Below are 144,179 nucleotides of genomic sequence, written 5' to 3'. Positions count from 1 at the left end.
GATTTTGATATGAGTGTAAAATCACTGAGCCCGACGTGATTCGAACACGCAGCCTTCTGATCTGGAGTCAGACGCGCTACCGTTGCGCCACGAGCTCGCCGCATCTCTACCACACATCTTACACTCACTACAACTCAACTCATCCTCCTCCCTCAAAAACATCATCCTCTAACCGTTGTCTCTTCGTCCACTCACAATCCGCTCACAACTTGTCAATAGGCGAACGAGTATCAACATAATACACACATCACAATCAGTAAGCGCATCTACTCATTCGTTCAGTACAGTACAACTGTACACAATAGCTAACCGTCCACACGACACAACCACACAAACAAGCAAGCAAGTCGGAAAACAGTCACACCAAAAATCAAACTACTATCCCACTAAATGTATCACCAATCAACAACACGACATACTCACACACCTATTCATTCGCTCATACAAACTACTATTCGACCAATTGGTCAATCGATCCATCAATCCTCCAACCGATCAATCATTCATTCACTGAACTGTCGGTTCGTGTCGACTGGATTCATCAATCTCACTGGAACGGAACATCTCTACACACTCGAGTGCACGTCCTTCAATCGGTCACACCACTTCCATCACCGTGATGTGCCCTCCCCCACACACACACACACCCACAGATATAATGATACATATATATACATATATATATATATATGTACATATATATATATATATATGATGCATTCATCGTTCCATTGAACGAGTTGTGCTCCGATCTGATCCGGTGAATATCGGTCTCCCGAGAGGTGGGAGTGCACACTAATCCAACAACACCAGCAACAGTATCAATAAAGCAACACCATCACCAACATCATCGCCATCTAATCATTCCCATCAGGCACATGCACATTTCATTGTGCAGTGAATAACTGATCATTCATCATATCCAACTTCAAACAATCCTCAACCAGCATGTGCATGACCGACAGATTGTTCAGAATATTGGCATGCAGTAGTTTTTACGGTCTTGTGGATCAGGGCACTGACTACCAAGCATCAACCGATCAGGTTGGTATATGCATTGCGCGTGTCGAATTGCACAACTCCATTCAACAGGCGTTTATGCACATGATGTTGGCTTAGCGAGCAATGTCAATTTTGGCATAGTGAGTGATGTGAAACATATTTTAGCAATGATTTTGATATGAGTGTAGAATCACTGAGCCCGACGTGATTCGAACACGCAGCCTTCTGATCTGGAGTCAGACGCGCTACCGTTGCGCCACGAGCTCGCCACATCTCTACCACACATCTTACACTCACTACAACTCAACTCATCCTCCTCCCTCAAAAACATCATCCTCTAACCGTTGTCTCTTCGTCCACTCACAATCCGCTCACAACTTGTCAATAGGCGAACGAGTATCAACATAATACACACATCACAATCAGTAAGCGCATCTACTCATTCGTTCAGTACAGTACAACTGTACACAATAGCTAACCGTCCACACGACACAACCACACAAACAAGCAAGCAAGTCGGAAAACAGTCACACCAAAAATCAAACTACTATCCCACTAAATGTATCACCAATCAACAACACGACATACTCACACACCTATTCATTCGCTCATACAAACTACTATTCGACCAATTGGTCAATCGATCCATCAATCCTCCAACCGATCAATCATTCATTCACTGAACTGTCGGTTCGTGTCGACTGGATTCATCAATCTCACTGGAACGGAACATCTCTACACACTCGAGTGCACGTCCTTCAATCGGTCACACCACTTCCATCACCGTGATGTGCCCTCCCCCGCACACACACACACACCCACAGATATAATGATACATATATATACACATATATATATATGTGTACATATATATATATATATATGATGCATTCATCGATCCATTGAACGAGTTGTGCTCCGATCTGATCCGGTGAATATCGGTCTCCCGAGAGGTGGGAGTGCACACTAATCCAACAACACCAGCAACAGTATCAATAAAGCAACACCATCACCAACATCATCGCCATCCAATCATTCCCATCAGGCACATGCACATTTCATTGTGCAGTGAATAACTGATCATTCATCATATCCAACTTCAAACAATCCTCAACCAGCATGTGCATGACCGACAGATTGTTCAGAATATTGGCATGCAGTAGTTTTTACGGTCTTGTGGATCAGGGCACTGACTACCAAGCATCAACCGATCAGGTTGGTATGTGCATTGCGCGTGTCGAATTGCACAACTCCATTCAACAGGCGTTTATGCACATGATGTTGGCTTAGCGAGCAATGTCAATTTTGGCATAGTGAGTGATGTGAAACATATTTTAGCAATGATTTTGATATGAGTGTAGAATCACTGAGCCCGACGTGATTCGAACACGCAGCCTTCTGATCTGGAGTCAGACGCGCTACCGTTGCGCCACGAGCTCGCCGCATCTCTACCACACATCTTACACTCACTACAACTCAACTCATCCTCCTCCCTCAAAAACATCATCCTCTAACCGTTGTCTCTTCGTCCACTCACAATCCGCTCACAACTTGTCAATAGGCGAACGAGTATCAACATAATACACACATCACAATCAGTAAGCGCATCTACTCATTCGTTCAGTACAGTACAACTGTACACAATAGCTAACCGTCCACACGACACAACCACACAAACAAGCAAGCAAGTCGGAAAACAGTCACACCAAAAATCAAACTACTATCCCACTAAATGTATCACCAATCAACAACACGACATACTCACACACCTATTCATTCGCTCATACAAACTACTATTCGACCAATTGGTCAATCGATCCATCAATCCTCCAACCGATCAATCATTCATTCACTGAACTGTCGGTTCGTGTCGACTGGATTCATCAATCTCACTGGAACGGAACATCTCTACACACTCGAGTGCACGTCCTTCAATCGGTCACACCACTTCCATCACCGTGATGTGCCCTTCCCCTCACACACACCCACAGATATAATGATACATATATATACACATATATATATATATGTGTATATATATATATATATATATATATATATATATATGATGCATTCATCGTTCCATTGAACGAGTTGTGCTCCGATCTGATCCGGTGAATATCGGTCTCCCGAGAGGTGGGAGTGCACACTAATCCAACAACACCAGCAACAGTATCAATAAAGCAACACCATCACCAACATCATCGCCATTCAATCATTCCCATCAGGCACATGCACATTTCATTGTGCAGTGAATAACTGGTCATTCATCATATCCAACTTCAAACAATCCTCAACCAGCATATGCGTGGCCGTATTCGACTGGGCTGTTTGAATTAACTAACACTTGATCGGTCGAGATCAGTTTAATGATTTTGATGTGGACACTATTTTGTTTAATTCCGGTAACATTATACAGTGACTTGCTTTAACCGATTGGTAGCTGATGTGTGTGCTGTTCGGTGGTGAATATTGAATCTTTGTAGCAATTTTGCGTGACTCTCCTTACTATCAATATTTTTCTGAATTTTTATAGAATTCTTGTTTTGTGTTTCTTGTTATTTTTCTAGATATACTTTTGTTTTATGGCGTTATGCTTTATTTTATGGCCTTATTTTGTGAAATTTGGTGTATAATTTTATTGTAATTCTGTTTTCTTTCAATTTTTAGTATTAAATTGTAAGTTAGCTAGTACGATTTTTCTTTATACGTTCGGCAATATTATTATGTGATAACACCGTGTCCACCTCATTTTCAGATATCTTTTATCTGATTTGATATATCATCAACAAAATTGTCCTCGCGGTTTTATATAATTTCCTAATTCCCGGTTTCACAATATATCGATGACTCAAACTTCTCAATTGTCAAGTGTTCCTGTCATAGAGGACCATTTTGAAGGCTTTCATAGTTACTCTGAATATTGTCAACAATAAAATACCTATTTCCATTTTGTGAGCTGATGGACTTTTACCGGATTATTTTGTCGCTGATCAGTTTTACAAACTGTTGTAATGCATCAATCCCTATCAAGATAGGGATTAGTTGTAATTGCTTTTTCATCGTACTACAGGGTAGAAATAGTAATAAGTATATTTTATTTCTTATTAAATGGTGGTTAGGACGTTCGGTTTTCAGCCACTATGTCAGCTCTCCCTCTCAAAATGCTCTCACAAGATCACGCGTATACAGCCACTACCAGGGAAGTCCCACTCACTGCCTTCTCGCGATGGTGTTTACGAAACTAAGAGAACGAAAAGCGAATGTCCGATGCTTTAACGAGGTTGGTGGATATGGAGGATCGACCTAGGGGAGTTGGAAAAACTCTGATTTCAAACCAATAGTGAACATAGGCTTCAGGATCCTAAAAGAACATATAGTGTACGAACCAATTATTGGCCACCGGCTACCATGGAACTGCATCTCCTGACATTACTCCATTGCCTTGCAAATCAGACCTTTAGGTCGAAGGCTCTGGCCCCCTAAGAAAGCCACCTGTTTGGGTCTGGGCACCCGAGAAGTATCACAGCCCACACACAAATCAAGTGACTTGTGTGGCACTTCGGTGTCCATTTGTACTAATATTTATGTGTTCAAATAAATAAATAAATAGGTATGGGTAACCGGTGAGCATCATATTAGCCTTCACACCTTGAATGTGACTGATGCTGAAGCACCGAATGAATGGGTTTATTTAAATTTTAAATGTAATTAAATGTTGTACACCAACATAAGAACATAGTATTTTCGGAGTTATTCAGATTGCTGTAAAGTAATACACATTAACATAGTAACAAAGCGAAGGATATTTCATAGTCATTGTTCATGATATAAATTGATTTATTCGAGAAAAGTAAATAATTAAATACACAGCTTTACAAAATAAATTGTATAACAAAAGAATCAAATCTTTTCGAATTTATTTGAAATTCAAAGGCACTTTGTAAAGGATTTGTACATGTACTGAATCAGAACATCAAAGTTATTTAAAATAAAATCTAGTAAATCACACTAATTTCAGGTGATTATTCATTATATCAATATCTTCAATATCTTGAGCTTTATAATACTCAATTATGCTCATACATTTTTGCCAATCAGGATTATAAGCAGCTAGTGGACTTAATATATCATATGCTATTCTTGAAAATTTACATAAAACACGACCTAGACAATCTAAATTATTGTATGCATTGTATGGATGTATCAGATAATTTTTAACATTATCCATTCGGTTACAGTTGTGAAATTCACTAGTATCACTTATATGGGATAATAGGAAAGAGGTGACTGAATAAACCAGACGACCAAGTTGTAAACGATCTGACAATAACCAAGTTGTTCTCCAGTAGAATTCACTCAAACTGCTAGCAATAACAATATTTACGAGGGAATCTTTAAAAACTTTGAAATTTGTTTTATTATATTGATGACGACCATTCAAATTATCCAGTAATGAATTCAATGGTATTGCATGTATAAATCGAACACGAGAACAACATCGTGCTAAGTATAAACTGTCTTTATGGCCAAATAATTTATAATAAGAACAAGATTCTTCAAGTTGTATATCCTTAACTGATTTCAATTGGATATTTTGTATAGGTTCATCAATTTGACAACAGCGTAAGTACATGATTAGCGCATCTAGAGCTGTAAGAAATAATGAGGAAAAAGTAAATTAAAATAGGGCACTTAAAATGATTGCATACATGATCAGAGCAAGTAATCTAGGATGACAGATGTAATTTGAAAAATTTCTAATTAATTTGTTAAACCTTGGGATATAATTCATTGATAAGTTACATTTATAAAAATTAATTCTTCTGAACTCAATTTTACATATATAGTAATTTTGTGGTGTGTGCTACTTATATTGATATAAGTAGTATATGTCGCGAGTTAAAACGTAATATCTGGCAGCAGAAGATGAGGTGAAGATCAAGAAAGGAAGAGCGAGAGCACAATGGAATTTGTAAGAAAACGCATGTACAATGGAATGGGAGACAATGGATTAGTGTTTGCAACGGAAACAGTCCAGTTTGATATGATACATTGATATTTTTGCAAATTGACGACTGACTTTATGGTATTCCGATTTTATTGAGATAGTCTGTAATTTCGTGCTAAATACATTCGATTTTTCCCGCCCGTGTTCTTGTTCACTACAATTTACCCGAAAATTTACCTAATCAAGTGATAGTTTACAAGTCGTATCACAGTGATGTATGGAGCTGATAAAAACCAACTACTCTGAAAACCTATACAGGATACCCAATTTTTTTGACATCTGTAAAATCTAAACTGATATCCGGTCAATAAGGTTTACCCATACATGAAATGCTAATATGGAACAAAGCACTTTTGATGGTTGATCATTTTATTAATATGGTTATTTACTAGTTATACAGTATGATGACATAGTATTATTTATTGGATGTTTTCAACAGATATAGAGAATAAAATGCAACAAAGTGCATCTGAAACACCGGTTAATAAACATAACAGTAAAATTTAATATGAACTGTAACTTATTTAATAAATACGGGTCTATGTACTCAGCTTTCAACTTTACTGTTTACGTGAGGGTTATTAATGCAACTTGACTCCTCAAATCGATGTAGTTAGAGATGGGTTGAACTTATGTTCTAACAATCGAAAATTAGATGCTCCAACCACTACGCTACCGCTTTACAGTATAGCTACGTGATAGATTGAATAAACAGACGAACATAAATTGAATGTTAATCTCACAAGTAATGTAATGGTTCTAACCTTTAATCTCTCGTAATTATTGCAGTAGATAGCACAAGCGATCATTAGGTTATTAGATTTATGATAAAAAGACACTAGTCATCGAGTTAATTTTCCCTTAACACTAACACTCGTATGCAACTACAAATAATTCAGAAGGCTAAAATACCGTTACGCATTAAACCGTTATAATCACACCACACTAATCTGTATATTAAATATCTGGTTAACATGAATTATTGTATAGGTAGTTTATTTGCAAGAAATGAGATCCAAAAGCGAAATTACCAGTATCAACATCTGAATGTACTTCAGTTTTGCCATACAGATTATCTGCAATTTGATTTATTAGCTTATCATCGTAGACTCGGAGGCATACAAAACAGTAACGGACTATAATGGGCTTTGGTAGTTTATCATTGTTATATTCCTTCAATTTAACGGAAGAAGGTAGTTTGTCAAATTGTAGTGGTTCACTTAAACAGTCAGATGAACAACAAATGAGTGATGTAATCTTTTTTTCCTAAACACGGATAATAATAACAATATTACAGAATAAGTGAAATTACAAAATGTAAATGAAAGCAATTGTATCTATTAACTTATGAAGTCATTTATGGGATTGCTAAGTCATAATTAAGAAATGTAGGCATAATAAGAAACTCATTTCAGGAATAATTGTCATAGCAGAAACCCGGATCATCAAATAATTCCAGTTGTGGTTTATTCGTCCAGGAAATGGGCTTTTAATTATATATATATATATATATATATATATATATATATATATATTTGATGACTCGGGTTTCTGTTATGACAATTATTCCTGAAATGAGTTTCTTATTCAGACACCAGGTTATAAATGAAAGATTAATTTGTCAAAGTAGAACAGAAGACTTCACCTTAGGTTTCTGGTATTTCGCTAATATCCGGGAACTTTATTTTGCATATTATATATATATATATATAACAATTTAATCAGTCCTTTTGATTTTATTGGTGTCTATGCTACACCATGCTGACATGTATTTATACTAACTTTTAATTAATTTCACTTCTGTATTTTAAGCTATTTGTCGTTTTGGAATATTACGGCTTGTAAGCAGTAAATGGGGACTCAACAAAACAAGATGAATTAGTGCTGTCCTGATGAAATTATTTGTCCTCGACATTAATAAAGGGAAGTATGTATACGACAACTTAAAACAATTGGGTAATATACATTAAATATTTTTAAACGACATCGTTACATGTTTTCTGATGCATCAAAAATCAGTTACGAAGCTATCGGTTTCTCGAGATTTGAGTATAATTCAGGTGGATCTTTGTTATAGGTAAAATTACGGTGGCTTCCCTAAAATTTGCTACTATCTAACACATAAACTTAAAACCGAAAGTACTTGTAGTGAAACTGATGAGATATGGTAAAATCAAAATAAAAGGAGGTTACGATCGGAATTCGCTTCTGTACTGACTCAACTACCATGTTAAATTATATCTTCAGTACAACTTCATGTCTCAGAACCTATGTAGCTAATAGGATCAACTGTGCACAAGAAAGACCTTTGTCCTAATGAACCCATAATGAATCTCACTGACATGACCTCGAGAGGAATTCGTGTACGTGACTTGGATTGCATTGATTTTCGGATCACAGGACCAAAACTTTTGACAACCAGTAAAAGCCAATGGCATAATTGTGAAAAGGACTAAATTCTGAATTGAAAAGCTTATTATGAAGCAAATGCAATAGTTATGGTAGCTATTACTTTAGTATTAACATTAGATACATTTAATTCGTATTTTTCACCGTGAAGCACGCTAAAACAAGACGCGGCTAGGCTTATCAAATTAGAAAGGGATGTTATCAAAAGAGATATAAGTAAAATTTGTTTACTAGGAACAGATAGTTAACATCAAACAGACCATAGTGATCAGTTTGTCAAAATGGCTATGGCAGCAATAAATAGTACCAACATTGTTTCTGCGTATCTCCACACGAAGTGTTTGAATAGTAAAAGCACGGAGGAACATACTGGCTTTGTGGGGTCTGTGTTATTAATTTATTACTTTTATTTCTCATAATGAATTGTAACATAATACTCAATATTCAATAACTTGTACCATTATAAATCATTTTTTGAACATATGACTCGAATCACCCCTTTGTTGTTAAGTGTGACACTTTTAAGCATATATATGAATTTGTGATATTTAATCCAGTTACTATTGTATCTGTATTTTCTTAACATTTAACAGTTGTTATCATTTCGTCTACGTTCACTGGACGTTTGTTTACTATTAACAGTTTCTATTTTTGTGTGCGCAGCTCTCGTTCCGATAGACTAGTTGTAATTATAGACACCCAAGGAACTGAGGTTTGAGAAACCCACTGCATTGGTTGTCATTAATAACAGTACCGTTCTGTGGACAAACTCTACTTTTATATGGAATTTTTTGTATCATTCAATCATTTGGTTTGAAGTCAAGTGAATTTAACAGTTACATTGTAAAATATCAGTAACTTGGTAATCAACTGTTAAGCCTCATAGTCAGTATCCGTTCCATTGCTACCTTGTCAGACAGTATTGTCACTAAACTGCTACCCGATCACGGTTCCCAAAGCTTCATTACTTTTGGATTTGCCCAAGAATAGAAAAATAAGTATCGAGTTCATAATTTTATGGTATCTTCGATTTATTTAAATACTCAACTTCTATATTCATTCCAAAAAGAAAAGCTATCCATCTGAATTTAAACTTCCGAACAACCTACCGGAAGTCTAAATAACCATAACAATTCAGTCAATCAGTTAGCTACACACACCCCAACCAGGTAGTCTGCATCTACTAACATGGCTCAGACCAAAAGACTTCAAAGACTGATACCATGTTTTGGTTTGACCGCCCCTAACGTTCTTCCAACTATCCCCAACATTAGTCAGCATTGCGCGTCGTGATAATCAATGAAGATTCACAACCTAATCAACTGATTTACCATCATTCCCTAATAACCTGCGTCTAACCTCACTATTACTTACCCAGTGATCCCAAAAGATGCGAGTAATATTTCCAAGGCATTTGTGATCAAATACTAGTAACTTACGACTATCTTCTACACTTAAAGGCAACATTTCTCAGCCGTAAAGTAGAACAAAACGGACCGCCGCGCGGTATACTCGTCCCTTTGCCATGGGTGACGTAGATTTGTAAAAGCCAAACGAGCTTTCTGAATCCGTGCTGAGATTTCGTCAGACAATAACCCGTTAGGGATGATCAGACTTCCAAGATCGGTGAAGTTGTCAACGCGTTCGACTACTTCACTCCCTATCCTTAGTTCAGGTGTTGACGCAGGCCAGTCCTGAAGCAATAATTTGCATTTAGGTGGGGAGAAACGCATTCTAAACACCTTGACATTGTTCAGTGCTACCGAAAGGACTCTGCATTTTATCAGCGTCTTCATCATCTACATATTCTAAGTCAATAAGTGGATTTCCCGATGAGAGATCAATTCCCGAAAATTCAGTCGACAAGAACGTTACTTCTAGCAGTAGGTCTATGATGAATGTGAACAAAAATGGAGAAAGTGGACAGCCTTGACGAACACCACTTGAGGATGTAAAATCAAATGACAGTTCGCCATAAGCTCGACTGGTAGTGTTTGAGTAAAGAGCCTTCCTGAGGTTTATGTACTTCTGAGATACACCTTTTAATTACAGACACTGCTATAGAACCTCTCGATCTACAGAGTCTAATGTTGCTTTCAAGTCAAGAGAAACTATCATTGTCGGACGCCGATAAGCATGCCTATGTTCTAAAACCTGACGAATGGTGAATATGTGGTCGATGGAGCTACCAGGTTTGAAGCCAGCCTAGTATTCTCGTGTTTGCAGTTCACGAGTCTTTTTTAGGGGTCCGATAATTATTGAAGCTATTATTTTAGATGCTAGATTAATTAAACTAATCCCTCTATAGTTATCACAGAATGATACTGACCCATTCTTGTATATTGGGACAATTAATGATTGCGACCAGTCACATAAGATTACGTTCAGTTCCCAGATTTGTCAACATAATCGCTGGACTGAGCGCAGATAAGAGTGCCACCTTTTTCCGAGATTGTCTCACTTACACATGACGTCTTAATTTAGGTTTCTTTTATTAGTGTGAAAAGTTGTCTAGTGTTACCTACAACTGATGCCTTTTTTATCTCTTTCGCTTTCGTTGCTCACCACTACTCACGATCGTTCCTTAGACTTTTCGTTAACCTAGACCTGATTTGTTTTCGCTCGTCCCCTTGTTCGGAGCATGATGGGATAAGTTTACGAAAGTCTATCAATGCGAAAGATGTAGCAGTAACCACTGGTTTCTCGTAACCTTTTGGTTCAAATCACTGATGGATGTGGTTGTTGTTTCCACAGCTGCTCGTATATCTTTCCAAGCAACATCTGGATCAGCTTCGTTTTCGGAATTGCCTAAGTGTGGTCTCAGTTGTTCCTGGAATCTACTTTTGGCTTTCTCGTCACTGAGTTAAACTCTAATGGATCTTTTTAATATGGCTTTTCTGCATCCAGTGAGGTGTAAGCAAATGTATGCTCGTAATAGAGAATGATCAGAGTCCAAACAGGTATTCCAGAACGAGTAGTAGTCTTCTATCGAGTCTCCAACGATGACTGACGGCAATATGGTCTATTTGAGTCTATCGTTGGTTTGGTGCAGGTGGTCGTCATGTTAGACGATGTCTCTCCTTATGTTTAAAATTAATGCTTGCTAAAAATAAATGATTGTCTGAGCACAGATGCAGCAGACGATCACCATCATCTGTTCGCTGAGTCCGAATACTAAAATACCCACATAAATGTCTTTCTGTTTGGCTTAAGCTACCTACCTGGACATTAAAGTCACCTGCTACGAGTACTATGTCTGTTTGAAGTCCAAAAAGCTTTCAGCAAAATTCATCTTTCACTTCATCCAGGTTGCAGTCAATGGGATCGTAGACATAAATGATGAAAAGGCAACGAAGTGTGTCCCTATCCTTTCGAGTTCTTACGGAGCCAAACAGCACATATGTGACTGTTAACAGGGATCTATTCTAATAGTGCTTCTTCTGCCCTCATACATGGTGCTATGACAACAGCAGCCAGTTCACAGGAACTTGCCGTTGGGTCGCCAGATACACGGAGAGTGTATGTTGTCGGCTCCCTGTTTTAGCCAGGTGAGGTCAAGTGAATAACCACACTAGGATCCTGTATGCGTGTTTCGGAGACACAGCACACACCAATCGTGCGAGATTCTAGGGTCTTAGCCAAGGAGGCCTGCTGGCCGATTTGACACGGTGCATACGTTAAAGGTTCCAATGTGTAGTTTGGACTGGGACAGTGTTTCGTGCATTACAGTCGTTGGTCATAGTGATACTTAAGGAGGAAGTCAAAAAAAGAAGTTTAGAGTCGAAATTCGAGGTAGAGAAAATAATAGGAACTGAAGAAAAATCGATTATGAATACAGTGGTCTTGAGTGCTGTTAGAGGTATGAGGGCGTTTATTACTCCCCGGTACCCCACACCGTCGAAGGGTTCTTCTAGAGGTACCTGAAAAGGAAATTCAGTTAGAGTTGATCTTAGTGACCTGAGAGCGTGACCGCAGTGCCCAAGGGAAAACTGCTTGAGGTCGATCACACACAACCACTTTTTGTTAGCTCCGTACTTGTTGAGACCTTATCACCGGAGACGGATATCTGTGGGATAAGGAGGTGTGTAATTTTACGGCCGACCATCTCTAACCCCACCCTTACTTTGTGGGAAGGTAGCATCGCTGTTATGCTGATTTTCTGAGGGAAACATCTTACTGCCATCACACCTCTGTACAGTCAGCCGTACGAATTTGCTCCCAGATCTTGGGGTTTGTTGCTTTTAGTCTTACCGTTCTTTAGCCGACCTGCCTGAGATGGTAGGACCTTGAGGAACGATTGTTCCATCCCGGTTGGTTCATCACGATAGGCAAGCCTGACCATCACATTAAGGTAGCAGCAACGGTCGGGACCTTAACCGATACAAAATAAATGTTCAATAACTTGATAAGAATTAATTAACATATTATTATAATACGCTGAAATAAAGTGAACTTACACGGTCGGTATCTACACATAAACTGCATTCACATTTAAAGTAATAGTTATTTAACAGATACGTTTGTCTTTCTTCAGTGGTTGTCATACAATCACAGTAACTAATGTGGGGCTGTAAGATAAAAACGAGAACTGGAAATGAACAGTAGTTACTTAAGAATAGGGAAATGCATTTTCTTTACAACGGCATACTGATGAAAATAGTTACATAGAACTTTTGTTTGAAGAGTACGATACACTTTTTACAATAAGTGACCTGGACGATTTTACAGAAACGTTAGCCATACAGTTTGTTCTTATCTGTTTATGGAGAATAAATATCAAAGCATGGTCCTGTCATTAGACAAAAATTTGATAATTTATCAACAAATTGTGTTCTCGGGTTTCAACATTACTTAAATCGTCACTGGACATATTTTTACTCAATAGCTTTTTCACCTGCTTTCATATGCAAACACAAGGACTAAGACCTGAAGTTTAATGACAATAGGATTTTCCCCCAACTAGCAGGTAAAATTGATGCTAGGCACCAACTCATGGAACAACCATACTTCCCGAGATAGGTGTAGTGCAATGTAATTTTAATACACCGTTAACAGCTAAAACTTGAATCTCTTTTTAGGTATCGTGTATCCAGCCAGTTTTGTCAGGTTTCCTCGAGAAAATATTGGTTTGTTTTAGAACCATAAAAGCTAACTTAAGGAGTGGAAGGAAAAGGCATGACCATTTAAGCCAAGGGTGATAGATTAGCTGGATATGATTGAAATTTTCTCGATAACCAATTTGAATTCGAACCAAACTATTTGACGACTGCATGGCACTCATAACTTCAGTTAAAAGTATGAGACGAATATACTACTGCAATCTTACACACGAAAAAAACGATCTGAACCCTAATGTTCCAAATCTCGGTGCAAAAATATGCTACACTGATAGTCAGCAATCAAGAATGAGGGTTAAGCCACATGACTTAACGAAAGATCAATACTTACTGACGCCGAACATACAGATGAAGCGTATCTACACAGAATAATTTGACGATTTGAAAATACATACTGCAACTCAGGAACACAAGAATGATCCAGACGAGCGGTTCTGTTTGTAATGTAGTTAAGACGAAAAACTAACTTGAGAAAAAGCGCGGGTCCAACATCCACACCGTTTGGATCAGTAATCATAAAGCCATTAATTTGAATCTTTGGACAGTAAAGAAATGAGATCCAAATTACTTTACAAAATATTTGGAAAAGAGTTCCCTCATTTGCAAACACTTCCCCACCCAAAAAATCCCATAGGGTTAGTCTCATTGTGTGATACTTTTCCATAAGTTTGGAATTATTGCGTATTTCGTTTTCGTCTAAAAAAAAAATCAATATCTACGAGTATTTACGGGAGATAAGAGAATCGATACAGCACTTCGAGTCCTGACGTAATAATAAGCATGTTACAGACAAACCTGCATACTGATAATCCTTAAAATAAGACGGACAGGGGCTATCGGTAGGCGTCCACAGTTAATGTACTGTTTACATTCAAGTTTGTGCACACGCCACATAAGACGCTGACAGTCGCGGGAACAATACATCATTATTTTGCAAGAAGAGCATGACCAAAGATTAGGAATGCTTTTCAAACACCCATCACAATACTTCGAGAGTTTACTATTTAAAATAGAGTGTACGTAAGAAGCCTCTTTCATATAGACAACCCCTGCCAAGGTCATTTTTAAAGAAGAAGCACACTTTCGTTGACCTTTCTGATTTGAACTCAAGTGAGAAAAAGGCGGAAGTAGAATACAGTTTTTGACAATATATTCATTCATTGTTCCAGCTGAAAGAGACATGTCTGTGAGTGGAAACTTAAGTCCTCAGTCTTCTATTGATGTTGTTAACATGTTTGATGTGATCATGTCAACTTTGAAGCTATTCCGGGTAAAATTTTCTCGTCATGTGATAGTAAGGAGTATTCACTCTTTTAGTAAGCTTTTTTATTTTTGGCCCATGGGATGCTGTGGGGACACTCAGAGCGTCTCAGGATGTGGCAAACTATAAAGGTTAAGTAAACATTTTATGTCTCAATGTGATTTTGATCTCGCTTACATATGGGGCTTTCCAGCCTTCATTAGTAAGGATGGGAAGTCTATCAACTTATACTTATCCTTGCAATTTTTAACAATGTGAAGGTCAGATCTCTCTTTGAATTTATCAACAGAAGGCACATATATTGGTAGAGAATTCCAGCAATTCACTACTCGGTGAAAGAAATGGAACTCCACTCGCAAATGATTTTGTCTCGAGCTTTGAACTTCATCAGACTGTCCTCTCAGATGATCAGTCCTTGATGGAAGGAAAAGATAGGGCATATTAACACCAAGGTTATTGTTCAGTATATAATGAGCTAATATTGGATCACCCTGGATGAAAAATATAAAACATAATGATACCGAAATCGCTGTTAGATATGCTGTAACGATAAACAAACTTCCACTATAAATAGGTCTTTAAGTTTTCTACATTGATAGTGACCTCACTGGTTTTGCTGGACACACCCATTGAAGGGGAACATCCGCACCACCTCACGAGTAAGTCCGCCGTGCTACACATCCCTTACAACTGTTAACCATCTTAGATCAAATTCTTCTCTACAAATCGGTAGCTTTCCAAATATATCGTCAAATCTCTTCATTTCTGACTTCTGATTTCACTGGATTAGTATACATAAATTATAAAGGTGTTGAATCTAAAGGCGTTGTCAAACCCCGATTACCTATGGGAATTTAGTACACACATTCAGAAGGTGGTTTTATAATGTTGACCAGTATTGAATCACCCCGTGATCTGTGGTAAGATAACGAAAATAAGTTGACGTGCCTCAGTCAGTTTTCATATGGTGGGCCACATAGACCTTTTACCATTTGTCCCTCACCATTAAACTCGTCCTAGCGTGTCCACTTCACACAAGACAATTAATCGTTACTTGAATCCCGTATTCTAAATGCGGCTTCACGAAAGTCGAGCATGAGCCCGAAACATTTCTTCGTCAAAATACTGAAGAGATTTACAAATAACCCATATAACCCTGGAGCCTCTGGCAGAGGCAGCCTAGAAGTGGCTCGTAATTTTAAGGTTGATGCTTACTATGACTCCCAGATCGTTATAGTCTATTACTTAAGGTACTTAATTGTATTACCACCTTCATGATTCGCCCATTCATGTAATCAGTGCATTCAGCTCAAGTTATAGTATTAACAATGTGACACATTTCTGCAAGGGCAAGTACACGCCATTTTTACAGGAATGGTCAACAAATTGCAATATTTATTGGTTCACAGTATGCATGTTAAATAAATATAGTCTATAAAAGTGAATATCAGTTCATACCTTCAGATATACTGAGTAATCGTCAAAATATTCTCCAAAGTGGCATGGCGTCAACGTTACACACCAGATCCAACCTCCGCATTATTATGTTAGGATTTTGGTCGTGCTAAGTATTTATGCAATGCAACTTTTTAAGGTTATAGTTGTTATAAAGTAGACTTGTAGGGCGCTTGGTGTGAACTATGACCTTGGTAAAAGACGTGCGTCTAGGTTGTTCCATATGTCAGAAGTTACATAGCTGTGTCCTCAGAGTAAGACCCCAGAAAAAAGAGGAACCGAAGCGCAGCAAGTTTTTTGGTACGAACAATAAACAATACTTAACATTTTGTAGTGGAACAAACAGAGGTACGATAAATTATTAGATTAAATGCATACTAGACCTTGTTGCTAGAGTAGAATGTGATCAGAGGCTACAGATGAGAGAATGCAGTAATAAAGAACAATGAGTTGTGATATTTACTAAGGTGGAGTAAATTCAAATGAAGGAAGGGAAGTCAGGTTTAGAATAAGGAGGGCTGTTTATTAGAACAGAAAATGCATATAGAGAGTAAAGTGTTAAGAAAGCTAATAAGTATATGTTTTATTGTCTGATTCCTTTTCCATCCGATGCCTGCGACACAGTCTTAATGTAAAAGTCCGAGTTAGCATGTTATAGGTTGTCTTAGTGGATTAGCTAATCCAGCATAAAATTGGCAACGTGAGTCTGAATTGTGGGCGTTGGAGGACAACCTCAATATCACAGACTGATTGACCTGTTCTCAAACACAAAGAGCCTGATACTAACAAAAGGTTCTGCCCCACAAACATGGGTAGATTGAAGTCATCGCCTTCACCATCAATGTTTGCTGGTCAGTAACTCCACCCGCCCTCCTTATATGATGTTAGGCTCATTTAAGCTTTTTCTAGATATATATCATACCTCACATAAAGCTCTGTATTTCACATATTGCTGGAAAACACTATTTCTATAAGTACCATTTTACTTATTATGGACTGTGGGTAAAGCAACGATGCAGTGCGTTATAAAGTATAGATTTCCAAGCAGAGTGTGAACTATAAAAAGGGTATATTGTAGGATAGTAGTTAACCAAAGTAGGCGGAAAAGCATAGAAATATGTCAGTTATAGATAAGGTAGCGAGTGGTGAAACAATATTAATGGCAAGTCAACATAATATACTGGAGAGTAAAAAGCTGATAAAGAATAGACTAGAAGGAACTCACATCAACTTAGTGTTGACGTTATTTTGTTCTATCCTAACCGGTTGTTCTATCTGACATACTGCGTATCTGTCTCTAAATCTTTTCGTCAACTGCATAGGGTAGAACAGACGACTTTGCTACATTTGTAAGTTATTGAAATAAGGTAAAAAAGAAGAGTGAAGATGACACAGGTATTCAGTGTTTGACCAGTAACACCTAATATAATTTGAACCCACCGAGAGAAATCAAAAGACAGAGTCGAGGAGATCGGAAGAGTGTATTTAACGATTACCTATATATCGGAATTCTCTGATCTAATCTGGCTAGCAATTGCGGTAGATGTTGAGCACAGCGTTACCACACGTGATCTGGTGCGGATGCATGACCGAGCGCCTTCAGCTAGATGAGTCCACTAAAACATATGGTCAGCATCCAATGTCGAAAACTTATAGAGCTATTTATTTACCGCTACAAGAGGACCGAGGGTCGTATTCGGGGGAACTCCATTGTTTACAGGTTACCATGTTGATACAGTCACATCTGTCAGCACCTCCTGTCTTCTACCATTGAGAAAGTCACTTATCCAGTCTGATTTCATTATGGACGACAAAAGTTTCTAGTTTTAATTCAAGTCTAGGATGAGACTTAGTCAAAAGCTCTATTTAGATCTGTGAAGATCACATATACAGGAATATTTCTGTCTTTCTCTGCGGACCAATCTTCTCCTGCAATGAGCAGGCTTGTCAGGCATGCTTAGCCTTCCTTAGAACTGTGTTGTTCCCCGGATAGAAGATTATAGCCTTCCATTTAGTTCAAAAACGGCCACCTCAGTATTATTTTCCATTAGTTTGACAACGACATTGTTTATACTAACGGTTTGATAGTTACTAAGTCTCTGATTTCCGCCTTATTCACCGAGCTGGTCATTTCGTCTTTCCTAACTTCTGGTGGTATGGACTGCCGCAAAGACATATCATACACCATAACCCGAGGTCCAGTATTCACACCCAACGGGGCTTTCACAATCCTAGGATGAATATCCTAAGAATCACAGGACTTATTATTATTAATGGCTCTATTCAACATTATATTTTGTTAAAATATAGAATTCTCAGCACGAGGTATTTCAACAGGTTTCTTTTATGAAACAAAAAAGGAAAGGGTGAAGAAATTCGGATATGTACAACTTTTCTGTCAGAAACATGTCTAGAAATACAGGTTATTGGCTAGGTCAACTCTAACAGCCATTTTGTCATACGGTATATTTGCTATATAAGATATCACAGAACTCTTATAACTTCGCTTGCGTGCATGAATTTTATTGTATTGACGTCTCATTCTTACAGAATATATATATATCACAACGCCTGACAGGAGTTTGAAAGGCTTTGGATGTCTATCCACAACCATATTAATAATGATCTCAAGAGATTCACCACACACCCTGTTAACTGTCCCCAGCACTCTCCGCAATACAGCAAGGTCTTTTCTCAAAAGCCTGAGAATGAACAATGCAGAACAATAAAGAATAACCGGTAATATTTAATCGACAAATTGTGAGAGTAATGCTAAAAGCATGCAGCGTCTTCATGTAGTAAGTCAGAGAGAAACGTTTCTTCGATAACAGCAAAATATGAGAAGACTATTGTAACAACCGAACTGCAAGTATTCGGTTTGAACGCAAAACTGACGAACCAAAATTTATTCGAATAGGCCAGACCACGTTCTTCTGTATAGTTCACAAAGCATGTTTAAGACACTCATATTAAATTATATCAAAACACAAACCCTGTGTTCAATTTAAACGGTTCTAATTTAAGAAATAGAACATATCAGAAATGCAAAATACCTCAAACGGCACAGCCTGTGCTATACAGTCAAAAGTTTTTCTAACACAATAAAAGAAACAGTTAATACCAAAGGTTTCGATACCTGAGCATCAATAAAAATATTCCCAACAAAATGGGATCAAATATCTATCTCCAGAGACTGAGACACGGCCAGACATTGAGCTTAGTGAAACGCAACCTTACTGTCAATAGTCCGGAAACATGCAATAGAAAATTAGGTAACAAAAGATAAGTCTTTAATCAAAATCACAGAATAAAAGTTCGGACGAGGAAGACTGATGAACAAAAGGTGTGGTTAAACGAGAACTGAACAAAGGTTAAAATACACGGCAGGGAGAAGAAACAAATAAATGGCAGTACTTTCATAGCATCATTCTTAATTATTATTGCACAAATATTTATACTCTGTATACTATTACATAAATCTAAATGTATTCATCCGAGTGCTTTAGAAGATTTTTATTTTATTTTTTCAATTGCTGGTTTCCTTGTGAGGTTGATATTCATTACACAATTATTATTCTTATCATGGATCAAAACTTTTCACTAAGTGTTCACTTCTTTTCTCTCTTCTTTCCCTCTAAATAAATATTATTCTTAAGATTACGAAGTTTGTAATTAAGACAATAACTTGTGTTATACTTACATTAACTTCTCAGACCTGTTTTATATTCGCTATGCATATATGTCTCATACATATCGATATTTTATTATCGTTTTCACTCAACTGAGACTTTCATAGCATCACTCCAAACTATGTGACTGCACAAACATTTATTCTAGCGTCATATCTTACTGCAATTATAAGTTATTTTTTCTTAATTACTTTTGTTACTAATTTAACGATACACACATAGTCGTTTATTCTTGCTCTGTGTTCATAAACACGCCTATTAGACTGTTCTCGTATTTTGTGTCTCCTTTATTTCTATCCCCTCATTTTATCCATTTCCTTCTTTAAACTCAATTCAATATTCTTCTCGATTACACAGACCCGATTTATTATTATTAATATTCTACTATTATTGCTCTAAATGTTTTTTTTAAATGGCAAGTATAATGCTGACATTATTGAAAATTGTGTATTATTGCATTTTTTGAAGAAACCCGAAATGGTTTCTTCACAACACTTATGTACCCATAAGATGTTTGCGAATAATAATAATAATAATAATAATAATACTGTCCAACACAAAGGCTGCAGAGGAACTTTTATCGTTCTTTTTCCGTCACGACTATAAAAAATCAGAGGAAAAGGTAACACCATGATAACTGACCATCAACACTGTGTTTATCAGAGTTCCCAATAATACAAGCATTTTGGGATCCCAACATGGTACCTATGTGCTGTTTGTTAAGGGAAAACTGAAAACATTTAGCTGATTAAAACCTTTATATTAAACATGATTAATTGCACTGTGTTTACGGATGTACTTGTTTTATTCAACTTCTGAACTTGTTTGTTTATATCATTATTTTTGGACATTTTCGTTTTGTCTTTGTTTCTGGCTTGGTATTTGAGTCTTCGTTCCGGGAACCTACGAAACTGAAGGTTTGTTTCTATAATTGTCATAAATATTGTCAGAACGAAATTTGGGTCGACTATCTGTAAATTGCGAGTAAAATTGGGTACCTAAATTTGGGCTTGGTTCTATTGTTAATTTGGGTTCGTAAATTGCAAATAGATCGATTTACCGTACTTCAATAAAGGGAACGAGCATTATATTATGATGCAGAAAAGAAACGACCTCTAAAGTGCTTCTTTTGAATTTGTGGGCAGACTGATACGGACAAATGTGCTATTTTGGTGCAGGTTAAAGTGGAAGTATCAATAATTTTTCCACTGTTTTGAGTAAACGTTAAGTTGTCGAACAAGGTCGATCATAACTTGCGAAAATAGTTTCAGTAGGACAACAAATATCAAGACAGAATCTTAGAAAATAAATGATAACATCAGTAGTGTTTTCCAGTGAGTCATCTTCACAGTTATTCATAAAAACAATATTTTTCAGATTTTGGATATATTTTTCTGAGCAATTTCTATATTTGACTATTTGGTCTGGTGTGACAGTGTACTCTTTCCATGCTTTCCATATACTTTAGATAGAACACGAATTATACAGCGATCCGTTTACGAGTCACATACGTACCCACATCATTAACGAAAACGAAGTCTAAACAGGCATTCAAATGAGTGAGAAAATCTACTACATTTTGGCGACCTAGTGATGAAAGAAAGCCACAGTCACATGAATTGAAATCACCGTATACAATCGAAAATGAATCACTGAAGGCAGTAACAGCAAATTAAGTGAATTCACCAACGAATACAAATAATACAGATGACTTACAGTCTGACATATTTGTGTTCATCTTAGTGTTTTCGATGGTATCTTAAAGTTGAACAGTCGATAACTTGAGGCATGCAAAAGTAGATCGACATCAGTTCACGTTTACAAACGCAGCTACACCGCTGCCACCTTTTCAGATTGTTTGATCGATCCTGACGATATATATTAAAATCACGTAGTGATACTAAGCTGATGGGATTCCATCACTTCTCTGAGTTCGTTAGAACTAAACTTAATATATGGTAAATGTTCGACGGTAGGATTGAATTTTATATATTTCAAGAGGTAACATATGAACGGCAATTAATGAAAAGAAGTGAAAAGCTTGGAACCAAACTTACTTAGTGTATGAAGTGTTAAATTAATGAAGGCCCATTCAAAATATAGCATTTTTTGCGAATAAATATTGTTAGCTTGAGTGAACTAATAGGAGTAAAATAAAAGCTATGTGAAAAAGGATTACAACGTTCGCAACCAGCGCGCCAGTTAGTAGTGAATAACGACTCTATGCTTTTCGCCCTATCATCCTCAATCAAGCAAATAAGCAGAGTGGCTTATCGACACTTTTAAAAGAACATTTCTGAAAGGAAGAAACGAGGGAACAACTAGTCAGGCAATCACAAAATTCCTAAAAGCTTATAGAACTAATTCTAACCCAGCTGCTTGTGGTGGGAAGTCCCCTATCGAAGCCAATTTTGAAGAAGTATCAGAACCATTTCCAACGCCATAATGTCACAATATGGGCAACAAAGTGTTAGTCAAATCATAGCTCAAGAAGAATCGCTGGAAACCGGGGAAAATTGTACACAGATTGAGGATATTTCTGTACATAGTCCAAGAAGCTTTTAGCAAATGTATCAGAAAAATGCCGGAGACAATCAAGTGAATCCTACATTAGAATTATTCACAGACACATCAACGACACATATGGGAAAGAACAGATTGATGACTTGGACGAAAAAGACAACAAAAAGGGTGAAAAGTCACCGCAAACCAGTTTTCAGGCTACAAATGAATTCCAAGAGAAAATGTTACTCCGGGGAGGTGTTAGGAAAGCTTTTGTGAAGCCAACGCTAATAAACATAAATACCCTTGCTTCTATTCATGATTTTGATTTTTGCCCAATAAATACTTTCCCTGCTTCTTCTGTTTTCTGATTTGTGACTGTGGGGTTCTACAGGTTTGAATAAGGTTAGTTGTATATTGCATTCGGCAGCAATCAAGTAGAGGGAGTTACACAAAAGACATTCATGGGGTAGGAATCTCATAAATCCAGAAACATCAAAGCATTATTAGAAAGAAAGAACGAGTGAATTACAACGAATGTCATCAACGCTATGCACTCACCAACAGTAGCAGTGGGGACGATAAATATCAAGTTTATAAGAGGCTGCAGTGGATCTCAGAGAAGTGCCCCGAAAACGACTTGACCGTCCTAGTGGGAGACCCGGGCTTTAAGGTCGAAATGGGCAATACTATGTATAAAGATGATATGAGATAATATGGAGGGTGATAAAGGGATGAAAATGGTGAAAAATTTGGAAAACTATACGTTTTCAGCAAAACAATTATAGGAAGTACCATATTCTCCTACTAACCTATACATAAATCCTGAAGGCTTTCTCTCTAACACACTGTGGAGAATCAGATTGATTGCGTTAGCATCGACAAAAACTCCCGAATGTCCAGGAAAGATGTGTTAACAATTGGAGATTATAGAACTTCAGCTTAACAAATGAAGCTTGAAATAAAATCGGAAAAGCGTCAGACTTCCGGACAGATAACACCACAAGAGTTCAACAAAACCTCTTACCAACACGCCAACAAACTCAGCAAAGAAGAGGAAAGTATTATAAATGACAACGTGAAGGAGATTAAAGAAGCAATAAACGCAACATCTCAGGAGTCCATGGGCCATATGGCGTATCAAGATAAAGAGCGAATGTCTAGGAATACTCTGGGGAAGATTTAATAATGGAAGAACATGAGGAAAGCAATGCCTAAGTGCAAACAAAACACCTGTAGAAAGAATTTCGCGTTTATGATCTACATAGAGTTCTTTCAGTTGCATATTTCGCTTATGGAGAAGTAAAAGATGTCATTCTTGATGTAGAATCCAAACTACAGTTTGGACTGAAGAATAGCCGTTCAGGTAGGTTAGACACGCGCCCTTACCCGTCAAAATCGAAACAAGTAATCGGGTAAATAGCGGTTCTATAATTCATCATAAATTTAAATGTACATCGTTACCTAAACAAATATTACCACCCGGCTATTCAACCAATGATTGTTCAATCAATCAAATCTAAATTACAATAAATAAAGAAGTTGATAAAAGATGCTGGAAAAATTACCAGTCACAACAAATGAATGCTATTCTATCCTGACTGGATAGAACACGCACAAAAGGAGGAGCAAATCAATATGGCTGCCGCCAAGAACAAGTGTCAAGTAAAACACTGATGCAGTTCGGAAAGAAACACGAAATAAAACTGTAATAAAATACAAATATTAACAATTCAGATGTAATCAAAAGACAACAATGTACAACTAAGGGAATCAATAGAAACAAAGTGCAAGTGTATACATGGAGGGATTTCCACACACACACACACACACACACACACACACAAAACATTCAAAACGGATCTTACACTAGCCAGTCATTTACTTAAATCTGGGGAAGCTGACTGAATAGTGCCAGACATGTCGATTCCTGAGAGTACCGTCCTAGCTAATCTCTCAAACATTCTTCTCTAGCAAAAATGTTTGTTCATGGTATAGAAGACAATCTAGATACCAGACACACGTTTTATGACACTCAGAAGTGGAAATTACTGGGATGGTCTCTGGGCGTTAAGAACCAAAAAAGTGACTGTATTCATTATAGGCGATGAGGTTTTCAGTATTTTGCCAATAAAGTTTCCTAAAAAAAGGGAAATTTCCTACCCAGTTGATAAATACTCCCTGCTAGCTTCGTAAATTTTCCTGATCTGTAAGTTGGCTTGTTTCCAGAACGAGTTATTTAAAAGTCAAAAACAAAACAATATTTAGACTGAATTTCGCAGGCAAAAGAGCCTAGCAGATAAGGAAAAATGTTGAGAGAATGGATATGGGTATGAATAAATATAAAATACGAATCACTGACTGGGTTGATTTACGAATAATCGGCGAGTAGATCAGGCCAGACAACAGATATATACATATCCATGAGCAAATGGAAATGATACACTTATTCAACACGCTTTTATTTGTCCTTAGTGAAATATATTTACGTCAGCCTATAGATCATAAGGGACCGCGTTATATTACCATCCCTAGGTCACTGATCGGCACTACCATTATCGAGATATTCTGAGAAAATACAAAAAGTCTTCAATCTGGGATCCATGTGCACCCCTATCCTTACATGCCATCCTTCGAGCTGAATGTACACTACCGCAGATAATTCACTGTATATAAGGTAATAGGTACGAAGTGGTGAAGGACAATAAATTGACGCGGAAAGACTGAGTAGACGACATAGTTCAGGAATAAAGTCGTGGTTGTAGTATATACATCTGTCGTCTTCATATTAAACATGTTGGTATGTCAGCAAGATTGCATTCTTTCCTTAAACGTTCTACAAGAGAAGAGGATTCTAACTACCAAGATAATGGGAGTTGAGGTAGATAGTAATATAGCTTCGACAAGAGATCTTATCGATTTGACAGTCACATCATGATCATTCAAATATATTAGAGTTGAGCTATTAATCTAGTAACATAAAATAGATATCCATAGGTGAGTTGTCAATAAAACGTTATAAAAATGAACAGGAAACCTGTCGGATATAGTGTTAGGATAGGTATCAATTATCTTATTTAAGTAGAAAGGATTGACTCTTCGTGAACGACCTCCTCGAGTCTAATGAATAAAATGGAGATGCTCAAAAAGTAAGGAAACAAGAGAGAGTCAACCGTCGACTTATTTATTCGAGATTTAAAGAAACATAAATAAACCGATCGAAACCAACCCCATCAATACCAACAAATTTGGAATGCTACCGGCAAACAGTAATTATACTCTTTCTACTTTGTTCTTCCTGGGTGACACTAGAAGGATACCCTTCGTCACTTTGACCACACAAAAAATCATCTCAAAGCATTAGACCTGTGGATCTGGATCTACATAATGACACATGCCAAATGAACTTTAAAATAAGATGTTTTATCGTCCTTGATCATGAATACTTTTGACAATATACCTAACTTAGAACAATGAGGAGAATCGCCCGACTCTATCTTGCCGCCTGTGTCAGGTTCAAAATTTAATGCTAACATTTCTAGTCGTGGTTTTTGAACTGCTTTCATCATAGGTTATCACTGTTTGCTATCAATGTCTTATATTCTTAGATGCAAACGCACCCCATATGGTTAATGAGTGGTCGGCTCATATTTTCTTTTGTCCTTACCTTTTCCATCTTTCCTTAAGCATACAACTCTTCCCGTTTTCTTGGAAATTAATGTACTTTCAGGCTATACTGAAAACCTGAAAAACGGTATGTACCTACCCGTTGAGCGACTTTAAGATAGAACACCATCAATAAAACAAGTGTTTCAACTCCAAGTCAATGTCCTATCTCGATAATCAAAGACTGATATAATCTATTATCAATTTTAATACAGCTTGATTGTGTGGTATACAAAACATTAAACTACTAGATAGTGCGGTTGTGTTAAATGGTACATACTCTAGTAACGAATTTTGTTCCATTCAGAGTATATTTCATTAATAATGCAGGTAATTTCTCTGCAAACTAACTGCTGATTACAGTAGATGTACAACACAAGCCTCTTGTATCGACACATAGATCCATATTGTGTTTACATACGGAACACAGGTCAAGGCACATCACATGGTAATGATGGAAAGAGCTTGATAATTGTAGTTGGCTTTGTATTAGTAAAAACTGCAGTCCTAAATCCATATGGTGGTTTTTTTAAAACCACCTGTACATTGAATGCTTTTATAATTTAGACATTCCATGGTTAAGAAACTAAACGTGGTAAATATAATAACACCTAAAATAACTAAAGATATGGAATACACAAATGATCAATATGCCAGAAAACACAGTACGACAAATTCCAGAACTTATGGAATATGTTGTTAGCTGGTGTGAGGAATGTTTTGATTTTAAAAAAATTATTGTAATATATAATATCTTCCAGGAGTAGTGCCTAAAAGACTTCATCAATGCTTGACATCACAAAAACGAAAGATATCACGATGTTTCTCAATACCTTCAGATTCAGTGTATGCTTTTCAGAAAACGACCTACCATATGAATATAATTCTTAAGTAGGTTAGATATATTATACACACTAAATAATCTAAGCTTTAAAAAATACAGACGCCATAAACATACAAATGTTGATTACGGTTTTTTACTCATAACCAATAACCTGGAGTTTGATATAAAATGATTATGTCACATCACATATACTCCGTTTTGAACACATTACTAAAAAACTAAAACATGAACAATAAGTTCTTTAAACTATGAATGAAAAAAGATCAGATAACATAATGGTTTCAAGTTTAAGAAAAAATATTGTCACAAGACAATTAGATTTAACATGACTTATTCAACAAGACTATCTAAATAGTACACAATGAACAACAATCATCGTGAAATTAGGCATAAAATCTTGTTAAACAATATTAAAACTGCTTAAACTACATTGTACACTCATTAAACATTATAAAGTAAGATCAATTCACAACAGTAACAACTGATGAAGAACTAAAATACGGTTTTATTTCACTTAAATTTCAGAGAAACGATGTACATTTGACAATTCAAAAAGGGTATTTACTATATTTGAATGAGAATAAATATAATATTACCAATAGGAACTATAAAATATGGTAAATATACGAGCAAACTCTTATTTAATACCATCATTGTACATTAATAAAGGCAAAATATAGATGGATTGTGTAAAGGAATTTACATATGTTAACAAAAATGTTGGTGATTATGTAACATATGTAATAAAGATGTTGCATAATGGAGTGATCGGATTTTCATTTATCCAAAAGACAGAAACAAGAAAGAAATGAAAAGAAAATTTACAATGACTAAGCATGAATATAATTAAACTGCAGAGTTAACAGTCAGTTAATTAAAGAGACATGAACCCAAGACAAATAAATTATTAACAGACTAAGGGAAGACAGGATGAACAATACGATTGTATTCAGTAGAAAAAGAGAATAAAAATGTACACACAAATAAAGAAACAATAGGATGTTTCAAGAATATACAGAGGATGTTTTTAAAATGATATTTCCGCAGCATTAATGGTTTGCAAAATGGCAATGGCGGAATAAAAAATAAACAAAACTGAAACTAGTCCAGTGATATAACGCGAAAATAAGGGAAGTTTTTATTGTTATATTTACCACGAAATCACAGCCTGCACAAAATATTGTGGACAATCCCTATTTGAATATAAATAGAAAATGGTAGGACCTTCCAGTGATAACAATAAACGAAGAGGATGAAAAATGATATTTGATCGTAAATCAAGGACATGAAGAACTATCATCGGAAAGCTATGAAAGCAAAAAAAAAATTGGATTGCTATAATCCGGTTATTTGAACATGTTAGATGAAAATCTAGTAAGAATATTAGGGGAAACTGTAAATATTAAATAAGAAATAGTGTAACAGTCTACAGGTCAGTTGTTTAGACAATATAATTTCAGCGCCCGGGACTTTATTCTATGTATTATTTGTCATGAAACACATTACAAATACATAGCTCGTTCCTTTCTGGCGTAGCATACATTACCAACTAACTATCACAACAAGGATAATATCAACTGGGAAAATGGTAAACTCACACTTCATATTTATTAAAACACCTACACGTGAGTGATCTTTCTTTATTATTTTTATTAGTGAGGAAACAACCTGTAATTCTTCTGATTTTGCGGAAGTAGGGGGCTACTAATAGGTGATTTGTGTGATAGAAGTATGTTTCATAATGAAAATACTAATGAATTAGAACCAGACATTTGCATGTTAGTTAAATTTTAAACATGTATACATAAACACAATTACCATAATATAATAATAGTACATACCTTTGAAAATAATGCCATCACTGTTTCTTGAATACTTGGTGAATTAGAAAGTCGAAGTGACGGAAAAGCAGTTGGTGTAGTGACAGTTTCACTGCTTTTCTCTACAGATGATACATTACTTTGACAAGATGATGCATCATTAATACGTTTGTGAGATCCCGATTTAGAAGAGGAATTTTTATTATACATATTAGTTACATCACCTAAGTTGGAAAGTAAAGTTTTTACACTAGGACGCAACGATGAGGAACGAACACGTTGGGATTGACCGGGTACAATATTAAAAGGTTTTTGATCCATATAATGTTGATCTTCGCTACATTCTAAATCAGTTAAACTTAATCTGTGTGTAAAAGGAGTTGACTGTTTCTAAACATTAACAAACAAATATAGAATAAAACAAGTGAATAAGTTATCACAGTTGACTGATATGCGCGCTATTTTCTTTTGAAAGATAATACTAAGTGTAACTTGACTTTATACAACTTAATATTTGTTTCCTGATTAATGTTATCTTTAGTGAATTATTTTAAAATTATTAAGTTTACGGATTTAATAATAAATTTAATAGAAGGAACTGGATCAGTTCGTGCTTGATGGGTTCCATAATTAATTTACACAATAACGAAAGAGACGCATTGTGTCACTGAATAAAGGAGATTTCCTTTTCGACGATTTCATGTATTTAAGTTGTGCAATTATATTTATAGCTAATTTTATTTGTTAGTAAAATAAAAAGGTGCTAAATATTTTTAAAAAAAAAACTTGAAGCAGTGTGTTGTCGAAAATTGAAATTCAGATACTGAAAGGAAGTAATAATAATAATAATCGGTTGGTGAAAAAAGTGGTAAGGCGGAAATAATTGTCCACTTGATAGCTATTAAAAATACAATAATTAAAAGTTGTAGTAAGTGCTGATTAACAGTTGTGAAAATTATTGGAAACAAATATACATAATTAAATAAGCAATAGATGATGGAAAATAGAAAGGGAGTTTAAGACCATGGAAGAATGAAGGAGTGAACATACTGTTTATGTACGCAAAGGTTAGGCTTAAAATGGTGGATAGCAATAGCCCCTAGTGTACAAACGTTTTTCATTTGAATGCTTATAAGGCCGACATTTCTGACAATATGCGTGAAGCAGAGGAGCCGAAATTGGCTAGACTAGCCGCACAAAGGGACCACTTTAGAAACGCATCTCTGAACATTGCAGAAGTCAGTCAAAAGCTCAATCTTGCAGCCTCCAAATGGTACGAACACCAAATGCCCTGGTACGGCTGAGAGTGAGGAGTTTCCGCTCTCCCTCTCGAAAACCTCTCACATGGCCACGCGTATATAATCTCTGCCAGGGAAGAACTATTCACTGCCTTCTCGTGGAGGGGGTGTTGTTTACAAAAATGAGACGAAAAAAAGCGAATCCCCGACGCTTTAACCGGATACGGTGAGTCCACACCAAGGGGAATTGGAAAACCCTGATTCCAAACCAATGGTGCACATGGGCTCCAGTATTCTAAAGGAACCAATCGTTGGTAACCGGCCACCATGGGACTGCATCTCCTTACGATGCTCCACTGCCTTGTGGATAAGACCCTCAAGATCGAAGGCTCCGGGTGTTGTCCCCTAAGAAAACCACCGGTTTGGGTCTGGGCACTCGGGCAGTATCACAGTCCTCACCCATATCAAGTGAGATTTGTGTGGCGCATATGTACTTGGTGCCTCCTCGTACCAACGTTTTTGTGTTTATATAAATAAATATCTAGGGACTAAGACAGTCTTCTGACTTTAACCAATTTTTACAGAATTTAACTTTATTTTCACATCGATACGATGAACTAGAAATATCCACCTAAAAATAATACAACGAAAAATCAGAAGTGAACTTCTCTAATCTAAATCGTAAAATCCAAATATGAAATAAAGCACATTTATACAACCTCATTTACTACAAATTATTTTAACAGTAATTTATACTTTGCTAATGAAAAAATATTTTTTACTATGACTTCCGATATTTAAAAACATATATTTCAGGTAGAAAACTAACGTCGGGGAAAATCTAGACAAAAATAACCCAATTTAGAATGAAAGAAATGGAGTTTTCTTCAATGATTTGATTTTACAGTTTTAATAAAGTAAACTAACTAAAATAAAGTAACCGAACTAATTTAAAATCAGCAAAACTATTTAGTAAAACAGTTCACTGAAATTTTATATATTAGGTCCTCTGTCATTAGATTATGTTAAAAAAAAGGATAAGCACCAATCCACCACTGTTAGACAACAATGTCATATGGTTATGAAGAAGACACATCATTGAGAAATGATTCATAAAAAAGGTTGGTAAGCTGTTCCTTTTAATAAATGTAAGGAAGGTATTCAGAGAAATTTCAAAACGGCAAACAGACACACCTCTAGACGTGTTTCAAAAGCCTTAGATTCCATTTTTCTGGAAAAACGAATATAGTAATGACAGTGTTAAATGTGTTTACTGAAATAATTATTCAGAAAAGTTATTGTAGTCGAATTGTAAAAAAACGTCACATATCATAAGAAAAAACGACAAAAACCTTAATCCAATAAGTACCGGAAACCTACATTGTGACTTTTGCAGGTGGATCATTTAATTGTAATTGCTTCTACTTAGTTTAAAAACTGAAATGATCAAGTGCGAACAGTCGATTATCAGATATGGATTCAATCAAAAGAAAGCTGTTGATCGTGAAGGTGAGATATAACAAAATGACCGAGGTAAAACAAAGCCTAAAAAAGTACGTTCTGATAAGTACTGCATAACGGATATATATATATATATATATATATATATATATATATATATATATGAGTGAATCCCTGCCAAGTCCTTTTTAGTCCATCTCGTTTGAAATGATATCTGGGATAATTAGTTACTGCAACTTAAGCAGGTATACAATATACATAAGTAAAATGATATTATCTTTTATTTTGACGGTAGTGCAAATTCTTATAATTTATTTCATACTGTTTTCAATCAGTGAAACAGACAGAGCAAAAACATATCAGTTACATACAAAGTACATTTATTCATGATATATTTATCCCAGTTCACCTATAGAGATTGAACTCAGTGGAACTATTAGTTTCACCAAATATTGGTAGATAAATTAACGTAACATACTTTTTTTTAGCTCAATAAATACTCGCAACAAACCTGAAGAAAAGAGCAATCATATTTATCATACAACGAACTATTAGTGAACTAGAAGACAAACCTTTAGAGCTTCAAGCGAAGCTGAGTGACTTTCGACTATTTACTGAACAAACATAAGCACCGAAAGATCAGATACAAATTAACATTGATGAAATAGTAAGTCAAAGTAGAGTATATGTTTTATATCTAGTCATAGAAATGTTGATAAAAGGAAAATAATATGAAAAATAAGAATTTCTGCGCACTACTTAATTCAATCACTTAGATATGGAAGTATATGATTATCTATGAAAGCTATATAAAATTAACAAGAATAACTAAATAAACAAATGAACTATTGTCTGATAATACAGATAAAACGGAATGTGGGTAGTATATATAGTTTTAGAAGAAAATTGTACAAGCATTTTAATTTGAAATGAAAGTATAACTAACACAACACCAATAATTAAGAGATCAACAAATATGCATTGCGTTTCATAACATAACTTGACTGATCTTAAACGGACATCACCAAATATCGATTTATCATAAAAATCAAGTTCAGCATCTCTTGTAAAAATTATTATTATTATTTATGACAAAGTGACATTAGAAAACAATCACGTCAGAAATCATAATATTTATTCTGATGTTTATGATCATTTCAAAATAAATAAATAAACGAGAAAATTTTGTCAACTACATGATACATTGGAAGTGAACACAAACACTACTTATTAGCTTTAAAAAAAAATACAACTAAAAACGTTAAGATAAAGTTGTGTCGAAAAAGAGGTTACAATTCTATTGATGCGGATTAGACGCTTAAAAAAAGACGAACTATAATTACGTATATTAACACACTTTATGAAAGCAAAACTAAACAAACATGTATGCAAACCAAGTATTCATATAAATGTGTGAAGCAGTGTTGTCATCAAAATATTAATGGTGAATTCACTTTTTTTGTATTTAAAAACATAAACCTTAACTATCTGGTTGATATTTAAAAACGAATAAATAGTATGGTTAGCTTTATGAAATTGCGATTTCTTGGTCTAAGCTGTTTGATTTTTAAGGACATTCAGTGAAGAGTTCCGAATGTATCTCAGATTTTCAGATGCATAGGTTGAGCAGTTCATAAGCTTACAAGTCAATTCCACAATTTACTATGATGAAAAATATCGTTCTTTCTTTCTAGGTATACCAAAATCCTTTTGATTGTAAAGTGCTATTTAGAATAGCGTATAAGTTGTTGAACAAGGAAGAAATGAAATAATTTCAGGATATTATGTAAACTAATTTACCAATCGTGGTTAATTTAATTCACAGATAATTAAATGTTTTTCAATGAGAAATATCTTATAGGGACTTTTGTTGTAAATAAAAGTTTATGAAAAAAACACACCAAAAAACAGGCTGATGCACGAATATGAATAATAAAAAAATCAGGTTACTGAAATTAATTTTACAAAAAAGATCTAATGTAGAAATGCGAATACCCATTGGAAGTATTTTTAGAAGTTTAAGAAGCCAAAAATCTGTGCTTTTGCTTCCAATAATGAGATCGCTCAACCGCTAGGGCTTTAATTTTACTTCAGGCTGTGAATAGTGCAAGTGGCAATTAAGTGTAGGTCTGCTATTATCATCGCATAAGACAGGTAAAAAATAGAAGTAAATGCAGCTAAACACGCATATATATATATATATATATATATATATATATATATATATATATAGTGCGTGTGTGTGAATGTATGTGGTAGCAGACAGACATGCTCTTGTCATGAAGGAATCAACAACACTGGAATTCTTTCTTTATATAACACAAGGGTATATAATGGATAGAAAATCAATAATTCATCAATCAAAAGTACAATGAATCATAGGAAAAATAAACAATCAAAACAACTACCTTACAGACATTAATTTATATGTGTAGACAAATCCTGTGAAGTAACAAAAAAGTAATTTAATGAGAAAAAAAGAACGCTAGTTTCAGCATTTTACATAGATTATATTCAGTTTGCAAAATTTAAATTGCACAGAGAAAAAGTAAAATTCATAAATAATTTACTAACTAATCGGCCTTTAGATAAAATAATGTGAAATCCTTACACTTATATCCGATTTGAAATATGCATGCGTATCAGTCAGTCACAAACAAATTTTCTGAGTTACTGATGTGTCAGCTCTTTAACTCAAAACAGCTTGCCATCAGAGATGAAAATCCGTCGAGTAAGGTGAAATGTGACATTTCAAGGTCAAACTATCCCATCCCTTTCTTCCGTTGTAAGGAGCCAAGATTGTTGAGGATACTCGTTACTGAAGGGAAACACCTTACTCTCATCACACCTCAGTAAAGTTAGCAGTACGACTTCACCCTTGCACCATGTGTTCACTGCATTTAGTCGCACCGCTTCTCGACTGACCTGTCTAGTATGGCATGATCTCAAAGAACAATACATCCGACCAAAATAGATCGTTCGGATAATTAAGGTTGGCAAGCCCGACCACTAAATCAATGTAGCTGCTGAGGTGGGGATATATACATATATATATCATTAATGTGCGATCTCTCATAGTACAACGTAAAATAGTGTCACTCAGTTAAAGGAGTGATTTCTCAGTGTCACAGTCACATATAAACACAGAATGCGATAACCGGTTCCAATATTAAGAAAGAAAATCAGGAATAAGTGAAGGATATTCACCTAAGACGATTATTTTATACCTCAATGAATTCAAGAAATAACCATGTATAATATGAAGCTTAATATAAAACGTAAGACAGAAAGGGTGTTAGGCAAAATAGCTTATTTAAACTTTACATTAAAAGAAACATTCCCAAATCCTGGAAACTACAGCGAAGTCACCGAAAAAAATCACAATAAATATAAGATTAACATTAATAACATTTTACACACGAAGTATATTCTATCTTGTAGTTACAATCATTTCTTCACTGAATGACTGACTTGGTAAGATTTAACATATATCCTAGGTATATAGCTTCATCAATTATGACACTGATCTATGTACAGTTGGTGCTTTAAAGGAAATATGGAAGTTCCAATATTGCATGGAGCTTGATCAGACTGAAAATCTCATTTTAATAGGTAGGTAGGTGTTCAAACAGAATTCAGCTTCTCATGAAGTAATCAAAACAATGGTTCAGAAATCTAAACACTACTTTAGCTGAATAAATGTAAGTTGATAAAACTGTTTTAACAATAATTCTGAACAATATCTATACCCGGTATAGATGCAAGCGAAGATGAAAATATTTTACAGTAAAAAAGGGAAGCAAAATTTAGATACTTCAATTTTCAATTTAAAGATAACAGAATTGTAAATTGATAAGTTTAAGTAAATATTCAGTGTCTCATGCAAAAATGGATTTTACAGAATATTCATCATTATTGAGAATTCATCAGAGGAAATATAGATACATAACAAATTAGTAGAAAATTTCCAAGTGTTTATACATACATAATTATTGAAGAGATAGAAAGTTAATTCATCAGACAAACGGCCTAAGTGAAGAGATGGATAAGTGTTTTTAAACATTTGAATCGGTCCAAGTTGCCATACCTCATTAACACAACAAGATGAACACCGGATTCATAGAAGTAGTGGTGATAATATATAAAAGAAAGATTGCATATAAGAACATAGTACTGGAAGAAAAAATTAGTTCGTAGAAAGAAAGATATGAAGCGATTTTAATCTCACAGTTTAAAGGAAGACAGAAAGTGCATACACCTACGCCACTGTGATCAATTCTGAGCAATGTTACCAAGAGTCTCCAACCATTGGTTACGATAGTCACGCGGACCCCAACTAAGTAGTCTGCATCTACCAACATGGCTCAAATCAGAAGTTAATGACTTCAAGCACTGATGTCACGTTTTGGTTCGGCCACTCTTAAATTTTATTCAACCATCCGCAACACTAATCAGCACTGCGCGTCGTGGTAATCGATGTTCAGGCACAGGCAACACATGGCCCAATGATCTCAGTCGATGAACATTCACAACCTCATCAACTGATTTACCATCATCCCCTAATACCTTGCGTCTAACCTCACTATTACTTACCCAGTGATCCCAGTAGATTCGAGCAATATTTCTAAGGCATCTGTGATCAAATACTAGTAGCTTACGAATATCTTCTACTCTTAATGACCACGTTTAGCAGCCGTAAAGTGAAACAGAACGAACTTCCGCGCAGTATATTCGTTCCTTAATTGGTAGACGAATAGATCAAATAAGTTGTATGAATGAGAATTCTGCCCCTAATATACAGTTTGGATGGCTAAATAACATTCATACGAAATATAGCTCAAAACTGACTGGAAACATTATACACACAAGTATGAATCTGAAAGTTACAGCTATCATTGTAATTAGAGAAACATGAATACGTTTAATCAACGAGAAAATTTTCAAGGAATAATTATGTTGGATGGTAAAACTTCTAATTATTTTATTGGGCATGATTTTTGTATCTACACGAATATGTCTAACTCGACATTTTATCTAACAAAGTACAACATTGTGGTAATATATTTAAAAACAATCACCATTCGTATTAAATAAAAAGTTTGCATCATGTGTTTAATTGCGTGAAGCTTACTTAGAAGCTACATAAATCATGGTCACTAAATGTTAAGTTTGTTAGTGCTTTGAGTACGAATTTTAATTTTTTCCGAACTGAAGAGATTTCATTTGAGGATTTACCACTAAAATCGATTATAAGTCATTTTTCCACTTTATATGAAGATCGCAAAGTGCTACCAAATATCATACTACGGTCGAAGGTGGAGTCAACTCTCCCTCTCGAAATGCTCTCACATGACCACGTGCATAAAAACACTGTCAGGGAAGTCCCACTCACTGCCTCCTCGCAGTGGCGGGGTGTTGTTTACAAAATTGAGAGGACGAAAAGTGAATGTCCGGTGCTTTAACCAGTTTGGTGGATATGTAGGATCCACCTAGGGAAGTTAAGAAAAAAAAAAAAACAACCTAATTTTAAACCAATGGTAAACATGGGCTTCAGAATTTTAAGAGAAAAAGTGAAGTATGAACCTATCGTTGGTCACCGGCTACCATGGGAAGTACAACACTCTAACGTTGCTCCCCTGTCTTGTGGATCAGACCTTTAGGTCGAAGGCTCTGGGTGTGACTCTCTAAGAAAACTATCTACTTCGGTTCGAGCACTCGGGAAGTATTCTAGCCCTCACACAAATCAAGTGGCTTATGTGGCGCATATGTATTTGGTGCCTCCTCGTACCAATGTTTATGTGTTTGAATAAATGAATAAATTAAAAATAAGATCCCAAAGTTGGTATATAACTTACAGATTGGGATTTTGTTATCGTCGACATTTGAGTCAATGAAGCATTATGATGAAAACCATCTGGTGAATTGTTTGGGTCGGAAAAAGGAAGGTGGAGTGAAACATTGGGAATATTATTAGGTGAAGAACCTCTTCGGTTACCGTTACCACATTTTTCTTCCAATACAGACTTGAATCTTGCAATTCGTTCAGCCTCTGTGAGAGGTGGTTCCCCTGGGCTAGAAGTGAGATCTAAAAGAGGTGCACCTGTTATTTGAGGTCCCATGTGCGAAATGTGACGAAAGTCTGAGGGACCTGAAATAAGGTGTGATATACGAGAAGTCCCACTTGTTGGATTTAATGGTACGTTTGATTGCACAGATGGTTGTGGAGTTCGATTTTGTGATTGAGAACGGAAATTTCTTAATCTTTCAGGACTAACCCCATGGGTAGTACTTGATAAACTGTCTTCCACAAGAGAGTACAAATTGAAACGACTAGATTTCTATGAACAAGATATGAGAGATCAAAATAATATATTACTAACAACTTTCTTAGAATTTCATTTTTGTAATTATCCTCTACTTTCACTTATCCAAAAATATAACAGGACTATTACGATAGTAAATATATTGAAATGAATTGATATTTCACTTTTTCATTTTTATATCTAGTTGTCATATTTAACTTACCAGAAGTTAAAGATGGGAATGTGTGTAGAAAGATGTCGATTAGACTTCGCCTTTTTTTTTATTCAGTATTAACATTTACTGATAGCATCCTGCTGATTAAACGTAATGGACTGGTTGTGAAAATATCTGCTGGTCAGGAAATGCAGTGATGAGAAGTATGGAAAATAAGGAAAAAATATACGCATGGGATGTACGAAAAAATCCCATAAATTTTTCACGAAATAAGCTTCATAAGACATTTCAAAAACAACACTAGTGAATGCTGAGTTAATTTAGATAATTCGATAGTTAGTTCAAGACAACTGTGAGACAAAGTTTAGCATACCTGCTGAATCGATGATTTTACAAGCTAATGATAAACGTAATACAGAAGAATAAAGTTATAAATAATAATTACATGCTTAAAAGAAAACGCTTCAAATCCTTACTAATTGTATTTATACTTTAAGATAATGAGTATCTAGCGATAAAAAAAATTATATATAATGTTACTAAACACTTCGGGTCTAAACATAGAGTTGCGAAATACACCGCATTATGTTTAAACCATTTTCAAGTGACCTGTGTTTCGAATGACAGATACTCATTAAACTTAGATGTCGATAAATGTTCTTACCGTGGTGTGGGAATGTGAGGGTTTCCAGTGTTGCCACAGTGAGGGATGCTGGCAGTGCAGTGTCGTGGCTACGAAAGCCGCCTGCTGGAAGTGGGGTTCGAACCCATGCGGGGACACCCCATGGGATTTTAAGTTCACCGCCTTAACCATTCGGCCATCCCGGCTGCATCACTATTAGTATTATTACCTTTTACATGCATGTGCGCCAGGTTAGTAATTTATAATGTACATCGAGTGAGGTGTACGCAATAAAACCAACTAATAATGATCCACATTGATGTAAGCAACATCATTAAACTTATTATACTTAAATCACATTTCATGAAATTAAGCACTTTACTATATTCTAGTGTTGTTCTTAACACAGTGACACAATTGGTTCGAGCAACGTCATCGGTTTGGTTAGAAAAACGGAAACCTTAGTATATTAATTCATATTTAAATGTTTGCAAAACTAGGTGAAGCAGAAAATGTTATTAATAGTAGCAAATAATCACTTGTTTTACAAAAAATACCAACACTTACACGCACGCGCCCCGTAGCACCAAAGATACTAGACTGTGGCATTTGTAATCGCCTACTTCGTAACGCCGACACTTGTTGTTTCGACATTTCTTTGTTATCGGATATTTGAGGTAAGTGGATCAACCGTACCAGCTGCTGTTGTTGTTGACCAGAAACTAAATCGCTTGGAGAAATGTATGGTGGGGAAGGTGTAGCAACATTACCGGTAGAAGAATCCATGATACCACCAACTGCTGATTTACGAGACGACGAGTTTGAAATAGACGATGATGATAGGTGTGCAAGACATAAATGTGCATCCATACTTAAAGGTTGAACACGACAGGAGCTAAGTGTTGATACCCAGCAACTAGTGATAGCATTAAAAACAACTAAACCAGCCTCCGTAAATACATATAAATATGGATAGGAAAAGCTAACAGCAGTACCAGAAATAAGTTTGGCAGGCCACATAAGATTATCTGGTCGTGTTTTTTTACGATTGCTATTCATATAGACTCCACAATCTACATAACAAAGCAAAACAAACAGATAAGGAAATAATTTAGTTGTTTAAAAATGTATGAGTAATATGTAGACGACGAAAAGATATGGAATGCATCGAGAGACTGAGAACACTTTGCGCTTACTTTCAAATGCTAACAAAAACTCATCATCTCCCAATTGAACAGCACAATGAGCTTCTGACGGTGAGTGTTGGAAGAATGCCAGGCTAGAGTCAAGGTCAATGAGGTCTCCACGTAATAAAACTTTTAAAAATAGAGAATTTGGAAAACAAATGATATTAGGAATCTACAAGTCATAAAACAGTTTATTTCTATCAAAAATTAGACAATATTTGCACAAATCCAAACGAAAAAAAATGAAATCAGCGTGTATAGTAATCTTATGTAGGTACGAAGATACAATAAACAAACCAATTCATTCACCAGGTACATGGTTATGAAGGTTAATGATACTACCCGATCGCCTAAACCGGAGAAGTTAGTGTGGGGTTCGAAACTGTGACTTAGTGATTTGAATGTCTAGCATCTTAACAACTAAGCCACTACTTTACACGGAGACATAAATTTTGATTTGATTGATACCTGCGAAAAATATATTACCTTTTCAATTGCTGGACGCAAAGCAAAAAACACATACATTCTTCTACTTGACTTTGAGCCAATCTAGTAGTGTTAAGGTAAGATAAACTACACAGGTTTCCTTATATACCGGATTGGAGACTGTGTATAAACAATTGAAAGCATAAAATCCCTGGTCATTTATTTTTACAGGGATATATAGCATTGAATATGACTAAATATGACTAAAAGTCACTAGTATTCTGGCAATACAATCCCTACCTTGAGCGGGTCCATCGGTCCATATGCTAAACATAGCAAAATAATTTGACGATCCAACACATATCCAATCACCATCTCGAACAAAATTGATAGATTGAACAATATACGGGCATGAAATTTCTTTTAAACGTTTATGTCTTCCTTGTACACGTGCAATTTCAAAAATGAACAGTGAACGATTACTGGCCACACAAATTAAACAAACTGTATTGTTTCGACTCATTGAACAAGTGAATCGAGTACATAATTTTGGTTCAGTAATTTTGATTGGTTTTAAATTCATTCCTTCAAATGATCCAACCAGTATTAATTTTAAAAATCGTTGTTTACCTAAATTAAGAAATCCAAAATCCAGATCGTTAAAACAATTCATTGATTACTCCGTTGAAGTATACGTTAGAGCAATTTATTTATGGAAACATATACAAAATTAGCATTAGTTTAATATAATGCTTTGAGTGACTTATGATAAAAGCTTTTAAAAAAAATCAAAATACTGTACATTCATATTTCGCAAATGTATGTAAGTTTAGATTTAAATATTTTAACATATCAAGCAAAGAAATATGGTACAGGGAATTAAAATTGCATAAAGTTGATTTAACTAGCCAATCCATTCCTATGGTTGAAAGCTTGATGATTTCAATGATAAAAAACAGATGAGATAGTATTTTACTTAATGAATAAAATGACGGTGTATTTCTGTCTGACTAAAAAGACTAAACAAGATATAACAAGAAAAATATATAATTGGGAATTTGGTACTTGAATTTTTAGATAACACAAAATAATAAATCAGTTTAATCAAAAAAAAAAAATTTTCTATAGTACTGTCAGCATAAGAACATCAATAATAATCTAGTTTATCAGTACACTGACTGAAATATGATTCATCCCCTTGCACTAGTGAAGAAACAGCTAATTATTCCAGTTGACAATTCTTATAATTTACTAGGAATGTCACCAAAATACGTTCGAATAGTTGAAAAAGATAACTAGCACAAAAAATCAACACTTATCAATACAACTATGGGTACTGGTTTTAGTTAGTATAAGAAAAACCAAAGAACGTAGTTATTCAAGCGAGCGAAATTTATGTCTTGAGGTTACAAAATGTACAATATAGGCAACGGTGTAAAGAAAACCACTCAGACACTGATTCGTATGGTATCAAAAGCTTAGTTCAGTCTTAAGTAGTGATAATCAATACCATGGTACAAACGAAATAATCGATTATGAAACAGACTAAAACTTCATGTTGCCTCACTGATTAAACTATAAATCTACATCATCTTGACCAGAATGTTTGAATATACACTACACGTCCGCTTAATAATATTGAGATTTTAAAAAAATTACGACCAGGAAACTATAACAAATTCAAATTAATTTCCACAAAAAATATCTTCGTGATAAGATGAAAAGTGATCATTGAGAAAGTCATTCAAAAATCAACTAATATACACTAACCTTGTATAGCAACAGCTAATTGAAGTTCTTCAGCTAATGCTTCAACTTGATAAACTGGTTTACGTGCACCTATACGTGTATTGACTACATAAAAACAAAAGTTAATCATTTGAATGAAATTAACAAGTTATACGTCTAGAAGACCGTATAAAACTGAATACACAAAAGTTTACTTTTGAATATAGATTCATATAAGTTTTGAATTCTGTTCACTAAAACGAATTTCACCCTGAAACAAGTAGCTTACACAAAATATTGAAGTAAATTATCCACTTGACAGTTTCTAACAGCTATAAAAAACAAGACTGGCAAAATGGAAAACACTATAACAACAAACAACGGCAAATTCATCTGGGACAAGTCTCTGATAAAGATAGGTAGACATTTTATCATCAGAATCAACATGTGATTTACCGTGACTGATTTTATGGGTTAATTATATTACTATCATTACGACAGAATTGAAGTTGTAAGTCACATCAACACGTTAGAATTACTGCAGTTGTTTCACCGGATAATGGCGCCAACTTATTTATTTATATAAACACAAAAACGTTGGTACGAGGAGGCACCAAATACATATGCGCCACATAAGCCACTTGATTTGTGTGAGGGCTAGAATACTTCCCGAGTGCTCGAACCGAAGTAGATAGTTTTCTTAGAGAGTCACACCCAGAGCCTCCGACCTAAAGGTCTGATCCACAAGACAGGGGAGCAACGTTAGAGTGTTGTACTTCCCATGGTAGCCGGTGACCAACGATAGGTTCATACTTCACTTTTTCTCTTAAAATTCTGAAGCCCATGTTTACCATTGGTTTAAAATTAGGTTGTTTTTTTTTTTTCTTAACTTCCCTAGGTGGATCCTACATATCCACCAAACTGGTTAAAGCACCGGACATTCACTTTTCGTCCTCTCAATTTTGTAAACAACACCCCGCCACTGCGAGGAGGCAGTGAGTGGGACTTCCCTGACAGTGTTTTTATGCACGTGGTCATGTGAGAGCATTTCGAGAGGGAGAGCTGACTCTCCTCACACTTGGCCGTACCAGAGCATTTGAACTAAGTACGACTTGCAGACAAAACAACAACAACGCAGTTATCAATCTGACTAACTTTTCTATATTGAATATCTATTGACGATTCGATGATTTAACGACAAACAAGATAATTGTGGTAGTCATAAAAGCGGATTCTTAAGAAATTTACTGAAGATCACTTATCAACTTTAGAGAATGAAAATGAGTAATCTGAAATTTCACAAAAGGGTGTTATTTAATGAATTAATATGCGCAAATGATTATACAATAAGAGTTAACGCCATAGAGAAAGTAAGTAAAGATGGTATGCATGTGAGAAAAAAATGTTAAACTTGTTCCAAAGTTCAATTCAACGTAATATATATCGGAAACTATAAAATGGGGATTTGTATGAAGGCCTATGATTAATAATAACATTAAGAAATAAATGGAATTGCGCCACTGTAATTTATTTTGATTCACTCTAAAATCCACGGTCAGACATAACAGTTATTTTGTGGAATTTAACTAAGAAGTCAGCGACTACCAAGACAACTAACACTGCCAATCAATGACTTTAATAAATGTCATTTTCTATTTTACTAGCCCACAGTCCAATATTCTTTAATATTGCATACCTCTGTACATTAGAGTAGGCAAGGGTTAGGAATGAGAAACATATTTCCAAATCACCCCGATCGATGCAAGTTTACAGTTTCATTAATTGAATTACCATTTTCACTGAGATTTAACACTACTGTCGCTAAGGTGATGGTGCGACCCTAAGACTGAGAAATTAATGTGGTACAATACTTAAGTGCTTTTTTTGTTAAACAAAAAATAACTTACTATTGTGCCTAATATCAACAATATAGAGTCCTTCATCCGTCCCAGCCAAGAATCGGTATTCATCTACAGACATCCAGAAAAGTGAAAAGTAATAATAGAATTAAATTAGGGATATGAACACTCATATAATTCGATAAAAAGGTTTCTATGGAAAACGTGACATAAGAACTTACCTAAAACTGAAGCACAATTAATTTGTTTTAATATGACGGATACAGAGGACACAGAAATATCACGCACTTGTAAACACTGAGAAAAAAAAACAAATGGAGAGTAAACAACATCAAAACACATTAACGGCAGGATAAACTAATTGCACAACTATACTGTTTTAATGTAAATAAACAAGCATTAACAATAAAAATAATATTATTGGATTAAACATGATGTTAAACAGAAAGATAAGAAATAAACTGAAAAGTTCAAATTTGTTTTATGTCTATATGAACTTATCAAAATATTATGAATGTAATTTTTGGTTACTGTAAATAGATTAAGTAATATCAATCGATATATATTACACAATGAATTCATTGATAAACTTAATGTCGGTTCAACGAAGGTCAGAAATAATTACCGTACAAATTTCTATGAATGAAATTCTCAAGTATATTACCAAACATGTGACTTCAAGTAGTGGCGAGCAAAATTAAAGGACTGAATGAAATCGGAGAAAATGTGTTCAGAATTCAGAGAATAACAGTGATGATAAGACCTTTACTATCTCTACCGGTTTTGACCATTGACACTGAACTCACTCTATAGCTACATAACAAATATGAAAACACATACAATCGAATAATGATTCACACACCTAATATTCTACTTGCTAATTATGTATCATCTTAATGCATGATAGAGCACAATATGACGATAAGTACGACAAAATACAGCATGTCCGGAGAAGTAAAATATGGAAAAGTACAAGTTTAACTACAGAATGAAAAAAGATAAAAGTATCAGATCCCTCAAAAACCAAACGTCAAGTCATTTTGTGCATGTTTGTATGTTAGTCCGAATCATGAAGTAGACAATGATCAAATAAAGTAATCATAGAATGAACGAAATATATATATATCGCGTGCAATAAACAGTTTTGTAGAATATTCTGAGTACAACTGTTTTCAATAAATTTATAATTAGGTACATTTGTATGGGATTTTACTCTCACAAAATGAAATATGAATAAAACAACAGAAAATAATTCAATGGTTACTTTAAGTTGGCAGAAAATTTAAATATGAATTATGTCTAAAAGACATGATAATAAGAACAACGGCAACAGTCAACATAATAAAATAGACGAAAGCCAAATGAGTCATCAGAAAAAATAAAGAGAGAACCATGATCAATGGTTGGAGCTAATTGTGATAAATTTCATACAGAAGTATTTGTTCATGTATCTCTCAACAATAATTTGTAATAATGAACATATTCTATGAAGAGAATTAGTTAGCAAAGTGATGTAAAAATAAATAGTAAAAAATAGTATCGAAATTTATTAAGTCTAATAGTCGAATTAAGGAGAATGTAGTTGAATTGTAAGATCGGTTGAGTGGTATGAACCAATATTTATTAAATAGATAACATATTTCACGTTGCAAGAACAAATTTATAATCGAGATTTTAGACAGAAATTAATTATACACTCTCAATGTAAACTTTATGGTTGAATTAATAAATGTAGTAGAGTTTAATAAACTATAATAGATTTAAGTATAAAAATTTGAATCAAATTTATGAGTGCATGCTATTTGTACTAATTAGTCTTCTAAGAAGTGAAGCAAGACTTGAACTTCTGACATCACAATTTTTACTATAGAGCGAGACGTAAGGGTCCTGAGTTCCACTGTCGAGGAGTCCTATATAAGGAAGAAACAGCTGTTCAGTGCTTCCTGGTCTTCAATGGTTATCTAAATAGGATCAGTCAGTAACGAAGACTATGAAATTCAACAATCTCCGCAAATCCTTTGTAGTAATAATAGATGTTAAGTTAAAATAAAGTAATAATTCTGAAGATTCTTTACTTACTGGGAAATATAGGTTATAGTAAAAACAAAGAATCAATAAAAAACATTTGGAAACTAAATATCTTTTTTCGGAAGAAACTAGTAATATATTCCTGATAATCGATAGAACTGAAGTCCTTCAATCAACTAAAGCCAATGCAGAGCCCGGCAAAATGTGCATTAGCCTCAAGTTGCCACATTACCATAACGAGATAAAATTAATCAGATGAATCAGTGAAAAAATTGAAATAGTGTAGCAGCAATGACAATGAAAAGTATTAAACATTGGGAAGATCGTTGAAAAAAGACAGAATGAAAAGGTATGTATGGAGGAATACTGGGCTTAAAATCTAGAAAACAAACCTACAAGGAACATAGCATAGTTTAGTATAAAAATTTCATTAAGCCAAGAGACTGTTTAGGTAAACACAAAAAATCTAACTCCGAACACTTGGCTACCGATGAAATCACAAGATTCTCAAACAAAAAGCAATTTAAAACAAGTAACCAATTAAGAATACATGATAAAAGTATGCTGCCGACAGGACGTGGCATTAAAAGGTGGAAACATTTGAAATGAACTACTTTATATATGATGAATTTAAGAAACTTATCTAAACACGTAATATCATCTACTGAATACTGCTGGGGTTAGGGACAGAATAAAAACAAAGAAAATGAAGTGGAAGTTTTTGAAAGGATGCAGATGATTTGACAATTATGTTGACATGCGTTGATTGAAACGGGATGGAAATATGTCATAGTGAAAGAAGTTGATAACAACAAAAAAAGAAAACATAAAATAATATATATCGGGTATTCAAATAATCAATTATATACCTGCGTAAGCGGCTTCAAAATACACATTTTTGTGAGATCTGGTTATGTCAACAGGTTATCAAAACTAAAATGAGTAGAATATAGTCTGAACAAACAACTCAATAGTTGAAAGTCTAATGCTGTAACTAGTAAGCCACTGATGGTAGCAAAAAATGATATAAATTGGTCGCATCACTGGATAGTGTTGTGACAAGTATATGAAGTGATAAAAAACGGTTGTAAGAATTTTAAATGAGTATTTCACGTCAATTTTTCACAATTGCAATCAGAATCAAGGCAGTAGAGATGCGTGAAACTAAATTTATCTATAACGTTTATTTAACACATGAAACCCTGTCATAATCACAAACATATGAAATATAAGTTGAACAATGACCTTTTATAATAAAAATAATATTTCACAATTTCAACATGGAATGTATACACCGATAATAATCTATGAATTAAAACTACTTGAATACATAAATCACTTATCAAAAAAATTTACAACATACCTGTAATTCACTATCAGTATTGATATGACGTTGTAGTAATTTTAATACATCTTGAATTAGTTTAAACCAACATTCACAAAGTGCAGAGCTTTCAAATAAGAGAAATAATGGAGCGCTCGGAAGATAATCATCCACAACAACCTAATAAATATAAAAACATTGTAAATTATAAGATAGATTAATTTAACAATCCCAGTAGGTTGGTGTGTTGAGAAAAATGAAACAACACAAGTACTCCGTGATTGATACACAGTAGTCGATGTGATGTACAAGCTACATTACAATATATTAAAAGATTAGTCATTAGAAAATCCAAAAATTCAACTAAGAATATTTCAAGTCGCTAGAATTTGTAGACTGCTTCATTATCGTTGAAACAAGATACATAAACATTTTCTGTTAAACAGTCAGTTAATGAATAATATATATATTCGATATTTTTCGCCTTTCCGCACTATGTAGGAATACTTTTTCTTGAAATATATGTACTAAAAGACCGGGTTAGTAGTGACGATCTTGTTGACCTGAAGATGCGGAATACGATATGAAATGAAGGAATAAATTCGTAAACCAAAAACTACACTACATTACTGAAATGCAAGTAGTCATTTAATTTACAATGAATACAACTGTAGCATACATCCAAAATTATTCACACAATAAGGTGGAAAAAAAGCTACAGGAAGAAGGTAGGAAGTTTTACCAACAATCAGAGCACGCTAATAAATATGTTGTACTTGTCCAATAAAACTCAGATATCGAAAACGATTTATGTTTGTACCAATCTTACTCCCGAATTTATCAACGGGATTTATTAATCTTCCAGATAACTGGACTAAGGAGAATTTTATATACCGACGAGAATAATGGTAAATGTTGGGCTATTAGTATACATGTATTTCTATTGTATAATTAGTAAGTAACTAAACTATGAATATTCATATTCCGCTTATTATAAGCTTTATCTTAACCTATAGACTATTATTATACGATTTACCATCCTTAAGTTATGCCCAGTTTATTAATTACATTCTCCCATAATTACAGCCACTTTTGGCTAGAACTTGTACAAATGTTAGTTTCTATTTTATGATGTGATGTGGTCTGTTTGACTTGTATATAAACGCAATATCTTTGAAACATATGATTCATATAACGGAGGCTGATATTTGCATGCTGGACTGAACAACCAGGAAGAAGGACTCGAGACTGCCCGTACGGGTTTGTGTGTCATTGGTCGATAAGTCGCTGTTCTTTAATTGGCAGTATCATTACGTTATAACAGAGAATGCAACTGATAATTAAGTAGAAGCTGATCTAAGAAGATATGAAATAAAACCTGAAATGACGTCAACAGATTTATAAATGCCACTATACTAAATCAAAGATATGTTGGGAAAGGCAGAAAAATAAATCATACATTTTGCCTAGGGATATTATATTGTCAGATGACTTGTTTAATAGCGATTTTACACAAAGTATGATAACTGAAACCTATCGCAATAAAGCACTTCCATTACATGAAGGAAACACCGTTAAAATGTAAAAGAGATAAGTATAAAAAAATACCTTCAATATTTTTGGGATATCTTGCTGCTTTGCATGGATTACATCAGATGCGGTTACATAAGATACAGAAAAACCAGAACTACGTAAATCTACAATTCGACTTGGACTGTTCGACTGGAACATGGGATTTGTGGACGTATTTAATGAACTCAAAGAAACGTTATGACTATTTGATAAATGGAAATTTTGAAAAGTTGGAGATAACGAATTGCCACTTCCGTTTAAAGCTGCAATATTTGACGATTCCGAAACAATCTTTATTCAAATAAAGAAATAAACGACAAGTCCATAAGAAATTTTAGCTTCATAATGAATTTATTACTTAATACTAGGCTACAGTGAAGAATTCTTGGATAAACATAGGAAAAGAAGCAAACTTTTAAACACAAGACAGTAATCAGAACACTTGAAAATTTTGTGCATGTCTTTTTATTTTTGACTCCTGTGCTGACAGATGGGAATGACAAAAAGAAGAGCAGGAAAAAGAACAAGTAAATATGAAGTCAGATTACAACAAAATGGGTATTGGTCAGATTCTTTGCTTCATTAATTATTCCAAGCTTACAGATAAGTTTGAACAGATGAAAGTGAATGATTTATCAACATGTTGGAGGAAAAACACATGTGATCGAATCTACATAAATATATCGTGATAATTTACTTGCACGAAAAAAATTGACAAACTACCAATTCAATAACAGTTAATTGTTTAAAGTTCACAAATATCGTAGTCCAATCCAACTGCATAATAAAACTAATTCATTTTATAGACATACTCACCTAGCATTCACACATAATTTTAATTGACAGATTTTAACAAATAAAAGTGCAAGGCAGAATCTATTTATGGCCATTTGATTGCACGAACTTTTTTTAATACAATCATGTAACCGAATAAAATTATCCGATAAATAAAACATAAACTCTACACATTGGATTATTCTGGTAAATTGAATTATGACGAAAATTCTTAGAAAGTAAACGTTTAACATTAAGGTGAAACAGTTATTTAAGTTAATATATATTTATCAAGTTGATCGGAAAAACACATAAACATTAAAATTTAGATGTATTTATTAAGCTGTGCAGTGTCTTCACTCTGAACTTGCTATCGACTCAGAATACACAGATGACATAGTCCTGTTTGGTGAAGACGCTGATAGAATTCAGAGTCTTTCAGCAGCACTAAGCAACAATGCCAGAATGTTTGGAATGCGCTTCTCTCCCTCTAAATACAAGTTGTTGCTTCAGGACTGGTCTGCGTCAATACCTGAACTAAGGATAGGGAGTGAAGTGGTCAGACGCGTTGGTAACTTCATTTATTTTGGAAGTCTGATCAGCCCTAATAGGTTGGTATCTGACGAAATCTCAGCATGGATTCGAAAAGCTCGTTTGGCTTTTGCTAACTTACGTCATCTATGGCGAAGGCGAGATATCCGTCTATCAATAAAAGGACGAGTATACTGCACGGCAGTTCGTTCTGTTTTACTTTACGGCTGCGAAACGTGGCCACTAAGGGTAAGAGATGCCCGTAAGCTACTAATGCTTGATCACAGATGCCTTAGAAATTTCGCTCGCATCTGCTGGGATCACCGGGTAAGTAATAGTGAAGTTAGACGTTGGGTATTAGGTAATGATGGTAAATCAGTTGATGAGGTTGTAAATTTTCCTCAACTAAGATGGTTGGACCACGTGTCACGTATGGCTGAAGACCGATTACCACGACGTACAATGCTAACCGATGTTGGGAATAGTTGGAAGAAAGTTAGGGACGACCAAACCAAAACGTGGCACCAGTCCATAAAGTCACCAACTTCTGATCTGAGCCATGTTGGTAGATGCAGACTACTTGGTTGGGGTCCGCGTGACTATCGCGACCAATGGTTGGAGACTCTTGGTGACATGGTTCAGAATTGTTCACAATGGCGTCGGTGTATAGACTCTTTGTCATCCCCCTTAACCATGAGATTAGAACTACTTTATACCTTACTAAGAGCTTATTCTTTCTTCCTGTACTATATCCTTATATGGGATCTTTCTTTTATACTATTACCACCATTGAATTAACTACCTCTGTGAATCCGGTGTTCATCTTGCTGTGCTAATGCGGTATGGCAACTTGGACTGATACATATATGTGCCTGGTCCTACGTTGTAGCTGATGGTACTTGTTATTCAAAAATAATATCGACTCTGGGATGCAGATATACCCAGCTAGAATCTTTGTTCTTGCTCTTTTCAGAATCCAGAATAATAGGAAACGTGCAACCTCGATTCCCCTGCTGGTCACCATCTATCTCTGCTTATAATTAATTATCTGGGTTTTTTCAATAACAAATTTAAAGGCATTGGCGTTTGTTGAACAACCATGCTTAAGCTAATAGAAATAATGTTACTAATAGAAATAAGGCAATTTGCAGATTATTGTAGATAACATAAAGAAAATTCAGTAAAGTATAAGTCTAAAATTAATGACATTACGGAATTGTAATACTAAATATGAATATAAGGCAAAGTTATTCATTTGTAAAGCTAGCATTACTTGATCGAATAATATGCCTATTATGTAGGATATACAAATAGACCATATACTTATAACAGGAAATAAATTTCTCTTTAATAGTCCATTTTGTTTTGCTTTTTTCGACAAATTTTCAGTGTAAACGATACTAAGGTTAACATAGATTGAAACAAAAGATACGAACCACATCTATAGTTCATTTATATAGACTCTTAAAAATAAAGAAATACTTACATCGTAAAAGAATAAGCGCTTATCAGATAAAAATACACGGTATTTCATCCATCCACGTTTGATTCCACCTAGTTTGGGCATCTAGACATTTAGAAGTAACAACAAAAGCTAGCATATAGTCAGATCAATTTTTCAGGAATAGTATGATTAGCAAATCCATGATAAATTATTCAACGAAACATTTAAAAAAATCACTAATGTTAACAAAAGTAGAATCTCTACAAAATATTGAGATGAAAAATAACATAAATAAAGAAAACTTTTGGAGACACGAAACTGATTTTCATCAACTACGTAGAATGTACCATACAACTCATTCCGTTTCATCCGAAAATGAGAGTGATTACGAGAGTAGAAGCTGTAAAGAGACTGTAATTTCAGTCTTATAAATTCAGCTTTAAGAAAACATACCTTAAATTTTAACAGTGATCTATTTTGTTCCTATTAATGACTCTGATAAAACAATATAAGTTTCAAAGTATGTCTATTGATCCCCATAAAAAATGAGAAATAAAGTGGATAGAACGGAAAAATCTCGATACTGAATTCCAGTTAAGCAATTAAAAACTTACTAACTAGGTGAGTCTTATATTATAAAGCTGAGAGGTTGCATGCTTGCGTTACGTAATTTGATTTACAGAATGAGACCAATCATACAGCGACTGTACTTAAAACTATACTTAAAGTTAATATAAACCTCCAAAGTATTAACCTGAATCGTCGTAATCAACATAACTGGTTTGAGGTAAGTAAAAGATTAAGCAGATACTGGAATGATACAAAAACACAGAAATTATCGAATAGTTGCAAAATTCACCTTTACATCACTTTCAAAATCAGCACCAAAGCCATGTGAACCATCTAAAATAAACCAAAGAACAATAATCAGATGAATAAATTCCAATTAATTATAAACTTGAAAAGTCCAGTTTTATGATCTACGCAAAGCGACTTTGAGATAACTGGGGACTGAAAATCAGTCAGATTTAATTCCAAAAGATAGTCGATACATCTAATTGTAGATTTTAGGAGTAAAGACTTGAAATATATAAGTAGAACAATTGTGTTCCTCTTTCATGTTCCTTGAAAACCTGAGCTTTTATATAACTCTAAAGTTCATATTTCCCTTATTTATTGGTTCTTGTCGATCTACATTATCAATTATTATAAAAAATTTACGAAGATTTTGTGAATTTTATAGTCAACATTACGGACTAACTTTAGTTTGACAACTATTGAAGGTCAGGCAAAAGTGGACAATTGTTTCATCTTAGCATGGGATTACCCTGAAGTATCCATCATCAACAGTCACCAGGAATCGAATCAATGAGTTGGCAGCTTCATAAAATCATTTATTGGGTTTCGAGATTCATTCGCAAAACTTAGTGATAACACATGTCTGACAACAAAAATTTTGACTAGGTAAGTATGAACGGATTTAAACAGTTTTCACCAGATTATTAGGTACAAATGAAAAGGAAACCTTCCAACTCCATTAAATAAATAAGAATGAAAACCTAAATATTGAATCACATGAAAAGTTTTAATAATTATATTTTAAAAATCAAACCAACCAATACAATTCGAATTAGGCGCAGCACAAACAATATGTACAGACATACGACACCGATGATGGCACTTTAATTGACAATCTTGACATTGAACGCCTTGCCACTTCTGACCTAGTATCAAACTGCCGCAAACGTGACATTTTGTTGGTTGCAAAAACGTGACGAAAGTAAATTTGTGTGTCGAAGTAGATGTTTGAGACGCTCCAGAAGCATCTAAAGTAGTCCAAGAGTTTTGTCCTGGTGTTGATGTATATGGGCTATTAATATCAAGTGAAGGGAGCGATCGTCTGTTATCCATTGCGTTCTTTTCCGAAGTTGCTTTCTAAAAAAAATAAGATAACTGTCAGTTAAATATTTCTTTTAAAAAATTTCAACAACAATATACAAATAACCTGAACAACGAATGCTTTCAGAGTGAATTCTATTCAAAACAATCTTGTAGCTAGTTGTAAGCTACGTACAAAAGACGTTTTGAAAGAATTTCAAACCTTGCATTACCTAACACATAACTTAAATTGGATTACTGTTAAACTAACCAAAGTTCATAAATCGGAACCGGGTAAATTATTTTACAACTCAACAAGTTGTAGAGACGAAAAATGATTTATTCATCATCGATCGAAATAAATTTACAGTTCTATAAGTCTAAACATGTATTACACAATATGATACACAAATGTAAAGATTTTCTCCAACGAGTAATCAATTCCCGGAACCTACTTATGAAAGTGCCTGGTCCTTCTTCTAATTCATTTAGAAGAGTATCGAACAAGTGCTTAGATCAACTGTATTTCATTCAATGAACGTCGTAAATAATGTGGGAATATTACTTTTCTTAATTGAATACATGGCATAAAATTGTAAACTAGAATAGTAAATAAAAATCGACCTTAAAATAGAATTAGAAATCAATATGTAACAGTAGTAAGACGACCAGAAGTGGACATGTGTTAGAACAAAAAAAGTTATGAAGTAAGATATGTATGAAGTCAAAATAACAAACAACTAAAGACATTGTAAATGAACTTTAGTTGTGGTGTGAAAGTAGAGAAAGAGGAAGTGGAAAATCAAGAATTCTTTACGATACAAGTCACAATGGCCCATTTTACAACAAAATTTTAAAAAAATTTATTTATATTAATTAGCATATTTCTTAACCAACAAAATAATATTTGATTGTGGTAGATACATGATTATTGTATATCAATCGGAAAATAAAGTAACTATGACAGGATTGAATAAATGACAAATAAAATGGAGGGAAGAAATCTTATTTTCAGACAACTGAAGAACTAATGATTATTAGCAGTCAAAAATGACGAATTATTTGCCATTACCGTTGAAGATACCTTGTATGTGTGTGTGAGAGATAAAATGAGGGTGAAGTATGATTTTCATATATAAATCAATGTAACTAGGTTTTATTGTTTTTTATCTACATTCGATTAAAGGAGAAAGTAGTGATGGTTAAAAGTAGCATGTTTACAATGTCTAGTGTAAGTGACCAATAGATGTAGTGTATGATGAAACGTGGTCAGATGGCAAAAATAAGAAATATTTTTTAACGCAAAATGGTTATCCATATTTTACTACAAACCAAAGAAAATATGTGGAAATTGTAATGTTTACTTCATGTCTAAGAACGTTTAGAGAACTATCTTAAACGTTAATTCTTAGCATAAATACTTAAAATAGAATGATTAGTTATATCCCTTGTAATCGCTAATCAGATTAGTTTTGTCTCACATACATGTACATTAATATTTTGTAATAAGGATGTAGTCATATAGTCATTTGTTTAACTACTCCGATTACGGGACAGTTGGTGACAGTGGTAATAAACAGCAAAAGAAAGCATAAGACCTGGTACAAAATACTTAGTTGACTTAGATTTGTGGACAGTATTGACTTGACAATAGCAGATCACTTCGTAACATCAACTGATTGGCAAACCAAACATTATTGCAAAAAATAAGAAAATATATACATATAATAATAATAATAATAATAATAATAATAATAATAATAATAATATTGATTAAAAGCATGAAAACACGACAAATGGAGAAGTATGCTATGAAAAGATTCATATGGCTGAAAATAGTAGTAACTAACCGGCATGAAATTGACTGCATCGTTGACGGTCTAACAGTAAGAAAAAGAGAAAACGAAAGAAATATTTAGCACGGATATTGATACCGTCAAAACAACAAGAATGTTTACAAATGAAATACCGTATACATAGTAATTCCGTAAGTAGGTAGTATGGATAAAACAAAATGCACTTTCATCGGAATACATAATAAAACTGATAAATAAGAATCTAAGAATAAGATGGGTTAAAACTAGTAAAATGATGTTCAGATGAGATAAGAGAGTAAAATTTGTCTGTCCTTGACCTAATTCTAAGAATAATGAACAGTGTTAACAGAATTGTTTAGGCATGTGAATATGTGTAATCTATTAACTATCAACGAAAAATTCAAACAAAACATTGTGAACCCCGTCAACAGAAATCGACCCCAAGATCTACAGTTCTCACAGCGAGCGCTTAAAGTTTAGTTATAAGTCACCATACAATGATTTACATGTTTAACTTCAATCAATTGTTAATATCGTCTAATCATCTGCTAATGCACTTTGTGGGTAACTGCCTCACACTGACAGGTTTAAATTCCGCTGATGACGATATCACATGACGAATTCAGAATTAATCCTCGGAAGATTATAGTCAATACATAGGGGTCTTGTGAATCAATTAACGATGTTAACTATAATGCTAGAAGAGATAAGAAGGAGGTTCTCAGTTCCCGGTTATCCATTCTATCTAGGAGCTTTTGGTGTGTCAGCTCTTTAACTCAAAACAGCTTGCCATCAGAGATGAAAATCCGTCGAGTAAGGTGAAATGTGACATTTCAAGGTCAAACTATCCCATCCCTTTCTTCCGTTGTAAGGAGCCAAGATTGTTGAGGATACTCGTTACTGAAGGGAAACACCTTACTCTCATCACACCTCAGTAAAGTTAGCAGTACGACTTCACCCTTGCACCATGTGTTCACTGCATTTAGTCGCACCGCTTCTCGACTGACCTGTCTAGTATGGCATGATCTCAAAGAACAATACATCCGACCAAAATAGATCGTTCGGATAATTAAGGTTGGCAAGCCCGACCACTAAATCAATGTAGCTGCTGAGGTGGGGATATATACATATATATATCATTAATGTGCGATCTCTCATAGTACAACGTAAAATAGTGTCACTCAGTTAAAGGAGTGATTTCTCAGTGTCACAGTCACATATAAACACAGAATGCGATAACCGGTTCCAATATTAAGAAAGAAAATCAGGAATAAGTGAAGGATATTCACCTAAGACGATTATTTTATACCTCAATGAATTCAAGAAATAACCATGTATAATATGAAGCTTAATATAAAACGTAAGACAGAAAGGGTGTTAGGCAAAATAGCTTATTTAAACTTTACATTAAAAGAAACATTCCCAAATCCTGGAAACTACAGCGAAGTCACCGAAAAAAATCACAATAAATATAAGATTAACATTAATAACATTTTACACACGAAGTATATTCTATCTTGTAGTTACAATCATTTCTTCACTGAATGACTGACTTGGTAAGATTTAACATATATCCTAGGTATATAGCTTCATCAATTATGACACTGATCTATGTACAGTTGGTGCTTTAAAGGAAATATGGAAGTTCCAATATTGCATGGAGCTTGATCAGACTGAAAATCTCATTTTAATAGGTAGGTAGGTGTTCAAACAGAATTCAGCTTCTCATGAAGTAATCAAAACAATGGTTCAGAAATCTAAACACTACTTTAGCTGAATAAATGTAAGTTGATAAAACTTTTAACAATATGACACAAATAATAGATACATCTAAACAAATAACACCGGCTTTCATCTGTGTACCCTTAAGTCTTAGCGGCACAAAATAGCACACTGATGCCTTTTACTAAATTACACAGAATAAATCTTAAATTTGTTTGAAAACTTTTATTCTTGAAACTGTGCATATATATACACAAAACAGACGAAATGCATGTATTATACCGGTTTATTTTATTGTTAAATGTAGAACAGAGTGGAAGTAATTATAGGCAGAGATAGATAGAGCTAAGTAGTGGAATCCAGGATACACGTTTCGTCCTATTTTGGACTCACTAGCTGGATATACCTCCAACCCCGCCTTAAGTCACAAACAGTATAAGCAGAGATGGATTGAAGTCATCACCTGGAGTGAAAATCAACTTCGAAATGCAGGTACATCTGGCTGATAAATCCCAAATTGCACGAAACATTCGTTCTAGATTGCACTGTAGGCTACCATTTATCTCTGATTATAATGTTTGTGACTTAAGGTAATATCGAAGCAGTGCATGCAGGATCCACATATACTAATAGGAGATTGATCAATCGCAGTCTTAAACGTCAAGGGGAAGATTCAAACAACCAACAAAAAAGAATGAAAGCAAATTTTCAAATCCTTATATACTTCGTAATATCACAATGACTAACAGATGTGAAGCAATTTATATGAGCAGTTTTACCTAATTGATAAGATAAACAACGACATGAAATTATATCTTTTCAAACTCAAGTATTAATTAAAACAATCACGAGGATTTTCGGACTGAATAATCTGTAATCATTGGAAATCTTTGCAAAATTGTCATTTCACTTTGTATGAAGTATTCTTATGTCAGTCAGTCAGTAACAAATTAGAAATTCGTACGTACGTACATCAATTCGAGTTGTCACACCACATTAGCACAGAGATGCAATTGTCGACTCGAATTCCGTAGTGGTAGAGGTAGTAAGAGTAAAAGCAGTAATCGGAAACATTAGGGTTTGAAAATGTTATTCAAGGAGTATAATCCAGTGAAAAAAATTTGGAAAGAAAATAAGGGACATGAAGAATTCAGAAGATTAGAATTTGGGAGAACACAAAGAGTGAATGCACCTACGCCATTGCAAAAGATTTGGAGCCATGTCATTCAAGATCTCTAACCATCGGTTGCTATCATCTCGCGGTCCCCAACCAAGTAGTCTACACCTACCAACATGACTCAGTCCACATGTCAGTGACTTCATGGACTTGTGCCATGTTTTGGTCTGGCCGCCCCTATCTTTCTTCCAACATACTCCTATACCATTGAACATTGCACGTCGAGGTAGTCGGTGGTTGGGCATACGCAACACATGTCCCAGCCATCTCAATTGATGAAGTTTCACCACTTCACCAATTGATTTGCCATCCTTACATAGTACCCGTTTCCTAACAACTGCGTTACTTACTCGATGGTCCTAGGATATACGAGCAATGTTTCGAAGACACCTATGATCAAATACTAGTAACGTATGAATATCCTCTACTCTTACCGGCCATGTTTCACTACCATAAAGTATGTCAACTTAGTGTACAAAATCTTCGTTATAAATAAAAGACTACCTGTGAAACGAAAACACTATACATCGAGCATATTATTATCATAGTATATTGCTAAACTTACGTCATTATTCATACGACATAAACGTGCCTGGTTGGAGGCTGAAATTGTGTAGAAAGAATTTGGGTAAAAATTAAAATGATTATTTACATTGGTAAACTGTTAGTTAAATAACATATAAATGATCAAACAAACATTATGTTACGAAAAAACAGAAATTGAGTAGGATTTGAAAAAAATTATCAGTTACTTAGTTATCATTACTTTAGGAATTCTCCAATGAATGTTGTTACAAATAAAAATGTGCTTCAATTAGGTGTATCGACTTTCTTATATTCTAGGTAATGATATGCTGAAATACTGACTTTTTATTATACGATAAGAAATCATCGACATTCAATAATTATCTCAAAGTCGAAGCGCCAGGTTACGAGCGGTTTCATCTAGAGTCAGCGAAACAATACAGATTTTAGAATTTTGTAACCTGGAATAGCATTCTACCCACGTGAAAATATTATCGAAAGTTGGGATCTCCAAAAAAACAAATCATCGTCTAAATGACTGTAAGTGGATAAATTAATAAAAAGCCTAAACATCGGATAAAATCAGTATTAGTTTAATCAGTAAAAGCATCGCGAAACTAGATATTTGTCCTAAAAATTCAGCTTGAGTGTAGAATATACGAAATGCATAATTTTGTCAGTATAACAAATAGAAAACTACTAATTGAGTGGTTTTCAACAATCTGACTAATTACACTTGATGTAATCTTCATACATCAAATAGAAATAGTAATAACACTTGAACTAATTATATCGACCCAGTTTTGTTTTGTAATTTAATTTCGTTCCTACACCCTTAGTCAAAATAAAGACAGTCCATAAACCAGAATAATGTTTAACTTCAACAAAAATAGTCTGATTTCTTTTTCAGTCATCAAAGAAAACAAACAAATCAATTTTTTTTATGACAGAATTTTAATGTTAAACCAAAATAAAAATGAGTTTTTCAATCAGTGTTAAAAACTTTTCTACTTTTCGGTAAACGATTTTGAGACAATTTATGGTGTTTTTTAACAAGTTCCAAATTAATGACACTAAGATTGAAAATGAAAGAAATATAGAAAATAACCAAGAGGGATAAATACATACGCATAAACATTGAATATAAAAATGAATGTAGATAGAATTAAAATAATTAAGTGTAATTCGATGTAAAACTCACCTTCAAGTAATTGAGCATTGAGATGTTCAATAATACGATCTTGTTCCTTAATTTTCAAATCTTTTTGATTAGTTTGACTAAACAGAATCCATTGAAAGAAAAACGCGAAGTTTACAACGAATAATACTTACAAAGTTTTGTTTTATATTTTAAAATAAGTAACTGTAGACGATACTCTAAATTATTATATGGATAACAAGGAGAAATAAACTAGTCCTTTGTAAAAATTTTTGTACTGGATTGTTAGCATACTAAGTTTTAGCCGATATTCTACTGATGTGTGACGACAATTAAACCCTGAAATAACAATAGCCATGTCGCTACCAAAATTGTATATGCATAACATGTCAGTTGTTGATATCGTTGGAAAAAGTGTTTTTAAAGTGAATCAACTACTAAGAGGTGAGGTATTTATTTAGATGTAAAATAAAAGAAACTGAGTAAGGAAGAAAAGAAATATATTTTTAGTAAGCAACTTATTAAATATTTATTACTGGTTGAAATCGTGGATGCGCACTGCTGAGGAGTCATATACTAAGACGAAACGGCCGTCTAGTGCTTCCAGGTTTTCTATAGTGGTCTAGCTTCAATTGACTCATGATTTCAACCAGTGAAATTTCTAAAAATCTCCACAAAACACATTCTGAAAATATTTATTAGTTTAACGTTAGATTTGCATTTCGGAAAGATTTTGTGATTTTACGTTATCTGAGCTGGAAAATCTTTTACATGTTTTAGATGATAACATTGATTAGAAAAATAAGAAAATAAGCTACGATAATGAATCATTCTCCATTAAGAACATGAAATTACTAAAAAGGAAAGTAGATGTTCAAAACGTGTAATATTATCTATTTTATTTGGTTTCTCACGCATAGAAACACCCTCTATTCGTTAAATATCTTCCGAATTGATCATTATACAAGTAATTTACGTCCACTAACAGAAGCAATTTGTTCAGGCTCAAAACACTACTTGACATAAAAATCATTTTAAAACATAAATAAACACGAAATTTCGAATTATTTCTTGATACAGACAATAAAATTTATCGTAGACGAACAAGAAGTTTAACATAAATAATTTTTTTAAGTAATACAAAAAGCTGATAACGAATTCACAAATGTGTAAAAAGCAAAATGAACGGACACAAACAGCAAATCACATAACTAAGGTCACTAACAAGAATAAGAAAGAAACATCAATTGGAAATATAACATAACTCTATTACGGTAGTTTTCTAAACGATGGAAAAACTAAGACAGAGGACATGAATCGGTCGACAGAAATGATGATTACTCGATTGTAAAAAAGAAACTTAGCAAAGTGTAGCAATTATGCGCTTGCATAGTTAAAAAGGACATGACCTGAAACATCTATTTGATATATAGACGCGCAAACGATCATAATGATATTCCAACAATCTAAACTACACACACACATTAACCAACTATATACAACACACAATTTTACTAATGGGATGATAGAATAGTTACAAAAATCTATTCACTTTATTTAAATTAAGCGAGACATTAAGTAGTAGTACAACTCGAAAGTAGCTCTAGTATGAAATAAGTAAAACATAATATAAATAAGAACTATAATAATCAATGCACACATGATTCATTTTATCACTAAGCTATATTTACATAAGCTTAAATAAAAACAAATGCATACACACAATTGCATATATATAATCATACAAAACATGTGTTAAACAGCACAAGCCAACTACTACCTATTACCTTATCAAAATGAATATTTGTCACATGTAAACAGAAACATGTTCAAACAGTAAAACAAACAATAGTAGTAAAAATAGTCGAATGTAGATTTGTAAAAGAAAAGGAAAGCCTAAAACTACAAATACATATACACTGAGATGAGGTGCTTATTCTTCGGTAGTTGAAGTATTGAAATGTTACGTGATAAGAAAGAAATATAAATTGTATATTGACATTTAATAAATGAATGAGAGTTTGTAAAATCGATGAGTAATTTATGACACAATTATTCATATTTGCTGATTGACAGGATGCCAAAAATTAAGAAAAGGAACATTGACACAGTAATTTGTCATGTTAAAAATACCACACCTACTTAATACTGCGAAACAGACCATGAACAAACAAGAGGAACAAAATAATACGCTAGTAGAGTATGAATAAAGTAAATAGTGATAAATAAGAGGATTTTACGAAAGCGAATCACCGTATTCATTGTATACACCTTGTCGTTCCTATGATGATAATGTAAATATTAGAATGTCTCATGTCAGAGATAAATTGGGAACTGATTTCGAAAATGAAACATGTTCGCGTTTACTCATCATTTTCGTTTAACCTAAGTAAATCAATTTGTAATGAAGTTATCAATTCAACTGAACATTAAATCTAAAGTATTAATATGTGGATATTCACTGAAATGACGTAAAACGAAGTCGATACTAACGGTTAGACTCTAAGACGAGTCATGAGACTCCATTTAACTAGAATAAAACGGAATGTATCCGGCATACAAAAAGATCATGTTATATTTTTTTAAAAAACTAGAGAAAACAGTGCATCACTTACTCATACATCTCTTTCAAACGAGCCTCAACTTCTTGTAGACGGAGTTCTGCTTGTTCCCTCGCTTTTACTTCATTATTTAAAGCTACCTCATGACTCCATCTTTCCATTTTATTTAACTTAGTAGATTTACGTTGACGCCAGTCCAGTGTGTTCTCAACAATAACACTTTGTGCAGGACTGTCATAAGCTAAAGAATTCACATCGTTTGGACGCCATGATGATTGATAACCATTCGGGCACACACCATTCTGATTATAATCTTGTACCAAACCTGAAGCACGAAGTGTATCCAATTCAGACACTAAACGCATTGTGAAATTCTATGCAGGCAAAAACATTAAGTGAATACATCCAATGAACAATACTCTTTATAACAACATATGAATAATAATTAGAAATATTTAGTACTAATAAACTGTCACCTAATATAAAAGTAGTAGTCTAAGATGAAAGTTGCAGGTGTAGCATGCAATGATATATGTCATTAAAAATGATTTAATGATTAGTTATCACCTAGAAGCATCAGCTGGATTTGAACCATAACTTCAACTGATAGTATCACTAGTATTGTTAGCTAATGACAATCATTTTACTTACAAAAGGATTCGTTAAGAAATAGGATAAGTAATATAATGTTACATATTAATCAACTCATATTCATATGCTTCACTTACACAAGGTAAGGAGGAGCAAATAATACAAAAACAAAAGCTAACGACAAGAAACGTCGTTGTAGTCTGACAAAGCCATTATATGCGCCTCAGTGATTACAGTATAAAGGGTAGGGGTTTAGTGTGAAGACCACAAAACAGGAAAATAAGCATTTTTCTAATACACTTTTAACAAGGTACTGAACATAATTTAACAAATACAGAGTTTACGTTAGGAAGTCATAGTAAAAAAGTGACAACTCGAAACATTACAACAGTAAATATAAACACAACACTTACATGCAGTTTTTCTTTAGCTTCACGTTCATCATCAACCCACTGATTTAACTCGAATAAATGGCGTTCCCAATTAGCTATATTATTTTCAAGCTCAGCATTATTCTCTTTAAGTGTGGTCAACTCATCTTCTAACGCAATAGTCTTGTGAAAGTAGAAAGAAAGAATATTGAAAAAACAGTAATATTTCATGTTGTTAAACCTTTAAGACAAGAATATACGACATGTAATAGAGAACCCCTCTTGCATTTTTAAAATGGTTTCTACTTTCTAATCCATTAAAGAAACTCTTTATTGACCAAGTACAGACTTTTTTCTTTCTCTGGAATAAAGATTTTCACCTATACAAAATTACGTTCACTAAAAGTTGTTTATGTTAGGTCCCGAGAAACAATGAATGGTAACTTTGGGATCCTTTTATGGACCAATACTAAACGTATATTTTTATCGTATAATTGTGTACGCCCTGTACTACCAGGCAACTTAACCAACGAATGAGTGAACATCTACCAACTTGGTACATAAAGGGCCAGATAAAATCTATTCGCAGTTCTATCTTGGCACATCTCATTGATAGCGGTCATATTGTAGATAAATCGAAGTCATTTCGTGTTATCTATCGTATACCTCCATCATTCCCCAACGGAGTTCGTTCCCGCCTCCTACATATAGCTGAAGACATTGGAATTCGTACATATAACCCCAATTTATGTGTACAGAAGAAATACGTAACCCCCCTATCCCTTCCATGGCCAGTTATAACTTAACTAACGAATTTTTTTTAATTTTATTATTATCAGAATGTGTTTTGTGGAGATTTTTAGAAATTTTCACAGATTGAACTCATGAGTCAGTTGAAGCTAGACATTAACACCGTTGGATGCCGGCTCAGTGGTCTAATGGTAAAGTGCTCGCGCGCGAAGCCAGTAGGTCCTGGGTTCGAGCCCCGGGTGGTGCGGGGTCGTGGATGCGCACTGCTGAGGAGTCCCATACTAGGACGAAACGGCCGTCCAGTGCTTCCATGTTTTCAACGGTGGTCTAGCTTCAACTGACTCATGAGTTCAATCTGTGAAAATTTATTATTATTATTTATTTTATTCTATTTTGTTATCATTAACCTTATTTCCACATCCATTATTTGTCTGTAATTTTCCGCCTCTTTGTATTCTTCACTATCTAATTATTTACACACATCTTATTACGTAATGATTTTAATGTTTTGTGATTACTATTCCTAGTCTATTTACCCATGTTTGACCTATTTCCAACTATTGATAAGACTTTTGTTATTGTGTTTTATTATTCTTACTACTATCAGTTCACCTGTCTTCCTACTATCAACTTGTACTTTTACCTATTAGGTGTAGAGACTTATTCTATTTCATTGTGATTATTGACTCATATTGCCTTGATTGGTTTACATTTTCGTATAAATATTCATGTATATTAGAGTAAAGCCTGATGACGATCCAATTGAAAACAATTGTTCGCTTATATGTGTTGTTCTAATTTTCACAATGAAAAATGAATAATCAGTAGATTTTTTTGAAATTTCTTAACATTTCCCTTGACCACTGGAAACGTTTAAGAATCGCATCCTCGAAGCATCTTCGGTCTATATGCATCTCTGTAACAAGTCTTACGTGGCGAATTCCGACATGGTTAAGGTGTTCCAATGGTGCTTCACATAGAACATCTATTCCATTGAAAGGTATCTAGCATCATGTTGGATGAGTATGTCATAGAAACATAGCCTGAACTCATTATTCTCTCACCCCAGCAGATCTAATTTTGATTGCTTGTACAGGCTATGAATGCTCCTCGTACAATATACAGAACTTTCCCAATTCCTTGTTCGATAACCCCTGATTTTTACTGAATTCAGAGTGTGACTACAAATGCCTCTTGTCTTACAAGAAGATTATAAACAAACGTATATGGCCAGTGGCCCTCCGACTGAATAAGTGATTTAATACACTTGCTCTTACGCGAAACTATACACTATTTAATAACTGAAACAACAATACCATATCAATATAATCGAAAAAGGAATTGAGAAAATACTTCCACGTAAAACAAATGAAATAATATCAGTTACCTTTTGATTAACGGCTATCTTAATCTTCTCTTCTAACAACTCACGTTCTTTCATCCATTCTTTTTGTTCTGACTCCCAGCCTAATTTCAAGCTTTGTGCTTCATGTCTCACTACTATTAGGTTCTCCATGACCCGTTTTAGCTTGGTTTCACTTTCATACAAACGTTCCCGTAGATCAGAATCTGATGAATGGTTGTTAATATGTGAATGTTGTGTTCCATTGACTAGATTGGTTGATGATGACGAAGAAGACGATGATATGGAGATATTGTGACATTTTATCCCGTTTTCTAGGCTTCTAGATTCATTTTTATGCAGTAAATCACGTACATCATTCAATACAGTATGATTATCATATTCACGATGTGAAGCCAATTCTCCACGTAATCGAGCTAACTCAGATAACAACTGATTAGTACATAAATCAAAATATACAAAAGTAGATGTAATATGAAGATTAAACTTAAAAACTATATCAGATGGGTTTTGTGGAGATTGTAGTAATTTCAATGGTTAAGATCATGAGTCAGTTGAAGTTAGACCACCATGGAAAACCTGGAAGCACTGGACGGCCGTTTCGTCCTATTGTGGGACTCCTCAGTGGTGGTCTAGTGGTTAAGTGCTCGGGCGCGAAACCAGTAGGCCCTGGGTTCGAGTCTCGCGGGGGGCGAGGTCGTGGATGCGCACTGCTGAGGAGTCCCACAATAGAACGAAACGGCCGTCCAGTGCTTCCAGGTTTTCCATGGTGGTCTAGCTTCAACTGACTCATGATCTTAACCATTGAAATTAAAAACTATAACCAAGTCAGTAAATGAATCAAAATTATAAACAAGTAGTTAGAGATGATGAATGATGTGGTAGTAAATCACTTCAAAACTAATTAGCTTCCTGTTAAGATAAATCATTTACGAGATTTTAGTACTTTTCACGAGTTTGATTGATTTACTTTTTATTGGTGTTATCGATAGCAAATAAATCATTTTTAGTCAACGCAACATCGTGCGAAGTTTAAATTTGTATAAACATTAAGAACCGAAGAATGAATATATTACTCTAAGTATATCAAGTTCCTAATTCTTAAAAACTTTGTAATACTTTGCTTATTTATGAGTATATACATTTCTTTTACGAAAAATATTTGAACTAGTACACTGATACAGTAATACAGCAGTTTACTTACATTATTTGCTCTTTTTGGAGATATTGTTTAAGTTGATTTGTACAGGAATAACAATTAACTAATTAGTTTTCTTAATATAACAAATGCAGTTAGATGTAACTATCGTACTAGGAGCTTAGGTAAGAAAAAAGGAGCTATTTACGAGAGCATGAGAAAATAGTTAGCATACTTCAGCAAGTAACTGCTCAGTGAGAAAAATACACGAAAATTCTAATCACAATTGAATTATTCTTTTCTTAAAATAAAATTTTGAAGAAATCAAATCATATGTTAACTATGTTTATGTGTCGAAAGTAAGAGTAACTTCGTAATTTACTGGACGCGTGCAAAGTGATAACATACTAGTACTATTCGCACATTCCAAAATTATGACGGCTGTCGAAATTAAACTTGGCAGATAGTTCGAGTTAAGAAGTAACGATTATAATTTATTTACCTACATAAATGCTTCATTGATAAGGAAGGTCGGAAAGCGCAACGCTGAGAAGTGGTTACCTGATTAAGGATTTGTAGGTATGATTGTTCAAGGTGCTAGAAATAAGTTAATGAGGAAAAATATTACTAACTTTGGTCAGTCCCAACATAAATGTTATAACCGCAAGAAATAAATACCCCTACTTAATGAATTACAATGAATAAAGCTTATATGAATGTGAGTCGATAGAACCATAATCAGATAAACGTGCACAACTGGTTTGATTTTATAGTTAAATATTACAGCAAACATGATAAAACAATTTGAAAATTTATTTTACAGAGTAACTCAAACAAATATACATATAAAATACTTACCTCACTATGCTCTGACTCCAACAATCTGATAGCTAACTGAGCATCTGCGGCACGCTTACATAGTGTTTCATTTTCTTCTTCGAATGCCCGTACTTCAGACTGTAACTTTTCTCGTAACTCATGTTGTTCTGAGAGTCTAAAATCGGCGGCAAATATGTTGAGAAGTTCATTTACATAAGGAAAAAATTTAGCGAATGTATGTCATTAGGTTTTGTTAGCAACTTAAGTACATAGCCAATAATGCTTTCGAACCAGTGTTTTAATGATAAAATCACGCCCATTGGGAAAAAGAAAGCCTATAAATAGGTGAAGACTCAATCTGAAATAAACACATAGAACAGCTACATCCAATCTAACACCTTTCGAATCACCACTCTGATAAAGTTATGCTGAAAAAGTATGAACAGGTTACATGCGATCACAAGACTACATACTGAGTGAAACGCAAGTTTTGGGAACTATTAGTGATAGGAAAATTATTCACCAAGCCAAGGTGACTCTGAGCACATATTCCTGTCTGCACCAGTCCATTAACTTGTATACATACGCCAACTGTGTACATCACTATACAGCTTTTGTCCCCCAGACACTTCGTTTCCTTATTCTGAATAACTAGCTGAGCAAGCTTTAAGAAGCGTAGACAACCGAATTTGATCTAGGAACATAATAGATAGCTCCGTTTTATTAAAATGAAGAGTTGTCTGGCAGCTGCCCCCGTCCAATCAAAATTAAATAGGGCGTATAGTGATGTTCACTTACTTAAAGACATTGGCTATATGATAAATTTGCCCCACAAAATTTGATCACAACTAAGGACTGAAAGTTGGTCACTAAAACTAGTCGATTGGTGTAGGAGTCATTTGCGACAAACTAAAAAACAAATCTCGATAACCACAAAAGGTCACTTTATACAGGAACATAATGCTTAGACAATTAACCACAAAGAAAATTGTGGACAAAATTATTGAAGGAAACGGAGGAATTGATAAAATCACTTGGTAATTATAGGAACAAAATAACTTTGTCAACGTAAGATGATAATACATTAGGTAAAAGCTATAATTATGTTAAAACTAAGTATCACTTATGTCTGTTGAATGAATGGTTCTGAACTGAAGGCAAAACCGCAACTACAAATGAAATAAAAAATGAGATATTTTCCCTCGTTACATAACGGCTAAAACGAAATATTGATCAAGTGAAACGAAAATGAGAAGTAATCAAAAGCTTGGCAAATTACATGAAATATACAAGCCAAAAGAACATTTCTAACGCACAAAAAACGCCCATACTGAAACACCTGACAAGTATTGATAGCAGTTATGAATTAAAGAAATGGGTCTGTAATCGTTGATAGCTTCTAAGAATAAACGCTCTCAAGAGAAACTCAAGTGATCTTTGTTTTACTTTCAAAAACGAATGGTGATATATTGTCAGTCATTTAGTGCTAGAAAAGTTTTAGTGATGTAAAAGTCAATTAGATGTATGCTCCTATAAATTTATTTCGGGCAAAACTTCCTAAAAATTGAAATACTAATAATAATTCTATACTATGCTATACTATACTATATATACGTGTACTGTGGGAAACAATATTACTTTTCATTTATGCTCATAAGATGACGATGTCACACCAACAAAGTTTTTAAAGGCAAAGGAATATCAGCACTTAGCTAATTCATTTTATAAGATTATCTTATAAATCTTCTAAAACATGTCAATTCAGAATAACTTAGTAATAATAAAACAAGATTGCATATTCGGCTCTGAAAAACACAATGTGTAAAACTGCATCATCACCCCAGATGACAGGAACACAAGTAGGCTGAGCGTAATTCGAATTAATAACTTAATTAATCAGTCGGTCATTACCAACGGAGAGTCTAGCACACAAGTGCATTGACCGAAGATCCCATACCACGACGACGAGATAAAATTAACAAGATAAATAGTAAAAAGAGGATCGAAACAATTTAGTAGCAACAACAATAAGAAAGACTAAGCAACAACAACAATATAGGTCAAAAAGACTGGGATTCAAGACCTAGATGATAAATAGTAAATGCACCTGTACCACTAAGAATGATTGAGGTATACCATTTTATTTAGTCTTAAGTCATCTCGGGGATCCCAACCACGTAATCTGCCTCTACACCCATGGCTCAAACCAACAGACAATAGATTTGTGGGCTGACGCTATTTACTTCTGCTATTCTCAGCTTTCTTTGAGCCTACTCATACACCAACAAACATCGCCAGTAGAGATAGGCGGCGACTGGGCAGACGTAACTCATGTCGTAACCACGTCAATCGATGAATATTCATAACCTCATCAACTAATTTGCCACCTTCCCTAAGTATCCCACGCTAGATCTCATTGACTACTTGCTTGATTCGAAAATATATAAGATCAATAACCTGCAGTCTGCGTATGTCTGCTACTTTTAAATATTGTGTTCCACTGGCATACAGTGGTATAGAATGAACTGTTGATCAGTATATTCAAACTTTCGTTGGTAGGTGGACATTACATGGTTTACATTACAAGTAATGGAAGTTGGCAAACGCCATCCCAGTATTCTGAATCCATACAGAGATTTAGTCAGACACCAACTCACTCGAGGATGGGACTTCTAAAATAAGTGGAGCGGTTGATGAACTCAACTACTTTACTCCTTATCATTAGTTCAGGAGTTGACGCAGACTAGTCATGAAGCAATATTTTGCTTTAGAGGGAGAGAAACGTATTCCGAACATGCTTGCATTATTTTTTATTTTATTTGAACACATATATATTGGTACAGGAGTGCGCCAAATATATATGCGCCACACAATTTCAGTTCATTAATTGCGTGTGGGCTGCGATACTGCCCGGGTGCCCAGACCGAAGCAGGTGGTTATCTTAGGGGGCCACACCCCGAGCCTTTGACCTAAAGGTCTAACCCACAAGGCAGTGGAGCATCGTAAGGAGATGCAATCCCATGGTAGCCGGTGACCAACGATTGGTTCATACGCCATTTGTTCCCGCAGGATACTGGAGCCCATGTGCACCATAGATTTGGAATCCGGTTAAAGCGCCGGACATTCGCTTTTCGTCCTCTCATTTTCGTAAACAACACCCCCGCCACGAGAAGGCAGTGAGTAGGACTTCCCTGGCAGAGGCTTGCATTATTGCTCAACCTAATGGCTGAATGGTGAATTTTTCTAAACAGTAAGGCACCGTCTCACTTCAAAAGGATACATTTGTACACGCTACCATTATTGTCAGTGATACATGGTGGAGAAAACTTCCGACATAATGTCACAGTGTGAATACTGTCAGTCGTTCCTGACAACTGTTGAAAATCAGTAAGTATATTGATAAATTATTACAAATCATAAATCACAGCTAAGACGACTGTAAATTGTTGGACAAAAATACTACTTTTTGGTAGAAATATACATCGAAAGGCTTACTCATTTCTAAGCAGATCTACAGTAGCTGAAATCAGTTGATTCTGGGCTTCTGATTCTTTAAGTTTCTGAGACAAAATTTCGACTTGTCGTGTTATGGTATTAACGGTTGAAGTATCACCTGATGATACATCTTGCTTTTCCAAATTAATTGTTGTGGGGTCCGACTCCGACTTTACAGATACTTGATCACCCTTGGATTCCCGATAACACGACAACGTGCCTTTTAATTCCGTTATTTGCATCTGGAAAACAGACAACATAAATACATTCATTAATAACATGCATTATATAACATCGATAGTAAGAAAAGAACGACAGAAAAGTTGAAATAAGCATGTAAGAATGGAAAGTATGAGAATCGATGATACGGTGTTCATGATCCGTAGGGAAACCAAAGGGTGTAACCGGGTAACTAGTGTCGAATTGCATTCATGAAATAAAGTCCAAAACCATAGAGAACGGCTTCCTCATAGATCCTAACGCGGGTAACATTTTCACTGTTGACTTGTGCTAGCCAGAGTAAAACTCGAGAGTAGGTAGTCACAGTGTATGTAATGTATATTCCAACCACATTAGTTAGTGTTAAACACTAGCAACCGCTCATAAACTCTGAACCCAATGACCATGTTTGAATCTGTAAAGTAATACAGAATTAACTTTGTCTGGAAATAACCAAACGGTCTATTTCTACTTGTCATGATTGCAGCAGCCAATAAACCGTCAAGAATAAGATCCCAAAGAAAAATGTGGTAATCAGTGCAATCGACAACTTCACTTCGTATAATCATGAGCCTACGGTAATAATATCAATAATGTAGGTTTCTAAGAATTAAGCACTATTAAAAGACCCTCCCCCTGTGTGATCAGTCGGATAGGTCTCTCGATTAAGTTGCAGAACATATCGATATAATTTTATTCCACGAACAAAAAGACCTAAAAACTTGGTCTATATAGACTTGATTAGACTTGTGTTTTCGGGATTACAAATTATATCCAATAGGGTGCCGAATAATCATGAAAACTGGTAACCTAGTTGCTATAATAATGAAACTTGTTTCTGGATTTTTATCACATGAAAATTTATTCTTTCATTTATTATGACGATCAAGATTTGACTGATCAGTGCGATTGTACATATAAACGTTTAGTATTTTAACCTGGAGATCAATAATAAAATGACCAGTTTGCCCGATCACAATTTCACAAACTGATGGTTACTTTTGTTTTAATTTGATTTAGAGATGTGTAGAGACGCATAGGAAGTATAGAGCTATTGGTTCGCTTGAATACCACAAGCTAAGATAATTGTTGTCAGCATTATACATACTACGGAGGTCAGAAATCTATTATCATCTTAAATATAAAAGATTAACTAGATTAACAAGTTATAACGATTACTCATACAGTAAGTAACTACAGAAAGTGATTTTTCAAGTGAAAAGAAGGTAAGTATTTCCCAATATGGTTAGATAAGTGAATCAATATAATGTACAGGTAGATGGTAATATATATTTGAGACTGAGTATTTTTTTCAAAAACATTCAGAACATAACAAGCGGAAAAATACTAAGACCAGAAATTTTGCTTGTAATCCCTCTAACTAATAATAATAATAATAATAACAAAGAAGAAGGGGAAGAGGAAGAAATGTCAGTCATCCCCTATTCAGAGAGTTTAGGAATTTTTTGTGACTTGTATACTTATTTTAGGCAAAAATAAAAAATCACAGGCATTTGACATTAGTTCGAAACTTGCAAATATCAGTAGTTTGATAAAATAAGAATAGCCGGAACTAAAAATGTATATGTTTTGAGGAAATGAGAACTTATTGTACCACCTTTCTGAACAAATGTAATCTCAGCATGATAGTTTACACAAAACAGTTTAGCCCTATCAGTATTATTTATTTATTAACACATATGAGGGTGAAATCCGGAAGTATGTGTGCTATAAAATATCACATCCGAAAATGTTTGAAAAAATTGTAAGGTGAACAAGTGATTATTTCCATATAACTAGGTTGAATGAAATACCTTCAAAAATTCTTAGTAATTAATATATTTACAATACAAAATATTATCAAAGTAATATTTGAGATTAAACTAATTTAGAGACTGAATTTCAACATAGTATATGCGTTTATCTACATAAAATCTATGAACCAAAAGATGTACACTGATTAATAGTTGTTGACATTAGCGTTGTGGTATGCAGACATTTGAAAATAAATCTAGTATAAGAGTTATTATATGCAACATGTTTTGCATGCAAAGAAAGGAGCGATACATACATAGTATCATGAAATGAAATTACGTGTACACTTACTTCATAATTTTCGCATTTTGTCCTCAAACCTTCAATTACTTCAATCAGAGCTGGTTCATGTGTCTCACTACTGAACTTCGATGCATTTGAGGGGTTTAATATTTCACTATGATCAGATGGTAGACTAATATCATTTAAAACATGTGCATCAGAACTTTTAGGTTCAGAAATTTCCTCAGGACATTCCGATTTATCTTTTGATGTCATTCTATAATGTGTAGGACCTAATTCATTCAGTGGTGAGTTGTTTGTGAATGTAAATCCAATACATGCAACCTGACATCCTCGAAAAATCGGTCCAAGTGGTGGCCCTTCCTAAAATTAATTGACAGACTGATTAAGTCCCAAAAAGTCAAATAGAGATCATTTTCTTAAAATAAACATGACTAATAGAGAAATACGGTATAAAACAAGTTTAAAAAGAAGTGACTTCTGCAGTCAAATATATCATATATTAAATTTAAAGGTAAGGTATCTACGACTGACTGTGCTACCATCTAGCTACTTGTCACCTCTCATTTCAATTTGGAATGTTTGAAGGATACAAAGAAACCATTAAATCTACCAACTTACACAATGATAGATAATAATATTAAAGGATCTCTCTTTAGAAAGAAACTGATGAACTACGATGACTTGGAAGTTCTCTCATCCTGAATATTTCGACCATCGACAAAATTAGGGACGCTGATAATCCACGATGTTTACTTAACGAACCGACTAACATGTGAAGCCATAAGAAGGTTTTAAAGTGACCTGGCACAACTGAGGGTTGGAAAGGTCTATTTTGTCTCAAGATATTTTTATACGACCACAGGTTTACAGCCTCTTGTAAGGGATCTTTTCACAAAAGTGAGAAGAGTCTCTGTAAGTTAAACACAGTCAGTGAATATAGAAGGTTCACTTATGTAAGTCGGAAAACGGCAATATTTGTTTAGGCACAGTGACGAAGTTAAGTTAATATGTGTTACTATCATAAAACATAGAATATCAGTAGCTTGAACACGTTTTGATCTCATCGGCTTCCATATCGCGCGTAGATAGTTTATTAAATGACACCATGGATGACTTTCGATATTATTTCTCACCCTATGATGATCATCTTTTTGAATTTGTTCTGACTGTAGTGAAGTAACGTGTATCAACTCAGATTGCCGCACACCCGTACCAGATCCTACATTGATGATGATTGGTTAACCGACCGTGAAATGATAGCTGAATCGGGTCAGTGTCCACTAGTTTATACTACCATATAAAATAGAATGACTATCTATATTGAAATGAATATTGTATAAAAGCAATAAATAATTTGCTACCAGTGATCGCTACAGCTGCCTAAAATTTACATCGAAAAACAATCAATTACAGCTACAAAGCATCAAGATTGAGTGTAAACACGATATTCGGTGTTAATAAACGAAAAAACAGATGGTTATTTCATATTTTACATGAAGTGACTTTATTAGCTAATATAAATCTCAACACAACTTATTAGTCGATAATTACAGACAGCAAAGGATATTCGCCGCTTAAAGGATTTAATTACAAAGCTTAAGATAAACTTATTGTATTGTTCTGCACTAGTCATCCATCTAATGTCAACCACATAAATTATATTGACTTACGTGATTTCGAGAAGATTGTTCAATATCAAAATTGGAAGTGTCATCTGGACTGGTGACTTCGGGAATGTACGGAGGATTTTCTAAGGTGAATATTTAAAAAAAACCAATCGTTGAAAGTTTTATTACATTCCAAGTATAATTCATGTAGTATTAACGTTCCAGCAACTACATTTAACCTCCAAAAAGTCTGCTAAACGTACTAATGACCCTATTGGTTGTTTGATTCTCCACGTCGATGTGATGGACTGGAATTCGTCAGTCACTTTTGGTATATGTGAATTTTGTATGGACTGCCTCTAAATTAACATTATTAAGTCACTAACATTTTAGTCAGAGTTGGATAGTGGCTGACAGTGGGTCCAGGGCACGAGTTTCATCTTGTTTGAGACTCATCAGCTGGATGTAACCAATCCATTATTGATGTCAACACCAAGTAAAACAGACGGAGCAGTCAAATAAAATATCGTGATAATATAGCACTAAAACCTACACACCATATTTACTAAGAAACATAAAAGCCTAACATTTCTCAAATATGAGATAGTTATCTAATTCAATATGTGTTGAATGAGTCCATAGTCGTTTTACAAAGTTGGTTAACTCATTGATCCGTGTTACGCTTTTGTTAGGTATTTGGTAACCATTAGGATTTGCAGTAACTGAGGTTTGAAGAATGACTGGTGATTTGTGAATACTAATGTATTATTATACTGCAAAGATACTCCACATTCTGTTCAGCAAGATTTGGGATGAAGAACAAGTACCAACAGACTGGAAAGAAGGACTTCTGATCAAAATACCAAAGGCGATCTCAGCAACTGTGATAACTACAGGGGCATCACTCTTCTCTCAATACCAGGAAAAGTCTTCAACAGGGTATTGTTAAACATAATGAAGGACTCCGTAGATGCCCAACCTCGAGACCGACAGGCAGGATTCCGTAAGGATCAATCGTGTACAGACCAAAACGCAACACTACGGATCATTGTGGAACAATCAATTGAATGGAATTCATCACTCTACATCAACTTCATTAACTACGAAAAAGCATTTGATAGCGTGGACAGGACAACACTATGGAAGCTTCTTCGACACTGCGGCGTGCCTCAGAAGATAGTCAACATCATACAGAATTCCTATGATGGATTGAACTGCAAAATCGTGCATGGAGGACAGCTGACAAACTTGTTCGACGTAAAAACCGGTGTCAGGCAAGGTTGCTTACTCTCACCCTTTCTCTTTCTCCTGGTGATCGACTGATTCATAAAGACGTCAACATTTGGGGGGAAGCATGGAATACAGTGGACAGCTAGGATGCAGTTGGACGATCTAGACTTCGCAGATGATCTGGCTCTTCTATCGCACCAGTGTAGCAGCAGCAGTAGGTCCCAACATACACAAAGGGAAAAGCGAGATTCTCCGATACAATACAGCATGCACCAATCCAATCACAATTGACGGAAAAGATTTGGAAGATGTAAAAACCTTTATATGTCATTGATGAACACGGTGGATCTGATGCAGATGTGAAGGCGTGGATCGGCAAAGTAAGAACAGCACATTTACAACTGAAGATCTAGAACTCAAAAAAACTGTCAACCAACACCAAGGTCGGAATTTTCAATACAAATGTCAAGACAGTTCTACTGTATGGGGCGGAAACCTGGAGAACTACAAAAGCCATCATCCAGAAGATACAAGTGTTTGGGAACAGCTTTCTACGCAAAATACTTCGGGTTCGTTGGCCAGACATTATTAGCAACAACCTACTGTGAGAGAGAACAAACCAGATCCCAGTGGAGGAAGAAATCAGGAAGAAGCGCTGGAAGAGGATAGGACACAGTGAGGAAAGCACCCAACTGCATCACAAAGCCCTTGCATGGAATCCTCAAGGCCGAAGGAGGAGAGGAAGATCAAAGAACACATTAGGCCAAGAAATGGATAGACATGAGGAGAATGAACAACAATTGGATCGAACTAGGAAGGAAGGTCCAGGACAGAGTAGGTTAGAGAATGCTGGTCGGCGGCCTATGCTCCATTGGGAGTAACAGGCGTAAGTAAGTGATGTATTATTATGCGGCCTACAACACTAATTTTGATATTGGTGGCGGATGGGTCCCGATATCAAGATAATCTAGCAAATCATTTGTTCCTAAACCCGAAATTTGTGATCACAGATGACTATTCATTCAAAACAAGTACATCTTGCACGTGAATATAACTCAGTGAAAATGATGATTCATTTCAACCTAAATTAGACAGGAATGGATTATGAATGGTCTTGAGTGCTGTTAGTGTGAGATCGTTTATCACTTTCCGGTTCCCCACACCGTCGAAGGGTTCTTCTAGAGGTACCTGAAAAGGAAATTCAGTTAGAGTTGATCTAAGTGACCTGAGAGCGTGACCGCACTGCCCAAAAGACAACTGCCTGAAGTCGGTCACACACGACCTTTTTGTGAGTAGTTTTTGTGTTAGCTCCGTACTTGTTGAGACCTTATCACCGAAAACGGATATCTGCGGATAAGGCGAGGTGTGTAATTTTACGGTCGACCATTTCTAACCCCACCCTTCCTTTGCGGGAAGGTAGCATCGTTGTTATACTGATTGTCTAAGGGGAACACCTTACTACTTCTGTACAGCCAACATTATGACTTCGCACTTGGACCTTGGGTTTGCTGTTTTTTAATCTTACCGTTCTTCAACCGACCTGCCTGGAGTGGTAGGACCTTGAGGAACGATCGTTCCAGCCAGCATAGCCCGGTTGGTTTATCACGATAGGCAATTCAAACCACCACATCAAAGTATCAGAAGTGTTGCATAAATAAATATGAACGAATTCTAATAATCTACGTATGTTTCCAAAAAATGTACACAACATACGTGCCACCATTACGTCTTATTTCATTGATAAAATTCACTCACGATTCAAGAGATGCATGTCTTAGAGATAACAAGACAAATGTACTTAGCAAGAAATGTAGGCACAACTAATTAAGAAAGGTCAGAATACAAACTATATGGCTAAAAGTATCAATAAAACCATGAAATAGCACCAGATGAAGGTATCTACATGAATAATCTTAGGAAAGTAAATAATGTTAATACCAGATCCGGTATTTTAGATTTCTAAGTCGTTTTATATTTTACCGTAACTATATAAAGTGTTAATGTCAAAAGTGCTTTTTGTAGACAGATATTGTGTATTGTCCAGAACAGCTGAATTGTCAACAGTATATTTATTCAACTTGAAAAAATATTTTAGGTACATATAACTTACGTTCATGAATGTGTTCCCAATCTATGCCATTAAAAAAAGCATGGCCCTTCAACTCATCTATTCCATTTCGACCAAATCTTCGTTTCCGGTCACAAATTAGATGTCGTATTAGGTCACATGCTGATTCGGAAATTTTTACACAATCAGTCGGAATGGTAAAATGTTTCTAAAAATAGATAACGACTTTATAATTTTAAAATACCTATATATATGAAGTACCTAGTAAACAGAGTATTCATGCAAATGGTGATAAAAACTACTTTGCTCTCTATTATTAGATTGATTCAGACCACTCTCGAAGTAACATTTTGCACTTAGGGGGAGAAAACTACACCCAAAACACACCTGCATTGTTTCTCGAAGTGTCCAAAAGACTACATTTAGTCAACAAACAAAACCTCATCATCGGTTGCCACACTGTATTAGCAGTGTGATGCGATTAGATATAGAAAGGAAAAGCATAAGATTTCGAGGTGCAAGATCTAAGAGAGAAATAAAATTGAGTGCAGCTGTCATTGAGACCGATCCTGAGCTCTGTAATCAAACATCTATAACCACTAGTCACAGCTGTTGTGCAGACTCCAGACAGGTAGTCTTTATATGCCAACACAGCTGACTTTATAGACGGATGCCACGTTTTAGTTCGGCATACGTAATACATGTTCAAACCACCTTAGCAGACGACGATTCACTACATCAACCGATTTGCCATCCTTACCCAGTACTCTGTGTATAACGATAGCACTGCTCACTCAATGGTCGTAACATATGAGCAATACTTTGAAGATATCTATGATCGAAAAATCTGATAGGTAGCTGCGAAAACTGTTTATTTTGCGACATTAAATTGATTACGATAGATGAGACTACTTCTACACCAATCATTTTTTGCGCCGACTAGTGGGTTGTTCTTATGTGATCAAACCCGATGAGAAGAAACAAAATTACATTCACGTTGATTTACAAATCAATCAAACGATTATAAATTACAAAATCTTATCAACTGAGTAATTATCGCTGAACACAAAATCACAATAAAGTAGTCAATACAAGGAAAAGTGTGTAGAACATCAAATAACTAATTGCAACTAAAACTACACTAAACGTTAACGGATAGAATTTACACTGAGTAATCTAACTTAAAGAATGAGTTAAGAATTGATTTAATCGTAGTCATCTTAACCAATATGCAAAATTTAGATTGATCATCTTTCCAATGTAATATGGGTATAGAGAATCACCAGAAATCCTGCACAATATACATGTCTTTTGTTTTTAAAGATTATGTTCCACTGACATACAGTGGTATAGAATGAACTGTTGATCAGTATATTCAAACTTTCAACTAATTTGCCACCTTCCCTAAGTATCCCACGCTAGATCTCATTGACTACTTGCTTGATTCGAAAATATATAAGATCAATAACCTGCAGTCTGCGTATGTCTGCTACTTTTAAATATTGTGTTCCACTGGCATACAGTGGTATAGAATGAACTGTTGATCAGTATATTCAAACTTTCGTTGGTAGGTGGACATTACATGGTTTACATTACAAGTAATGGAAGTTGGCAAACGCCATCCCAGTATTCTGAATCCATACAGAGATTTAGTCAGACACCAACTCACTCGAGGATGGGACTTCTAAAATAAGTGGAGCGGTTGATGAACTCAACTACTTTACTCCTTATCATTAGTTCAGGAGTTGACGCAGACTAGTCATGAAGCAATATTTTGCTTTAGAGGGAGAGAAACGTATTTCGAACATGCCTGCATTGTTGAAGGCGATCAGAAGACTGCACTTTGTCGGCGTCTTCACCAAACATAAATGTCTTTTGTGTATTCCAGGTGAACAAGTGGTTCTCCTGATGAGATCAAATCTTAAAAAGTCAGATGGGTGTTATCTCTGAAAGAATATCCAAGGTAAAGTTAAATAAGAATGAAAGTGAACACCCTTAATGCTTAAATTTGGTCTTCTTTAATCGATAAGTCGCATTTGAGGCATATATCAATGTTGTTGACTAATACTAATTATCCGCTACCCACTTTTTCATAAAGTAGTTTTTTTAAAGGTTAGTACTTGTGTCTATGATGCATTTGGTCATAATTTCAGTTTGAAATTTGCGGAATTTGATTTACCTCAAAGTTCATAATGTGACTATAAGTTTCGATCAGATTTTCACTGTAGAAAGGCGTTTCGCCGAAGAGCATTTCATACATCACAACTCCGAGAGACCAGTAATCACATTCAACACCATAAGTCCCATGGCCATCTTCAGAAGCCCGCAAAATTTCTGGTGATATATAGTCTGGTGTACCGACGGCTGTATTGTTCTTCACTAGTCCATTTTCGCCAAGTTTTAAACAGGAACCAAAATCAGCAAGGACAATGTGACCTGAGCTATAGCAACAAAAAGAAGAACCTTATTGACAAGTGGTTTATGTGTAGTAGGTAGATGAACTGATGTTAGTTTTAATATTAAACGGTAGTGTGACCACCCTCCCACAACTCATTTGATTTTCAAAAATATACAATGAAGCAAATCACAGTGTACTTCATCTAAAGAAATATAGCTAGTTAATCTCATAACTTCATTCTAAAAGTTAAGATACAACTTAATAAACGCGATTAATAAGTCTCAAATATATTAAGCTATTTTGCCACGAACCTAGTTATACCAGTACATCCTGAGTCTTTGGTTAGTCGATCAAGTCTAACAAAATTGTCAATAAACGTTTTAGTGATCTAGCTACCACAAATCGATTCAGCTCCTGATCCATTTGCATTACATGTGGACCCGAAGCAGTTCCTACACGTCGAGTCATGCATAAATCTGGATATCTTACGACTGATATGTTCTTTAAACAAAGATGTAAGGAATTTTTAGATCTAGGTATATGAAACGTGATTCAAAACCTATAAAAAATGAGTGATTAGAATTCCAGACTATTTTGCCAGTGTTGGTCTACATCAATGATAACAATGAAGACGAAGTATAATAAACTGACCAAATCAAGAGACGTGAAGTACGAATGAAGTGCTTGGTATCACTGGCCATGTTTAGAACCGTAGATACGCTACAACACGTCAGAAATTTATCAGGGAAATTCTCAGAATCAAACTTAATTTTTTTTCCAGGTGTCCAAGATGTAAAAAACTCAGGATAGACTGTACTGCTATTTTATAAATTACCAGTGAACAGACTCGGAGGTGCCATTCATCATAAAACCCACCTTTGTAGCAACACGTTATCTGGCTTTATATCTCTGTGGACATAACCCAGTTGATGCAAAGCGTCAATGGCCAAGACCATTTCAGAAACGTAGAACTGTACAATGCTTTCAGGTATCTTGTCGTCAAACTTGCTCAACATGGTAAGCATATCCCCACCATTGTAAAAATCCATAAGAAAATACTTAGTTTACCATTAGATAAAAAGCAAAGTTACCAAGAACTTTTCATCCTGAAATGTGTGGTGTAATTTGGCCAGCCACAGAGATTTACTGACCATTGCCTTCACCATCACATCACGCTCCTCTTGAAAACATGCTCTCTACAAGTATCCTAAGAAGCTTTAAATGACTTACATCTGAACGTTTGAGCATATCGTACTTATGGAGAGATTTCAAAGCATATATCTTTCCATCATTTTTCCACTTAACAACTGATACGTCTCCAAAAGCCCCTGACCCAATCAGTCTTATGGTTTCAAACTCCGACTTTGATATCCAACAACTTTCAATCTTGTCGACATACTTTTTTACTAAAGACAGTAAAAAACTGAAGCTTCCTACCAGCATTATAGAACTTCATGCAGTTCCTTTCATTTTTGTGTTGAGGGAGTTTGCATTCATAAGACAGGCAAACGATTGCGTCTAACAGGTATTCTACGCTAACAGAGTTGTCCTCTAGCAGGGGTGAACTTTTAGTATAAAGAGAAACAAGTTCATTAATCCTGTCGTGAAGCGTCCTCATTTATCTCTCCAGTATGTATAACAAGCCAGAAAATCCCATCATACCTCCCCAAAAGTGCAGCAGCCAATTAGAGCGCCAGAGTATGAGCAATAAGTCTATGGCGGTACCCTCAAAAATGGCATAACCTTTCAAATCAAATTCATGTTACAATATTATAGTCTAACTTTCTTCACTCTAAAAACATGTATGTTTGTAATTATGATTTTCAAAGTGGATTAATAAAACTTTGCTTTCTTAAATTCACCTTGTCTTTTAAAATTAGCTGAAATTAGTGTTCAGAAGTTCCTTGTTTTTTCGAATTTTCCTCTTGAATAAACTGAGTTGTATCTAGTTTAGAGCAAACAGATACACACACATCTACCGCGGATAAATCGAAAACGTTGTGATTTGAAATGTAATAAAAAAGAAAGGTCGACCATATAACTGTCAATCACGAGCACGCGTTAGCTCGATCCAGACCTAACGTCTGGAAAGCAAACATACCAGATATCATGCACTCAGCATTGCTAGTAGGTTGGACAATAGACCCAGAGTCCTCAATTGAAATGGCTTGGGACGCATTTTGAGATTTATACTCAAAAGTTACCGCACCTCACATCCCTTGGACTATACCGAGGGGACCGAGAAACTCTCCACCATGGTTCAGTAGGGAGGTCCGCATTCTTCTCCGTAAGAGAAGAAAAATGTGGGATAGATTTAGGTTACTGGGGACTGATGAAACTAAATCCCAGTATAGAAAAGTCCGGAATACCTGTGCCTCGACCCTCTGTAAGTCTAGAAAATTAAGGAATCCATAGAATGTCCCAAACGCTTGTATTCCTGTAATAACCAGAGGAGAAAAAGAAGAGGAAATATTCCTGCTCTATGGGTGGACAGTACTGCTGCGTCACTAGTGGAGGACGACTTTGGTAAGGCTCAAGTGTTCTCAAACTACTTTAGCAATGTATACACCATAGAAGCACCCTTCTCGTCAGCGTATACAGATCCCCCCACACATACACTGGATAGCGTGACCATTAGAGAACTCGATGTCCTTGGTCTGCTAAATAAGCTTAACATAGGTAAATCCACAGGGCCCGATGAATTGCATCCAAGGCTACTGAAGGAATTATCTAACTTCGTTGCTTTAACCTATCCGTAACGCAGAGTCGTTTACCAAAAGATTGGAAGAACGCCATAGTAAATCCTGTCTTCAAAACAGGTGCGAAACATAAACCTGAGAATTACCGACCCGTTAGCCTAACTAGTGTGGTTGTTAAAATCTTAGAAAAGATCATTCAGAAGGAGCTGCTTAAGTACGTCGATGAAAACCGGATCCTTTCGGAGAAGCAGCACGGTTTCAGAATAGGTTACTCTTGTCTCACTAACTTATGAGTGGCTCGTGAAAGCTGGTGCGCTCTTAAGGACCAAAAGTTACCTGTAGACGTAGCCTACATTGATTTCAGAAAAGCTTTTGACAAGGTTCCGCACAACCGGCTGTTATATAAGTTAAGAAATGTCGGGGTTGGAGGCAGTCTATTGATGTGGATAAAAGACTTCTTAGTTGGACGCTAGCAAAGAGTACGGGTGAACTCAAAGTTATCTAGCTGGGAAACTGTGCTTAGTGGAGTGCCCCAAGTTACAGTTTTGGGGCCAGTGCTACTCCTCTTGTATGTAAATGACCTTCCTCGTCTCTTATCATCATCGGTCTTGCTATATGCTGACGACGTCAAGATATGGAGAACGATACGATGTAAGGATGATAGCCTAGAAATCCAAAATGACCTGAAGAAATTATCTGAATGGTCTCAAACCTGGCAGTTGCCGATAAGTACTTCCAAGTGTGTTGTAATGCATACCGGTCATCAAGGTACAGATACATACACGATAAATAGCACTGAGCTACCTGTCGTCCAAACAAATAATGACTTGGGAGTCATCGTTAGCGAAAACTTAAAGACTACTGCGCACTGCCGTGCAATAGCCGCCAGAGGTTTTAGAACCTTATGGTCAGTAGGTAGGGCTTTTAGTCATGTCGACGCTAAAACGTTTTTGTCTTTGTATGCAGTGTTCGTACGTCCTAAACTTGAGTACTGCATACAAGCCCGTACTTAAAAAAAGACAGTGAGCTTCTGGAGAAGGTTAAAAACAGTAACTAAGCTGATTCCCGGAATAGCAAAGCCTCCGTATGATGCTCTACTGGCCAAGCTGAACCTCTCCTCGTCGCCATATCGTAGAACTAGAGGCGACTTGATTACAGTCTACAAATTGCTTAGTGATAAATTTACACCTGATATGCCCTCATTTTTTTTGTCTTCCAAAACAGAGGATTTAAAAGGACACTCCAAAAAAGGTCACAAACCCAGAAGAAATTACTTGTCAGCTGACTATCGACTTTCCCATCGAATCATCAACGAGTGGAATTCATTACCTCAGCACGCGGTTGAGGCTCCATCCGTCGATTCTTTCAAAAGAAAGTTGGATCAACTGAGGGACCACCATTGCCAGGACTAACACAGGCCATCAAGCCTCCTGTCCTTTCCGATCTGAAACTGACTTTGTTGTTTGTACTTGTTCTGTTTATGCTTGCTTTTGTGTACTTGCTGCGTCAGAAATCATTCTTGGTCTACCTTAACTTGAAGCATTTCGGTTAAGGCTTGGAATCTTGCTAAACTTTGTCTTTTGGTACCTTCTTTCTCAGTGCCTCTGACACTTGTGTTCATATTATGTAAATATGGTGTTTTTAACCTTAATCTGATTACAATGGTTGGTAGTACTTATAAATGTGGACAGCCAAATTGTTTATTCCCCGTGGGAAGAAGGAATGCAGTGCTATGAGTGTAAAAGTGGTTCCACAAGATGTGTACTCGTTTAGGTCGCACCGCATACAAAAGATACTCGAAGCCTAACTCGCATTGCGTTTTTACGTGTTTTGTTGTACAACTAAGACGTTAGTCATCTAGGGGACTATGAGCCTATTAGCTTTGGCCCGTAAAAAGAAAGATGGCGGTTGCACTAGTAACACGAGCACTGACAAAGAAGAATATGCCAGTGTAGTACGTACCGTTACGAGATGTGTTAAACACCCGACCGTGAAATCTCCGTTAAAACTAACGAGGATTGAAGCGCCACTTGATATTGACACTGATAGTCATGCATCTCTAGTGAAAATTGATGACCCGGATAAAACCATCACCGTTCCAAATAGGCCAGGTGTGGCTGTCCTGACTGATGAAAAATGGACTGCACTACGGAGAAAAAGAAATGAGGAGAAAAATGCTGTTGGTAATACGCACTTGCTTGGCATGTCATTGGTGAACTCCCATTACGAGTCACAAAATGCATTACCAAAGTCAAATAGTAAAACAGAACCCTACTCTAGCGTGACGGAGGAGAATTTACTCTGAGATGGTGGAGAAGATTTCTAGCTCAGGTGGATGATTTTGGTGGAGTTTTGTTCTCTGAGCTGGATGGTTTGGTCGTGGAGCTTTCATCGTTCTTCTGAACGACATCATCAGCACAAACTTCAGATAGAAGTGAAGTGTTCGAATTTCTCCATATGTGTTTCACAGCTTGTTCTGTGCACCTCGATGTTGATTGGTTCTTGTTGACCTTAAATTTATCATTGTTTACTTCTTTGTTTTGGTTATGTCTCCCATTAGTTTGATTTTTGTTCCTATATTTATGCATGATTTTCCTGATTGGTTGATAAATTGGATTGATTTCAATATGTTTGTTGATTGCTGATTGACCTGAGTGCCAAGCTTCTAAAAATTCTCTGGTGTTTTTAGAGTTTCCTCTGTCTAAGATTTCTACATTTTCCCAATCGAATGAATGTCCGTAGTTATCCACGTGTATTGATATAAGTGAAGAGATATCATGGCGTTTGACTGCTAATTGATGTTCATGTAGGCGTAGGTGGAGGGGGCGTCCGCTTTGTCCGATGTAGTGTTTGTCGCAGTTGGTACAATTTATTTTGTAGATGATGTTTGATTTGTTTTCCTTTGTTATTTCATCTTTTGGTTTGCATAGGATTGATTGTAATGATTTTGTTGGTTTGTGTGCCACACCTATCCCGAAGGTTTTCAGCAGTCTCGTTGCGGTTTCTGATATTCCTTGTATGTACGGTAGGGTGATCCTTTTGTTGATTTTGTGCTTGATTTGGGTTCTGATGCTGTGTGCCGTTGGTGCTTTTTGATGAAGTTGATTGGGTAGCCGTTCTTTTGAAATATGTCCTTCAGGTATTTCTCTTCATTTTTTCGTGCTGCCAGTGTGCTGCAGTGTGTCCTCGCCCTCTTGAACAATGTGTGTACGCAGTTGATTTTGTGAGCTCTTGGGTTGTTGCTGTTGTAATTGAGGATTTGATCTGTATGGGTCGGTTTCCTATATACTTGAGTTTCCAGTTTTCCTGTATCGGTTCTAGTGATCAATATATCCAAGAATGCTAGTTGGTTGTTTGACTCCTGTTCCATTGTAAACTTGATGTCGTTGAAAACGTTGTTGATCAGTTTGTATGTGTTTTCCAGTTCATCCTTTTTGACGATGACAAAGGTGTCGTCTACGTAGCGAATCCAAACTTTTGGCTTGATCACTGGTAATATCGTGGCTTCTAGTCTTTGCATCACTGCTTCTGCGATCAGTCCTGATATTGGTGATCCCATTGGTGTCCCTTTTGTTTGTTCGTAGATTTTGTTGTTGAATTGAAAATATGTTGTTAGGCATAAATCGATGAGTTCCAGTAGACTTTTAATTTGAAGTGTCGTGTATTTGGTGAGATTTGTGTCGTTGTTGAGTAGCAGGGATATAGTTTCTTTTGCTAGCTGTGGTTCAATTGAGGTGAACAGTGCTGTTACGTCGAAGGATATCATGAGTTCGTCGTTGTTGATTTGAATATCCTTAATTTGGTCCAGGAATTGTGTTGGGGATTTGATGGAGTGTTTGGCTGAATCTACTAGATGTCTCAGTATTCGTGAAATTTCTTTTGACAAATTGTATGTTGGCGTTCCGGGGAGTGCTACTATTGGACGTAGTGGAATGTTTGGTTTGTGTATTTTGGGTCTACCGTAGAATCGGGGAGTACTGGTACACTGGATTTCATTCTCCATTGGTCTCTCCATTGGTCAAAACAAGACCAATGGAGAGACCAATGGAGAATGAAATCCAGTGTACCAGTACTCCCCCGATTCTACGGTAGACCCAAAATACACAAACCAAACATTCCACTACGTCCAATAGTAGCACTCCCCGGAACGCCAACATACAATTTGTCAAAAGAAATTTCACGAATACTGAGACATCTAGTAGATTCAGCCAAACACTCCATCAAATCCCCAACACAATTCCTGGACCAAATTAAGGATATTCAAATCAACAACGACGAACTCATGATATCCTTCGACGTAACAGCACTGTTCACCTCAATTGAACCACAGCTAGCAAAAGAAACTATATCCCTGCTACTCAACAACGACACAAATCTCACCAAATACACGACACTTCAAATTAAAAGTCTACTGGAACTCATCGATTTATGCCTAACAACATATTTTCAATTCAACAACAAAATCTACGAACAAACAAAAGGGACACCAATGGGATCACCAATATCAGGACTGATCGCAGAAGCAGTGATGCAAAGACTAGAAGCCACGATATTACCAGTGATCAAGCCAAAAGTTTGATTCGCTACGTAGACGACACCTTTGTCATCGTCAAAAAGGATGAACTGGAAAACACATACAAACTGATCAACAACGTTTTCAACGACATCAAGTTTACAATGGAACAGGAGTCAAACAACCAACTAGCATTCTTGGATATATTGATCACTAGAACCGATACAGGAAAACTGGAAACTCAAGTATATAGGAAACCGACCCATACAGATCAAATCCTCAATTACAACAGCAACAACCCAAGAGCTCACAAAATCAACTGCGTACACACATTGTTCAAGAGGGCGAGGACACACTGCAGCACACTGGCAGCACGAAAATGAAGAGAAATACCTGAAGGACATATTTCAAAAGAACGGCTACCCAATCAACTTCATCAAAAAGCACCAACGGCACACAGCATCAGAACCCAAATCAAGCACAAAAATCAACAAAAGGATCACCCTACCGTACATACAAGGAATATCAGAAACCGCAACGAGACTGCTGAAAACCTTCGGGATAGGTGTGGCACACAAACCAACAAAATCATTACAATCAATCCTATGCAAACCAAAAGATGAAATAACAAAGGAAAACAAATCAAACATCATCTACAAAATAAATTGTACCAACTGCGACAAACACTACATCGGACAAAGCGGACGCCCCCTCCACCTACGCCTACATGAACATCAATTAGCAGTCAAACGCCATGATATCTCTTCACTTATATCAATACACGTGGATAACTACGGACATTCATTCGATTGGGAAAATGTAGAAATCTTAGACAGAGGAAACTCTAAAAACACCAGAGAATTTTTAGAAGCTTGGCACTCAGGTCAATCAGCAATCAACAAACATATTGAAATCAATCCAATTTATCAACCAATCAGGAAAATCATGCATAAATATAGGAACAAAAATCAAACTAATGGGAGACATAACCAAAACAAAGAAGTAAACAATGATAAATTTAAGGTCAACAAGAACCAATCAACATCGAGGTGCACAGAACAAGCTGTGAAACACATATGGAGAAATTCGAACACTTCACTTCTATCTGAAGTTTGTGCTGATGATGTCGTTCAGAAGAACGATGAAAGCTCCACGACCAAACCATCCAGCTCAGAGAACAAAACTCCACCAGAATTTACTCTCATCGAGTATTGTTGAGAGTAATTTGCCGGTGTCTAACAGTCCTGCTCCCAAACTTAGACACGCGCATGATTCGGAGAAGCTAAGAGAATATATCCGTAGCATCTTGTCAGATAACACTAAAGGAGTTCAGGTCAAAAAATTCATAAGAATAGGTGAGAGGACCGATGACAATTTTGACCTTCGTCCATATTGGCTCTTAAAGGTAATCCTACGGTCGGAGAAGCAACGTGATCTTCTGTTAAGTGGCGATCATGGTCACGATAACACCGAAATTCGAGTAACACCTGATATGTTTCTTGAAGACAGAATAAAAAGGAAGACACCACTATCCGAACTGGATACCCATCGACAAAACGGTGAGAAAATTCTCCAATTAGTGGGTTTTCCAATAGTCAGGTCTTGGAAGCGAATGTTCAGGTAAACCTGAACTCCTTATTCCATTTGATCTGTCTATATCATATTAACTAATCAACGAGAACCAACGAAATAAAAATGAATTCATGCTATTCTGCTAGAATGTTTGTTCTTGCTCTTTTCAAAATGATAAAGGGAACTATGTGTATGAGGTTTGAAATCAGTTAGCTTATCTGAATATGTTAAACAATTGTCTGGAACATTAAAATAACACAATCTCTCAATTACAAATACATCCGTTTTTGAATTCAGTCTTTTATCTTGTTTACATATCTTATTTATTTATCTTCATTTAATGCATGCTGTGACATTTTTGATTCATTTCATATATAAAATGATATGTTTTTCTTAATATACACAGACCAAAGACAATATATAGTTGAATGAAGTTTCTTCTCACATCACTTACGTATACACACAATTTGTTATCTTAACACTTTTTGTTTCACACCACATATCTCTTACACACTAATGTAAATACATACTTCAAACGTTGTTAACGTTGATTGGATGACTTATTCAGTATACAGTAAACCAGAGAACCATGTACCTATTTGTATTCGATAAGTTTGTTGTTTGATTATATTTTCCTTGGAAAAGCTTGGACCAGATTGCCGGGCGAAACGTTGGATTTACTTCAAATTCTTTCACTGAGATTTTACAAATACATTCTTCCTCTTTAATGACTCACATTAACTCGGCGCCCAAATATTGTGAAACTATTCGTTCTTATCTAACATTCAGCTATGTTGTGCAAATAACAGATTCTTGGTATTATGAGATTTTAATGCACTTGATATTAATTAGACTGAGGTGATCATGGAAGGAGCTATAAAAGCAAAGAAGGATTTGTGGAAGGTATTAATCAATTATTCAGGAAACAACACGGTTTTTGCAGTGGCTTATCATTCACTTGGTATTGTTTGGCTTGTATCTTCCCATTGAGGTTTAAGACTGCAATTGATCAGTCTGTTATTGACATACGTGCATACTGTGCGTATGTCTCGATATTGTCTCTGCTAGTCACTAACCATAGAGGCCTATCATTTTTGACAAAACTTTTCATTGCAAGTGAAGATTGGGCTGCGGCGAAAGATCGAAATATTTCTGTAGATGCGATCTTCATGCATCTGAGTAAAGCTTTCGATAAGGTCTTACATTCTAGTTCTAAATTAAAACTGGAATCTTTTGGATTCCATTATGTAGTCATGGGCTGGACAAGTGACTTTCTTCATTACATGAGGCAAAAAGTGAGGGTAAATGGAGCTCTCTCATGGTGGGATCCTATAAAAAATGGAGTTCCCCAGGCACGATCTTCGGTCTTCTTCTCTTTTTACTTTATGTAAATGAATTATCAACTAACAAAATAATAATAATAATATATATTTCTGGATGTGCAGGTACACGCCATTTTTACAGGCATGATCTATAAATTACAACATTTGTTAGTGCATAACATGCTTCCCAACTTATTAAGTTTATAGATGTTATAAAGTAGACTCGTAGAGCGCTTGCTGTAAATTATGATCTTGAGGAGACACGTACATCAAGTTTGTTCCAGACGTCAAAAGTTTCATGGCTGTGCCCTCAGAGCAAATTTCTGAAGAAGAAAAAAAAAGAAGAGCAGCAAGGCAAATGGATATGAACGCCAAACGTTGCTTAACATTGTGTAGTAGAACGGACGGAGGTATAATAAATTAGAATAACTTCATATCATCTCTTGTTAGAGTAAAATGAAGTCAGAGGCTCCATAATAGAGAATGGAGTAATAAAGAACAATGAGTTGTGATGTTTAACAAGTTGGAGTAAGCTCACATGAAAGAAGGGAAGTCAGGGTTGGCACAAGGAAAGCTGTTTATTAGGAAGGGGTTTGCATATAGAGGGTGAAGTTTTAAGAATACCAATAACTATATCTCTTGTTGTCTAATTTTTTCTTTCTTTTTTTGTCCATCCGATGCCTGCCACACAGTGTTAATGTAAAAGTCCGAGTTAGCATGTTACAGGTTGTCTTAGTAGAATAGCTAATCTAGCATAAAACTGGAGACATGAGTCTGAGTGGTGAACGTAGGAAGACAATCTATATCACAGATTGATTGACTTATTCTCAATCATAAAGAGCCTGATACATACAAGATGTTCTGCCCCCACAAACACGGGTGGATTGAAGTCATCGCCCTTACCATCAATGCTTGCTGGTCGGCAACTCCACCCCCCTCCATTTGTGGTGTTAGGCTCATCTAAGCTTATTTTTTGGATATGTCATACCTCACACAATCCTCTGTGTTTCATAACCTGTGGGAAAACACTATTTCCAAAATTGCCATTTTACAAGCTTATCAGGCAGTTACAAGTTATAAACTGTCGGTAAGGCATCGATGCAGTTCTTCTGTTGACTATAGTATAGTATAGTTTGCCAATCAGAGTATAAGCATTAAGAAGGGTATAATGTAGGATAGTTGTTTATTAAAGCGGGCGGAAAAGTATAGAAGTATATGAGTTGTAGATAAGGTAATGAGTGGAGAAATAATATTAATTTATAGTCAACATAGTGTACAGAAGAGTAAAAAGCTAATAAAGAATAAACAGGAAGAAACTCACACTAACTTGGTGCTGATGTTCTTTTATGTTGTCATAACCAGTTGACGGGTAACAGGTTCTATAGATGCAAGACCACTGATATTAGGCAGTGGATTGTGCGGTCCTCCTGACTTTTTAGGGTGGTAGTGAGTGTCCCTTGGCGACCAAGCTTAGTTGAACAGCATCGATAGGTCTAGTGAGTTACCTGTCTACTTCAAGTGAAGAAATAGGGTGGAAAAAGTAACTAATACAAGTGCAAAGTAGGAAAAATAAGGCAAATCATCCGTTCTAATCTTTACCGATGACAAAGATTTAGAGACCAATACACATCATGTCAGATGGAATAGTATTACAGAATGATCTCAGCTCATTAGTGACACGGCTTGACAGGTGGTCACTATAAGTAAATCCTAATAAGTGTGGTGATGCAATTAAATAACTATGATGATTCGTATCACCACACAATATATGGATTCGCGTAACCCGAAGTAAGAAACTATGAAGATTTAGGAGTCACACTAATGATCTGGAGACAACTAGTAACTGTAAGGCTGCTGCTGCAAGAGGCTACAGGGCATTATGTTCTGCTCGTAGATCTTTCCAGTATTTGAACGAACATATGTTTTTTATTATTATACCCCACTTTCGTACGACCACGTTTAGAATATGGGATTCAAGCAGAGAATTCTTGCTCCATGTATGAGGCGCATATGCTGTAACGAGTCCAACGAACAGGGACTAAGATGATAAAAGGTATATCTGGCCTATCTTATGAAGACAGACTGACACTTTAATTTATTTCCGTTATCTTACCGTAAAATACATGGGTGATCTAACGTTGGCTTATCGTATACTGAATGATGACCTTGATATTAACATGTCTTATCCCTTCCGTCTAGGACTGATCATTTGAGAGGACATTAAAGGAAAGTTCAAAAACTGAGATAAAATCGTCTACATCTGGAGTTTCGTTTTTCGCATCGAGTAGTGAAATACTGGAATTCTCTATCAGAACACGTAATCTTAGCAACTTTTGTTGATATATTTAAAACGAGATTGGACCTCCACAGTGTTACAAGCTGCAAAGATTAATATAAGTCGATAAGCCTCCTATCCTTACTACTGATGACTGACAAGTTATACGAATTAAGGTCGAATCGCGCAAGTTCCTATGCTAAAACACACATTTTTTTATTTGTCTTGTTCGCTCCACCTTCATAAGCTTTTTTATTCTGCGAGTTTATTGACTTGATCATTTTACGACTGAAATTTTTTCATTAATGAGGGCTTGAAGGACTTTCCTGTTGCGACTGCGAGAGATTCTAACCCGCACTTGTGAAACGACACTAATGTCGAAACTTCCGCTTATTAACTTTCCGTAGTTTTGAGGTTCCGACAAAATCAGAATGACGGCAGCATACGTAACGTATTCAAACTAGAGACAAGAGTTCGGATTTTTAACCAAAGTATTCTTAATTGCCAATGGTATACGAAAACGTCTCGGCTGTTGATTCGTTTGATAAAATAAAATACCCAAAGATATGCATTGTGGTGTCGAGTCGCGGTTGGCTATGGTCACCACTACAGGAAGACTACGTTCCAGTTAACCGATAAGATCCCTCGTAAGCCAAATAGCAGAAGGCAATTGATGGCTGTAGTCGAAGTGTAATTGCTAGCGATCTCGTGTTACCGAAAGAATACTGAGATCGTGCCAGGTTACAAGTGTGGTTACTGAGCGTAGCCGAATTCGTGCAAGGTCACAATCAACGGAAGAATATATGTATTTTGGTACAGTTAAACAAACACGGACAGTAAAACAATACCTGGCACAATTGGTTATAATAATAATTGTTTCCATTGCACCAATCGCGTTCTCTTGATAAAAGTAGTTCTGTAACAGCTCAGGTTCACTACAGATGCACCAAAATAAATTTTGAGCTTTGAATGTGTCTGTTCTGATTTCCTCACTATAAACGTATTAATCACAGGTAATCAGTTATCTAGGCAATGGATTCGACTCGAGATAAGTGCTTTGTTACTAGCCTACTAGTCAGGTAAGCCCTATTAGTTAGTCATATTTTCGTCTGAACATGATAGTTGTAAGATAACAGTACATTCTTAAAAGCCAACAAGTTGAATTTACGCCATTTTATTGTAAGGCAATCGGAGTAACGAGTGTGCTTCCCAAAAAGTACTGACCCATTTACATGGACAGTTTGGAGGTCGTCATCATTATGGTACATTTGTCTGTAAACTTTCAGCCTATTGTTTTCCAGTTTCAAACGTGCCTTTTGGGCAATTTTCTGTTCAGCATCTAAGTGAGTACTGCGTATGGGAACATAAATTACATTGAAGACTATATTCCACATTCTAACTTCACTTCATTCTCTCTTTAATCCGGTGAACCGGGATGCGTTACAATGTATTCATAGAATGCATAAATAAAGTGTTGTAGCTCGTGCCTTGTGTTCTATTAATATATATCGTAATAACACTGTCAATTAGAGAACAGTGATTTGTCAACCGGACCAATGACGCAAGAAACAAGTACGAGCAGTCTAGAGTCTTATCGGTCCTTCTTCTGGCATAGCCCTGCCTGTTAAGTTCAGAATACCAATCTCAGCCTCCGCGATATGAATCATGTATTTCAAACATACTGAGTTTATTTACAAACCAACTAGACCACATCGTACCATGAAGTAGAAAATAACATTTGTACTAGATTTAGCCAAAAGTGGCTGTAAATGTGGGAGATATTAATTGATAGGCTCGGCATAACCCAAGAATGGTAAATCGTATAATAATAACTCACAGGCCAAAATAAACCATATTATAAGGGAAACAAGAATACGATTAGTTTAGTTACTTAACAAATATACGATAAAAATATACGTATAGTAATAGAAAATAAATAGATTGCAACAGTTACTATTCATTATTCTCATCGGGATATAACATGAAGATAGGTTAAGATGACAGAAAATATCAGTTTTTGATTTCAATACTGGCCCATATGCTTAACAATAACTCATAAATCTAAATTTTATTTCAAGTATTCACGTTAATTGATAACACTTTTGAAATTTAAGGCGGTTTTACTTTCCGAAATTTTAGTTCTTATCAATTTCATATGTATATTAGGTCATTAAGAACAGTTAACGCTTTAAACATGCACGGATTCACATTTCATTTATTCAGACAGGAATAAAGTGAAAGAAGGAACCATTCATATTGAAATAGCTCATTAGAGATTTCGGCATAAAATTCACCTATATGCTCAGAAAGAATTCGTGAGTTATATCTGACACCAGTTCATGAGGAAAACCACCAAAATGCTAGTTTAACGTATATTTTAAAACTATTTATTCGTTATTATTTTATCAATTTTCATAATGAATCTTTTCATAAACAACATATCTCTAATTGAACAAGGAGTGTTTCAATGTCATCAAATATTTCAAAATAATTGCCTCCATATTCATCATATTTAGAGTAGGTTTCTGATATCGGACGTCAAATTTCTTAACGTGTACGCCCTATGCTCACGTTAAATCACATTCACCATGAAACTGTATGGGGCTTAAATTTATGGACTACGCCAAAAAGATACAAAGTGACCTTTATAAAGTTGAATCGCTCATTATATTCAAAATTCAGTCATAAATTAATTTGAGGAATCGGGATTTATAGTTATATTTATGCTAGTATTTGAACGAGGAATATTCTTTTCGATAAATTCTCATCAGGTTCTACAATTATATATCCAAATTAATAATCCGATGGCTCTTTCATCGGGTTTATATGAAGTGATTAAACCAGTGGGAACCCATCTGCCGAGATTGTATGGATTGCCAAAGGTGCACAAACCGGGGGTCCCATTAAGACCTATTTTAGATATGTATAACACTCCTTACCATACTGTAGCTAAGTGGTTGGTAACTGTATTGAAACCTCTACACGAAAAGCTTGTAAAATGTAGTGTTAAGGATGTGTTCCAATTTGTTGATAAAATCAAAAATGCAAATACGTTGGGACTAAAGATGATGTCATTGGATGTAACATCGTTATTCACAAACGTCCCACTCATAGGGACTGTAGAATATATACTTGAACAGCTAATAGAAAATGAAATTGAAACTACTGTCCCTATCAATGTCGTGAAAGAGTTATTACTCAAATGCACCGTGAATGTAAACTTCAAGTTCAACGGTGAAATATATAGACAAACAGATGGTGTTGCAATGGGTTCACCACTGGGCCCTATACTAGCTGATATTTTTCTAGCCAAGCTAGAAGATGGTCCACTAAAAAAGATTATTCGCAACTTCACATTTTACTGTAGATACGTGGATGACACGTTCATCCTCTGTAAAGATAATGCGTCACCGCAAGAGGTTCTTAGGCGATTTAATGAAGTGCATCCAGCCATTCAGTCTACATCTGAAGAAGAGAGTGATGGCCGAATAGCCTTTTTGGACGTTCTCTTGACTAAGAGAGCGAATGGATCGGTAAAAAGGAATATAAACAGCAAAAGTACATGGACTGGGCAGTATACTAATTTCCTGAGCTTTGTACCTCTTCAGTACAAACGAAATTTGATCAAAAACCTTAGTTACAGTATTCGCACTATATGTTCTGCTGATATAGTTTTACAAGAGCTTACCACCTTGCATAATACTCTCAGGAAGAACGGCTACCCTAGAAAGTTTATAATTAAATATATGGTCACGCAGGCGAAAGTAGGCGAAATACAGACAGTGAAGAGGAAATCCCTGTTCATGCGTCTACAATTCAGAGGGGATGCGGCTAGCGAAATACTAACTCAGAGATTACGTAGGACAATACAAAAGTCTTTTAACGCCGGAGAACTACGATTAGTATTTTCTACGCGCCCAATGGTTACACCGAAGCTAAAAGATGAATTACCTAGAATGACCACCACATTTTGTATTTATCAGTTCAACTGCTTCTGTGGAGCGAGTTATACTGGTCGAAGTTCTAGGAATTTACATTTTCGTGCTCCTGAACACCTTCCAGCGTGGCTAAATAAAGGTTTGATGAAGAAGGTGAACAGCTCAATATTGGCGCATTTAGTACAAATCGGTTGTAGATCACCAACGTAGATGATCTATGTCGAAATGATTGAAGACCTACCCGAATTAGACGGGAATGGTGTGACGAAACAGCTAACGTCGAAGTCACACCTCGTGGTCAGCACCTTACGTGGACTACTCCATTGACGTATCAAGGTACCATAGATGCTTTGAAGACTGTACAACACAGAGAAGGTTATTACAGAAATATATTAATTAAAGTAGATACAAGCGAAAGTACGACCACTGCTGCATGGGCCAGTCCATGGCATATGATTAACTAATGCGCGTTGCTTGTACATGACCTTGGCAGGAAGCGATGATCTGTTCGACATTCAGTGATCTAACTACCGGATGATTTGGCTAGGGCTTAGTGACATTTCACTGGCCCTACAATACTCCCCCACCAGATTCAATGGCCGTTTGAATCGGTACCAAACATGTTGGGAGCAGTCGCGCGCCAGAGAGTGCCAAACGAATATTATAAATCCTCCAGGTATTGCTTATCTGTAAAAGAAATGGAAAGGAGGCGGCAGAAACTGGTCGGGAAACAGCGAGTCATAATATGTTAGTAGGACGTTGCTTAAACGTAAATTGATTAACCATAGAAATAATGAAAAGAACAAAACGTTTTATTGTTCTATCAAGTCGCGCTGAAATATATAGCCTTGACAAGTAATTCAGTTCCTCCGATGACAAACGTTAAGTCTGCCGCAAGAGTAATGATGCTATTAATTAGTGTCGAATTCTAGTTATATCTATATCTAACAGACTAACCGTAAGTACAGAAGTATAACCGTGAAGAGTGGTCATGATTTCGTTGTGCGAAGCTGTTGACCAATTTGTAGTCAGAGTTTGAAAAGTCGACAACCGCTATCACAGTCAGTAAGGGTTGAAGGCTACAAATCCACGGCAAGGGTGGCACGATGAAGTCTTTAAAATATGATAAACGGTGAGTGCTGCGTGTTTGTTCGGTTAGTAAACAGAAAAATATCGAAAAAAAACATAAGAAACCAAGAGTGTCACTCTGGACTCATGTCAATGATACCCTTGAAAAACGCTGTCAGTGTTGAGATAGAGGCAACAATATCGTTTTCAGTTTGCAGGAGATTCGCTCGAGTGTATAAACTGATGATTCGCGCGAATGATATTGTCGTCAGACCACCAATTGAACTGGACAGGTTGTAAATCGTCGAGTAGTTGAACAGCCGATTGATGTACCGGAATCATCTGTTAAATAACAGCCACGAGGAAACAATACTTCATAAAATAAAGTACGACGTCGAAGTAGAATAACTACAATAGTTCGGATGTTTTACAATGTGAAGTCTAAATAGAATAATACATTTAATATGAATATAAGAGATAAGTTACACAAGAATGACCACGTCCACAAGGCTGAACCATGCCATCCGATTAACTGAATTGAATTACTCCCTCATGCCTTCTATATCGTTTGGTTTCTCTGCATTAAAATGATGAATATTTATCTTTCCAGTTGTCTTGTGTTTAGCTTTGAGTATTGTGTATTTAGGGCTTAATGCCACTGCAGATCTTTGACTCTCCTTTCTCAACCAAACCATGGAACCGTGATACACTATTCTAATCTTAACCTCAACTAACGAACTATGAAGCTACAACTTTTGGAGGAACTGAATAGACTTAAAATGGCTCCTCATGTGCCTTTGCATGTAATTCATTTGTTTATAAGGCGAGATAGGATTCTCGCAACATATATAAGATCGGCTCGAATTCTCAACTGCAACGCATAAATATAATCGTTTAAAGATCCCCGTCATATTAAAACACTAGTATTTGAACGAAGAATATTCTTTTCGACAAATTCTCATCAGTTTCTACAATTATATATCCAAATTAATAATCCGAAAAAATGGCCAGGTTAAGGGCAAAGTACATCGTTTAGAGCATGTGAATTTAGGATTGTGATAAACAAAACACAATAAAATTGTTAATGTTAATATGACTCATATAGAATGTAAACTTGAATCAGCTTATATGTTAAGTAAAATTTTAAGATCCATGATCAGAATAAATATGGGTCAAATAGGGTGAGAGAGAAATAATAGTGCAATTACAATTCGATCAAATAAGTAAGACGTAATACGGAGGGACGAATGCGAAGTGAATGAATCATGCATGGGGGAGATTAATGACGTTTAACCAATAATACGAATAATAATAATAATAATACAAAGATTTATGAATAAAGATAATAGGGACAATTACAACTGACTACGAAAGGTCATAGTCAAGTTAGTTCATTCAATAGTTAAGAGTACGATTGATTGGCCTTGGTGTTGGCCAGGGGAGGAGGAGTGGTTGAATATATTTCTTCTGTACGCAAAGCTCCGGTTTCATCATCCGGATGGCTATTGCTTCAGCCATTTGAAGGACTTTTAGTCTGACCAGTTTTGGCAAAAAATTACTTACCTTATTAATAATTGAAAAAGACTGGTTTATACTGGCACTATGACCGTGTAGGGCCAGTTAAATGTCACTAAGCCCTAGCCAAATCATCCGGTAGTTAGATCACTGAATGTCGAACAGATCATCGCTTCCTGCCAAGGTCATGTACAAGCAACGCGCATTAGTTAATCATATGCCATGGACTGGCCCATGCAGCAGTGGTCGTACTTTCGCTTGTATCTACTTTAATTAATATATTTCTGTAATAACCTTCTCTGTGTTGTACAGTCTTCAAAGCATCTATGGTACCTTGATACGTCAATGGGGTAGTCCACGTAAGGTGCTGACCACGAGGTGTGACTTCGACGTTAGCTGTTTCGTCACACCATTCCCGTCTAATTCGGGTAGGTCTTCAATCATTTCGACATAGATCATCTATGTTGGTGATCTACAAACTCATATGGACAGCGTACCTGCATAAACGTTATTTGACGTTATAATTTAAACCAAAATGATATGAATATCAACATTTATACAATATTAATTGTTTTTATACTCCTATACACAAAATACTTGTGCTACCTATAGGTTAAGTTATTATCCAACGGTTATTATTACGAATCTTATTGCGACTTAATAAAAAATCTCTGCACGGAATCATTCTTAATCATCACAATCCCACTTAATTTGGTATCGAACCAACATCACATAGATTCTGGTGGGAGAGTAATATAATGGCACTGGACCCGAACCGCACGATTTTTGAAGCCGAGTATATAATAACTGAAACGACTTAACTACAGAAAACGCGGTAACATGAATTCAATACATCAGCTGGGGTGGCTCAGCCTTGCAGGTGTGGTCATTCTTGTGTAACTTATCTCTTTCATTCATATTAAACATATTGTTCTGTCTTTAACGTAGAGTCGTTCTCCATCATATATTGATGATCGTTACGATAGGACACGTCAATTTTGACAATGATGAGACTTCCACGTAAGATCTTATAGATAGTCACATTTTGACAAATCTCCAATTTCAAAATTCGGTCCATTATTATATTAATACTAATAAAGAGGTAGACTATAATTCTCCGTGTATCAAAACCACCCAAGATTACTTCTTATAACTCTCACTAACGCCGCCAACGTAGAATATGTCCTACTGGCTAGTCACTTACTGAAATCACATGGGAATGAAAGAATATTGCCTTGTGCACGATATTCTGAGCTCAATCTCATCCGGAACATTCTTAAGGAATTACGCGAGAAATTCATCGGCGGAAGAAATATCAACGTGTGAGGAGTGATCTGTCAAAACCATGAAAAAACGTAGAAAGAACAGGGTTTATCAACGCGGAAAACCGTGGGTATGTAGGCTACCTGTCTAAACAGTCATCAAGAACCGCTCTCTTTATTTTCTGAGCCGCAAGAGGCACTGCTGGGCGAAATACAAACAAACTAATAACAACGGAGCATACAGGCACTTCGAAAAAGTAAGAAAAATATACACAAAGGCATTAAATGAATACAGGCTTTAGTACCAGACACTAACGATATTTATAAAAGCTTCATCTGCAACTCCAAAAAACTTTTAGAACTGAACACGAACGCTAAGCCGAGGCACATTAGTGGAAAATTGGAGCTGGCTCATATCACACTAATTTTCAAAGAAGGTCGACGCAGCGAATATTTTAGCTACCGACTGGTAGCACTTCTCTCTATGCCCTCAAAAGTTATGGAGTCCCTGATATGCCACAGTGTACTCGACTACTTGCCATCATTAAACTTTTCACTCCAACAGTATAGTTTCGGGAAGGGTAATTCTCGTATAATCAATCTGCTGACTGCGGTGGACGGATAAACAACCATCCTCGATCGCAACGGGGACGTTGACGTCATGCACTTTGAATTCTCAAAAGCTTTTGATGCGGTCCAACATATATGTCTTATAAATAAACTCAAACAATTAAGCACCAAATCAACCTTAATTGGTTGGCTCACTTCATATCCAAAAAATCAACATTTTAAGGTCAGGGTTAACTTTACTTTCTATCAGGCTATTAAATGTTCTAGCGGGGTTCCTAAGGGTTCAGTTCTATGACCTCATCGTTTCTTGATTTATATGGGCGACCTTCCAAAACAGGTATGGTCAGATTTATTCCTTTTCGCTGATGATGTGAAACTGTGGAGAAAAGAGCGTAACCAAGAGGATAAACTGGAACTTCAGGTGGATTTGACTCGACTTCGAAGTTGGGCAGATGACAACGAACTAAACTTTAACACTTCAAAGTGTAAAGTAGTCCATCTTAGACATATTGGAGATTACGAATACAACTTAGGCAACTCTTTTCTAGAATTATCCCAAGTTGAGAAAGATCTGGGAGTGTTTATGACCTACGACTTGACGTCTTTCGCTAACTGCGACCAAAATGCCTTCCAATCAAACCCTGAACTGGCAACATTGAAGCATATTTCAGGCAGTTCAGAGGAAGAGCTTTCCACATAATATTCAACAGTTTCATCCATCCGCATTTAGAGTATTGAAGCACAGTATTTCCTCTCTCAATATGAAAGGATGAGAACACTCTGGGACGTATCCAACGACAAGCCATGAACTCAGTTCAAGGACTCAAATTTAAGCCTTATGAAGAGCGATTCCAACCACTAAACATTTACGCATTAGAGAACAGCGTCTTAGAGACGACCTTGTAGCGTGGTGTCGAGACACGATTGACCATGAACACCACTACAAAGGAACGCGTGCCAGGATATCCATAAAATTCCCTGGAAGCTAAATGTCAGAAGGCAGTTAATGGACCAAGTCGAGATATATTTGCTGGCGATCTCGTGGTATCGAAAGAATACCGAGATCGTGCTAGGATACAAGCTTGGTTACAGAGCGTAACCAAATCCGCGCGAGGTCACAATCAAAGTGAGTATAATGGATGTTTTTAGCACAGTTAAACAAAGAGTACATTAAAAGTCACTGGTACAATTGGTTATAATAATAATTGTTTTCAATAAACCAATCGTGTTCTCGTGATAAAAGTGAGTCACTACAACCTAATGGCTTACAGCATCCTAAATACTTCCGAAAATCCCCCAAACAACTACTTAAGCTTATTCCCGACACAAACCTTGGGAGTCATATCCAGAAACTGGAGACACAACACAACAGAACGGACTGTAGACACACATTAAACTCCTCAAGAGTAGTCAAACTCTAGAATTTGCTACCGGCTGAGCTAGTTCAATCGAGTTCCGAGGAGTCCTTTAAGAGAAAACTTGACATATTCTTGTGGACTAAGGACAGTATCTTACATTGATTTCCCAATTTCTTTATTTCTCCTGCTTTATCGTTATTATACATAGGTTCCTATCTGGAGGTATCGATGATCCACTACTACTAGATACGGAAACCCGTTGAACGAAAGCTTCTTCTGTTTAGTCCGGAACCATTTGAAGCACACGCGACTGTCACTGTTGAACCGTTTGAAAGCCGCAAAATCGTAGCATCATCATTTGCACACCACTTTCCACAAGTTACTGGCAGCCCGAGAGTAGGAAACTTCTTTCTTTGCATTTTCCTATTATTCGTCAGAGGTTTTTAGGCAGAAACTAGGCACAGATAATACCCAAAGACAAAAATGCTGAAATATAGAAAAAAATCAAAAACTATGATTTTTTAGATCCAAAAGTGGAAACAAATAAAAACAGAACTAATGTGCTCAAAAGTACAGTTGATAAATCACTTTTGGAGAGAAATTATGCTCTTAGCAATTATTTTAACTGCAATAAATTCAATCCAAGAGAAAATACTAGTCTTGATGCCTTATAAACAATCAAAACAATAAAATTGACATAGAGAAAAAATAGCGCCGTCCTTTTTAAACTGTGCACGTTCTTTGGAAACCAGCATTTTTTCGTCCTCTTCCTGCACCAAAAATCTCGTCATAACGCGCTAATTAAAATGAGCAATAGAGTTTACTGCATTGAACATCGAAACATTTATAACAATTTGATCTTATCTGTGAACTGGCACCCCCCACATGTGACTTATTGTTTCCGGAAAAAAATATTTATGTTACTGTCTGTATCAAACCAACGGAAAAATATGGTGTATATACTGAACCCTGTGAATCAAAAATCGACAGGATTACTATCGAATTATAGAGTTAAAGTAAGGCATTAAGTGCAAGGTCTGGTATCCCTATGATAAGAGGAGGATAGATGGCCAAACCGAGAAGAAAAGGAGTAAATGTCGACTCACCATTTAGCAGGGCGGTTCAAATCTCCGGGCCACAACGACGAGTCTCTGGAAAAACGTCATCGAGGGCGAGAAAAACGAGAGTTCTTGGGTTTTCTAGGCGGTTTATCGATTATGTGTCAATCAATAGAAACGCGCAGTTACGAACCTTAGACATGCTAAGAGTTGATAATGTCAATAACTCAAAATGAGACATGATTAGACTAGTTCAAAGAACAAGATTTCTTGTCGAAAATAGTAGCTTAAAAAATTGAAGTTAGCACTCGGAGATGATTCTCCTAGACATCGAGATGAAGGCATGCAGAAGGTAGGTGAGATAGCCTAGAGAAGAAATCTGATTTTTCCCTTTACGCCAGATCAGTTATTATGTTTGTCTTTTGAAGCAGAACATCCGATTGAACTTCAGAGCAAGTATTGTTATATATTTGACGATAATGGAATATCAGTCACTTAAAGCATATGTCAGAGTAACCCAAACTGTGAGTGACTTTCGAAAAGAGTACAGGATTGTTAAATACTACTCTACCGTCCGAATAGTTTTGAACTGGTGATATATTAGTGACAGAATTTAGTTTATGATGTATTCCCAAATAATAGTGCTGTAAATCACCAGCGTAGATGATCTATGTCGAAATGATTGGAGGCCTACTCGAGTTAGACGTGAATGGTGTGATAAAGTAGCTAACGTCGAAGTCACACCTCGTGGTCAGCACCTTACGTGGACTACCCCATTGACGTATCAAGGTACCATAGATACTTTGAAGACTGTACAACACAGAGGACGTTATTACAGAAATATATTAGTTAAGGTAGATACAGGCGAAAGTAAGACCACTGCTGCATGGGCCAGTCCATGGCATATGATTAACTAATGCGCGTTGCTTGTACATGACCTTGGCAGGGAGCGATGATATGTTCGACATTCAGTGATCCAACTGCCGGATGATTTGGCTAGGGCTCAGTGACATTTCACTGGCCCTACAATACTCCCCCACCAGATTCAATGGCCGTTTGAATCGGTACCAAACATGTTGGGAGCAGTCGCGCGCCAGAGAGTGCCAAACGAATATTATAAATCCTCCAGGTATTGCTTATCTGTAAAAGAAATGGAAAGGAGGCGGCAGAAACTGGTCAGGAAACAGCGAGTCATAATATGTTAGTAGAACGTTGGTTAAACGTAAAGCGATTAACCATAGAAATAATGAAAAGAACAAAGCGTTTAATTGTTCTATCAAGTCGCGCTGAAATATATAGCTTTGACAAGCAATTCAGTTCCTCCGATGACAAACGTTAAGTCCGTCGCAAGAGTAATGATGCTATAGCGATAGTAGGATAAGTGTATTATCAATCGATGTCCTTGTTTGTACTGTCATTAGTTTAAAGTTGTAAGTCGGACAGTGTCGTTGACAGCTATTAATTAGTGTCAAATTCTAGTTATATCTATATCTAACAGACTAACCGTAAGTACAGAAGTATAACCGTGAAGAGTGGTCGTGATTTCATTGTGCGAATCTATTGACCAACTTGTAGTCACAGTTTGAAAAGTCGATGACTGCTGCTACAGTTAGTAAGGGTTGAAGGCTACAAATCGACAGCAAAGGTGGCACGATGAAGTCTCTAAAAGATGATAAACGGTGAGTGCTGTGTGTTTGTTCGGTTAGTAAACAGAAAAATATCGAAAAGAACATAAGAAAACAAAAGTGTCACTCTGGACTCATGTCAATGATACCCTTGAAAAACGCTGTCAGTGTTGGGATAGAGGCGACAATATCGTTTTCAGTTTGCAGGAGATTCGCTCGACTGCATAAACTGATGATTCGCGCGAATGATAATGTCGTCAGACCACCAATTGAACTGGACAGGTTGTAAATCGTCGAGTAGTTGAACAACCGATTGATGTACCGAAATCATCGGTGAGATAACAGCCACGAGGAAACAATACTTCATAAAATAAAGTACGACGTCGAAGTAGAATAACTACAATAGTTCTGATGTATTATAAAGTCAAGTTTAAATAACATCGTTCTTACGTATACTAACAATTGCACTGAACGGTCGTTTAGGTATTATTAGCGTAACAGTTGGATGTGTGAATAAAAACATATACGAAAACTATGGTTGGGTTCGTGGAGAATTTTCGAGGACGTTTAGATATTTTCCAAACCCGTATTGTATACAAATATACCGAAAATGGAATTGGAATGACTGTCGTGTAATATGAAAATCGAGCCATGATTTACCGTGTGAAATAATGGCAAATACAAGGGGTATAGTAAACATTAATTAAAATGGTAACCACCAATGTAACTAAGGTTTAGAGGATCCAGGTAACGTGGCCATTTCGTAAAAGGCTGATACAAAGAGCTTATTACCTAGCGTTAAGTGACATATTAAGTACGACAACGTGTGCACTTGGGACACGGACTAAGCGTGCTCGTGTACATGCAATATGTTTTACCACAGTATGTCGACTAACGAGTCATAAATGTACATGATTTCGACTAAAACTTGACGGCAGTGACAGAATATATGACTAGTTTACGTGAAAGAAACTACGAAATGTTATCACGCATCATAAATATAGTACGAAATAATCTAATGAAATTATGAAACTCGCCTGGGTTACTCTTGCCTTTAAGTAATGAAGTAGGCAATAGTTTGAATCTGGATTATGTACGAGGTACTGTTGATTAAATTTTTCGATTAACACAGCGTTGTAGACTGACGAACAGTCTAAACGAGATCTAAGGTCTCAGGAAATTTATAGTTCAAACTCACCGTGAATTTCTAGCATTCGTATCCTCTGTTTGGCCATGGAACTCAGCAATTGGAAATTAGGCAGGCAGTGGTAAAAAAAAGCAGAACATTCTAGTGGATAGTGGTTAAGCAGAAAGATGAATTTATATTCGATAGTTAATCTTGTCTTATTTATACCGGAGGATAAGGTACAAAGAGATATGCGTTCGTGTTGTCTTGTGGCTATACTCACGAGTGGTTGATATTTTAAAAGACATATTACACAGGAGCATTTACATGCTGCTAATGCTTGTTAAAGAACCATGATAGCCGATTGTAATCGTAGTTGATTGGTTAGTTCTGTCGATTGAACTAAGTATCTAAGTTTAAATACTAATCAACATTGACATGAAGCAACGAAAGTTCACAGTAACAGATTAACATAGGCGATGATAAAAATGAAAAAGAATAAGTATAGAATGCAAAAATAAAGATCATAGTGATAGACTGCGTTATTCGAAGTCTTGCTCACCAGTGTAAATCACCAGCGTAGATGATCTATGTCGAAATGATTGGAGGCCTACTCGAGTTAGACGTGAATGGTGTGATAAAGTAGCTAACGTCGAAGTCACACCTCGTGGTCAGCACCTTACGTGGACTACCCCATTGACGTATCAAGGTACCATAGATACTTTGAAGACTGTACAACACAGAGGACGTTATTACAGAAATATATTAGTTAAGGTAGATACAGGCGAAAGTAAGACCACTGCCGCATGGGCCAGTCCATGGCATATGATTAACTAATGCGCGTTGCTTGTACATGACCTTGGCAGGGAGCGATGATATGTTCGACATTCAGTGATCCAACTGCCGGATGATTTGGCTAGGGCTCAGTGACATTTCACTGGCCCTACAGTGCTGTTGCCGGAACACCAGGTAGAGGTCTACTCACTGCTTTTCGGCCCAGTAGGTACAATAGCCACCAAATGAGAGAACCGTTGAGGTGTGTTGCGGATATTTGCTCGCATCCTTTTGAAGAGCAGACCGTTCACGAAGAAGACGGATGATTGTATCATTTTGTCAGCACATACTCGGAATAAGTTGTTGTTGACTCATAAGGGATTATCATTCGACATCGCTTCAAAACACAAAACCCTGACATATATTTCATACGAACAGACTACCTAATAAATTCATTCAGAGTACTAACAACAAGATTTTCACAATAAAGTGATTTCATTCTGTTTCACTGTTTCTTAGTAGCCGTGTACAGTCTAAAACTACAACTACTAATATAATTATAATTATTAACCAACGTTGAGCATACGTTAGTTTGCGAATTTTAGACAAATGCTTGAAACGTAGCCAAATTATAATATTCAAAAGAATGGGGTTACAAAGTATAAATAAACATATTCAAGTCCGATGAGTGTTTGGAAGTAATAGTTAAGAGGTTTTATATGTATGATGAAATTAATAATAATATATATTCTGAAAATAATAGTTACAGAATTCATGCCAATTCGTAGGAATGATCAGCTTGATATAAATAGTAACATTAAATGTAGAGAACATATGATATAAAATTGTTTTAAGCCTACTAGTTCAAAAATTGTTTAGGTAGTACATCTATGGCATGCATTAAAGCAATGAAATTAACAGGCCAGGTTCGTTTAATTCTTCTTAAGTGGATATACTGTCAATGTATGAACGGTGAATGCATTTTCGTTCCCTACGCCATAAAAATTTATTATAACCACTTATAACTACAGAAAATAAAGCTGAAGCAGAGAGGATGGAACAGAAAGGACAATAATTATTACGACAGGCTAGTTAGGCCTACGATAATTATATGTCAGGTTATTCTCCGATCTACTATCTGTATAAGATATTATTCAAATTAGTTAGGGTTTATAGGGACGGTGTTAATGTTGGTAGTTTCACTTAGTGATTTCAGTAATAATAATGGCTAAACATTTAAGGTCCTCGTAATTTCACTTGTGGAAGAAGACACACATACAGGTGCTAGAACATTTAATAAATTTTCAGAGGAGCAGTAAGTTTCGATGCAGCGAGTAAAGGATGGGAGGGATTTTGTCTTACGGATAGATTGTGGTAGATTATTCCAGAGTCTGGAAAATTTGCTGGTAAGTTAATTCATATAAAGAGATGATTTAGAATAAGTTTGTTTCACTAGTGACAAAGAGTTATGGATGTCGTAATTAGAAGTTTCTGCATATTGAATTACTTGACTGAATGTAAAGGATAGTTTATTAAGTACTTTGAAGGAAATGATTATATTTAGTTTGAGTCTCCCCTTCCATAAAGGCGTCGAGTCCAAGTTTATTACATCTGAACTTATAATTCACGGTACAATCAGTTCCAAGAATCCAAGGTGTAAATCGTCTCTGTACTGATTCCAACCATAGTTTATCCTTTATGCGCACACTACTGAGCACAAACATATAGTATTCTAGGAGTGGTCGAACACATACTTTTTACATCAAAATACGTGACTCGTTGTTATGAAGGTTTCGAATTAAGCAACCCATAAGACATTGGAACTTGGAGGTCTGCTTCAATATCTGTTCTGTAAAGAACTAATCGTAGAAGTCCCTAAATGTACTACTGTATGTAAATTAGATAACCATTTACCGTTTATGGTAAGACCTAAATTGAGTGATTTATTACTGAAGCACATCGATCCACATTCAGCCGTGTTAAGCTCCAGCTACCGATTTCAGCACTACTGTGCTACCTTGTTAAGCTGCATACGGATGCAATTTCGCATATTGTTCAGCTCATAAGAAGATGAATACAATACTTAAAGATTATCTGAATGCAGAAGGGGCTCGGGCAATCGCTCAAAATGGTAAGGTAGACAAGTATGTGAACATCAATCAGATTATGGAAGAGATGAATACCACAAGACGAAAGAATAGTAAGGGGTTGGGAACAGGGTTAAAAAAGGTTGATAAACGTTATTAGATGAGTGTCTAGTCACCACTGCAGGGAAAAGCTAATCAAACTTTCCTTCTGTATACACATACATATTCATACATATACATATGATAGAAGATGAAACGAAGCTCAAGATTTAGCTAATGTATTACAGGACAAACTGGTACGAGAATGTTTACCAAGCCTTCAAGCAAGATGACAGTAGTTGAACATGACTTAGTGACTTAGTCCCCGCTTACGAGTTCAAAACACCTAGGAGTCTAGAGTCTAAAGTAATTGTCGAGCAAGTAAGTTGTGATCCTAACGGAAATGTCCAAACTGTGATATTACGGACTCCAAACGAATAAATCATTCTATATATATGAAACTTAAGCATACTCAAATAAAGCAATTGTTTGACGACGGCATACCGTGACGATGGATGTAATAGGTGTTTAGGGAGGAATGAGGGGTGTGATCGATTAACAGACCCACTAGTGATAGCATTAAACACTTGACCTTGTCAGACTACATATTGACAGATAATTCCCATTTAAACATTAAAATTAAAACACGAAGTTCAGCGAAGGGATCTCTTTTCAACGAATTTATTATCAAGCTGTACAATCGTATATATATGAAAATTTTGTTTTTTTTTAAAAGTACTAGTTTACCTGCTCTTGTGGAGCAAAGTATATTGGCTGTAGCCAGCGCTCGCTTTCAACTCAGATACGGGAACATATCCCAGCTTGGTTCTATAAGGGTGAAAGGAAAGCAGTTAGGAGTTCTATACTTGAACACCTAATCGACTATAACCATTCTACAGATCCACAAATTGACTTTAAGGTTGTTTATATGATTCGTTCAAATCTACCTAGATTTCTTCGTATCCAACTCATAAAAATAGCCGAAGCTCTTACCATCCAGGAGCTTAAACCAGAACTATGCGTACAAAAGAAGTACGTCTTATCGTTATCGTTACCTTGGCCTTAATTATTTTGATTATCCTATTATTATTATTATTATTATTATCATTATTATTATTATTATTATTATTATTATTATTATTATTATTATTATTATTACTGCATTCCCCCTTTACTTATGTCTTATATTCTCATTGTTTTATTCGTAAATGCTCATCATATCACCTTATTTATTTTTTACACCTCTATGACCTTTAATTATTATGACAAAAACATTTTAATCATCTTATTATATTCACTAAATCTATTGTTATTATTCATATTACGTAATCTAGTATTATAACCTTTTTTATTACGTCAGACTACACATTGTTTATTTAGCAGACATAATCTTGCATGTTTTCTATAAGTGATAATGAGTCTAGTGATTTATTTTACTTTCCTCTAGTTACCGTTCAGTGTACGTTATTTTTGTCGCTCTTTGTCCTTTTTTGAATATCAGTGTGGGGATTTGCGGAGATTGCAGTATTTTGACAGTTGAATTCACAATCAATTTAGGCTAGACCACTATTGAAAAGCTGGAAGCACTGGACGACCGTCTCGTCTTAATATGGGACTCCTCGGTAGAGCTCATCCACGATCCTGAACACGAACTCCCAACTTCTAGACCACTGAGCTGACATCCAAAGGTGGTTTAGTTGAAATAGACTCATGAATTCAGCTATTAGAATACCATAATCTCCGCTAACCCCCATTCTGATAAATAATAATTATTCCAAAATCATGGAATACGATTAATGGTTGAAAGTTATTTGTTTCATGTAGTTTCATTTTTTACTGCTAAAGGTTGGTCTTGTGTACTTCAATACATAATTATGAAAAAATTTTGAACCATTCAGAAGTATTGACACCTGATTGGCAAATTGTCAGAGAAGAAGCATACCCTTTGCATCGAATCATGAAATGAATCATGACCATAAGTTGATTAAACAAATGAATAGTAGTTGACATATACTCAACGCAGAATGTCACATTATCTCATTATCTATTGTCAGACGCTTTTATCTTATTTTGAAAAGCCACAAATTTAGGGAAGATATTCAGTAGTTACGTCGTTCCAATATTAATTATACACAGAATTCACTTATTCATATACTGCATTAAGTGAGAGTAGTAGAATTTAGTTTGGTATATTAACTAGTAAATTCTAGGACAGTCCTGAACCTACTCAAGTCAAAGAGAAAGCAGTGAGCACACTTAAAGGTATTGTATTTCGTAGTTCGAATTACTCACACAACAGACCAACATAACACATACCCATATGAAACTAAAATATTATGTGATTTTTATAAGACGTAGGACTTTATAAAGATAGGAAATCATGTATTCACTTACAAATGAATGATAACTTAGATACTCCGGAAATATTAGATAATTTTTCGATTTGACATAAAATCACCATGTGTGATTGTTTAGTTATGCAGCATATAATTCAGTACATGTTACTGGATTATGGTTAAAATGAGAAAATCATCTTCAGGAGGTGTGCATTGTCTGAAAAGATTACTCAAAGTGGTTCTTGTATAAGTGAGTCACTTATAAACTTGTAATCTTCATTCACCTGTATAATGTCCTATAAGATCTACTTTAAAGTTCTGTATAGAAATTCTGTTGATATAATACTTCAAACATTATTGTATACTATGTATGCTTCTTTCAAATAATATTTAATATTATCATCATCACTTGGCCGTTTCACCTTTATTGATTGTTACTTTTTCTTTTCAAATTACATAAATCCGATAAAACGTTTGGTGGTATTCTTAAGCTTAATCTGTCCTGTTGAACATATACCTAGGTAAAATGTTATTGTTTGAAATACATTTTTAATCAATGTCTTCATAAGCACTGTTTGACTTATCAGTGCTGTAAAGAACGTTTGGCATTATTTCTCAATGGATTAATTTCAGAAGATACTAACGATTTAGAAAAACATAGTCACATCAGAATTTGAAATGATTTCTGTTCACTTAAAATTTATAAATTTAGTTGATAAAATCCAAATTACTCGAAGCTCTTAGAATAATTAATAGAATGGAATGCATTTAATAGCGTAAAATTTCCCAGGTCTATCAAATTGTAGTCAACAGTGCACGTGTAACTGGTAAATAGACGAACAAGCAAAGCATATATCCTAGTGATTTCAAATGAGAAAGACGCATAACCTTGTGGTGGACCAAACAATATATAAACGCAAAAGTATCAACAAAGTTAATAGCAATCAATAGTAATATTAATATTTACAAGTTAAATGTTACAAATGCAATAACAAATTAGGGACGTTACTTAAATCGGCTAGTCGTTGCGTGTTCTGTTGAGTTTTGGTCTCAAAAATCCACAATTATAAATGCGTAATAATTCCACAGAGGTAAATATGACGCCAATAAGTTTCTTTGATGTAAGATATAATGGGAATGACACTGCAGTCTGAAATGAGGATAATATCCAGTTTAGAACGCAATTGACTTGGTAACGAGCGAGAATAGAACAATGGGTATGTGCGTAATAGTGTATTTGTGAACAACCGAAAATGTGTGTCACGCTATGTTAGAATTACAACGGAAAAAGTGTTCAAGGTCGTTGACTAAAACAACACGTACATTCATTTAATGATAAATGTACATACAGTGAAAAATTGACAAAACAAATAGAAATAACATTGAAAACTATTTACAAAATAAGGTTGTCAGGTCTATCTCCACATAGCTCCCCCCAGAGTGTCCGGAGGTAACACTGGTTACAATAACAATAATAAAAATTTTATACCAAAAAAATATTTACAATAATAACCAATTAACAATGTGGAGATGCGTATGACATGTACGTTAACAATATACAGTGTGTTATTGCGTGAAAATAGCGGTGATGTGGCATAGCATGACAAACAAAAGTAATGAGAATACCGTCATTTAAAAGCTTGGTTTGCTAACAATGATAATAATGTGCAGACTGTTACTGACCCCCCAAAAAAAATGAACTGCTTATTTTTTTGTGTGTGTGTGTGTGTGTACAACAAATGAATAATTAAATAGAGTTTACTCGTTTATTATTGTAACAAATTTTTTTTCTATGAAAAAAAAATGTGACAAAACGAATAATTGTGGGAAAAAAAATATGGTTAATTATATACACTGTAAAAAAAAGGGAAAAAAAATCATGGATTTTGTTGGGAAAAATCGGGTGAGTATAATCGTATAGTACATCAGTAATTGTTTGTTTAGATTTTTTTTATTCGGCGAAATGTACATAGCGTTTGGGTTTTTTTACGGCTCTGCCTGAGCGCGTTAAACAAGTAGGTTTGATACTCAGTTTTTCTTCCCTGTCTGCTGTAGTGGTGGTTGCTGGACGGGGCTGGTTCAGTGAAATAGTATGTTCTTTGTCAAGTTGTGCTTCGTAGAAAGCAGGCTTTATTCTATCGATAGCGATAGTCTCTTTCTTTCCACACTTGTTGATTATGAAGTGTTTGGTCGTTCTTTTAATTACTTGATATGGTCCTTCATAAGGTTGTTTCAATGGCTTTTTAACAGCATCAACTCGAACAAAGACAAACTTGCATGTTTCTAGATTTCTGTTGAGTTGTATTCGATTGTTATGTTCACGAGGCGGTATGGCTTTGATTCGTTGCATGGTTTGCAGCAGTTGGCTAGCAAAACGACTTGGGTCCGTTGGTGTTAAAGTGTTTGGGTCCACTAGTTGACCTGGTAATGTAAGGGTTGTACCGTAAACTAGCTCAGCGGCTGTACAACCTATATCTTCCTTTATAGTTGAACGGATACCCAGGAGTACAAGTGGTAATGCGTCACTCCATTTTGTCGTATCATCTTGTGCCATCAGCGAGCTTTTCAATTGGCGGTGAAATCTTTCGACCAAGCCGTTAGCTGCTGGGTGGTAGGCTGTTGTTTTGATGTGGTTCACGCCCAGAAGTCTTGTGAATTCCTGAAATAAGATAGACTGAAACTGGGGTCCACGGTCGGTAGTGACGATAGAAGGTACTCCGTAGTTTGCTATCCAACGGTCAAGGAATACGCCGGCTACTGTTTCTGCAGAAGTATCAGCAATAGGGCATGCTATGGCCCATCTTGTGAACCTGTCCACCGCAGTGAGAATATGAGTGAATGAATTAGATGGTGGCAATGGACCAACTATGTCTAAGTGGATATGCTGAAAACGTTTTTCCGGCAGGGGATACTTGCCAACTGGACTGATCGTGTGCTTCTGAATCTTGCTGCGTTGACATTGTAGGCAGCTTCGCATCCATCGTTTTATATCTGAATTGATTTTTGGCCACACAAAACGCTCAGTAACCAATTTGATTGTGGCTCTGATTCCTGGGTGAGAAAGGTCATGCAGTTGATGAAATACCTGTCGACGACATGCTAGAGGTACAAAAGGGCGATTGTTACCCGTTGAAACATCGCAAATGATAGATGTATTTGAGAAAGGGATGGGTACTGGTTTAAGGTTCAAGTTAGACTTCTCCTGGCAGGCCTTCAAATCTGAATCGTCTACTTGTAGTTTTGCGATGGTTTCTAGATCGATGTCTTGTTTACGTAACAGGGTATTTACGTCCTTACGTGACAATGCGTCAGCTACGACGTTGGTGTGTCCTTTGACAAATTGGATATCTGTCGTAAACTGGGAGATGTAATCCAGTTGTCGTGCTTCGCGAGGTGAATGTCGGTCGTACGATGTGTGGAATGAGTAACATAAAGGTTTGTGATCGGTCATGATGGTAAAAGTTCGTCCTTGTAGTAAAAAGTTAAAGTGTTTAACGGCTAAGTAGATAGCAAGTAACTCCCGTCCAAAGGTACTATAGCGTTCCTGGGCTGGTGACAATCTTTTGGAGAAAAACGCTATGGGGGTAGTCATATTGTTTACCTGTTGTTGTAATACTGCCCCGATGGCTTTTTGAGATGCATCGGTACACAGAATTAAGTGGGTTGTAGGGTCAGTATTTAGATATTGTAGCATGGTGGCATTAGCTATCATCGACTTTGCTTTTTCAAACGCTGTTTTGGCATCAAGAGATAGGTTGAATGTTTGATTCTTCTCTCTCTTCGTACCTTTTTTGTCGGCTTTCAACAGATCGGTTAATGGCTGTAATACTTCAGCACAATGTGGTAAGAAACGGCGGTAAAAATTACACATACCGAGGAAGCGTCGTAATGACTTCACCGAGGTTGGTTCGGGATAATTGGTAATAGCTTCAACCTTTTCTGGGAGTGGTTTGATGCCTTGAGAGTCAATGTAATGTCCTAAAAACTCTAAGGCTGGGACTGCGAATATGCATTTCGAAGGATTGATGACGACGCCATGTTTTTTAAAACGATCAAAAAGGGTCTGGACATGTTGGATATGCTCTTCTAAAGATGAGCTTGCAATGAGAACATCGTCGATGTAGGCAAACACGAAATCAAGGCCTCTTGTTACGTTATCCATGAAGCGTTGGAATGTCTGCGCAGCGTTTTTTAATCCGAATGGCATCCTTAGAAACTCAAACAGGCCAAAGGGTGTGATGATGGCTGTTTTCTCTATGTCTTCTGGTGCCATCGGAATTTGATGGTATGCACGCACGAGGTCGAGTTTCGAGAAGATGCATTTACCATGTAAATTTAACGCGAAGTCATGTATATGTGGAATAGGATACCTATCCGGGATGGTTTGATTGTTTAATCGTCGATAGTCACCACACGGACGCCAATCTTGGTCCTTCTTTGGTACCATGTGTAACGGCGAGGCCCAGGGGCTGTTGGATGGTCTGATAATACCAAGTTGCATCATATGTTCGAATTCTCTTTTAGCTACTTGCAACTTGCTTGGTGGTAATCTCCTCGCCCTGGCGCTAATAGGTGGTCCGGTGGTATTGATATGGTGTTGTACCTGATGTGGGTTACATTCCTTTTGATAATCTGATTTTGTGATGCACTCGTATTCTGACAGGATGTCGTTGAAAACGTTGTTCACAGGCTTCATTATTCGAACACCATGGATTTCGTTGTCGTTGGAGAGTGTACCATTTACCTGTAAACGTGTGTTTACGTCGATTAATCTCTTGTTGGTCATATCTACTAACAGGTTGTACGCACTAAGAAAATCGGCCCCGAGGATGGGTCGTTTGACTTGAGCAACTATGAATACCCATGTGAATCTTCTGAGGAGCCCGAGATCTAATATAAGTGATTGCTCACCGTACGTTTTGATAATTGATTCATTAGCCGCTACTAAGGACAATTTAGTGCTTGTCGTATGTTGTCTGCGTGAGAGATGGAGTGGGATGATGCTGATTTCTGCTCCAGTATCGACTAAGAAGTCTGAGCCAGAAATACGATCCCTGATGTGGAAGAGGCGGCTGACATGTTGGCCAGTAACAGCTGCCGCTATTACTGTCTGGCCACTTCGTTTCCCTGATGGTCTGGCTTGCTTGTCGTGAAGTTGCACGGTTTTGTGCAACGACGTGCTTTCTCACCATAATTCGAATGATACCAACAAATTCCGGCTGCCCGCTTAGGTGACCTAAGACGATGTCTGGATACTGATCTCCTTCTGGACGTAGATCTGGGGCGTCGAGAATGGATGGTGGAAATAGTCGCCTGCAGTGATGTTAGCTGCTGTGTTAAGTGTGCCATTTGTTGCTGCATGTCAAGAGTAGGGTTCATAGCATCTCTACTAGCGGGTTGTACAGCGTTAATTCCCCGACTATCGGGATATATTTCTATTATCTTATCGGCCATGTCTGCTAAATCATCAAGACTGACAGTGGCTCCTGATACGCTGAGAATTTGTCTGACGCTATAAGGTAACCTTTGTGACCACATCTGCTTAAGTAATGCTTCATCTAACTTGCATGAACCTGCTAGTTGTCTCATATGTCTAAGCAACTGTGAAGGTCTTTTGTCCCCTAACTCGCATGCGGTGAGTAGTTGCTGTAAGCGTTTTTCATCAGACTGCGAAGTACGGTGGATTACTGCGGCTTTTATTTTGTCATATGGGTCCGCTTCTGGTACGTTATCTATCAGGTCTCCGACTTCTGCTGCCACTTCTATGGGTAATGCTCCAACGATGTATGCATATTTTGTCGCTTGCGAGCGTATACCTCTCGACAAAAATAATGCCTCAACCTGTGCAAACCAGATCCTGGGATTATTAACACCGTACGTTGGTAATCTTAGTTCCGAGATAGCGTTGATTGAGTTTAAAACATTATCCTCTGGTTGTGGAGAGTTTAGAAGGTTGGTCGGTGAACTATCAATATCAATAAGTTTACCCGGAGAGTTCATAATGACAAAAAACAAGAAATGGTGTCGTGCCAATCAATAATAATAAAAAACTATGTAGATATATATAGTAAATGTCTATAAAAAAAAATAATCGAGGCTCACCAAATAATTGTGGTGGATCAACAAAGTTAATAGCAATCAATAGTAATATTAATATTTACAAGTTAAATGTTACAAATGCAATAACAAATTAGGGACGTTACTTAAATCGGCTAGTCGTTGCGTGTTCTGTTGAGTTTTGGTCTCAAAAATCCACAATTATAAATGCGTAATAATTCCACAGAGGTAAATATGACGCCAATAAGTTTCTTTGATGTAAGATATAATGGGAATGACACTGCAGTCTGAAATGAGGATAATATCCAGTTTAGAACGCAATTGACTTGGTAACGAGCGAGAATAGAACAATGGGTATGTGCGTAATAGTGTATTTGTGAACAACCGAAAATGTGTGTCACGCTATGTTAGAATTACAACGGAAAAAGTGTTCAAGGTCGTTGACTAAAACAACACGTACATTCATTTAATGATAAATGTACATACAGTGAAAAATTGACAAAACAAATAGAAATAACATTGAAAACTATTTACAAAATAAGGTTGTCAGGTCTATCTCCACAACCTCATCACCATAAAAGTGAACTAAACATTCTGGTGGATTCCATCCATTTATTCACAATTTGAATGACAAAAAACTGTGTTTGTACTACAGAATTAAATGCTATAGTCAATGAATAAATCCTATTTACAAACTTCATTACCGCATACAGTGAAACATACAGTAGTAGGGCGTATAGCATATTTAAAACATCTGACGTCACAAAACGGGAATGATTTACATTGGTACAAATACCAAGTTTGGAGTTATGTTTATTTAATTGTGAGTACACATTAATGTATTGAATTTGAATAAATAAATAAAGCACATAATTATGTGTAAAGAACTTGTTATTCCATACAAACACCACAGACAGCCATATACATATATATTTTGTATTTCTGAAATCAAACGATCAGAAACTGCGCAGTTATTTAATAACAACTTCTATAAAGAAAAAAGTCCTCGTGGTCGAAAATCAAAGGACATGAATATTTGTTGTTGAAGACGGCTTTTTGAGAATATAGACTATAGTTCAAAACATCGGGTTATTATGATAATTAGAAGTATCAGAATTTACGTTCTAACTAAAAATTCCCGAAATAGTGCTACTTGGGGAATGTAGAACTAGATGAGCACAACTGAACGTATTATATTTAGAATTCTTAGCCAGCGCACAATCAAGTACAAAGGAATCATCAGTTAGTATAAATACCACAGATGTGTTAAACACCTTCAAACACTTAATGTTTTTACTAATCCTAAGTATGCTAACTCTTGAATCAAGTGACCGTTGTGAGTGAATTATTTAAATGAATTTTAAAAATGTTAGTTATTATACATGAAAACATTTGGCTCAAAACGGCTATACAAATAATAATCTGTGTTTAATTTCTTAAATTGTACAAATGACGGGAAATTCGTACACTTTTCAAACAACGATTATTACATGTTTTTATTTGGTCCACCACAACATATACGGTATAACCACTGGAATATAGTAAAAATAAGAAAATATTGAGTCATTAATCTACAACTTGAACGACAACAATATTTTATTATATTATTATTTCTGTATTCCATATAGTTACATGATTTGGCCGGTACATAAATTGACAGTGCGAACAATTCAATGAGAACGGTATCATGTTGAGTTGAAAAAAATCAAAGTTTCCATTCGAAATCATCCTCTTACATATATGAAAAGACTATTAATACAGGAGAATCTTGCGATAGTGTGACTGCCAAACATAATAACCTTACTGTTAATACTATCGATGAACATATATTTTATTAGTTTAACTATATAGTTCCAGAAACAAGCACGATTATGTCTTATAGTCATTATAAATTAAACTGAAGTAAGTGATGATGGTTATCCTATTCTTTTGATCAAAATTGCTTACTGATGAGATAACTGACATCTATTACTATATTTACACTCTAATATGTAGACAATACTTTTACAGTCCGAATAACTTCCTGATTTGTTGAAAGTTAGTTTAATATTCAATGTCAGTATACTGTGAAATGTTTATATACTATCATAAAAGTTTCTGAAACCACTTATTTTCCATTAAATAGACGACGTTTCGTGTGGGAAACAGATATCCACATATTTTATTAACCATAAAAATAAGGTCATTCTTCTTTCATCTAACTGAAGATTCACTGTAAGTCCATTTGGACGTGAATAATGGAAGAAACACTTAATCCCTGCCTCCTTAGTTTAAACTAAAACGGTCAAAAACGGAAAATCTCTAACATTATTATTTATAGTTTGAATTAGTCTATGCTTATTAAATCTTATTAGATTTATCGCAACTCGTATTTCTCAATAAATGTTTGAAGTATGATAGATTTAGTACCGTATATTATTAATTATGACATCACTAAAGTGTTAAATTAACTGAAACTGTGTAAATAAAAATGCTACTCATGATTACAAAGTACAAAACAGAAATCTATAGTTCACTAAAACTAGAAATTCTATCAACAATGTGTACGCAGACTGCTACTAAAGAAAACCTAAATTATAGCTTGGTTATTGTTGACCTTTAACCTGTAGTGACTCACATTTATCACGAGAACACGACTGGTTTAATAAAAAAAATTATTATTATAACCAACTGTACCAGTGCTTGTTTTAATGTGCTTTTGTTTGACTGTGCTAATGACAGCCATTTTGTGCTTCCATTCTTATACTTACACTTTGATTGTAACTTCGCGCGAATTCGGTTACGTTCTGTAACCAAGATTGTATCCTGGCACGATCTCGGTATCCTTTCGATGCCACGAGATCGCCAGCAAATAAACATCGACTTGGTCCATTAATTACCTTCTGATATTTGGCTTCTCGGGTGATCCCAAAGTTTGGAACGAGCTTCTTACGCCTTCTGATCTATTTGGCACGTGTTTCTTGGTAGCGGTGTTCATAGTTAATCTCAACTCGACGCCACGCTACAAACCTGTCATTGTTTACTTCATTATTTTGATTTTGTCTCCCATTGACCAAGAATTAAATTTATTTGATGTTGTTCAGAAGAACAATGAAAGCTCCACGAACAAACAATCTAGCTTAGAGAATAAAACTCCAATTAAGTCATCGACCTGAGCTACAAATCTTCTCCACCACCAAGGAAACCAATTCACATTTGATGGTAATTATGGTGGACAGATTTTTAAATGAGTCATGGGTAATGTTACTGGAATTATTCGTGCTACAATTTTTTTCATTCTGGTTTATATTTTACTGAAAAAATGTTTGTCTCAGAAGGAAGAGGACTTATCAGAAAAATTTACACAATTCAATCTCGTGTCACCCATCAACACAGTCAGAGATGTTACCACTGAGCCATTTGGGCCGCGACTGATCTTCGATAGGACTGAGAGGTATTTACAAGTGATTGGTCACTGGGTAGTGATCAATTTCATGTGTGTCAAGTCCTTCTTAGTGTACATTGAATTCTGTTAACCAAATTGCAATGTGGCCACCAGTCTAAATGATTCGACATTGTGTGCACTATGCTGAGATAAAATGATACCATCAGTTCTTTCAAGGTCACAGGTACATCTTTCTAAAGAGTGTCAATTAACACGAAACCTAGGTTCAGGGTTCGCTATTGACTATCTCCAACCAACATCTTAACACAGTGCACGAGATGTCGAGTCACCTAGACTAGTCTCTGCATTACGACTTGGTCGATAGAATTCGATCTGCACTAAGAAGGACCTAGCAAACACGACACTGATCACAACCCAGTGATCAGTCAAGTGTAGATACTCAGTGTATACTTGACCCAGATTGTACGTTTAATAATGATGGCAGTTAACTTACATAACGTAGGGTGGGCGGAATAATAATGTAGTTGTCGATCACAACAGATTTTAGATAAAAAGTCAAGTGATACATGAAGTTACATGAAATATTTGAGATAATGGAAGTTAGACTGCGCAGATGCACAATTTTCGATAAAATATAAGCAGTGGAAATGTAGATGGAAAGAAATATGTACATGGCCACTTCAGAAATAGACGCAGAACTTACTTTTTTGTACATATACATCCGCTTCTTTCATCGCTAAGGGGTTCGTCTCTGGTATTTAAAAGATTCACAACTCAAAATATATACAGTATAGCATATAAATGTAGGGTTGCTTGTAAAGTAAAATAAAATTACTAATGTTAATGTTGAAATGACTCATATGCAATGTTAGTATGAAAATGTTTATACGTTAAGTGAAGTTATGAGATTAAAAATCAAAATAAGTAGGAGGATAACAAATATTACGCAAGAAGCACTCACAAATAGTCACGAGAAAGCCATAAACATGCTCCTGAAAGATGAGAATTTATTGATCACAAACCCTAATAACAGATCAAGGGTCCCTCTTCTCAGCAAAGGTGACCAAATCGACAAAATAAGTAGGATGATGAACGGCAAATTAAAATTTCAAAAACTAACGAACTTAAAGGATTTGAAGGATTCTAAATTCATACGATATAATTTTAAATGATTTAATTGCCTTAATCATTATTGTTAATCGTTAATTTGGATGTGCCAAGATAGTGCCTGATGAGAATTTATCGGAAAAATGTACATTATCCACGTATCTGTATGTAAATATAGTGAGAATCCGTATATAGTTCGAAGGTACATCTATAAGAAATGAATAGGTAACTATACGGGAGTAAGATCAAAATGAATAGTCTGTAAAACATCGTTAGTAAATTCTAAGATTATGATATGATTCCCGTAATAAAATCATGTAAGTTACTGGAGTCTTTGAGTTGTTTAATACGAATTTTCAGTCATGTTGTTCTGTCAGTAGACATAGACTTGTTAGTGGAACATGCAACCTACTATAAATTTTCATGTATAAGTCCACTTATCGAATATTTTGCGTTGAAAAAACTCATGTTGTCAATATTAATTAATTAAGTTACACAACAAACTCTACATCCACTTTTATCAACCCTAAAAATAACTGAGTTGGACAGTATTTGCATTGTAGGTATCATTATAAGATAATTAGAGGTATTTGAATTATAGTATAAACTAAGAATCCCAGAAGTAACGTAATCGGATCAAGAAGTACTAGATAACGAATGTACTATATTTAGAATTCGAAATCACGCATTCAACAAGTACAAAGGAATCATTAGTTCATTCAAACACCACACATTACCAAGGTTTGACTTGATAATTTCGAATAAAGTGAGCATTTGGTAGATTGTTATAAATAATATTATGTCATAATACTCTTGTTGTTCCGTTTGCACTATTTAAACTTGGATTAATTTTAGTTTGGTTTTTTATTTATTTTTCCCTGAAGAGGTGGCTTACATTAAGTGACGAAACGTAGGAAAATCTAATTTTTCTACTCATTGGGATATTACAAATATATTATTCATTTATAGTATTTGAATTGTTTGTCTATTAGGTTTCAGAAATGCGTCTTCATTAAAAAAGAAGTTAGATACAAGCTTAGGTTGTTTGTGTTTGCAAACAAGAATAATAATAACTTAGCCTATCACTAAAATATCCGTAGATTGTGTTAGCTTATGCCTGTCAGATTCATGCGTTAAATTGATGTAATTGGCAATTTAATTAGTATATCTAATTATGTCAAATAACCTGATCATAAGTTGTTATAATTAACGACATTATTTTACATCCGTATATAAACAGATTTTGAATGTCAAAATTTGCTATAATAAAAAATGTCATCACCATTGTGCTTTCTGGTTTTATTTGTCACTGTTTATGAATGTGAGTTTACAAAGTAATCATTTTTACTATAGAATGGATAACACGGCTAGTTTTTGTGAGATATTTGACTAATGTAGATCAATTTTGTTTAAGCATAATTACGACTTTACAGGTCAACACTAATAATAAGATTTGTCTTGCTCAGTTAAAATCCTACTTTTGAAATAAAAGTATTGAAGAGGAGAAAAATGGTGATGTTTGACTGATCAGTTGTTTGAGAGAACTTTTTCCAGCTACAATAGTTTGTTGTTGTATGTTACCTAATACTATGACTAAATTCCATTGTTCACTGGTTGAAACTCAATCATTGCATAATATATGTCGGTTGGAATTTTGGATGTACATGGTCCATGCATTTGTTCCACAGCAACCTATCTCTATTTGTGATTTTAGATGTCCAACAATTGATCAAGAATATTTCACAGAAAATATTCAGGCATATACACCTGTCACCAGGGAACATGCAAAAATCCAATGACTTTATGAACTGAATCTACATCTTCGTTGATACTGCCCTAACCTCCTTCTAACTTAATCCTTCGCTAGTCACCAGTGGACATGAAAACCGTCGATACTGAGTTTGTGTAGCACATATTTCAGTTATGTCAATTGTGTAATTCGTATAGACTCATCAACATAAAGATGAGCTAAGCATTCTTGCAGATTTCATTCGTTTGTTCAAAACTTTGGCTATAATGACCTATTTTATTTTACATTACAGCCAAATGCTTCTGTGGTGAAATAAATTTGCATGGTAAACAGATCACTGACAGAGAAATAATCCTTCAATGGACGAATCAGAGATTTTATTCGAGACCTTTGTTATTCATACAGCAGAAAATTAATGAGGACAAAACTTATTATGCTGTCGATGCTAAACAACATACTCTCACTATTAAAACTAATGATACATGCATCCATTATGAATTCAAATATATGACTCGAGAATACTACAAAGATCTATTTTTCAGTAATTATAATTTAAATTATAGTAAGTGATGTTTGCTACTATTTATAAAATCAGAATTTATTATTGGTAACTGTACTGACAGTTACTACTTGATAAATCTTTTAACATGCGTCCAATAATCGCACAGTTCGTATACTGAAACATATAACAATTAACACAACTATTACGCTGTGAAATATCTGTAAAGTATTTTAAACTATATAAATGTCACCCAGTCCTAAAATAATTGTATTGATTATTTTGCATTGAATTATTCAATTAAACTAGCGATTTTCAAATCATTACATAAATGACACGCTACATAAGACAGAGACAGAAGGTTGTGACTTTCATCTTGAATGATGTTCTAGTACGTGATACTTAAAGATTTCGAAGAAAGAAAAATTTTCAAGTTCTGTTCTCCAATTGATCTGAAAAATTTATCTATTCATGATATGAAATGTAACCAGTGATAAATACCATGTTCCTTGAAAAATGAAACTCTATGAAACACTGAGATTAATCTGAGAATAGACCTCACAGTTGAATATTACTAAAAGTAATGTTTAGATTTGCTCAAACGTGACTCTCAGTTGTCATAAGTGGAAGCTTCAATTCCAGAAACTACCACCTTAAGAATGTGTAGTGTCACAGTAATCTTTTGTTTGTCTCACCCTCTCTTCTCAAAGTACCTCAGATGTTCGAAAATATACAATATCGTACAATATCACCAACAAGAATCAAATTAAAATGGGATATGAAAAAAACAAGTGCAATAAAAAGTTAAACACCATCATATTTCTACCCAGTGGAACTAAGGAATTGAAAATGTTGTTGTTGGAACAAGCAAGTTCGGCTCGATCGGCGATCGACGAGGAAAATAAATACGAATTCATCTTATCAACATTTGATCCACAACTACCAGGTTCAGATAAACATAAACTAGGATATTTCGGAATACCCACTCTTGTCAAAATCAAATCACTGAGTAAGTTGATTTATGTTTATTTCATCATTCTATTGAAGTGCATATGCTTATTTATTGAGTGACATCTAATTGAACAGAGAATATGTTATTTTCAACTGCTTGTGAGATTCTAAATGCGATCAAGTTTCAATGTCTTCGTAACCATCTATCCGTGTAGCCCAATACTGAACCAATTCATATCTGTCTCCAAACGGTTTGAGTTTAGCTGTTCTTGTGAATAACGTAGCGACGTAACTAGCACCAAACGATCATGAATATGTCTGATTTTTGTCTTAACTATGGTCTTCCAGTGTTGATAGTCGTTAATTTGAAATATTTTTGATCGTTTGTTGTACTACTGTAATTCTCTACACCGATAAGACATATCTTATCACTCACGGAGTTTTGAATTTCAGCAAGTGTGTAATTAGACCTGTCCTTCGATATATTCAGAAAGAAAGTTTTACTTCAACTATAAGTGTCCACTTTTAGATATAGCACTAATAAAGTCGATAACAAAAACTACTTAAATTCAAATTCATCTTCATTTTTATGAATCACACCAACGTTCTGTTCATAGGACTGTACACTATACGGCATTTGATGTTCACATTCTCCAATCACTCATCGTTTCACAGAACATTCCAGGCTCAAGTAATTTATGGCAACTCGAATTTTATTTATGCGTTTGAACAACGTTTTTACAATTTCCATTTAAAGTATCGAATTACGTAAAGTGGTTTCAGCCATAACCATAATTTATGTTACACCGGATTTGTGTAATGTACATTTGTAATGCATACTAATTGTCCTGACAGGTATAAGTAGTATGTATCCGCAATCGGAAGTGAAATGTCTGTCAGCAGAAGACTGAATTGAAGAGAACAGAAAGGAAACCAGAGAGGAGTGGGAATAACAAGAGAATTGGAGGAATAGTCGGTTAGGTAAAGGAAAACGCAAAGAAAATGTGCAAATGATGTATTTAGTGTATGATTTTCATATTTCACCAAGACACTGTGTAATTTTACGTAGGCACATTTAGTAATATCAGATTAAATAGATATCTACTGCAATTTTGTCAATAAAGGAGAAAATGGTGACCTTTATTAAAAACACATACACTGCAACTTGAGAGAAGAAATCTTGTGATGAGGAACTAACGACACATTTTTTTTTTGAAATAAGCTAATAGTTTCTAAATTCACTGGACAACATGTTAGTTATCCTTCGTGATGCTTATTTAAAATCGGTGTGATATTTTTCATGCAACATCTCTTCATTTTCCGTATGACGCTACTTGTACTTTACTTGATCATCTTAATTTTATTTGTATTCGTACCTAAATCAATTCTTTTAACGTTTTACTTAAAGCCAAACAGATATTTTACGGTGTAAAATTCGCGAAGAAAGGATCAAAACATATTATAATAAAATGGAAAACTCGCGAAATAACTGACAGCACAACATATAATATTTCATGGTTTAGTCGATCAACCACTGAGAACAAAAACTCATTCAAAATCTCCCAAACGTTTCATAAAAATACCTGTTCAATTGAAACAAAAACACAGAGTGATTGTTGCTCAATATTGTGATGGTAAACTTGATTGGCCAATTCTTATCGATTTTCGGATTCCATGTAAATTTCCACTTTCATTTGTAAATATTCTTATGAATTTTATGGTGTGACTTTCATCTGCATATTATTATTTTTGAAGTATTTTCTAGATATACATGTGGAGAATGATGAAGTAATGTATGAAGTCAGACACCGTGACCTTCAAACCAATGAAGTGTCTTCACAACACTGGCGGATTATAAAGATTTGATAATGATAAGTCTTGCATATTGAACGCTATATTCGTTTCCCAAGCTATTCTGTAACCCCCAAGCTAGAACTATACAGTGACCTGAACAACAAGAGAGAAGACCCAAAGTATGCGAGAAGTACTTTATCCCAACGTTCATTTCAATACAGAAAATACAGGGTTTTCATAATATTTTTAATGTCCTTGGGTTGCTCGAAGATTCTGGAATGCTACTAAACATAGTAGCAGTGTAGTAATCAGCCAATCAGAACCTCTGCAAACAACGTTTCGCCCCCTTGAAATTTTTGGTCAAAACTTCAAGTGAACGCTGATTGGACGAAACACTTCATAGTGTTTCCTGAACCATGCTTGTCTTTTGCGAGAAATTCGCCGGATCACCCCAACAGATAGTAAAAATACCTCCACAAGAATCTGTGGGATTATGCCTCTTACCATATATTGGATGGTTGTGCTGTTTGAATGAACCTATGATACCTTTGTATTGGTTGAATGCTTGATTTCAAATTCTAAATACAATACATTCGTTGTGCCTGTGTCTTCTTAATTCAATTGCGTTAATCCTGGAATTCCTAATTCATACGACAATTAGAATACTATATTGGCGTCGTGATGGAACCTGCAATGGAAAAGTTGGATATTCATTCAACTTCGGAAGCATTTGAGGATTATTTGGAAAGGTTCGAAATTTGGAGCATGACCAAGAAAGATGTTAAAGGTGAGAAAATTGTGGCACATTTTCTAACATTCATTGGGAGAGAAGCTTACAGCTTATTAAAAACTTTGGCATATCCAGAAAAACCTATCTCACTCCCTTATGCAACTCTTAAAGAGCTATTGTTAAGTCATGTAAAATGCACCAGTTTTGAATGCCGTGAAAGGGCGAAGTTTCATAAGATGGTTCGTCAAAATGACCAAAAGGTTCGGGAATTCATCCTTGAATTACAGAAACAAGCTGCCAAGTGTAATTTCGGTGATCAACTTCATGTGCAACTGAGAGATCGATTAATTGCAGGAATTAACATACCGAGTTTGGAAAGAGAGCTGTTAAAAATGTCAAACTGTCCCTTTCAAGATGCTAGAACTGCATGTATTAACTACGAAGCAGTCAATGGACTTGATATCCAGTCGATGAAGATTTCTAATACTTTGCTTAGTCGTCGTGATGAACTACAATCTCAGGGTCAATCAAAATTGCGTTCATTTAACAGTGATTCCTATTCTCGTGTAAATATGAAAGGTGTTTCAACGAGGAATTACAAAGCAAATCACAAAGGTGAGATGAAGTTTGGTAAATGTTTATCATGTGGAAAGTTTCATGCTCGCAATTCATGTGTATTTCGTAATGCTAAATGTTTTAAATGTGGTAAGGTAGGACACATTCAGTCACTATGCAAAGCTACTGTCCATTTTGCTTCGAGCTGTACTAAATCTTGTGATTTAAATTTCAATAATTCGGATGTTTCTAGTGATCATTTGTCTTTGTCCACTATTTCGAAAGGTAATGCTCATATTCAGAAGCGATTATATACATCGCTTGGTTCATCTCAGGACTTTATTCTGGACACAGGCAGTATAGAGTCCATTATTTCATTCAAGAACTTGAAAGATTTAGATCCTAACATTGTTGTACGACCCACTGAAGTATCAATACTGGGGATTACTGGACACAGACTGCCCATACGAGGATGTTGTGAATTGCTAATCAGAGATGATAATTCTTCATACATACCTTGTGAATTTTTAGTTAGCGAAACAGGACTGTCAATATTGGGTTTAAAGAATTTGAAAAGGCTTAAGGTGGAGTTGTCCTTCTTAGTTTCTAAAGAAAATTCTGATACTTTACTTAAAGATTTGATAGCTATGTGTGCTAAGTGCAGTGGAGGTATGAAAATTAAGCCTATAAAACTTCAAGTACAGGGTGATCCCGTCTTTCTTAAAAGACGAATAATTCCTTATGGTCTTCGAGAAGCAGTACATAAGACATTAAACGATTTGTGTGTGAAAGGCATAATTGAACCAATTCAGTCTTCAGCATGGGGTACTCCTATCGTTACGCCACTGAAGTCGGACGGCAAGACCCCTAGAATTTGCGGTGACTATAGATTAACTCTGAACTCCCGTTTGTTGAAGCAAACGTGCACGACGGTAGAAGCTGAAGATATTCTAAATCGACTTCATGGTTCTAAAGTGTTCTCGAAAGTTGACCTAAAAGATGCTTATCTTCAAATTCCTTTAGATGAATCTTCATCTATTTTGACGACAATTAACACTCCTTTTGGTCTGTTCAAATACAATTTCCTTCCATTTGGTCTAAGTTGTTCTCCAGCCATATTTCAGGAAGTTATGAATAAAGTAGTTAGTGATCTTGAAGGTGTTGAAGTTTATCAAGATGATCTCATTGTTCATGGCTCTAATAAGGTAGTTCATGACCAGAGACTTATTGCTTTATTGCGTCGTTTAATTGAGAAGAATATAACAGTGAATCCAAATAAGTGTTCATTTTGTGTATCTAGTTTTGAATGCCTTGGATACCTAGTTGATGGTAATGGTTTTAGACCAGATATGAAACGACTAGCTCCACTGACTAATGCACCGTCTCCGAAAAATCTTACAGAATTACGTTCACTAGTGGGTGCTCTTCAATACTATTCCCGTTTTATTCCTAATTTTTCTTGTCGTGCAAATTGTTTATTTAATATTTTAACATCCAATTCATTCAAATGGAGTGAGGAACAAGAGTTATGCTTACGAAGTCTGCTGAAGTTTCTTCAAAGTGATGCTGTTCTTCGAACGTACTCCCTAATGTACATTCTGTGCTTATTACTGATGCATCACCTGTGGGAATTGGTGCAGTTTTGGAACAGGAAGGTAGACCAGTTATTTGTGTTTCACGCAAACTTACTGTTACTGAACAAGGTTATTCACAGACTCAGCGAGAAGCATTAGCTGTGTTTTGGGCTGTTAAAAGACTTCATAAATATTTATTCGGAAAGAAATTCACTATTGTTACTGATCATGAAGCTTTAAAGTTTATTTATCATCCCGAAAAATCCTTAGCACGTTCCTCAGCAGCTATGGTTCAGCGATGGAGTATTGCTTTGAGTGCATATGACTATACGGTTCAGCACAGAAGTGCCAAACAGATTCAACATGTTGATTACATTTCTCGACAGTCATTACAAGATAAACCTATTAATACTTCGGATTGTTTGTTAGTGCAACCTTTACCAGTGAGACGTTCAGATCTCATTAGAGAAACTCGTAGATATTTTGGATGTATACTCAGTGCTATAAGGAAAGGTTGGAATGCTAATTTGAAACGGAGATTTCCTATCTATTTTTCAAAGCGGGATGAGTTATCTACTACTCCTGATGGTATTCTGTGTTTAAATGATCGTGTTGTCATTCCTCCTTCATTGCGTAAATCTGTTCTTGAAGATCTTCATAGTGGTCATTTAGGTGTTGAGAAAATGAAGTCCTTGGCAAGGCTCACATGCTGGTGGCCAGAGATAAATGCAGATATATGTCGTACGGCAAACAATTGTGAGAAATGTCATCAGTTGAAAAATCATCCTTCGAAGTGGGTGCCATGGCCAGTATCGTCTGAGGCCTGGCAGAGGATTCATGCTGACTATTGTGGACCATTTCTTGGTAAATACTACGCACTAGTAGTCATTGATTCTTTTTCAAAGTGGCCTGAAGTTTTTTCACAACTTCACCAAATTCTGATTTCACAATACAAGCATTAAGAAAGGTGTTTAGTCGAGAAGGTGTTCCCTTGATGTTGGTGACTGATAATGGCTCACATTTTGCTGCAGATGCAGTCACTACCTGGTTGAACGGTATAGGGTGCAAACATCTATTTACTACTCCCAGACATCCGTGTTCTAATGGTCAGGCAGAGAATTTTGTTAGGACATTAAAGACAGCTATTGATTCTATAGCCCCCTCAACATTTAATGAGCTGGAGAGGGGAGTAGATACCTTTCTATTGCAATATAGAAATGCCAAACATTCAGTGACGAAGGAGACTCCAGCGAAGCTATTGAAAGGAAGAATTCTTCGGTCGAATATGAGATGTCTGGAGTCTGCAGAAGTTACATACTATCGAGGAAATGATCTTCGACCATCTACGGGTATTGTTCTGAAGAATGTCGGAAAATCGATGGTGCGAATTCTAGACATCGATGACTTAAGTACACACAGTCGACATGTAGATCAAATACAATTTCAGGAACCAGGTGAGTCAGTTCCAATTTCGATTGTTAATTCTAATGCTAATGAGCATATTCTAGATAATACAGAATCCTTGTCCAATACAATGTCAGACAGACTCAGGATGAATTTGAGAAGACGTACGATTGATTACAAACAACTAGACTCCAATTTAAGCTGTGGCGGATGTGGTGTTTGAATGAACCAATGATACCTTTGTACTGGTTGAATGTTTGATTTCGAATTCTAAATACAATACATTCGTTGTGCCTGTGTCTTCTTAATTCAATTTCGTTAATCCTGGAATTCCTAATTCATACGACAATTAGAATACTATAAAATATCTTCACTCGGAGCATCCTAAACACAATCGCACTATATGAATTACATCCTTAAAATAAGAAAGCAACATTTGAGCATATCTGAACGAACGTTTAATACAAAATTGTTTATCACAATTTCGACTGTTAACCTGTCTTTCATCGAAGACATTGTATGAAATCAGGTCCCTTGTGTGACTGATTAGTATTCTCTAAGCAAATGAGTTAAGTGATCTTGCAGCCATAAGTAAATTTTGTTTGTTTATTACAAGCTATATTAGGAAATAATTTCTATATAGTCAGAATCAGTAGCGACCTTTTTATTCATGACATAAATTAAGTAATGGGTGATGACCTCAAGTTGCATTACAGGCGAACACTAAGAACCGATTCATTTTTCGAGTTATGGATCTTTAGTTTAATGCAAAAAAAATACCCGAAAGGTCTCAGAAGAAAAAAATATCGTGTCAAAACTGTAACAATAGATACATTGAGTTGACTGTTTACTATTAACTCAGTAAATATTTCTTTCTGTAAGTATTCCATTTGTTATTTAGCGAAGGTGAAGCATGCTTGTATGTGCTTCGATGTCTGACTTCAGTGCTTCAGCTGTATATTGTCGGTAACTGATAGCGATGTGGTCAACCTCATGCCCAACCCTCCTCCTTTGTCCGGGTTTGGGACCGGCAGTAGCTCTAGAAGAGCTACAGGCGGAGTTCGATCTTCTTCAGTGTTATGTTTATTCAAGATACGATATTTGTGTATTTAATTAACGTGGACTATGCTCAGCACAATTTTCAGCAAGTGATGTGTTACAACCCTGGGTATTTTTCACGTATGTGACTTTTCTAATTGATACTCAGAATGGGTGTACAAGAAATTTTAAATAAACGGATTTCAAAATCGCTAAATAGAACGTTCTACGCAGCTAAGCTCCGAATCGTTTTCTCAAGCCGGCCTACCATTTTTGGATGTGTTAAGGATAATCTTCCGCTTTGGGCCACATTAATGTGCATCTATTAATTTACTTGCTCATGTGGCGCACATTACATAAGGCGCACAAAACGATCACTTTCCATACGTATCTCAGAACACTATCCGGCTTGGCTTTTAAAAGGTGAATGTAAAACAATTACTAGTTCAATACAGGAACATTTAATCAACTGTGGACACATCGCTCCAAATAATTCTTTTTTTAAAATAATCTACAGAGTCAAAGGAATTGAATCAAAGGGGTGTCGAATCAATATTTTATGCACTGCTGAGGCATTGGCAATCCACGAACTCAAGCTTGAACTTTGCGTTTAAACAGTTCAAATTTTTTCTTAAATATCAATTATTTCTTGGTAATAATATAATTATATTAGTTAATGAAATAGAACAACATTGTGAATATTTTTTGCTTAGTATTTTAATTTCAATTAAAGAAGAGAGTTTAAGTGACAAAAATTTTGGATTAATTATTTTACTAATCACCTTAAAATAAAGTTATATCATTTACACGTAGAATGAAGAGATTTATAGAGCCGAATATATGAGAAGATATTACTTAATAAGGCCTTAGTGATTATTCATCTCAGAAATTTGCTTTTCATTGCATAAACTTGATCTAGTTTATTGTGTGGTTTTTTCAACTAATTAGGAACAAGTTGAATAAAACTAACAAGTTTAATGATTAAGTATCAGTCTTTAAAATATAAATATTTTACAAATCCACATTTATTTATTATAACTTAACAAGATAGATTAACAAAAATAATATAAGCTTGTGATAGTTCAACTGTTTTCGCATCGAATCATTGAATAATGAGCAAACACTCATTGTGCACGACTCCGACAAGTGCAAATGATTCATTTAAGATCTAGTTGTATTTGATTATTTTTATGTTCTGATCTCCACCTACGACGTCTGATTTTAATGAGGTGTTTAGCACGAATTGGGCATCTGTCACCTGAACGTGTAAAAATATGTTTGGGAAAGTGAGTTGACGTCTTATAATGTTTTGATTTATTTGAATTATAGCACGAACTAAGAGTCCCAGAAATAACGCAATTGAATTAAGAAGTGAGACACAAGCACAAACAAATGTATTGTATTTGGAATTCGAAATCGAGCCTTCAACAAGTACAAAGGTATCATTAGTTCATTCAAACACCACACGTCTCTGAGAGAGAAAGGAGTTTCATCACTGTCTATCATCGTTCGAAGAACAATGGGAAAGCAATAACCGTTAAGCATTTGTTCAATCCAAGCTTTCGACATTGTGCGTTACTTGCACTTTCAAGTAAATAGGTCGTCGAACACGGAATCATCACTTCTAACAGTGTTTACAGATCTGCGTTTCACCGTTATAATCTTTATCATAGAACAGTCATTACCGTTTAGGCTGGTGGCTCTTCAATTCGATCGATGCATACTATTTTAAGTTCAGTTTCATAAATCTTATGACCAATTCAAATCTTATCTGTTGACGAAGACATCATGACTACGGAGTCAGGAAATAGGATTTTCAGTGAATGTGGGTATTAACTGACTACTGTTTGACCTACAAGTTCAAAATATATCAGTTTTCTATTGACTGAAGATAAGAATTCCGTAGTACGTTTTAAATTCCAATAGGAGCTATGATAGTTGGTCATTTCATGCTGTTAACATTATTTGATTGATTTGGAAAATGAATAAGTTAATTAACATTACAGTGTATTGTATTGTTTGGCATTTCCTGCTTTAAACCGTCCTGTGGAATTTCCGTTGAATTTGAAACAGTCACTTATAATGTCTATGACAACAGATAACAACATTCACACTACATGTTGACTAACTTTAACATCATTTGGAGCAGATTGAAGGCTTCTACTTAATAAAAATTTCAAACTTTAAACAGAAAATCATTATCGCTCAGCGTTTCAAAAATAAACGCGTGTTATACATGAGCTTTAACAATTTAAACCATTATAGTATTCTAATTGTCGTATGAATTAGGAATTCCAGGATTAACGAAATTGGATTAAGAAGACACAGGCACAACGAATGTATTGTATTTAGAATTCGAAATCAAACATTCAACCAGTACAAAGGTATCATTGGTTCATTCAAACACCACATCCGCCACAGCTTAAATTGGAGTCTAGTTGTTTGTAATCAATCGTACGTCTTCTCAAATTCATCCTGAGTCTGTCTGACATTGTATTGGACAAGGATTCTGTATTATCTAGAATATGCTCATTAGCATTAGAATTAACAATCGAAATTGGAACTGACTCACCTGGTTCCTGAAATTGTATTTGATCTACATGTCGACTGTGTGTACTTAAGTCATCGATGTCTAGAATTCGCACCATCGATTTTCCGACATTCTTCAGAACAATACCCGTAGATGGTCGAAGATCATTTCCTCGATAGTATGTAACTTCTGCAGACTCCAGACATCTCATATTCGACCGAAGAATTCTTCCTTTCAATAGCTTCGCTGGAGTCTCCTTCGTCACTGAATGTTTGGCATTTCTATATTGCAATAGAAAGGTATCTACTCCCCTCTCCAGCTCATTAAATGTTGAGGGGGCTATAGAATCAATAGCTGTCTTTAATGTCCTAACAAAATTCTCTGCCTGACCATTAGAACACGGATGTCTGGGAGTAGTAAATAGATGTTTGCACCCTATACCGTTCAACCAGGTAGTGACTGCATCTGCAGCAAAATGTGAGCCATTATCAGTCACCAACATCAAGGGAACACCTTCTCGACTAAACACCTTTCTTAATGCTTGTATTGTGAAATCAGAATTTGGTGAAGTTGTGAAAAAAACTTCAGGCCACTTTGAAAAAGAATCAATGACTACTAGTGCGTAGTATTTACCAAGAAATGGTCCACAATAGTCAGCATGAATCCTCTGCCAGGCCTCAGACGATACTGGCCATGGCACCCACTTCGAAGGATGATTTTTCAACTGATGACATTTCTCACAATTGTTTGCCGTACGACATATATCTGCATTTATCTCTGGCCACCAGCATGTGAGCCTTGCCAAGGACTTCATTTTCTCAACACCTAAATGACCACTATGAAGATCTTCAAGAACAGATTTACGCAATGAAGGAGGAATGACAACACGATCATTTAAACACAGAATACCATCAGGAGTAGTAGATAACTCATCCCGCTTTGAAAAATAGATAGGAAATCTCCGTTTCAAATTAGCATTCCAACCTTTCCTTATAGCACTGAGTATACATCCAAAATATCTACGAGTTTCTCTAATGAGATCTGAACGTCTCACTGGTAAAGGTTGCACTAACAAACAATCCGAAGTATTAATAGGTTTATCTTGTAATGACTGTCGAGAAATGTAATCAACATGTTGAATCTGTTTGGCACTTCTGTGCTGAACCGTATAGTCATATGCACTCAAAGCAATACTCCATCGCTGAACCATAGCTGCTGAGGAACGTGCTAAGGATTTTTCGGGATGATAAATAAACTTTAAAGCTTCATGATCAGTAACAATAGTGAATTTCTTTCCGAATAAATATTTATGAAGTCTTTTAACAGCCCAAAACACAGCTAATGCTTCTCGCTGAGTCTGTGAATAACCTTGTTCAGTAACAGTAAGTTTGCGTGAAACACAAATAACTGGTCTACCTTCCTGTTCCAAAACTGCACCAATTCCCACAGGTGATGCATCAGTAATAAGCACAGAATGTACATTAGGGAGTACGTTCGAAGAACAGCATCACTTTGAAGAAACTTCAGCAGACTTCGTAAGCATAACTCTTGTTCCTCACTCCATTTGAATGAATTGGATGTTAAAATATTAAATAAACAATTTGCACGACAAGAAAAATTAGGAATAAAACGGGAATAGTATTGAAGAGCACCCACTAGTGAACGTAATTCTGTAAGATTTTTCGGAGACGGTGCATTAGTCAGTGGAGCTAGTCGTTTCATATCTGGTCTAAAACCATTACCATCAACTAGGTATCCAAGGCATTCAAAACTAGATACACAAAATGAACACTTATTTGGATTCACTGTTATATTCTTCTCAATTAAACGACGCAATAAAGCAATAAGTCTCTGGTCATGAACTACCTTATTAGAGCCATGAACAATGAGATCATCTTGATAAACTTCAACACCTTCAAGATCACTAACTACTTTATTCATAACTTCCTGAAATATGGCTGGAGAACAACTTAGACCAAATGGAAGGAAATTGTATTTGAACAGACCAAAAGGAGTGTTAATTGTCGTCAAAATAGATGAAGATTCATCTAAAGGAATTTGAAGATAAGCATCTTTTAGGTCAACTTTCGAGAACACTTTAGAACCATGAAGTCGATTTAGAATATCTTCAGCTTCTACCGTCGTGCACGTTTGCTTCAACAAACGGGAGTTCAGAGTTAATCTATAGTCACCGCAAATTCTAGGGGTCTTGCCGTCCGACTTCAGTGGCGTAACGATAGGAGTACCCCATGCTGAAGACTGAATTGGTTCAATTATGCCTTTCACACACAAATCGTTTAATGTCTTATGTACTGCTTCTCGAAGACCATAAGGAATTATTCGTCTTTTAAGAAAGACGGGATCACCCTGTACTTGAAGTTTTATAGGCTTAATTTTCATACCTCCACTGCACTTAGCACACATAGCTATCAAATCTTTAAGTAAAGTATCAGAATTTTCTTTAGAAACTAAGAAGGACAACTCCACCTTAAGCCTTTTCAAATTCTTTAAACCCAATATTGACAGTCCTGTTTCGCTAACTAAAAATTCACAAGGTATGTATGAAGAATTATCATCTCTGATTAGCAATTCACAACATCCTCGTATGGGCAGTCTGTGTCCAGTAATCCCCAGTATTGATACTTCAGTGGGTCGTACAACAATGTTAGGATCTAAATCTTTCAAGTTCTTGAATGAAATAATGGACTCTATACTGCCTGTGTCCAGAATAAAGTCCTGAGATGAACCAAGCGATGTATATAATCGCTTCTGAATATGAGCATTACCTTTCGAAATAGTGGACAAAGACAAATGATCACTAGAAACATCCGAATTATTGAAATTTAAATCACAAGATTTAGTACAGCTCGAAGCAAAATGGACAGTAGCTTTGCATAGTGACTGAATGTGTCCTACCTTACCACATTTAAAACATTTAGCATTACGAAATACACATGAATTGCGAGCATGAAACTTTCCACATGATAAACATTTACCAAACTTCATCTCACCTTTGTGATTTGCTTTGTAATTCCTCGTTGAAACACCTTTCATATTTACACGAGAATAGGAATCACTGTTAAATGAACGCAATTTTGATTGACCCTGAGATTGTAGTTCATCACGACGACTAAGCAAAGTATTAGAAATCTTCATCGACTGGATATCAAGTCCATTGACTGCTTCGTAGTTAATACATGCAGTTCTAGCATCTTGAAAGGGACAGTTTGACATTTTTAACAGCTCTCTTTCCAAACTCGGTATGTTAATTCCTGCAATTAATCGATCTCTCAGTTGCACATGAAGTTGATCACCGAAATTACACTTGGCAGCTTGTTTCTGTAATTCAAGGATGAATTCCCGAACCTTTTGGTCATTTTGACGAACCATCTTATGAAACTTCGCCCTTTCACGGCATTCAAAACTGGTGCATTTTACATGACTTAACAATAGCTCTTTAAGAGTTGCATAAGGGAGTGAGATAGGTTTTTCTGGATATGCCAAAGTTTTTAATAAGCTGTAAGCTTCTCTCCCAATGAATGTTAGAAAATGTGCCACAATTTTCTCACCTTTAACATCTTTCTTGGTCATGCTCCAAATTTCGAACCTTTCCAAATAATCCTCAAATGCTTCCGAAGTTGAATGAATATCCAACTTTTCCATTGCAGGTTCCATCACGACGCCAATATAGTATTCTAATTGTCGTATGAATTAGGAATTCCAGGATTAACGCAATTGAATTAAGAAGACACAGGCACAACGAATGTATTGTATTTAGAATTTGAAATCAAGCATTCAACCAATACAAAGGTATCATAGGTTCATTCAAACACTACATATTTGTTCGTGAATTTTAGTTAACAAGCGAAGGCTTTGGCTACATCTGTGGTCACCGTACCTGTGACTTAAAGGTCTAATCCCTCAGGATACTGGAGCACATGTACATCATTGGTTTGGAGTCAGGGTTTTCCAACTTCCCTAAGTGGATCATCCGTATCCACCAACCCGGTTAAGGCGTAAGGTATCCGCTTTTCGTTCTCTCAATTTCGTAAACAACAACCCCACCGCGGGAAGGCAGGGGGTAGGACTTCTCTGGCAGTGTTTGTATGCACGTGGCCATGTGAGAGCATTTCAAGAAGGAGAGTTGACTGTCCCCTTTCTCAGCCGTACCACGGCATTTGAGGGCAATTGTAGTACTAGAGATTTGGTTATTTGGGATTTCATATTTTAATTTCATTGTTTTACTTCACATCATCTGATAATTCAATTTCCCATGCATAGACCACTTTTTAATTTTATATTTGTTATCGAATTACGTATTTCTCATCAAATGATAGGTTATTGTCGCTGCTGAAAGAAACTTTTTAACTAAACTTGGCTTTGATAGTCCTTATTTTGAATAAATCACATACCAATAAGAACGTACTCCCAACTATTCAGATGTTTTAATAATATGATCACGGAAATCACAAGTTAATATTTCTAAGACTTTGATGTAGGATATTTGAGACTTTTGGTTGAGAAATTAAGCTTCAAACATACAGATGTTCACTGATATAGCTGATTACACACTTTACCAGATTTTCATCTCAAAAAATATTACCAAGACAATGGAACATTTTCGTTCAACCTTTATAAAGTTTAAAGTAAACTATACAATTAACATGATAATATTTCTAATAAATTTTCTCAAGAATTCAAAATAATATTTGCCTACTAATTTTCATATAATTGAAATTTACCTACCAGACAAACTTTGGCAATGATAAAGAAAATTAGACGAAATTATCACAAAAATTGTAATGCTTGAAAATATAAGGTAATAGAAAATAATTTTATCTACTCAAATGAGTTTGTAGGTATTATTACCAAGGTTTTTCAATATCCCAGGATCTGACTCCAAGTAGATCGTATAAATGATTGTTATTGAAATATTTTTATCGTCTATCCTTGTATATAATCATCGACTTAAATCGCGTTAGTCAATAACAGAATTAAATAATTCAAATACGAGAATGAATTTTGAATGCGCATATTTCATAGAATCTTTGATCCAGACAAAATATCGGAGAAGCGAAGAGAAAAGAGCGAAGCGAAATGATGCACGGTGAAAAAGGCATGTGAGCCAACTCCATTTACCCAAGCATTAACCAATATTTATAGTCAAATAAAAATAAGTTGCAGACTTGTGATGAATAGGATAAGAAACGTACACGCACATATGCGCTCATATAAAAACAGTCAAGATTGATAAGCGATAATTAACAAGGTCAAAATATGACTCAAGTAGAATGAATGGATTGGCCTGTCCGAAAGCTAGAATAAGGTATATGGGCTTAACATAGCAAACGACACTATAGTTTGACTTGATAATTTTAAATAAATTGAGAATTATTAGGTTGTTGTTAATGTGAGTGATATATTTGTAACATCTTAGTAGGAAAATTTAAATTTTTCCAACATTCTGACGTTTCGTAACTCAAAGTAAGCCACTTCTTTAGAGAATAAATAAAATAACTAAATTAATCCAAGTTTAAATAGCACAAAAGAATAAAGCAAACATATTTAGTTGTGGTGTTTGAATGAACTAATGATTCCTTCGTACTTTTTGAATGCTTGATTTCGAATTTCAAATACAGTATATTCGTTCGTGCTTATCTTGTACTTCTTGATCCAGTTGCGTTATTTCTCGAATTTTTAGTTCGTACTATAATTCAAATACTCTTAATAATCACATTGGCGTCGCAATGGAGCCTGTGATGGAACGGTTGGATGTACATTCAGATTTTGATGTTTTTGAGGATTAGTTGGAAAGGTTCGAAATTCGGGCTATGACCAAAGAAGATGTTGAGGATTTTAATATTGTGGCACACTTCCTCACATTCATTGGAAAAGAAGCATACAGCTCATTAAGAACTCTAGCTATGCTGGAAAAGCCCATTTTGCTTCCTTATACAACTCTCAAGGAACCACTATGTTAAGTATACAAATTTCGAATATAGTAAGGGAGGGAAATTTCATAAAATTATTCATCAGGACATCAAGGATTCAGCTACATTACTACGTTATCGCAATCAAATGCGTACTCAACGTTATGCAGATAATTCATTGAGGATATGCGATACAGTTCACAAAGGTGAGATCAAGTTTGGTAAATGTTTATCCTGTGGCAAATTTCATTCTCGTAATTCATGTGCATTTCGTAATGCTAAATGTTTTAAATGTGGTAGGATAGGACACATTCAGTCAGTATGTCATACTACAGTTCATTCCGCTGCAACTAATCTTAAAATTTGTAGTTGTGATTCTATTGAGTTGGGTGTTTCTAACGATCATTTATCTTTATCCACGACTTCGAAAAGCAGTATAGAGTCACATAGCAGACCAGGGTTAAATGAAACTCAGAATCCATGTGAGACAACAGTTTCTAATCAATCAACTTATCAGATTTCTCATCTTATTGTACCAGATATGGTTTTTCCTAACGATTCACATATTTCTGATGAAATTCCTTATAAATCTGAGGAAAATATGTTGAATGAACCTAGTCATGATCGAAAGCGTGATGCAGTCTTGATAGATGCTGATTTTTCTAATGACCCTTTACTCTGCAATGACATTCCTAATAAACTTGACGAAAGTGTTTCAGAAGAATCAAATCTTGATGTCATATCAAATATTATTAATCCTCATAATGAATTTGTTGCTTGTGAGGAACTTGTTCAATGTGAAGCACGAGTATTAAGTGAGCTCGATTTTGATTACAATTTGGATGATTTCATATCAACTGTTGTTTATCCTTACCATGAAGTCACTTCTCATGTTTACTCTAGTCAGTGTGAGAAATATGTTTTAAATGAAGCCACATCGTTGATAACTTGGGGATATGAAGATCCAACATTATTTCGTAGGGGAGGATATGGTTAGAAAATCTATAGTTCGAATTTTAGATATCAATGATTTAAGTACGTAGAACCGATATTTTGATCAAATGTAATTCCAAACCAGGTGAGTCTGTTCCAATTTTGGTTGCTAATTCTAATACTAATGAGTACATTCTAGATCATACAAAGTCAACATACAATACACAGTCGGACAGACACACGACGAACCTAAGCAGAATGAGTACAATCGATGACAGAAATTCGGAATTCTATTGTACGAACTAAGGATTCCTTATTGGGAATTCCAAATACAATACGTTCATTTGTGCTCATCGAGTTCTACGTGGTTTAAATTGCACTTTTTCGGGAGTTCCTAGTTGGTACATTAATTCGGATACTTTAAATAATCATAAGTACATACAAATTCAACTACATTCTTTCACATCACAAATGTGACATCTCTTCATCCTTCAACATACACACAAGAATACACAAACGCGCCTTAAAATAAATCCCCTTGTCCGGAATTATATGACAGTGACTTGATCAGGCATGTTTTTAACTGATCGCACTAAATATCTTTGCTTTGTTCTTTTGCACTATTTAAACTTGTGTTAATTCAGTTTATTTATTTATTCTCTAAAGAAGTGGCTTACTCTGAGTCACGAAACGTCGGAACATTTTAAAAAATAAATTTTCTCCTCATCCGGATATTACATGTTATTAGTTTATTAATGATCTACTCAATGTAATCATTTGGAGTTATCATATAAATAAACTGTAAATGAGTTTATCACGACAGAAATTAAAAATGATTTGAGGAGGGAATAAAACTACAGCTTGGAACTTATTTTAATGAGTAGATGGCTCTAAATAGTTGAAATTTTAGTAAGACTTGAAAAATACAATCTATTTTATGGGAGAACAATTAGTTCCATAGTTTTAAACTGTGATTGGATAAGTACTTGATATACTAATAATAAAAATAATGTTTTTGGCACAGCGTAGTTATAAGTTACTTGGAGCGACTACTAACGATTCAACATTCTGAAGAATAGTAGTGGGCCAAGCTACATGCAATCCAGCAAATATATGTCAAGAAGACTAATGGTAATTGTTTTGACGAACTCTCTTTCCTCATGCCGTGGTTTCCGCTAGGAAAAGCGTAGATGTGGAACATGGTATCACAGTCTTGTTAACTTTCCAATTGCATGATTTGATCCAATTTTTCAAATGGTATAAGTAATTGAGACAGACATCAGCATTATCTAACTGTAAATAAACTGCATAGTAATCTAGAGGTTACATTATCAACAGATAGTTTTTAATCAGATTTATACACTACTGAAATAGAGATTTCATGAGAGATGATGACATTTATTATCATTGTGAAAGTTTTGCTCCAAATCCTATGCACGAAGTTCGTCAAGCTAGTGTAGTGACTCACATTTATCACGAGAACACGACTGGTTTAATAAAAACAATTATTATTATAACCAACTGTACCAGTGTTTGTTTGAATGTGCTTTTGTTCGACTGTGCTAATGACAGCTATATTGTGCTTCCATTATTATTCACACACTTTGATTGTAAGTTCGCGCGAATTCGGTTACGTTCTGTAACCAAGATTGTATCCTGGCACGATCTCGGTATCCTTTCGATGCCACGAGATCGCCAGCGAATATATCTCGATTTGGTCCATTAATTGCCTTCTGATATTTGGCTTCTCGGGGATTTTATGGATTTATTTGGTTACGTTCAACCTTCGCCTTCTGATTTACTTGGCACGTGTTTCTCTGTAGCGGTGTTTATAGTCAACCGCGACTCGACACCATGCTACACTAGACATTCCGAGATAGACATCTTTGATTTGAAATTTAAAGACATTAAAGCTATGTTATAAGAAGAACTGGAAGTATTTGACCTATTACTAACTGTTATATTTACTATAATTACCTTTACTGTGTTTTGGATACATTTGTTTAACTAAGGTTTTGAACTTGTTTGTTAATACGTTTGACCCCATAAATTTTTGGTTTCACCGTACATTTGGCATGGTATTTTGGAAGTTTTGCTCTGGAAACCTAAAAGAAGAATGTTTTAAGTTTATTTGTTATAATCATTATTAAAACAATAAATTTAGGTCAGTTACTTGTAATTTATGAATAAACATTAGTACCTGAACTGGAATTTGGTTTTCTGTTTTTTAGACGTAAGTTACTAGCGAATCAATTCAGCATGAATCAATAATAAACTAGAGCAAGATTCTGGCGCAGTATAAAGCTACTTCAGCTTGATTTTTGAATACTCTACACTTTGTATTTGTCTCGACATTCATTTTGGATCAAGTAGTAATTCTTTAGAGGTAAATAAATTCTCAAAAACAAT

At 35.5% G+C, this 144,179-nt stretch overlaps 3 protein-coding genes across 5 annotated transcripts; all 3 read right to left on the bottom strand.

Moving 5' to 3' along the window:
- Positions 1–4,743: 4,743 nt before the first annotated feature.
- Positions 4,744–15,798, bottom strand: CDC42BPB_3 (Serine/threonine-protein kinase MRCK beta). 2 transcript variants are annotated; one of them, XM_051209568.1, is made up of 8 exons: positions 14,335–15,798; positions 14,269–14,302; positions 14,108–14,235; positions 14,007–14,074; positions 13,871–13,973; positions 12,880–12,990; positions 7,045–7,279; positions 4,744–5,655 (listed from the first exon to the last, which is right to left on the bottom strand). In XM_051209568.1, exons 1-8 carry the CDS (start codon positions 14,719–14,721, stop codon positions 5,009–5,011), a joined length of 1,713 nt encoding a protein of 570 aa, XP_051075024.1. In that variant the 5' UTR covers positions 14,722–15,798; the 3' UTR covers positions 4,744–5,008. The 2 variants fall into 2 exon arrangements, with proteins under 2 accessions (XP_051075024.1, XP_051075025.1); XM_051209569.1 differs by having other exon boundaries at positions 13,871–14,235; positions 14,269–14,616.
- Positions 15,799–26,735: 10,937 nt separating this feature from the next.
- CDC42BPB_1 (Serine/threonine-protein kinase MRCK beta) lies at positions 26,736–82,134 on the bottom strand. 2 transcript variants are annotated; one of them, XM_051209566.1, is made up of 30 exons: positions 81,834–82,134; positions 81,627–81,802; positions 81,488–81,592; positions 81,273–81,454; positions 80,178–80,439; positions 78,041–78,206; positions 74,764–74,843; positions 73,139–73,453; positions 70,814–71,055; positions 67,358–67,493; positions 65,386–65,793; positions 63,291–63,431; positions 62,341–62,660; positions 59,768–59,844; positions 58,607–58,644; positions 55,176–55,205; positions 53,064–53,382; positions 52,307–52,350; positions 51,490–51,570; positions 48,735–48,989; positions 47,166–47,306; positions 43,996–44,071; positions 43,823–43,885; positions 41,958–42,041; positions 40,488–40,817; positions 39,771–39,890; positions 39,142–39,647; positions 37,331–37,813; positions 28,798–29,166; positions 26,736–28,263 (listed from the first exon to the last, which is right to left on the bottom strand). In XM_051209566.1, exons 1-30 carry the CDS (start codon positions 82,012–82,014, stop codon positions 28,234–28,236), a joined length of 5,760 nt encoding a protein of 1,919 aa, XP_051075022.1. In that variant the 5' UTR covers positions 82,015–82,134; the 3' UTR covers positions 26,736–28,233. The 2 variants fall into 2 exon arrangements, with proteins under 2 accessions (XP_051075022.1, XP_051075023.1); XM_051209567.1 differs by lacking the exons at positions 26,736–28,263; positions 28,798–29,166; positions 47,166–47,306; ... (18 more) ...; positions 81,627–81,802; positions 81,834–82,134 and adding exons at positions 33,918–36,964; positions 38,326–38,349 and having other exon boundaries at positions 39,142–44,968.
- A 14,955-nt stretch (positions 82,135–97,089) lies between these two features.
- Positions 97,090–118,361, bottom strand: TY3BI_7 (Transposon Ty3-I Gag-Pol polyprotein). Its single transcript, XM_051208482.1, has one exon. It carries the CDS (start codon positions 116,317–116,319, stop codon positions 113,485–113,487), a length of 2,835 nt encoding a protein of 944 aa, XP_051075021.1. The 5' UTR covers positions 116,320–118,361; the 3' UTR covers positions 97,090–113,484.
- Positions 118,362–144,179: the final 25,818 nt, after the last annotated feature.

Source organism: Schistosoma haematobium, chromosome 1 (genome assembly GCF_000699445.3).
Source record: "Schistosoma haematobium chromosome 1, whole genome shotgun sequence".
Taxonomy (NCBI): Eukaryota; Metazoa; Platyhelminthes; class Trematoda; order Strigeidida; family Schistosomatidae; genus Schistosoma; species Schistosoma haematobium.
The sequence above is the reverse complement of the archived record's forward strand: the minus strand, read 5'-3'. Positions and strand labels throughout refer to the sequence as shown.

Coding starts and splice junctions, on each gene's coding strand:
- CDC42BPB_3 (XM_051209568.1), bottom strand. CDS start 14,721: ATGTCTCTTTCAGCTGGAACAATGAATGAATATATTGTCAAAAACTGT. Junction 14,236..14,268: donor TATCGATTCTCTTATCTCCC/GTAAATACTCGT, acceptor TTTTTTTTTTAG/ACGAAAACGAAATACGCAAT. Junction 12,991..13,870: donor CATCTGTATGTTCGGCGTCA/GTAAGTATTGAT, acceptor TTTATCTTACAG/CCCCACATTAGTTACTGTGA.
- CDC42BPB_1 (XM_051209566.1), bottom strand. CDS start 82,014: ATGAGGACGCTTCACGACAGGATTAATGAACTTGTTTCTCTTTATACT. Junction 62,661..63,290: donor AAGCTAAAGAAAAACTGCAT/GTAAGTGTTGTG, acceptor TTGCCTGCATAG/AATTTCACAATGCGTTTAGT. Junction 59,845..62,340: donor CGTTTGAAAGAGATGTATGA/GTAAGTGATGCA, acceptor GATTCTGTTTAG/TCAAACTAATCAAAAAGATT.
- TY3BI_7 (XM_051208482.1), bottom strand. CDS start 116,319: ATGACCAACAAGAGATTAATCGACGTAAACACACGTTTACAGGTAAAT.